At 41.9% G+C, this 144,179-nt stretch overlaps 3 protein-coding genes across 8 annotated transcripts; 1 reads left to right on the top strand and 2 right to left on the bottom strand.

Moving 5' to 3' along the window:
- Positions 1-42,010: 42,010 nt before the first annotated feature.
- Positions 42,011-59,130, top strand: tmem98 (transmembrane protein 98). Its single transcript, XM_060902041.1, has 7 exons — positions 42,011-42,104; positions 51,821-52,011; positions 52,248-52,379; positions 52,504-52,537; positions 52,653-52,768; positions 56,927-56,986; positions 58,287-59,130. The coding sequence occupies exons 2-7, from the start codon at positions 51,881-51,883 to the stop codon at positions 58,474-58,476; spliced, it is 663 nt and encodes a 220-aa protein (XP_060758024.1). The 5' UTR covers positions 42,011-42,104; positions 51,821-51,880; the 3' UTR covers positions 58,477-59,130.
- A 113-nt stretch (positions 59,131-59,243) lies between these two features.
- On the bottom strand, positions 59,244-123,515 carry svilc (supervillin c). Of its 6 annotated transcripts, none has more exons than XM_060902034.1 (30): positions 123,470-123,515; positions 109,204-109,744; positions 98,433-98,579; positions 97,974-98,147; positions 95,195-95,226; positions 92,669-92,730; positions 89,981-90,114; positions 89,619-89,871; positions 81,485-81,909; positions 81,314-81,389; positions 80,984-81,025; positions 79,398-79,466; positions 77,182-77,256; positions 76,892-77,103; positions 74,946-75,103; positions 74,720-74,812; positions 74,406-74,542; positions 73,747-73,894; positions 73,497-73,633; positions 72,707-72,882; positions 71,165-71,303; positions 70,689-70,983; positions 70,156-70,368; positions 69,213-69,420; positions 68,693-68,823; positions 68,080-68,235; positions 65,541-65,669; positions 65,350-65,453; positions 63,717-63,872; positions 59,244-59,824 (listed from the first exon to the last, which is right to left on the bottom strand). In XM_060902034.1, the coding sequence occupies exons 2-30, from the start codon at positions 109,491-109,493 to the stop codon at positions 59,738-59,740; spliced, it is 4,458 nt and encodes a 1,485-aa protein (XP_060758017.1). In that variant the 5' UTR covers positions 109,494-109,744; positions 123,470-123,515; the 3' UTR covers positions 59,244-59,737. The 6 variants fall into 6 exon arrangements, with proteins under 6 accessions (XP_060758017.1, XP_060758018.1, XP_060758019.1 ...); XM_060902035.1 differs by having other exon boundaries at positions 92,669-92,727; XM_060902036.1 differs by lacking the exon at positions 98,433-98,579.
- A 5,035-nt stretch (positions 123,516-128,550) lies between these two features.
- Positions 128,551-142,161, bottom strand: cdk21 (cyclin-dependent kinase 21). The gene is made up of 7 exons (XM_060902040.1): positions 141,932-142,161; positions 131,978-132,110; positions 131,601-131,768; positions 131,419-131,528; positions 131,283-131,333; positions 128,929-129,061; positions 128,551-128,628 (listed from the first exon to the last, which is right to left on the bottom strand). The coding sequence occupies exons 1-7, from the start codon at positions 142,159-142,161 to the stop codon at positions 128,551-128,553; spliced, it is 903 nt and encodes a 300-aa protein (XP_060758023.1).
- Between the last annotated feature and the right edge of the window lie 2,018 nt (positions 142,162-144,179).

Below are 144,179 nucleotides of genomic sequence, written 5' to 3'. Positions count from 1 at the left end.
CTCTATTCTAATCATCCCTTCTTCCATTACACATGTGCTCAATATCCTGAAGAAAGCAGCGTATCTAAATCCCTAACAGTGTGTGTGTGTGTGTGTGTGTGTGTGTATACACTTGACACTTTGACATAAAGACCATTACCTTTATGATTTTCCAGCAAACAGCTAATCTTATTTCATGGTGCCTTTTTTGTCATATTTTGTGTGTGTGTGTGTGTGTGTGTGTGTGTGTGTGTGTGTGTGTGTGTACACACGTACAAGCTTGTGCTTGGTGTGAATCCTTGTTTGTGCAGTAATGGATCGGACAGGCTTGGATGGCGTTGAGAAGCCCAGTGGAGTCTAAACCAAAAGGTCATCTGATACTTTGTGAAAACTGAATGTGACGATGTTCAAAAAGAGGATGCTGAGTGTAACACACTGTGCAGAAGATGTCAGTGCTGGTGTATTCCTGTGAAGATTGTTTACAGGTTTATGCACTTTTGCTACGCTCCATGGAGTCTCAAGATACATTAGGCACTTCTTGAATGCATTTTATGTCAAAATTAATCAGGAAAAGATTGTGTTAATACAATAAGACAGAGTCACAATCGCAAGAATATTAATAATGACGTTATTAGGAGTGAACAAAACTCAATTCTTTATTGAGAAAACTGTTGGTGTATTGATGAGTCTTTATCCTGTGATTCCGCCATTTTCAGGGAGACCAGGCAAAAGCAGATAGACATACAGTACCCATAAAGAAGGAAATAACTAAATAAATAAATTGAACTACACAACATATGGTGCACACTCACACAGAGGTGTCTAATGTAGCTTATGTCAGACTGACATTTCTTTCTCCTTCCTGGCAAGCTTCTCATCTCATCATCTCATTATCTCTAGCCGCTTTATCCTGTTCTACAGGGTCGCAGGCAAGCTGGAGCCTATCCCAGCTGACTACGGGCGAAAGGCGGGGTACACCCTGGACAAGTCGCCAGGTCATCACAGGGCTGACACATAGACACAGACAACCATTCACACTCACATTCACACCTACGGTCAATTTAGAGTCACCAGTTAACCTAACCTGCATGTCTTTGGACTGTGGGGGAAACCGGAGCACCCGGAGGAAACCCACGCGGACAACATGCAAACTCCGCACAGAAAGGCCCTCGCTGGCCACGGGGCTCGAACCCGGACCTTCTTGCTGTGAGGCGACAGCGCTAACCACTACACCACTGTGCCGCCCACCTGTATATGTTCTTTGAGAATAATGTATTCAGCTTCAGCGATCAGCGCTTATATTCTGAATCTTTCCATCTTAAAAAAAAATTTATTGCTTCCATTTCTCCCCTTGAAAGAGGCTCATACCTAAAGTAACAGTCATGTGTCATCTAACTGGAACTGGATCAGCATTTGTCTCAAAAGACTTTTCTAACCTGTACTTATTCTAGCTAAAATTTATGTTCAGCTCAGATTTTTTTTTTTTTGAGGTGTGTGTGTGGGGGAATCTTTTTTTTTTGACAAGGCTCAAAAACAAAATTCAGTATACTGTACTGTATCTAAAGAAGTGTTTTATTCCTCTTATACCGCAGTTTGCTAATGCTAAGAATGAATAATTATTAAAAGAATGACACACTTCAAATTAGTTCCTGCTATCACTAGCATTATAACAGCTGACTCTATGAGACGCCCTCATAAACGTTAGTTTTCTGTAAATCACCATATTTACATGTACAAAATATTCTGGTTTTTGATCTTATTCCAAAAAAACAAAAAAAAACAGCATTACTACTGAGCTGTTTACATGTCTAATGAAAATGAATATTCCAGTCATACTCTCAGCTTTGCAAACTGCTGTCTACAACACAAGAGGCCATGTTACTGCTGTAAAAACCCCACTTAAGATGTATATTTCGATTGCACTGTACATGTCCAAAGAATGTTCTTAAAATCCAAAAAATTAACAGCTATCCCACGAAATCAAATCGTGCACGAGCTGATAGTCGATGAGGCGTGTAGCACCAAGTTAGCTATAAGCCATGTACGACGTGATTGAGTGGAATAACTGTTTTATTCTATCTACATTCACTGGATTTTGAGAAACCGAGCATTTTTATTGTTTGCAAATTTGATAAATAAAAACTTTATACAAAACGTCCGACAAAATCATTTTCGCTCAGAATGTAAACAAACCAGGGGGGCACGGTGGTGTAGTGGTTAGCACTGCCGCCTCACAGCAAGAAGGTTCTGGGTTCAAGCCCAGCGGCCGGCGAGGGCCTTTCTGTGTGGAGTTTGCATGTTCTCCCCGTGTCCATGTGGGTTTCCTCCGGGTGCTCCGGTTTCCCGCACAGTACAAAGACATGCAGGTTAGGTTAACTGGTGGCTCTACATTGACCGTAGGTGTGAATGCAAGTGTGAATGGTTGTTTGTCTCTATGTGTCAGCCCTGTGATGATTTGGCGACTTGTCAAGGGTGTACCCTGCCTCTCGCCCATAGTCAGCTGGGATAGGCTCCAGCTTGCCCGCAACCCTGTACAGGGTAATGGATGGATGTAAACAAACCGGTGAAATGACAGTCACAATATATGAAAAATGCTATAATAATAATTCTTGGGGAAAAAAAAGATACGTTCTTACCGTCAAATACTTTTATTCAATATTTTGTTGCTTTTTTGCATTTTTGGGGTTTTGTTTTCGAGTAGAGTTTTTATTTCATCCTTGGTTGGTTTAGCAACATGCTCCACCATTTTGTTTTTCTCTACTCACAGTATATGAGCCGATAGCCTCATAGTAGAGTAGCCAATCAGAGTGCACAATTGCTCATATCCAGTGAATGTGGATAGAATAATAATCGGTATATCCAACATGTCTTAATCAGAAAATTCCAGGATATCCAAACAGAATATACCATTTACATGACCCATATCAAATTCCAAATGTCATTTTCGGAATAATAGTGGAATATTAGTGCGCATGTAAACATACTGAATGATTAGAATTTTTAAATTTGCTAAATTAAACATTTTTAATCTGCTCATCATTCAGAGAATCCACCATAGTTCCTGTAAATGAGTGGTTACTACAGAAACAATAATAAACTAGAAGGGCACTCAGTAGAGTGCATGTCTCCACCAAGCCACATATTAACATCAAAGACAAAATCACTTGAACCTAGGATAATACTAAAGCTATACACCAAAGTTCATCAAAATCCGTTCACTACTTTTTGAGTTATGTTGAGAACAGATTTATTTAAAAAAAATCCTGGCTCCACATACATATCTAGATTTGCATCAAAGTCTAACCAACTGTTCCTTGGTCCATGGCCCACTTTTCCTCAAAATTTTATCAAAATACGTTCATTACGTTTTGGGTTATGTTGGGAACAGACAAACGAATGGAGGTGAAAACATAACCTCCTACAGCAAAGTTGGTGGAGGTAATGAGAACATCAGAATGAGCATGTTTAACATAATTAAAAAACAGCCGAATTACAGCCAGCATTATTGTCAGAGTTGATATTCTAGAAAATGAACCAGCACCTTCTGACCAATCAGAATCAAGAATACAACAGCACTGTGGTGTAATAGAGTAATATAATGCTTTGTGATGAATGGATTTTCCAGGCTCTCCTTGACCTGCTCATAGTTGTAATCATGAATAACATTATTACATCCATCCATTATCCGTAACTGCTTATCCTGTACAGGGTTGCAGGCAAACTGGAGCCTATCCCAGCTGACCATGGGTGAGAGGTGGGGTACACCCTGGGCAAGTCACCAGATCTAACATTATTACATAATGTACATAATCTACATTATTACATACTTAGCTAACGAGAGTATAGGATTTAAACTTCCATCCATCCATCCATCACCTGTAGCCGCTTATCCTGTACAGGGTTGCAGGCAAACTGGAGTCTATCCCAGCTGACTATGGGTGAGAGGTGGGGTACACCCTGGACAAGTCGCCAGATCATTGCAGGGCTGACACATAGAGACAAACAACCATTCCCACCCACACCTACGGTCAATTTAGAGCCACCAATTCGCCTAACCTGCATATCTTTGGACTGTGGAGGAAACCGGAGCACCCAGAGGAATCTCACACAGACACGGGGAGAACATGCAAACTCCACACAGAAAGGCCCTCGTCGGCCACTGGGCTCGAAACCCAGGACCTTCTTGCTATGAGGAGACAGCGTTAACCACTACACTACCATGCCGCCCATGTTTTAAACTTTGACAAAAGTAATAAAAGGACCAAGTATACATAGAACCATGCAAGACTGGAGAAAAAACAAAACAAACAAACCAAAAAAAAACCACAACTCACTGAGTTAATTAGTTATTGGAAAAAGTGCATCATGTCCCAGTGTCCATCTGCCATCTTTACATCAGGTCCAGTCATGTGACTTAATAAAACATGACAGATGTAGCCAGGTGATCATGTATACTTTCAGCATGAGCTGCTCGACCAGGATCATGTGGTTGTGAAAAGTGAATGAATTTTCTGCAGGCAGTGAGTGCTGTATCTTTGCTTTACGAGCTTTTAATTGAGTGATATAATTCACTCTGGTGTGTAATAAAACAGTTCCTCCTAATAAACCAAGCTAGCAGTCTAATGTGATCTGCAGAGGACCTACTGGTATACATTTAAAATAAATGAATAATCAAAAGCCTCAGGATTTAATTCTTGATTGACCTGTGATAAGCTCGTCTAGAACCATGCAGGACTCCATTAATGAATCCTGTTGGGCATAGAACTCACCAAGCTAGTTAGTTATGGTAAATAAAAGCACTTTGTCCCAGTTGGGTGACTCATTAAGTCAAAGGTGATCGTGTCCTTTCACCACCAGCAGCTAGAAATCATGGTTGTATTTGCTCTCATTTACTGTGGCTTTATGAAGAAGAAACTCCATCAGCTATAAGGTTCATAACTTCTATTCCAAAAAGTACTTTTTACCCCCAAGGGATATAATAAAATTCAAGATAAATATATGAACATAGGTTTCTGGATAGTGTAACACAGTCCAAGTCATGCTTATCAAATGAGATTTGTATGCTTTGGATCATGAGCAGATCCTTTCTTTGGCTTTTCCATCACTTTACCAGAGGTTAATCTTAATCTTAGTTACAGAAGTTTTATGGCTCATCTTTGTATTTCTTTGCAAATTCCAATCTCACATTCGTATTCTTACTGTTGAGTGGGTTGCATCTTGTGGTATGGCCTCGATATTTATGCTTTCGGAGTCTTCTTTAAATGCTGGATTATGATACCTTCACCCCTGTTCCGTGGAGGTTGTTGGAGGTTTCATCAACTGTTCATCATCATCATAGTTTCCTTCATGGCACGAGATCAGCCTTGAGCTGTGTTTGTCTTGGAAACCGCTGTTCCAACAAATGCCTGAAGTCCTATGAAGTCCTACAAGTACCTATTCATCATTGTCCTTCTGGCTTGCTGCCTGTCAATCTCCAGTAGCAGCTCCTCTCTTGCCCAGGTCTTCAATGATGTTCTTTTATCAAAAAGCACCTGCTTTTGCTTCCCTCCCACCCCCATCTCTTCCCTCTGTCCATCCCTCTCAGAGTTACATGTCGATCCTGAGACACCAGGAAGATGCTAACCTCTTCTGCTCCTCAGACTCACCTGATCCATCCTGATGCCCTACTTATGGCTGGAGTCTCATCACGTTGCTCCTGTGGAGGATGGCCCCACATGGACAGTCGAAAGTCGCACTTGGAAGATGGCTCTAGACATGAACAGTAATACATTTATGCCCGAGGACTACAGTTGACTTGCTAACTTTAGGACTCCGGTTGTCATGAACAGTTTTGCACTCAAGTTTCCATCAATGAACAGCTGATAATTTCAGCAAAACAGACTTCATGTTAAAACTATAATGATTTTCCTCATTACACAGTTGTACTTTGTGAGTACCGTATATACAGTAGGACACAGTTATAGAGGCGAGTTATTTATAATCCCGCTATCTGTTATCACCCAGATAAAGACGGGTTCTCTTTTGAGTCTGGTTCCTCTCGAGGTTTCTTCCTTGTGTCGTCCGAGTGAGTTTTTCCTTGCCACGGTCACCACAGGCTTGTTCATTAGGGACAAATTAGGGATAAAATTTACATATGTATAAAAGTCTTTAATTTTCTGTAAAGCTGCTTTGTGGCAACATCTGTTGTTAAAAGTGCTATACAAATAAACTTGACTTGACCTTTGTAGTGCGTCGTTTTCCATATGGCACACATGCCATATATTTAAAATATTGGACATGGCAAAAGTCTTGGATAGAATGCAACTGAGTTATTTCTCGTGGTTTCTCGTTTGATATTTTAAAAGCCCAAGTCGAGCTGTCCTTTGACTTGTGTTGCAGGGTCAACACCTTTTTTTTGTCGTCTGCGAGAAGGGGCATTTTTTTCCAGGTATATCCTCCAGCTACCATCTTTCTTAAACCATACCACTTTGGCCTTATGCAGTTCTGTATCTGACAAATCATCTGACAATTTGTTGTTTTGGGGTTTTTTCACAGCTCTTACAACATTTCTGTCATCAGCTGCTGCCATTTTTCTTGGCTGACCTGTATCGATATTTGGTCATTAGTATATGTGGGGTTTTTTTCTTTTTCCCAGATAAAAAATTATTGTACCCCACCTCTCGCCCATAGTCAGCTGGGATAGACTCCAGCTTGCCTGCGACCCTGTAGAACAGGATAAGTGGCTACAGATAATGGATGGATGGATGGATGGATGGATGGAAAAAACGCTTGTGCAATGGCAAGAACTGATTTTAAATCTTTACCCAGAGTCAAAATTGCTTGCTTTTCTCCCATGGGCAGCTCTCTGGTCTTCATGTTGGTTTATCCTTTCTGACAATAAAGATGCAGTCTTCACAGGTGCAATCCAGGTCTCAGACCAAGAGTAAACATTCAGAGCTATTAATTATTTAATCAGTCAATCAATCAATCAGTCACATCCTCATCTTCTTCCTTGTCCAGCACTGTTGCCAGGTTGGGGTTCATATTGACCCTGTTGATCTACAGGTCATATTAATTGGAGCATAGTTTTAGCCAGATGCCCTTCCTGCCACAACCCTCCCATTTCCAGGCTTGGGAAACAACCATTCACACCTATGGGAAATTTAGAGTAGTCAGTTAACCTAACTGCATGTCTTTGGACTGTGGGGGAAACCCATGCAAACACAGGGAGAACATGCAAACTCCACACCGAAAGGCCCCCGTCGGCCACTGGGCTCAAACCCAGAACCTTCTTGCTGTGAGGTGACAGTGATAACCACCACGCCGCCCAATCAATCAATCAATCAATCATCGGCTTAATGTGTTCCAATATTTTTGACATATGAGTGGGTTCAGGCAGAAAAGACACCATGTTCTAAGTTTTTGTTTTGAAAAACACAGCTAGATATAAATAACAGGAAATGAAAGTGGAAATTCTATCATTTCATATTAATCTTTTGAAATTTTAAACCTATCCATCTGTCACTTCAGAGTTAAAGCTATTTTCTTTTGGTCCATTTTTAAAACTTACATCACATCTAAGCTCTGCCGAAATAATTACGCGATTAGGTCTTAACCTTAATCGTGATAACTAATTTTAAAAAACTAGGAACAAGTGAAAAACAGCAATACAACCAGCGACTGCTTCTGTATTAATAAATGCTGCCTTAAATGACTGGAAGCAATTTTGTCTTATTACTACCTGGTGGAGTTGGGAGATTTATGCAGTTCTGTATCTGACAAATCATCTGACAATTTGTTGTTTTGGGGTTTTTTCACAGCTCTTACAACATTTCTGTCATCAGCTGCTGCCATTTTTCTTGGCTGACCTGTATCGATATTTGGTCATTAATATATGTGTTTTTTTTTCTTTTTCCCAGATAAAAAATGCTTGTACCCCACGTCTCGCCCATAGTCAGCTGGGATAGACTCCAGCTTGCCTGAGACCCTGTAGAACAGGATAAGTGGCTACAGATAATGGATGGATGGATGGAAAAAATGCTTGTGCAATGGCAAGAACTGATTTTAAATCTTTACCCAGAGTCAAAATTGCTTGCTTTTCTCCCATGGGCAGCTCTCTGGTCTTCATGTTGGTTTATCCTTTCTGACAATAAAGATGCAGTCTTCACAGGCGCAATCCAGGTCTCAGACCAAGAGTAAACATTCAGAGCTATTAATTATTTAATCAATCAATCAATCAATCAGTCACATCCTCATCATCTTCCTTGTCCAGCACTGTTGCCAGGTTGGGGTTCATATTGACCCTGTTGATCTACAGGTCATATTAATTGGAGCATAGTTTTAGCCAGATGCCCTTCCTGCCACAATCCTCCCATTTCCAGGCTTGGGAAACAACCATTCACACCTATAGGAAATTTAGAGTAGTCAGTTAACCTAACTGCATGTCTTTGGACTGTGGGGGAAACCCATGCAAACACAGGGAGAACACGCAAACTCCACACCGAAAGGCCCCTGTCGGCCACTGGGCTCAAACCCAGAACCTTCTTGCTGTGAGGTGACAGTGATAACCACCACGCCGCCCACTCAATCAATCATTGTCTCGATGTGTTCCAATATTTTTGACATATGAGTGGGTTCAGGCAAAAAAAGACACCATGTTCTAAGTTTTTGTTTTTAAAAACAGCTAGATATAAATAACAGGAAATGAAAGTGGAAATTCTATCATCGTTTCATATTAATCTTTTGAAATTTTAAACCTATCCATCTGTCACTTCAGAGTTAAAGCTGTTTTCTTTTGGTCCATTTTTAAAACTTGCATCACATCTAAGCTCTGCCGAAATAATTACGCGATTAGGTCTTAACCTTAATCGTGATAACTAATTTTAAAAAACTAGGAACAAGTGAAAAACAGCAATACAACCAGCGACTGCTTCTGTATTAATAAATGCTGCCTTAAATGACTGGAAGCAATTTTGTCTTATTACTACCTGGTGGAGTTGGGAGATTTAATTTCTTAAAGGAACACAACATGCTGATTCTGTTACTCAACAGTAATAATGGAGGGGGTGAATATTTAGAGTGAGAGTCTGAACATCATCTTTTATGCGAAACAAACATTAGGAAAATAAGCGATAATGAGGGAGCAGAATGTACCAAAGCTGAGTACAAAATACAAGCAGCCGTCTGAGTTTTATCAAAGCAAAGACATCCTCCATAACAATAGACTATTTAACCAGAGTGTGTGTGTTTGTGTAAGTAGTAAGAGAGGCAGATGGTAAATTAAGGACAAGATTTATTATAATGTTCTTGGTCCAAAAAAAAAAAAAATGCTGCATTTTAATTTCCCTTAAAACATTCCCTAAAACCCTTTTTCGCATCAGGCCCCACGGCAGTCCGTTTGATTTGATCGTCTCAGACGTGTGAAAATTACACACAGCAGGACACACCAGGACCAGACAGATCGAAATGTTTCACATAGATTTCTAAAAGCTTCTTCTCTTGCTTTCTTTCATTCTTTCCCTCTCCTTTTTCAATCCATCTGCGTCTGCATCTGCCCGACTCTTTTTCTCTCTCTACACTTAACCTCCTGTGTGTCTGTGTTCTTCATTCTTCGGCTCTGGAAGGATCTGAAGCGGTTCGGGTTTTAACAATCAAAGAGATGCCTCAGGTCTCCCGACTCTGCAAGTAAACAAACCACAAAACATGCAGCAAATCAACAAAATGTAACAAGCATGTCAGAACATAAAAGCACGGCTCGAGTGGCGCCAGAGGACTTTATCAGAGCTGTGATAATTTGTCAGGCATGTCGAATGTGCGTGCCCTTTTCAGTCCAGTTTTTATGCACTTGGTTATCGACTCTGTTTGCTGGCCACGTGATACACTGCAATTTTTGTTTTCTTAACTTCAAGACAGACAAACAGGGGAGGCTAGTGAAGGAATGACTGCTTATAACTATTAAAAAAGTAAGTCATAATAATACCGAGGAAGTTCCACAACAATAAATGTTACTATAAATGGATAAAAATGTGTTTGTTAATACATTTCAAAATTGAAAATAATCTACTTAAGGGTAAGAACCAGAGGTGGACAAAGTACCCAATTTAAGTCAAAGTACAGATACTGCTTGGTCAAATGTTACTGCAATACAAGTGAAAGTGGCACAGTCAAGTTTGTACTTAAGTTAAAGTACTTGCTTTTAAAAATACTTAAGTATTAAAAGTACATTCTGTCAACACATTGCTGTATTATTGCCACAACGCTTACAAAACCTAATGCCTCTCAAGCAACCTACTGGATTTACTGACTAGCTTGTAGAACCTGTAGAATAAACACCTTTAAAACACCAATTTCTACATTGTTTATTTAGCAAGATTATGCTAAAACATATTTCTGAAAGGGGGCGGCACGGTGGCGTAGTGGTTAGCACTGTCGCCTCACAGCAAGAAGGTCCGGGTTCGAGCCCCGTGGCCGGCGAGGGCCTTTCTGTGTGGAGTTTGCATGTTCTCCCCGTGTCCGCGTGGGTTTCCTCCGGGTGCTCCAGTTTCCCCCACAGTCCAAAGACATGCAGGTTAGGTTAACTGGTGACTCTAAATTGAGCGTAGGTGTGAATGTGAGTGTGAATGGTTGTCTGTGTCTATGTGTCAGCCCTGTGATGACCTGGCGACTTGTCCAGGGTGTACCCCGCCTTTTGCCCGTAGTCAGCTGGGATAGGCTCCAGCTTGCCTGCGACCCTGTAGAACAGGATAAAGCGGCTAGAGAAAATGAGATGAGATATTTCTGAAAGGACTTCAGATAAGTTAACGTTATTCACGTTAGCATAACTCCATTTTTACATGCTAACTAACAGTGTCCAAGTTAACTAGCTATGTGTTAACGTTAGCCGTGGACAAGGCGATGGCAACTTGGTGGGCAAATCCATAGAAAGTCATTTGACTAACCAGACTGTATAGCTATTGCAACGTTATCGCTAGCTCTAAAAGTACAGACAGCTTCAATGCAAGCTTTCTCTTGGAACAAAACGTTTACAGACCTCAATATGCTTCCGCAGGTCGGATGTTGAGTTTTTGTAGGCCATGATGTGGTTCGGTTTTAGGCAAACAAAGCCAACATTTAAAATGAAACGAATCTTTAATCCTTTCAGAAAACTGAAACATGGGTTCTTGGTATGGCCATGAGTGCGTGCATTCTCCAGAAGAACCACCTCCTTCTATTCTGCCATCAACTGATCGTGTTCAAATAATGCTGCTGAGAAATCACTAAACTTGATTTTGTACAATCTATGGACACGATGTGACGTGATTACTAATGGACTGTCTCAGTATCACCTGTGTAAAAAACAATCATGTTTTAGAAAAGAAAAGAAAAAAACATGTACTTTCAAAGCTGCTTCAGAGTAACAAGTAATGGGGACCTTGATAGAAATGTAGTGGAGTGAAATGTACGATATTTGTTTTTCAGAAGTCATAAGTTTCCAAAAAAATAATCAATATAAGTACAGATATGCAAAAAAAGTATACTTAAGTACAGTACTCAAGTAAATGTACTTCGTTACTGTCCATCTCTGGTAAGAACAGTAACTTTGCATAAGAGCACAAATCACACTACTCCTATATTTTGTTGTTTAATTTCCTACAACAGCATGTCCCCAAGTCTTATATTTCATACTTAGCCAAGTTCCATCAAAAAGACTTCTCTGTACAAAATGACTCTTCAAAATTTCCATTAAAGATCTACTCCAGTCTGCACTTTCACAAAGATGTCCTCACAAATCCTACTGTACACACACAAAACACTGTAGAGGTATTCCCACATGTAGAAGGTGTTTCATTAACGATTTACATGCAGAGTCCTGTAGAGAACCTAAGAAAGGCAGGATTGTAAAAGGGAAAAAAAGTGAGAGAGAGAGAGAGAGAGAGAGAGAGAGAGAAAGAAAGAAGCTTGACAATAGCAGAAAAAGATATTCCAGTCATGTATGGTTGTGATGCATGCATCCGCAAAACCACTGGGGAATAAAAAGAAAAGAGCGAGCAGCTTTTCTCCACAATAATCTTGCAATCATCCATCTGGTGGATGGCATTTCAGACTCCGCCAGGTCTTCACATAACACGCAGACGTACCGCTTTCTTTTTTCTGCACAGCTTCCCAAATTGCCTTCATGTCTCAGTGGGTTCTAATCACACCACCCATTGCTGTATTCAAGTATATCTCACCCTCCCAAAAACCTGGTAAATATATGCCTGTGTTATAGCTATGAAGTGAAGCATACTGTATAGGCATCTTCATTTTGTCCTGAGGGGTGTGCAGACTTTTGCAAGCAACTGTATATCTGTAGGATGGGTAAAATATGAACTATATATGGGAGTTGTACTATTTTAATTGCTTCACCTCAGTTAATTAAGCACATGTATACACCCAGAAAAGAAAGTGAACCCTGAGGAAACCTGGAAATGTTCTGTGTGGTGCTTCCTTATCAGGGAAAGTAATAAGTAGAACCCTTGTAGGAATCTAAAAGGTGATGATGCACAGGACAACTTTTTGGAAAATGTTGCTGGGCAGTTGCGCTTCGACACTTTCCCATTGAGATTGGGCAACGTCATTTCTATCTGAATGATTTTGATCATTTCGGGCAACTTTTAAAGATCATCCAATCAGAGTGCTAGCGGCGAATCACATGACCACCTGACAGCTTCTGAAATTTTCAACAAAGATGGCGGCGTCTCCAGCAGTGAAGGGAAGAAAAAGAGACACAACTTAAGTTGTTCTGTGTAAACCCAAAGTGGTGAATTTACCTCATCAAATGCTTAGAAAACCAACAGATATCTATTTATGTGCTCAGACTGTAATTAAGATATAAATTTTTTTCAGCCAAGTGTAAACTGCTGTTAGCAAACCACCGCTCCATAGTGGTTGAATGGAATTTAGCTAACTAGCTAACAAGCATTGGTTTTGGCTAACATAGTTAGCTGAAAGTTATCACTAGCTATGTAGGAATAACATTAGCTCTCTTGTGCTTTTTATTTTATCTTTTGTTTTTCTTTTTTGTGTTTGTGTAGTTTGAGGTTTGTTTTTAATTTGACTGTTTTGTCCGCCGGTTGTGGTGTAGCTCCAGACCCAGTTTTGGGCGTTGGTTCCCTCCAGGCCTTGGCTCACCATGGGTGATGTCTGCGCTCTTCGCTATGGGCTGCAGTGAACTTGTTGCTCATTTTAACATCATAGTTGTCCAGCACGAGGCGGCACGGTGGTGGAGTGGTTAGCGCTGTCGCCTCACAGCAAGAAGGTCTGGGTTCGAGCCCCGTGGCTGGCGAGGGCCTTTCTGTGCGGAGTTTGTCTGCTGTAGCATTAGAATTTCCCTTCACTGGAACCAAGAGGGACAGCACGGTGGTGGAGTGGCTAGCACTGTCCCCTCACGGCAAGAAAGTTCTGGGTTCGAGCCCAGCGGCCGGCGAGGGTCTTTGTGTGGAGTTTGCATGTTCTCCCCATGTCCGTGTGGGTTTCCTCCGGGTGCTCCGGTTTCCCCCACAGTCCAAAGACATGCAGGTTAGGTTAACTGGTGACTCTAAATTGATCGTAGGTGTGAATGTGAGTGTGAATGGTTGTCTGTGTCTATGTGTCAGCCCTGTGATGACCTGGCGACTTGTCCAGGGTGTACCCCACCTTTCGCCCATAGTCAGCTGGGATAGGCTCCAGCTTGCCTGCGACCCTGTAGAACAGGATAAAGCGGCTAGAGATAATGAGATGAGACGAGTTGTCCAGCGCTCTGCGTGGCGGTGCTTTAGTGCTTGGCACGGTGTTCTGAGCGATGTTGCTCAGTGGTGTCGCAGCGGCTGTGCAGGCAGTTTGGGACATACCGGCACTCTGCGTGGCAGTGCTTCTGTGCTTGCTTTGTGGTTCCATGGCGCAGTGCTCTGGGCGGTGTTGCCCAGCCACATCGTGGCACCTGTGCAGGCGGGGTGGGACTTGTTTTCGTGCACCTTTTGGTGGGACTATGGTTGCTATGCCATTGGAATGACATCCTGACCTTTATTTGGTGGACTCCCCCCTTTCCCCTCCCTTATAATTGTAAAGTGACCTTGGGTATGGAGAAAGGCGCTATATAAATTATTATTATTATTTACTGTGTTAAGTTAAAAGTCATGGGCAGCTCATGGTTTGTTTTTGTTTTTTTGAGAGTTGTAACAGAGATCGTCTAACTTACTGTCTGATCTAATTAACATACAGAGCACGACTACTTGTGGAACCCGAGGGTGAAACAGTACAAACTTTGGGATCTAAAAAAAAGAAAAAGGCTTTCAGGAGCTCCATCAACAGGTCACTGATGAGCAACAAGTTATGAATAGTAAGTCCTATTGTGAAAAATTTGAACATTATGCTTTTTATTTTGAGCGAAATAAAAGACTGAAGCCAAGGCAAAAGCGACAGCTGCAAATGTTTGTGTCCATCTTTGCGCTGTCTGTCTCCTTGGCAATAAATTTGTGCTTATCTGATTGGTTGCTACCAAGTGTCTGTTGCCGTAATTAGTTGCCCTGTGTCTCACTTGGTTGCCCGTTGCTGGCAACATTGCCCAAAAAGTTGCCCCGTGTATCATCACCTTAAGAACCCTTTACTATCCACATAACTTATTCATTCGCTCATCTCCAGTAACCATTTTTTGCCCACTGGTCAGGATCTTGGAGCCTCTAGGAACACTAGCTGGATCACCATTCTATCACATGGACACATACACTAACTACTGTGCCATCCATCCAAAAAATCCATTTAAAAAACACCTTTCTACAAGTGGAGGTGGTCAGGTTGGTCTGATACCAAAAGTAGGGCCAGTGCAAAACAGAGAAAATGCCCATACTTTACAATATCTAAAAATTCCAGTAGTGAAATACTGTGTATACTACAATAACACAGTAATCCAAAACACAAGAAAAATGAAAGAAAAACACATTTTAAAAAGTGTAGTCATGATCCTCTTGTTCTCCAGGACTGCTCTGAAATTATACCAGGTATATTGCAAGAAGGATATTTAATATTACACCTGAGAGGATTTCAAACCTGTTCAGAGGATGCGTGTTTGGCAGCAGTTATGGGAGGAGTGGGCATGAAAGATATTAAAAAATATCTACAGCACCAGAACTATTGAAGCAGTTTCTCCTAGATGTTTTTTTTTTTTGGGGGGGGAAGGACCAGCTGATTTCCTTCTAAAACACAGCCCAACAGTATACTTAAGGGAAATGATGCCTCCATTTTCTTCCCACCTGCCAATTCCCATCCACCAGCCCGCTCGCCAAATTGTCTATTATACAACAGCTACCAACTGAGGAGGATGAAGGTGAACACATGCTTCCTGCAAGACATTTGAAGCCTGCCAACTGCATCCTTTCAAACTCCTATTCAGAGCAGTGTAGGGCACTCAGAAGAAAGTGCTATCTGCCCTCTTCCACATACATGAGCTCACAGATGCCCATGATGGGCTAGTGTCCTTGTGATTGACAGAGATAAGGATTGAAAGGGCACAGCCAATTGGGCTCTCTTGGCTCTTGCCAACATTGGGATTTGAAATTTCACTCAGGAGCCTGATGCAGTTTTAAATGTAGATTTGATTAAGGACTCTTTGTTGCTCTTTACAGTCAATTCTTAATATCTAAAAATGGCTCAGGGTCTATGAAGGATACAAATGAGCAAAATTTCAAAAAGCGTGCCATGCATTTTGGGATATTTACAGTGGTGCTTGAAAGTTTGTGAACCCTTTAGAATTTTCTATATTTCTGCATAAATATGACCTAAAACATCATCAGATTTTTACACAAGATCTAAAAGTAGATAAAGAGAACCCAGTTAAACAAATGAGACAAAAATATTATACTTGGTCATTTATTTATTGAAGAAAATGATCCAATATTACATATCTGTGAGTGGCAAAAGTATGTGAACCTTTGCTTTCAGTATCTGGTGTGACCCCCTTGTGCAGCAATAACTGCAACTAAACGTTTCTGGTAACTGTTGATCAGTCCTGGAAATCAGCTTGGAGGAATTTTAGCCCATTCCTCCGTACAGAACAGCTTCAACTCTGGGATGTTGGTGGGTTTCCTCACATGAACTGCTCGCTTCAGGTCCTTCCACAACGTTTCGATTGGATTAAAGGTCAGGACTTTGACTTGGCCATCCCAAAACATTAACTTTATTATTCTTTAACCATTCTTTGGTAGAAAGAATGACTTGTGTGCTTAGGGTCATTGTCTTGCTGCATGACCCACCTTCTCTTGAGATTCAGTTCATGGACAGATGTCCTGACCTTTTCCTTTAGAATTCGCTGGTATAATTCAGAATTCATTGTTCCATCAATGATGGCAAGCCATCCTGGCCCAGATGCAGCAAATCAGACCCAAACCATGATACTACCACCACCATGTTTCACAGATGGAATAAGGCTCTTATGCTGGAATGCAGTGTTTTCCTTTCTCCAAACATAACGCTTCTCATTTAAACCAAAAAGTTCTGTTTTGGTCTCATCCGTCCACAAAACATTTTTCCAATAGCCTTCTGGCTTGTCCACATGATCTTTAGCAAACTGCAGATGAGCAGAAATGTTCTTTTTGGAGAGCAGTGGCTTTCTCCTTGCAACCCTGCCATGCACACCATTGTTGTTCAGTGTTCTCCTGATGGTGGTCTCATGAACATTAGCCAATGTGAGAGAGGCTTTCAGTTGCTTAGAAGTTACCCTGGGGTCCTTTGTGACCTCGCTGACTATTACACTCCTTGCTCTTGGAGTGATGTTTGTTGGCCGACCACTCCTGGGGAGGGTAACAATGGTCTTGAATTTCCTCCATTTGTACACAATCTGTCTGACTGTGGATTGGTGGAGTCCACACTCTTTACAGATGGTTTTGTAACCTTTTCCACCCTGATGAGCATCAACAACACTTTTTCTGAGGTCCTCAGAAATCTCCTTTGTTCGTGCCATGATACACTTCCACAAACATGTGTTGTGAAGATCAGACTTTGATAGATCCCTGTTCTTTAAATAAAACAGGGTGCCCACTCACACCTGATTGTCATCCCATTGATTGAAAACACCTGACTCTAATTTCACCTTCAAATTAACTGCTAATCCTAGAGGTTCACATACTTTTGCCACTCACAGATATGTAATATTGGATCATTTTCCTCAGTAAATAAATGACCAAGTATAATATTTTTCGTCTCATTTGTTTAACTGGGTTCTCTTTATCTACTTTTAGGACTTGTGTGAAAATCTGATGTTTTAGGTCATATTTATGGAGAAATATAGAAAATTCTAAAGGGTTCACAAACTTTCAAGCACCACTGTATACCAGTCTAACATACAGAGTGGTGTACATAAATTAACTACGTACTGTGCAAAAGTCTTAGGCACATGTAAAGAAATGCTGTAGACAAAAAATGCCATAAAAATAATTCAATTAAATCTCATCTCATCTCGTTATCTCATCTCATCTCGTTATCTCTAGCCGCTTTATCCTGTTCTTACAGGGTCGCAGGCAAGCTGGAACCTATCCCAGCTGACTACGGGCGAAAGGCGGGGTACACCCTGGACAAGTCGCCAGGTCATCACAGGGCTGACACATAGACACAGACAACCATTCACACTCACATTCACACCTACGCTCAATTTAGAGTCACCAGTTAACCTAACCTGCATGTCTTTGGACTGTGGGGAAAACCGGAGCACCCGGAGGAAACCCACGCGGACACGGGGAGAACATGCAAACTCCGCACAAAAAGGCCCTCGCCGGGCATGGGGCTCGAACCCAGACCTTCTTGCTGTGAGGCGACAGAGCTAACCACTAAACCACCGTGCTGCCCATGAAATTAAATGTTTCAACATAAAAAAATAAAATACTATAAACAACAGTAAGCCATAATAAATTAAACCAAGTCAATATTTGGTGTGAGATTATCTTGCTTATAGATAGATAGATAGATAGACAGACAGACAGACAGACAGACAGACAGACAGACTCACTCAAGTACAATGAGTGGAGTTTTATAAGGAAACGAGCTGTAGGTTTTACTGAGCATCTTGCAGAACCAGCCACAGTTCTTCGGGACACTGTGTGTCACACTTCATTTTGCACCAAAACCCAGCAGCCTTCATTATGTTTTCTTTTTTAATCTGAAAGTGGTTTCTTATGTAATATGCTGCACAGATACAAACATTTTTTTCCAAAAAAAGTGCCAAGATTTTTGCACAGTACATTTGTTAACTTCACCCCGTATCCTGATTTACTGAACCTAAAAATCACTTGCACCCAAATTATAATAATGAATGAAAGGCAGGTATTATATTTGTCAAATGTCGTTTCGGCTGGTTACACACAAAAAGTTGTTTACCAAGCAGTAATATAAGAACGTTTATCACAACTAAACCATTTTCACAATTGAATAAATTAACAGCTTTCCCTAAATTCCTGAATGCCTCATCTTTTTTTTTTTTTTTAATCTTAGATATTCATAGGCCCGCGATCCTGCACAGGAAAAGCAGTTACAGATAATGGTTCAATAGATATTCATAGGACGTTTTCACATCGGATGCCAACAGCATTTAAACAGCGCCATGTTGTGTCCTGCTGTTAGCATGCATGTGACAGCATTCAAGTCATTTTCCCTTTATAAATCATCTACAATATGCAGTTTATCTAATCACAATGCTTAGAAGTTATTATATTTAAAACATAGCAAATGTCTAGAACCAGGATATGAAATTAATAGATCGATCAATCAATTATGTTTGACATAAAAATGATAGAATAATATTCAATCTACAGTAGTCCAAATCATACTTCTCTGTTACCTTATAAAAGGTGCTTACGGTAAAATCTACACCTAAATAAGGAAGGAAGGAAGGAAGGAAGGAACAAATAAGGGATAATTCAAGTTCTAACAGCCTACATTAGGTTTTAAGAGTGCAGAGTTATAATTTCATAAAAGGTGAGTACAAATGGTGTCATTTTAGAATTAAAATGGAATATTAAATATCAGGGCGGTACGGTGGTGTAGTGGTTAGCACTGTCACCTCACAGCAAGAAGGTCCTGGGTTTGAGCCCAGTGGCTGAGGAGGGCCTTTCTGTGTGGAGTTTGCATGTTCTCCCCGTCTGTGTGGGTTTCCTCCAGTCCAAAGACATGCAGGTTAAGCTAATTGGTGGCTCTAAAATTGACTGTAGCTGTGAATGGTTGGTTGTCTCTGTGCGTCAGCCCTGTGATGACCTGGTGACTTGTCCAGGGTGTACCCCGCCTCTCGTCCATAGTCAGCTAGGATAGGCTCCAGCTTACCTGCGATCCTGTACAGGATAGGCGGCTAGAGATAATCTCATCTCATCATCTCTAGCTGCTTTATCCTGTTCTACAGGGTCGCAGGCAAGCTGGAGCCTATCCCAGCTGACTACGGGTGAAAGGCGGGGTACACCCTGGACAAGTCGCCAGGTCATCACAGGGCTGACACATAGACACAGACAACCATTCACACTCACATTCACACCTACGGTCAATTTAGAGTCACCAGTTAACCTAACCTGCATGTCTCTGGACTGTGGGGGAAACCGGAGCACCCGGAGGAAACCCACGCGGACACGGGGAGAACATGCAAACTCCACACAAAGGCCCTCGCCGGCCACGGGGCTCGAACCCAGACCTTCTTGCTGTGAGGCGACAGCGCTAACCACTACACCACCGTGCCACCCTACAGATAATGGATGGATGGATGGATATTGAACATTAGGATAGAGAGTTTTATTAGTTGGAAAAAGCTGTGTTTTTTTTTTTTAATTTAGGAGTCTCAAAACAATGAAAAACATAGCCAAAAAATGAACATTTTTCCATTCCACTAGAGGAGAAAAAAAATCAATAGTTCTATTTTATCCTCTCAAAAAGAATTTCATATTTTTTGCATCACCCATTACATCTTACCTGCACCCTTCCTCTGCATGTGTGACCGTGACCATCTCTGTCTCTATTCAAAACGAAACAGAGAAAGAGAGATTCCTTTATTTATACCCAACATAACCTGTGCATCACATACGTGCATTTATGAGCTCGAAAACATGCACACAAACCACAACCACTCTCAAACACATTTTCCCTGTGGATTCATCACACCTGCGTCCTGATGCTGTAATAGAGGCCAAAGTCCCTTCAGGAAAGCCTCCCAGACTTCCTCTCCACATCTCACACTCACTCTCTCTCTCTCACACACACACACACACGTATGCATATACTCTGCCAAAAAAAAAAAATTATGAATATCTAATATTGGTCATTATGGGGGAGAACCCCACCCCACCTGAAATGGTATCAATCTACTGGACGAAAATTTTGCATATCTATCTTCATGCATTTTTTTAATCACTTATTTATTTTTTTAGAAAGAAGCTGTCCAACGAAACGAGGCCATTCCAGGTTTAAAAATGAGAAGGAAATTGAAAGGTTTAATAAAAACTGACCACTTTTTTTAGCATCAAAAAGTCTTTCCAGATCCTTTGGTCCCAAGAGGTTTACACATAAGCAGCAAAATACAATCCAACCACAGCACCGAGGCATTGGGAATTAAGGGTCTTGCGCAAAACCCCAGCAGCAGCTTTCTGGCAGTCAAAGGATTCCATCTCAACTTCAGTCACTAGTACAGAAGATTAACCACGGAGCTTGCACCCAGTTTGCTGAACAGAGGTGACAGACAGTGTCATGGGTCTAATATTTTGGATTTATATCTACAAAAATGCTTGAATGAATAATAAATCACACAGCCAACCAGGGAGCATGAACGTGCAGTTCTTCCTGTCTACCATTTGCATTCAGTGATATATCGGAGACCAAACCTGAATCCCATCTCGGCAGCAAAGTTCACTCCATTTTGTGGTTTATTGCTTTTTTTTTAACACTGTAATAAAAAATGATATTTATATTGACCCGAGTCATCATGGAAAGCAGATAACCTACAGGTTGAGTGAACATGCAGGCAGGTTTAGAATTATTGGCACCCTTCAAGAGTAAAAATGAATATACAGTACTGTGCAAAAGTCAGCTAAGTAAAGAGAAATGACAGTCATCATTACTTTGACATGAAGTGTCTTAATTAATTGAATTAGAAGGTGCGTCTCCAAACTTCTGATTGATATCATATGTGCCAACTTGATAGCTTTTGAAATGCTATTAACACAGTATAATGCCCTCCGGGGGGGGCTACATTTTTCCAACCATCCATGAAATTAACCCAGTTTTGTATAAAGGAAAGGTGGTTGATGTGATGAGATACTGGTGCCACAGTATGCATTTCTAAAGAGTGTTAACATTCAGCAGGTTTCCATTTACCTACTTACTGCGCAGTTTGAAATTGCGAGCTAAAAGGAAAAACAAAAGAGTAATGGAAATGTGAATTTAAAAAAAAAAAAAAAAACCTCAAATCACACATTTATATGCTCACATGAGGCGGTTTTTCCAAAAGATTCAAAGGAATATTTCACAAAATTGCAATGGAAATCCTGGCGGCACGGTGGTGTAGTGGTTAGCGCTGTCGCCTCACTGCAAGAAGGTCCGGGTTTGAGCCCCGTGGCTGGTGAGGGCCTTTCTGTGCAGAGTTTGCATGTTCTCCCCGTGTCCGCGTGGGTTTCCTCCGGGTGCTCTGGTTTCCCCCACAGTCCAAAGACATGCAGGTTAGGTTAACTGGTGACTCTAAATTGACAGTAGGTGTGAATGCGAGTGTGAAAGGTTGTCTGTGTCTCTGTGTCAGCCCTGTGATGACCTGGCGACTTGTCCAGGGTGTACCCCGCCTTTCGCCTGTAGTCAGCTGGGATAGGCTCCAGCTTGCCTGCGACCCTGTAGAACAGGATAAAGCGGCTAGACATAATGAGATGAGGTGAAATGGAAATCCATTTCTTGTAAGCTACATGGATGCAATCACCGTGCCAACACTAATCAGATCTTTGAGATCCGTCACCATGTTAATTGTAATGACTCTCACAAGAGGAGAAATCATAGTTTTAATCATATAACATCATTCACTGGAAACGCAAACCATTCACAATTGGGTTTTGTTAAATTTTTGAGAAAAAGAAAAAAAAAACTTCTATTTTGTGTCAACCTGCACTGGAAACCCATGTATCAGCCAACACCACTGTTATGAGTCACATCAGCTTGGATTTTGTAATTTCCCTGTGTGTTCATTTTATGGTTTATTTTGTAACATTCCATCCCACTGTGTCTCTCACTTGTGTCAAATGCACCTTAATTAAAAGTAAAATATATTTAAAAGATTAAAACGAGGTCTGATATAGTATGTACTTTGCTTCTCAAACAGTTTGAACCCTATGGGACCCTTAAATAGATTTTTTTTTTTAATGTCATTAGTTGTCGTCATATTTCACATGTTTCGTATTCAGCTTTCACTGACTGTATATTTATAGTGGCTGTAATGTGGACTTCAGACTGGATTTAAATCTTTAAAGGAAATGATCCCTAAATTGTCCATTTAAAATGACTGCTGCAGCCTGAAGTTAAAAAGCTTTAAAACCATTCCAAAGCCTTGGTCTGACAGCACCATTAGACCACAGTTGATGGCTCATTTTGGGCAATGATTCACAAATTCGTCTGGTGTGTCCAGTCATAAAATCTCTATGGAACTGACCTACAGCCTGTAAATTTAATTTTTTTTTTTTTTTTTTTTGGGGGGGGGGGGGGGGGGGGGGCCTTAGTAAATCTCACAGTCGGTCAAAATGCATTACTGGCTCAATCCTGACCCCTGGTGGTACAAAGTGTCTGTAAATGGTGGTAAAATTATGGAAGGCCATGTGTGTCAAATGGAGACTGGTAAACCAAGACCAAGTCATGACCGAGACCAAGACTTTGAGGGGATGAGACCAAGTCAAGACCAGTGGGTGATAAGCTGTCTTGTTTTTCTACCAAACATGTCTTTTAGAATTATGTGCAAAAAAGTTATTTTTACAAAGTCACATCTGCATCAAAGGTAGACATGAGTGCAATTATCTCATCTCATTATCTCTAGCCGCTTTATCCTGTTCTACAGGGTCGCAGGCAAGCTGGAGCCTATCCCAGCTGACTACGGGCGAAAGGCAGGGTACACCCTGGACAAGTCACCAGGTCATCACAGGGCTGACACAGAGACACAGACAACCATTCACACTCACATTCACACCTACGGTCAATTTAGGTGGTGTTTACATTAGACCGTATCCGTATCGTTGTCATTGCGGATGCACTGTCCGTGCACATTAAAACGCCGGGAAACGACTCCACAGGTAGAACAGTTCGAATCCGCCAGGGCCCATGTATTCAACCCAGTACGTATCTGATCCGGTGCTGTGTAGACATTGAGGAACGAGGATACGCAGTGCTGAGCTCTAGCTGATGTCGTCATTGGACAACGTCACTGTGACATCCACCTTCCTGATTCGCTGGCGTTGGTCATGCCACGTTGGTCATGCCACGTTGGTCATGTGATGCGACTGCTGAAAAACCTTCTCTTTAGTCCCAATGACACGGCGTCCCTGATTTCCATAAAGAACTTCAAATTTTGATTCTTATGCTCTCTCACTCTCTCTCACACTCTCACTCGCTTGCTCTCTCTTTCTCTCTCTCTCTCTCTCTCACACTCTTGCTCACTCTCTCTCTCACTCACTCAATCTCTCACACACTATGTGCTTGCAAGTGGTGAGTGACTTGCGCATGCCCGATATGCACTGGGATCATGTGACGTGCCGTCTAATTAGTCATGTGATTAGCGTATCCGTGTATTGGCGTTGCTGTGTGCACGGGGAACGGTTTTGTTGCGGGCACAGAAATTGTGTGTATGCGAATCGTTTTAAAAACGTTAATCTGATGATCCGCTGATTCGAAATAATGTAAACAGGGCCTTAGAGTCACCAGTTAACCTAACCTGCATGTCTTTGGACTGTGGGGGAAACCCACGCAGACACGGGGAGAACATGCAAACTCCACACAGAAAGGCCCTCACCGGCCACGGGGCTCGAACCCGGACCTTCTTGCTGTGAGGCAACAGCGCTAACCACTACACCACCGAGCCGCCACGCAATTATATTATAATATCAAGTATGTTATTACATTTGCATTGTCTGTAAAGGAGAATGATATAATCAGATGGTTTACAGATTTTTAACTTGGTAAATATTGTAAGGTTATGAGTTAAAAAGTAAAAGTTGGTGACAGACTCCAGACAAAAAGGTTCTTCAAGGGATCTTCAGTAACTTTTGTATAGTTAAAAGGCTCATAGCTTCTTAAAAGTGTTTTAGTTTGAAAACTTTTTTGATAGCAAAATTCCTTTATTATAGGGTTCTACATCAAAATTTCAGAGGTTCTCCCAAAAGGTTCTAGATTTGACCGTTTCCCCCCGTGTGTAGGATAGAAAATGTGAAGCAAGTCAATTTACTGTAAGTCAATTTCCCCCCATGTGTAGGATAGAAAATATGAAGTAAGTCATGGGGGGGGGGGGGGGGGGTTTCCCACTCAACCCTCAAGAAACTGTGTGGAACTTCTGTTCATTTGTCTGCTAACTTCTCCCAAATTTCTTGTCTTGAAGTGAGGAAAAGTATCCTGGGTGCCTTTTGACCAAATCAGCATTCGAGCTTGAAACCGAGTCCACATAAATGGGATGTAGAAGATGGTCAGCGTCATCAGCTTCAACACTGACTAGGAAAACAAACCATCTTGCTTCAAATGTTAAAATAACTAATCTTATTCTATTCACTGGATATGAGCAGTTGCATGCTCTGATTGGCTACTCTACTACTAAGCTATCAGCTCATATACCACGAGTAGAGAAAAACAAAATGGCAGAGCATTTTGCTGAACCAACCGAGGAGGAAATAAAAAATTGAAAACAAAACTCCAAAAAAAGCAACAAAACATGGAAATATTTGATGGTACGAACTTTTTTTTTTCAAGAATTATTTGCGCATTTTTCACAAATTGCTCCTGTCATTTTGCCAGTTTGTTTACATTCTTCATGTTTAAGCATTAAAATTTGTTGAATTTTTTTAGACTGGTTCAAAAGCTCAAAGTTGTTTGAAAATTACAGAACTGAAATGTCCAAGGAAGAATTAAATAAACGTCTAAAGCTATTCTATACCTTGACATGACAGCAAGACGGGACTTTCTTTAAAAAAAAAAAAGCTAGTCAATTCGTGCAGCCATCGATAGGTTTTTAAGAAGTCCGCCTAAGCAGAAATTATTTTGTTGGACATTTTGTATAGTTTTTATTTATCGAATTTGCAAAAAATGGTAAAATTTCTCCATTTCTCAAAATCCAGTGAATGTGGATAGAACAGCTCTTCCACTCAATCTGGTCATACATGGCTTATAGCCGACGAGGCACGTATAGCACCTCGTCGGCCATCAACTCATGTATGACTCGATTTCATGGAATAACTGTTAAATATCAGTTTGTTATTTGATATTAAAGTGAATACAGTTCCCAAGCTAAGCTGGGCTTAGTGCACTATCCACATGTATATTTACAACTTTAAATCGTGGTCATGGTAGCATTATTTGTGGACTTTTTATTTTAATGTATGCAGCAATCAAATTGTAGTCGTTCTGACAATTCAGGCCTTCCATATGAAATTCAGTCCGACCTACTTTATCACCTGCCAGAGACTGACAACACTTCTGCTGATAAGGAGTTCAGTGTTGCCAGAGTGAGGGTTTTAACTTCTTGGTTGGATTGTACAAAAATGTCCCTCAGTGGATGGGAAATTTTGGTGGGTTTAAAAACGAAACATTTATAAATTCTACCGTTTCGTCAGTTATTAAACCACTGCTGTAATTTTAAGGACATGGTATCCAACAAGGTTTGTATTTACATGCATAAAGCCAATTGGATATTAGCGATGTGCATGGTTATGAATATTACTGGAAGATTTTCCAACTAATGCAGTTTCTGATCCATTTGAAACCCTAAGTTTTGAGTACTTAAATGCAATGGTGCTGGTGTTTTGCTATTTATTTGCTAATAAAATCCACTGCTTTCCACGGACTCATTGTGTAAGGGAAACCAGAGAAGTTGATTTCAGACCCAGGCCTGGTGAAAGGCCCAGGATGGTTTACTACTCCATTGACATTCAAGATAAAAACGTCTGAAATGTGTCTGACAACTATGATGATCAGAAATGTAGGCTGATGCATGCTATGCAACTCAAGTGAATGCTCCCCCACTTTGTAAAACGTTTTGTTCTTGGTAAGTGCTTCCACAGACCACAGAGTTTGTCTAACATGCAGAGGTTGTCTGGCTATTAGTTACATTCATTTCATTCATACAAGTTTGCGAAGATGTTGTATCAGTCAAAAAAGAAGAAACCGAAGAAAGACTAACTTAAGTCAGTGTATTGCAAAGTTCTTAAAACAATATTGAACACTGCGTTTGAATGAGTTAGGGTTAGTGTTACAGCCTTTTACATTTCATGTATTGTGTAGATGTAGGACACACATACACAGCCTTGACATTTTTTGATGCAAGCAGCAATTTATTAATATTACAATATAATGAATATATTAAAATATTGCTGTTTTGATATATACGAGGTATGATCAAAAGGTTCCTGGACTGTTCCTCTTCTGAATGAATGGAGCACAATAAGGTCATGCGTGTGCAGCAGGAGTGAGCAGTAACTCTCAGGAGTCAGTATGTCCCATGACGTCAGGCTGTCAACATTGGGACTTGTGTTACATGCGTTTTTGAGACAATGTGAAGGTGTGCATTTGTGATTTTACTATGGACCAGAGAGCAAACAAATTCTGTCAAATGCAGGGAATCAGTAACGGACACGCTAGAAGTACGGCAATGAAGCAACGAGGTGATTTGAGTGGCATCTGTGCTCAAGACGGACAGAACGTCTTGCCTCTTTTGAAGTGCAAGTGCCATGCGAAAGCTCGTTGTTTCATTGCTGTAGGCTTGCTGAAGCATTTCAAGCATCTCTGTTACCAATCACAAAATGTGCAAATGCACACACGCAACACAGATCATGCGGCCTACTGACTCATGAGAGTTGCTGCTTGCTCCTGCTGCATGCACATGACCTTGCTGTGCTTCTTCCGTTCACAAGAGGAGCAGTCTAAGAACCTTTTCATTACACCTTGTATAATGCTAGGGTAGGTAATTTTGGAGAAACCAGTAAGAGTAAGCTAGATTTTGAAAGTATCCAACCAAAATCCCTCCCTTTCCCTTCAGCCACTCTTTCAAAAACACATGAATGCGCACCGCCTGACTACTGCTGGTGGACAAATGCACAAGAGAGAGAACTGGGGGAGGGGTGTAGGGGAAGTGTAACAGGTCATATCCAACTACCTCATGTCTCATTTCACATGGAAGAAAACACCCAACATTGTCATCATGAACATAAGCAACGAGCATACAACTCACAGCTGTTGACTAGCTCGCTAGCTTTACCAGTGTGTCTGCAATATAACTGCCCAGCCTTGTGAAAGACTCTAGTAGCATGCAGTGAGTACACAGGAAGTGTGCGCACATGTGGGAAGGTACTGTATGTATAGTCTTTGTTTGCAATCACGTGACTTTTTGCCTCCTGGTTCACTTCCAGTTTCCAAGTGACGGGCAACAATCAAAGATAGCATCCAAGCCAAGTACGTAGAGTAGCCAAAAATTGTACTCAAGTAAGAGTATTGTTACTTTAGGATAATATTACTCAAGTAAAAGTAAAAAGTAGTCGTCCAATTAATTACTTGAGTAAGAGTAAAAAATACTAAGTGAAAAAACTACTCAAGTACTGAGTAACTTTGTTTATTGATCAGGATGTCATAACAGGCAGAGATTTCATATATATTTCACACAAACTGTGTGTGTGTAGTTCTGTGTATTAACAATAACAAGAAGCTCAAGGCAGTCTGCACATAAACCATAACACTGTGGGTGTGTATGTTCACTCCGTGAAGTGACTGTTCAGCTTTAACAGCAGCTGGCTCTCAATTTTGACTGTGAAGCTGTGACCTTTTAGCCGTGAACAGGTGAAAACAATAATAAATTAAATATTAATTAATTAAATCTTTACAAAGTAACAAAACAATGGGTAGAGGTTACAAAGAAAAAGAAAAAGGCAGTCTGCACATAAACCATAACACTGTGTGTGTGTGCGCGTGCATGTTCACTCCGTGAAGTGACTGTTCAGCTTTAACAGCAGCTGAACAGTCACTCCGTGAAGTGACTGTTCAGCTTTAACAGCAGCTGAACAGTCACTCCGTGAAGTGACTGTTCAGCTTTAACAGCAGCTGAACAGTCACTCCGTGAAGTGACTGTTCAGCTTTAACAGCAGCTGAACAGTCACTCCGTGAAGTGACTGTTCAGCTTTAACAGCAGCTGAACATCACACGTAATATCTCCTCGTACGAAAAAGACTGGAAATAATCCTGTAAGATGCGATCAACGATGTTAATCCTTTCATCTCCCAAAAAGTTGTTTACTGGCTCCATCTCGCAGAGGAGTTAGCAAATGGAAGTAACAAGCAAAAAGGTTGCTAACTAGCTGCCAGTGCCCAGCTTGGCTGGGTGGTGGTGGGGATTGCTAGCAAGCGGTCAAGCTAACAAGCTAATGCCCTTCCTTTTGTGAACAAACACTTGTAGACAAATAAAACAAATCTCACAGAAGAAAAAAAAAAACACCTAAAGTCTTCACAAATCCCTCTAATCCACAACAAATACAGTAGCTCGAAAAATGGAGATTTCACAAACGATATGTTATGCGTTTTGTTATTTAGTAAGTTTTCACCAGTCTTCCATTCCCAGTTTTTGACCAGAGCCGTGTACAACTGTAACGCTATTGAGGAGCTGACATTAGGCGAGCAACCTTATTTTCATGAGTATTTTTTGGTTTCACATCAATAAAAAGTGATTGTTAGGAAGATTTTTTTTGTAGTTTTATTTCTTGGTTCTCTGGTGTGTGTTATCTTGCCGTCTGAGGCCGCAGTGCGTCAATACATTTCCACAAAACAATGTATTTTACAGTTATTTATGATGTTACAACAGGGCTAACGTCTGCCTACGAAGACAGCCAAAAGCACACAGCCTACTTACCGCAATGTGTTTCCTCAAATTCGACGTCGAGTTTTTATAAGCTGAAACGGCCACTGGTTTGGGGAGACACATGTGACACCGCATAACATAACTATTATTTTTTGTTGTTTGGAGAGTGAACATGGTTTGTATGTGTGGCCAGGGGTGTGCCTCTTCAGCTTGATGAGAAACGCTGGCCGCTGTCTCTGCCATTTTTCTTCTACTTCCGTGCTCTTTTCCACCTGGACTGGTCTTGCCGCGGAAATTGTGTGCGCGGGCGCGCGCGGCGGCTTGGCTCTGTTTGATTGGCGAAACGGAGTTAAATCATAGCTCCTCCCACTATGGCTCTGGCTGCTCCATTTGATCGGTGAGATGCTGTCACATGACAGAGCCTCTGCTGGAAGTCTCGACAAAACAAACAGACCACGCATTGCACGGATCAATAAAAATAAAGTAGCAAGTAATGAGCAGAATATAGCCAAATGTAACGGAGTAAAAGTACCGCTTCTTCTTCACAAATATACTAAAGTAAAAGTAAAAAGTATGCTGCATTAAAACTACTCTTACAAGTACAATTCATCCAAAAAGTTACTCAAGTAAATGTAACGGAGTAAATGTAGCACGTTACTACCCACCTCTGACCCCTACAGCTTAAAAAAGATGGACTTTTCAAGCGATTTCAACAACTTTCCAAACATACAGTTTCCGGACATTAAACGAAAGCTTTCAAAAATCTTGAAGCCAATAACTTTTTCCATGTGTGGCTGGGTTCATGACATTGGAATAAGACTTCTAAGGGACAATAATCGGCTTATTTTTGCAAGGGTAAGTAACGCAAGTCAAAATGTAGTATGTGATTCGAGTTGGAGCTGCTGTAGGCATTTTTGCAAATGATATTTGATTTGATTTCTTTTTTGGATTCACAGATAACTTGCATTTTATTTTGACATTTCAAATGTAGCTCAGACTTATGAATTGCCCTCATTGGACAACCTGAAAAGATACGTAAACAATCGAGTTTCAATCAAGACCGACCTACAAACTAGTTTCATCAATGGTTTGTTTTACAACATCTGAAACATCAGAAAACTCGTTTAACATTTTTAGATACATAAAATTGATGTGCGTACTTTTAACAAAATGATCGCTGCAAACACAAGCATGTGGACTCTCGATTCCTTTCGAACGCAGTGAAAGGTTTGCAAGCCATTTTTCACAGCGCCTTTTTGAAAATTTTCACTCTTTCACCCTTGTGCACAACTTCTTTTCCGAAAATACCGTTCGTCTTTCTCAGTTTGAACATCCAAATACAGAGCAACAATCTGGCATATTTGGAGGCGAAACACAAGAAACTACTGCAAAGCGACTGTAAACAAATATGTTGCCTGACCTTCAGCTGGAACTCTGAATACATAATGAGGCAGACCGCTACCAGAAGTGATGTCTATTGTTGTGTTTCACGTGACGTCACATCTGCCTCATTAGTTATTCAAAACTTTAGCTGGTGGTCTACCAAAGCTCAGTTGACAAAGCGTTTGTACGGAGAAGGTGCATTGCTCGCATGAAAAATGCTTTACGCTTACGTTGTTCGAATCGATCAAACCGTGAAACTGAAAAGTTTCTTCAGGGTTCCCCATGAACTTTAAAGGGGTTTCTGATGATCTTTGTGAATGATTTACCTGAGAGATCAGAGCCAACACAAGTGAGAATCAAGCAAACTGTTGTTTGTTTATTTACACTTCAATTTGGAGCGCTTCATTGTAAAGATGCAAATGAAAAGCTTAAAAAAAAAAACCCACATACTTCCACAGGCAAAAACAATACAGGATTCATTGGGCAGCGACTTGATACTGAGGTCCTTTACCCAGCCACATACAAAAAAAAAAGTTGCAAGCCTCCATACTCAGACAATTATATATTATGGGCTTTTTACAGCCCTGGGACTGCCACCAAGGACAGATTTTTTTTTCTTTTTAATTTAAGAGCATTTGATTTATTCATTTGTCAGGATGTAAAGAAAATTAAAAAGATGCTTTTAAAATAAAATGCTTATCCTAGCTTTAAAGCAGATATGCAGAACCTTTATTTTTAAATAAATTTGAGTGGATAGTATCTCCACCCTTGACTCTTGTATGCTGCATAAATGGGAATAAAATATATATATATATTTTGAGAGTTAAAATCGACTGCAAAGTTGGCATTCGAGCTGCCCCGCTGAGCCAGCCAGCCGAGTGCGTGACGTCACAGCAGTAACCGGTTTTAAGGCCGAGGCCTTTTACAGCTATAGACCAAAGTCATATAAAAAAAAAAAAAAATTATGCTGAAAGTAAGAAATACCGTTACCAACTTGCTCAACTAAGACTGATTTGACTTCACTGATTGTGGATTGACTCTCATTAAAACAGGATGGGTGTTATAACTTATGCAAGATACATGTACATGCATGCATTTTCACTGATAAAACGTAAAAGGCTAATTAAATAATCAAATGAACTGAGAATCACATTCTGAAGCAAATTAAATAATCTTATACCAGTAACTTAAACACACAATACAAGTTACATGTATTAATCTACATGCAGGTAAACAACGTTATTTTTGTTTTATATCCAAATGAGAGTCGGAGCTTACCCATCTGCGTTCTCGCTTCTTGAAGGCCGAGCTTGTGTCCGATTGTTTTTGAAACAATCTGACTTTCAGTTGTTTGTTCAGTTCTCCGTTCATTCACTTCTTCCACGTAAGGACGAAATGGCAGCAATATCCAGTTTAGAAATAAGACGGCTGCTCCACTCATTCACTGGCATTGTTGCATTTATTTATTTTTGTAATATATTATAGGTGGTCTGCCCCCAGACGTGCGGCATGCCAGGCCCACCAGTGTGTGGCCATGCCCTGATGCCCACGAACAGACCCTCAGCTATGGGTAAAATAGTGTATTCCACCATTACTGCTGGGCTCAGGCAATGACTAAAACCTGGGATGGAACATCACGTCACCGATTTTAGCAACAACTGCAGGGAGGTCACTGCCCGAGTGATATGTCCTGTCCCGTTCCATCCTGGGTTTTAGCAACTACCCTCAGCTCATTCCGGGAGGACTGGTGCAACTGAACTCACTTTCCTTAAAAAAATATAAATACTTTCCTTTCCTTGTAGTTTTCTTTTCCTTTAATTGTTGGTACTGCACCCTCTTTCAATACGGGCTTATAGCCAACGCTCCTCAACAGATCAGAGGTCTCGTACGAGTCTTCAGTAAAATGTGCAGAGCAGAGGAGAGACCACTTCGTAGGTACCCAATGTGCCTGTGAACTTCTCACAAAACGCGTCCAAATCTTTGCAGTTTGAACATTCTTGGGCCGCAAAAGTAAGATAAATCCACCTTCTGTAGTGTTGCTGCACCCGCCAGCAACACATCTACGTGGCATGGCGATAAATTAGCTCAAGATGGATTATCGGAGTTGCAGTCAGCTCTGTGTTTTAGTATAGCGGAAATGGCGATGAGACCGATAGACTTCCTGCTGTCATTCACTCAAGTCATTCACTCAGACCACTATCTATATTAAATTACTTTAATCGTAAAAATCACTATTAGATTTATTGTTAACGCTTAAAACTATTCCTGTGCCATTCTTGAGGTCTCAAGGCATTTATAAACCAGAGGTGGACAGTAACGGAGTTCTGTACTTAAGTACACTTTTTGAGTATCTGTACTTTACTTAAGTATTTTTTTAAACTTATTACTTTAACTTCACTACATTTGAAAGGCAAATATCGTACTTTTCACTCCACTACATTTCTATCAAGGTCCTTGTTACTATGAAGCGGCTTTGAAAGTTGATGTTTTTTCTTTTCTCAAATGTGATTGGTTTTTCGCAGATGACACTGAGACACTATCAGTAATCACTAGGGTCACGTCACGTCCATAGACTGTATAAAATCAAGATCAGTGATTTCTCAACAGCGTTATTTAAACACGATCAGTTGATGGCAGAATGGAAGGAGGCAGTTCTTCTGGGGAATGCACGCACTCATGGCCAATGAACCCATGTTTCAGTTTTCTGAAAGGATTAAAGATCCATTTTGTTTTAAAATGTTTGTTTTGTTTGACGAAAATGAACCACATCATGGCTTTCAAAAACTCACCGTCCGACCTGCAGAAGCATATTGAGGTATACAAACTTTTTATTCCAAGAGAAAGCTTACAACGAAGTTGTCTGTGCTTTTGGAGCTAACTGTAATGTTGCAATAGCTATGCAGTCTGGTTAGTCAAATGACTTTCTATGGATTTGCCCACCAAGTTGTCGTAGCCTTGTCCACGGCTAACATTAACACACAGCTAGTTAATTTGGACACTTAGTTAGCATGTAAAAATGGAGTTACGCTAACATGAATAACTTATCTGAAGTCCTTTCAGAAATATATGTTTTAGCATAATCTTGCCAAATAAACAAGGCAGAAATGTTTTTCTCGTAGCGTTAGCTACCCAATATGATTTTGAGTTTGAAAAGAATTTGCTAGCATGTCAGGTGGAGTTTCACTGACAAGCTAGCTTAACATTAAACCACCATGATGGCACAGCATACGTTCATTTTGTGAATTCACATTTCTGTCTTTGGTAATGGCATTAGGTTTTGTAAGCATTGTGGCAATAATACAATGATGTGTTGACAGAAAATGTATTTTTAATACTTAAGTATTTTTAATGGGAGCATTTGCCGTGACGTCACAAAATGGTCACGTGATGTTTTGGTTGGGAAGAGGCCATTTATAAATGGCCAATCGGAGTTATCGGGTCATTAATTAATTATGGTAGTGTTGTGTTGTGTGCTGCACATGCAGATTTGACAAGAATGATCCCAAGAGCTTTTACCGTATTCCAAAAGAACCAGAAGCTCGCTGAAAGCTTTGGATCACAGCAATTAAGCATGACAAGTGTGAACCAACCGACAATGACCGTGTTTGCTTTCGACACTTTATATCTGGTAAGACACATGATTTTTTATTATTTTGCAGTTTAATATCTCATCTCATTATCTCTAGCAGCTGTATCCTGTTCTACAGGGTCGCAGGCAAGCTGGAGCCTATCCCAGCTGACTACGGGCGAAAGGCGGGGTACACCCTGGACAAATTGCCAGGTCATCACAGGGCTGACACAGACAACCATTCACACTCACATTCACACCTACGGTCAATTTAGAGTCACCAGTTAACCTAACCTGCATGTCTTTGGGACTGGGGGGGAAACCGGAGCACCCGGAGGAAACCCACGCGGACAACATGCAAACTCTGCACAGAAAGGCCCTCGTCAGCCACGGGGCTCGAACCCGGACCTTCTTGCTGTGAGGCGACAGCGCTAACCACTACACCACCGTGCCGCCCCCCTCCAGCAAGTACTTTAACTGAAAGTGCATATCACAGGTAAATTCAGGAGCAAGATCAATGTAATTCTCCTATTTTATGTTAAACTTTGATCAAATATCTGTAACATTCTGCATTCTCTATAATTTTTTTTTACCTTGCGCAGTACCAGAAAAATTCAGGGGAGGGGAGGGGAGGGGAGGGGAGGGAGGGCACTCTCCCCAACCAGGCGAATGATGTGTGTGCACGCGCGTGTCTGTGTGGCTGGGAGATTGATATAGCACTGAAAAGTGTAATAATAAAGAGTTTTGGAAACTCAGTTCTGGCCTGGCGTACTTCTGTGCTCCACCTACCCGCTCCAAGTGTTACAGTGGTGCTGAAACCCAGGACCAGAGCACAGAGGAGAACAACCCCATGGAGTCCTCCCCCTTCGCGGACCTGATCCATGCCCTCGCCATGGCCCAACAGAGCCAGCACCAGGCGCTGGTCGCCCTCCGAAAGGAGCAGGAGCAAAAGGTTCGAGGTCCTGGTGCTGGCGCAACAGGAAGATCGTCAGGCATTCCGGCACCTCAAGTCGGCAGGGTCCACCGCCACGGGCCATCCCCACCTCACCCTAACAAAGATGGGCCCGTACGATGACCCCGAGGCCTTCCTCGCGCTCTTCGAGCAAGCAGCAGAGGCCTGGGGCTGGCCAGTGGAACAGCGCGTGGCATGCCTCCTCCCCCTGCTAACGGGCGAGGCGCAGCTGGCCGCGCTACAGCTCCCTGCCGACAGCCGGCTGGTCTACGCAGACCTGCGCCGGGCCGTCCTCCAGCGTGTGGGGTGCACCCCAGAACAACAACGCCAGCGCTTCCGCGCTCTACGCCTAGAGGAGGTCGGCCGGCTGTTCGCGTTTGGCCAGCAACTCCGGGACGCCTGCCGGCGGTGGCTGAGGGCTGACAACAGCAACGCTGAGGGAATCATCGATCTGGTGGTACTGGAGCAGTTCATCGCTCGACTTCCCGAAGGGACCGCGGAGTGGGTCCAGTGCCATCGCCCGGCGTCGCTGGATCAAGCCATCGAGTTGGCGGAGGACCATTTGGCGTCTGTTCCAATGGCAGGACAGCGGATCTCCTCCTCTCTCCCTCTCCCCTTCTGTTCCTCATCCTCGCCCCGTTCCCCCACTGCGGGGGCCGGCTCCACCCCAGCCGGCCCGCTGCACCCGCGGTGCCCTCCCGTTTCCCACTTCTGTGTCTGTCTCTCCCCACCCCCCCAGGTGAGTGAGCCCCAGAGCGCCGGTGCAGAGAGAGCGCCCAAGCCGGTTTGCTGGCGCTGCAGGGAGCCGGAGCACCTCCAGCATCAGTGCTCGGCGATGGAGGTGGGCGTGGTGGTCCGGATCCCCGATGTGCCGGGGACCGCCCTCAATTGGGCCAGAGCGTATCGCATACTGGTGAGTATCCAAGGGGATATGTATCAGGCTTTGGTGGATTCCGGCTGTAATCAGACCTCAATCCACCAAAGCCTGGTGCAAGACGAGGCATTAGGGAGAGCACAGTTGGTGAAGGTGTTGTATGTGCACGGGGATGTTCACAACTACCCTTTAGTGTCGGTCCACATTCTATTTCGAGGGGAGAAATTTAGTGTAAAGGCGGTGGTTAATCCTCACCTTTCCCACTCGATAATTTTGTGGACTGATTGGCTGGGATTTTGGGAATTAATGACTCATTTAGTGAAGAGTGGGTCCTGCCATAGTTCAGCAGGGGGAGGTCCCGGTGTGGCTTTGGTGGGAGCAGCTGTCACAGAGCTGTCTACGTCATCACCGCGTCAGAGTGAGGAGCAGCAGGCTCCTCCTCCCTCTCTTGGGGAGTCCCTCTCGGATTTCCTGTTAGAGCAGTCGCGAGACAAGACTCTGCGGCATGCGTTTGACCAAGTGAGAGTAATCGATGGTCAAATGCTCCAGCCAAACGCCACCCTATCCTTCCCCTATTTCTCCATTATGAAGGATAGATTATACCGAGTGACACAGGACACTCAGACTAAGGAGCAGATCACACAACTTTTGATCCCAAAGAGCCACCAGGAATTGGTATTCCAGGTGGCTCACTTTAATCCCATGGCCGGACACTTGGGGCAGGATAAGACACTAGCCCGAATAATGGCCCGGTTCTATTGGCCAGGGATTCGCGACGATGTCCGTAAGTAGTGTACGGCGTGCCGTGAATGCCAGTTAGTGAATCCAGCGGCCATTCCAAAAGTGCCTTTGAGCCCTCTGCCATTAATCGAGACCCTGTTCGAAAGAATTGGGATGGATCTCGTCGGGCCGTTAGATCGGTCAACACGAGGTTATCGCTTTTAGTTCTGGTGGACTATGCAACGTGATCCCTGGGAGCAGTGCCTCTTCGCAATATCTCAGCACGTAGTATTGCGGAAGCACTCTTCCACGTCATCTCCTGAGTCGGAATCCCCAAAGAGATTTGGACTGATCAAGGCACTTCGTTTATATGTCACGCACACTGCGCGAACTGTATGGGTTACTGGGAATTAAGCTGATCCACACCAGCGTTTATCACTCACAAACGGACGGTTTAGTCGAACGGTTCAATCGCACCCTCAAGAACATAATTTTAAAAAGTTTGTATGCGAGGACACACGCAATTGGGATAAATGGCTCGAACCCCTGTTATTCGTAGTGCGAGAGGTCCCACAAGCCTCCACGGGGTTCTCCCCGTTTGGATTATTATATGGGCATAAGCCGCATGGCATCCTAGATGCACAGCGGGAAAACTGGGAGGAGGGACCTTCATCGAGCAAAAATGAAATTCAATATGTTATCAATCTGCGTGCAAAACTCCACCCACCCACCCACACACACACAACCCAAGAGAATTTGTGGCAGGCCCAAGAATGGCAAATCCGCCTGTACGACAGGAGTACGCGCCTTAGGGAGTTTGCACCGGGAGATAAAAGTACTCGTACTGTTGCCTACGTCGAGCTCCAATTTGGTCGCCAAGTGGCAAGGACCCTTTGAGGTCACACAGCGAGTCGGGGACGTCGACTATGAGGTGAGGCGAATGGACAGGGGTGGGGCGCTACAGACTTACCACCTCAATCTGCTCAAACTTTGGAATGAGGAGGTCCCCGTGGCATTGGTGTTGTTGGTTCAAAAGGGAACATTGACATCGCTTACCTCTCCGGTCCCCTGTGGAGACCACCTCTCCCTGACCCAACTCACGGAGATTGCCCAGTTGCAGACCAAATTTTTGGACGTGTTCTCGCCCCTGCCCGGCCGCACCCGCCTCATAGAACACCACATTGAGACGGGGGTGGTAGTGTGCAGCCGCCCTTACAGGCTGCCCAAACACAAGAAAAAGGTGGTTCGGGAAGAACTCTAGGCCATGCTCGACATGGGCATCGTCGAGGAGTCCCACAGTGACTGGAGCAGCCCGGTGGTCTTGGTTCCCAAGGCCGACGGGTCGGTCCAGTTCTGTGTGGACTATAGAAAAGTCAACACGGTGTCTAAATTCGATGCGTACCCAATGCCTCGTATTGACGAGTTGCTGGATCGACTAGGCATGGCTTGCTTTTATTCGACACTGGATTTGACAAAGGGTTATTGGCAGATCCCCTTGACTCCACTATCCAGAGAAAAAAAAAAAACAGCCTTTTCCACACCGTTTGGCTTACACCAATTTGTCACACTTCCTTTTGGGCCGTTTGGGGCACCTGCTACGTTCCAGCGGCTTATGGACAGGGTCCTCCACCCCCATGCCACCTATGCGGCCGCATACTTAGACGACATTATAATCTATAGTAATAACTGGCCACAGCATCTGCAACACCTGAGGGCCATCCTTGGGTTGCTGAGGTGAGCAGGTCTCACAGCCAACCTGAAGAAGTGTGCGATTGGAAGTACAGTATCTGGGCTTCCACTTGGGCAATGGGCAGGTGCGTCCCCAAATTAATAAGACAGCAGCGATTGCAGCCTGCCCGAGGCCCAAGACCAAAAAGGGGTGAGACAGTTCCTGGGGCTGGCTGGCTACTATCGTAGGTTTATACCTAATTATTCAGACGTCACCAGCCTGCTGACTGATCTGACTAAAAAGGGGGCACCAGATCCGGTCCAGTGGATGGAGCAATGCCAGCGGGCTTTCTCTGAGGTGAAGGCTGCACTGTGTGGGGGGGGCCACTGTTACACTCCCCTGACTTTTCACTCCCCTTTATGTTGCAGACGGACGCGTCGGACAGAGGGCTGGGGGCCGTTCTGTCCCAGGAGGTGGAGGATCACCCAATGCTGTACATCAGCAGAAAGTTGTCGGTGCGTGAGGGACGCTACAGCACGATAGAGAAAGAGTGCCTAGCCATCAAGTGGGCGGTCCTCGCCCTCCGCTACTACCTACTGGGACGCCCTTTCACCCTCTTTTCGGACCACGCGCCCCTCCAGTGGCTCCACCACATGAAGGATGCCAACGCACGGATCACCCGTTGGTATCTGGCACTCCAGCCCTTTAACTTCAAGGTGGTCCACAGGCCGGGGGCGCAGATGGTCGTGGTGGACTTCCTCTCCCATTTGAGGGGGGGAGTCGGCTGCAGGCCGGATGGCTGCCTGGCCCGAGTTGAGCGGTGGGGGTATGTGGCAGCGGGGGCATGGTCAAGCGTTGGTCTGTGACCAGAGGGCGGAGTCAGGGAAAGTAAGTGGCAGAATCACTGCACCTGATGTCAGTTAACCTGTTTTTGTGTCTTCCCCAGTGATCGCGCCCTATATAAGGAGAGAGAGCGCAGAGGAAGGGAGCTCTCTCCCCAACCAGATGACTGATATGTGTGCGTGCATGCGCGCGCGCACACATGTCTGTTGCCCCTTTTCCACCAAAGCAGTTCCAGGGCTGGTTTGGGGCCAGTGCTTAGTTTGGAACCAGGTTTTCTGTTTCCACTGACAAAGAACTGGCTCTAGGGCCAGAAAAACGGGTTCCAGGCTAGTACCAACTCTCTGCTGGGCCAGAGGAAAGAACCACTTATGTCAGCGGGGGGGGGGCGGAGTTGTTAAGACCAACAACAACAAGACCGTGAAAGATCGCCATTTTTAAGCGACGAGAAGCCGCAGCTGTACAAACAGTCATCCATTATTATTATTGTTGTTGCTGCTGCTTCTTCCGTGTTGTTTTTGCTTCGATATTCGCGCCAAGGTTTATGCAAACGTAGCAACGTAACTGACGTATACGGCGACGTAATGACATGGCTTCCCTTAGCACCATGAGCGATGGAAAAGCAAACTGGTTCTCAGCTGGCTCGCAAGTTGAACGAGTTGTGAACCAGCACCAGCACTGGCCCCGAACCAGCCCTGGAACTGATTTGGTGGAAAAGAGCCATGTGTGGCTGGGAGATTGTGATAGCACTGAAAAGTGTAAAAATAAAGAGTTTTGGAAACTCAGTTCTGGCCTGCTGTACTTCTGTGCTCCACCCATCCGCTCAAAGTGTTACAGTCCGCCTCTGAAAAAAAACTTTGCATTTGAATTTTCCGGCAAACATTGATTTTCGTGACGTCATGTGCGGGACGCCTCCCTCTGAATCCTACGTCAGCGCTGGTTTGCTTATGAGAAAACGACCTGGTGGTTTTCTGCAAATTTCTTCGTTATCGCGTAATTATTAAAATGGTTAACAGATGTATTGTAGGAGGGTGTAGCAACACCAATCTTGATGGGATTAGTACTCCTCATTTTCCAAAAGACCAGACAATGAGAGAGAAATGGGAGCATTTGGTCTACACAGGCTGTGCACTGAAACTGCACAATCTACTGGCGCTTCCGCAGGCAACGTCACAAATCTGGCTCCAGACTCCTTTGGGATTTTTCTAGACGCGTTTTTATTTTTCTCTGCTGTAAAGATGGCCTTGTGCAAAATTACCCTTCTGGATGAGTGTGTAAAGGGTCCAGAATATGCACTTTAAGTAAAAATTTGACTGGACAACTTTCACTTGTGGGTGGCACGGTGGTGTAGTGGTTAGCGCTGTCGCCTCACAGCAAGAAGGTCTGGGTTCAAGCCCCGTGGCCGACGAGGGCCTTTCTGCGCAGAGTTTGCCTATTCTCTGTGTCCGCGTGGGTTTCCTCCGGTTTCCCCCCCCCACAGTCCAAAGACATGCAGGTTAGGTTAACTGGTGACTCTAAATTGACCATAGGTGTGAATGAGAGTGTGAATGGTAGTCTGTGTCTATTGCCCCTTTTCCACCAAAGCAGTTCCAGGGCTGGTTCGGGGCCAGTGCTTAGTTTGGAACCGAGTTTTCTGTTTCCACTGACAAAGAACCGGCTCTGGGGCCAGAGGGAGAGAAAAAAAAAAAAAAAAAACCACAGTTCCAGGCTAGCACCAACTCTCTGCTGGGCCAGAGGAAAGAACCGCTTACGTCAGCGGGGGGGCGGAGTTGTTAAGACCAACAACAATAACAAGACCGCAAAAGATCGACATTTTTAAGCGACGAGAAGCAGCAGCTGTACAAACGCGAAGTAATTTATTATTGTTGTTGTTGCCGCTGCTGCTTCTTTCGTGTTGTTTTTGCTTTGATATTCATGCCAAGGTTTATGCAAACGTAGCGCCGTAACTTCTGTATACAGCGACGTAACTGACGTGTACAGCGACATAATGACGTATGCAGCGACGTAATGACGTGGCTCCGCTTAGTCCCGCGAGCTATGGAAAAGCAAACTGGTTCTCAGCTGGCTCGCAAGTTGAACGAGTTGTGAACCAGCACCGGCTCCGAACCAGCCCTGGAATTGATTTGGTGGAAAAGGGGTATATGTGTCAGCCCTGTGATGACCTGGCAACTTGTCCAGGGTGTACCCCGCCTCTCGCACATAGTCAGCTGGGATAGGCTCCAGCTTGCCTGCGACCCTGTAGAACAGGATAAAGCGGCTAGAGTTAATGAGATGAGAATGAACTTTCACTTGTATCGGAGTAACATTTGACCACCTGGGTCTGTACTTGGACTGAAGTAATGAAGTTGGGTATTTTGTCCACCTCTGTTATAAACAAAAAGTGAGGCCATATGGTTGTGTGTATAATGCTTTAAATACCCCTTTTCCACCAAATCAGTGCCAGGGCTGGTTCGGGGCCAGTGCTGGTGCTGGTTCACAACTCGTTCAACTTGCGAGCCAGCTGAGAACCAGTTTGCTTTTCCATAGCTCGGGGTGCTAAGGGAAGCCACGTCATTACGGCGCTGTATACGTCAGTTACGTCGCTGTGTTTGCATAAACCTTGGCGCGAACATCGAAGCAACAACACGGAGAAGCAGCAACAGCAGCAGCAACTACAATATTGGATGACTTCGCATTTGTACAGCTGCTGCTTCTCATCGCTTAAAAATGGCGATCTTTCGTGGTCTTGCTATTGTTGTTGGTCTTAACAACTCTGCCCCCCGTTAACGCAAGCGGTTCTTTCCTCTGGCCCAGCAAAGAGTTGGTGCTAGCCTGGAACCGGTTTTCCTGGCCTGAGAGTCAGTTCTTTGTCAGTGGAAACGGAAAACCCGGTTCCAAACTAAGCACTGGCCCCAAACCAGCCCTGGAACTGCTTTGGTGGAAAAGGGGCATATGTGAACTATTGCTAGGAAACCAAAATCAGTGCAATCTGGCAACCCGACTTCTCCATGGCGCGCGCGCTCATTCTGGAGCTTTCCGCGCCGTCTCCAGCTCCGCGCGCGCACCGAGCAGCTGCTTTGTTTTTTTGTGAGGAAAAGAGAGAGAGAAAAAAAAACGCGTCAAAAATGGAGGAACACAGGTAAAGCTTTCATTATTACAGTATTAAAGTACTATAATTCCTTCTGAAAGTTGTGGTTTAATGTGAAATGATTGCAGTCTAAAAACTGAGAAAACGATAACAATGAGTCTGAATATGGAGCTGAAGGGAAAAGTTATTTTGAGCTTCATAATTTTATTTCTTAACTAAAAAAAAACCCTCATTTTTTACATTAAAACACAGCTTTTAATTCATACTAAACAGATGATATAAAATGATCTACAACTAGCAGGAAATTTCTCTCAGATTGGGTCAGACTGGGCCTGCAGGTAATGGCGTTTATCCCAGACTAAGGCTGTGTCCTAAATCACATCCTGACTGACTAAAGGGTTTGTCACAAAGTGCACTACGTTTTGCATAACAATGTAATTAACAGCATTAACTGCACATGGGTTATACTGACCCAGCACTGCATTCCTGAAAAAAAAATTCACCAAAAAAAAAAAAAGAGAACAGTATTTTTTTTTTTTTTAAACAGTGCACTTATTCTGAATTATGGCCCAAATCAGCTTATAAATCTGATTCAGGTAAGTTTTTAATAAATTATCATTTGTTCCAAATAATACAGTTTATTTTTTTCACGGTCCAAATCCTGCGCTCTGATTGGCTGGTGAGCGGGTCCCTATCCTACAGGACCGACCCCAGTTACAGACCTCTGGCGACTCGCTCGTTCGCAACAACAAACATGGTAGCATTTTGTCATCAACATTTATCTTTTTTTTTTTTAAATCAAGTTTATTTATAAAGCCTAGGTCACAACCGGCCGTACGTGCTCCTACGGCCGGTCTACGTGCAAAAAACGCAAGAAATGCATGGAGGGCGCACATGTGACGTGCTGATTTTCGAGCCGTAGACTGGCCGCAGAGGTTCTTTGTCATGTCAGACAAACTCTACAGGTGCTTATGTTTTTTTCAGGTTGCAAGACAAACTTACAGCCAACGTGCATCTTTCTCCATGAACAAAAAAAAAACCGCAGCGATTTGGGAAACGCCAAAAATCGCACAGCCAAAAAACCGTACGTCCGGTTGTGACCTAGGCTTATGATTATCAAAAAGCTTATACATTTTTGCCAGCGTTTCTCAGGAGAATAGCATTAATTTTACAGCATGGATAGCGATAACAGTGTTCACAGCAAAAGGGAGTTTTACTACCCTGAGGAAGAAGAAATAAAAGAAAACATTTCAGGAGAAAGCTAAAAACCTGTAACTTGCTAACGCCAAGCAAAAACATGGCTGAATCCTGAATGACTCCTATTTGTATAAATAGGGGACTACATAGGCGGCAAAATGTATTTTTTTCCCTGCCATGGAAGTGCACTTGTATACCGAGGAGGAAGTCATATGCATTACAGCCGTGAATGAGGATTCAAAATGGCGGTTCGGCTCAGTTTTCCCTTTCGGGCGCTCTCGTTTTCTGTTAGAATTTGGTAAAGAAAAAAAAAATTATTTACCAGCTTAAGGTCGGTCCGTGTGGTGAAATACCGCGACCTCGGCCTTGAATACTGACCTCGGCCCAGAGGGCCTCGCTCAGTACTTTCAAGACCTCGGTCATAGTATTTCACAATACATACCTCCCAGCTGGTAAATAACGTATGTAATTCAAGGTTGCACAAGACATGGTTTTAAGAAGCCTCCACACTCAGAGTGGTGTAAGGGTCAGAGGTCAAATTGTAACGATGTTTTGTGACGTTTTATTATTCAGGACAAAGGACTTTTCAAAGATGTCATTTTTATTTGTTGGTCTCTTCAATAGACCGAAAGAAAAAGAGGCTGCAGAGAGAATGAATACTTCTGTAAGATTGCACCAGCATGATACCCAGGACTGGTACTGGGTTGATACCAGCAGCGCAAAAAAAAAAAAAAAATGTTGGTTTAAATATTAGAAATTGACCTGAGCTTATAACAAATTTGAAAAATTTGTCATTTCAGAATTTATTTGTTAGATAGATAGATAGATAGATAGATAGATAGATAGATAGATAGATAGATAGATAGATAGATAGATAGATAGAATTTACTTTATTGATCCCAAGCTGGGAAATTGTTACAGCAGCAAGTTATCAGATATGCAAAAAGAAGGGGAAAGGTGTTAAAAAAAAAAAGTTGGTTTAAATATTAGTGGTGTGTGGCGTTATCGGTATACCAATATCACGGTTCAGCTTGAAAAAGATGCATATCGCGGTACGATTTTGACATATTGGTTCAGTCGGGAATCTTTGCAAGTTCCCGTAAATAGTTCGTCTAACCATGGAAATGTTGAAAATATTTGATCAACTGCTTTCGTTTTTTTATTTTAATGTATAAATCTTGAATAATATAATTCACTAGCGTACTTATTGTTTTTGAGACAATAAATAAATTGAAGGTTCCAGAATCCCTTGCTCGAATGCGAAAAATAGTTGCTTGGTCAAGCTTTCAAAATGACAGCCTCCGTCGGCGCCGATGACTACAAGTTTAACATTGTGAAAAATCCAAAGGGAAAGGCTGCTGTTTGGCAGCACTTTGGCTTAATTATTTGGAAGGGGGAAAGCAGGAGCGAAGAAAATGTTGCTGGGTGCAAAATTTGTAAAGCCATAGTTAAGTGTAGTGGGGGAACAACTGATCTAATGACACATTTGAGACGCCATCATCCGAGTGTTTCGGCTGCTTCGTCGTGCAGCGCTGTCAATAGCAAAACCCCCATGCAATTACAACAGACCGTGCAACAGACGAGCACTCTACATATTTCACATTCTGTGCCAAAACAACAAACTATAAATAATGCATTTTCTAGTACCAAGAAATACCAGAGTACATCTGAAAAAGTGCAGCGAATCACTTCTAAAATAGCAAGATTCATCGTGAAAGACACGAGGCCATACAGCATGGTGGAATCCAAGGAGTTCAGGGAAATGCTGGCTGAATGTGAGCCTCAGTATCAAGTGCCATCTAGAAAAACTCTCTCAGAGGTCGTCGTTCCCAAAATGTATTCCCAAGTTTATGAAGTTAAAAGCAGCTTACAACATGCTGAATTGGTAAGGAATTTGTTTTACTGCAAGCACAATCTGTTAATCACAGTAACACATGTATGCATAAATTACTTATTTTAATCTGATTGATCCATTTTCTTGAATTAATTTGACCGTCAATAGGTAACTGGAATAAAACTTAAAACAAGTTGGTGTTTTAAACAGCACAACATTGCATTTCATTATGTGGTAGAATATATAAATCATAATAAAATCAGTAACTCAAGTATGCTGAAGCCAAGTGTGAAATTGACTTTACCGAGGGTAGGACATTATTGACGTTAGACCATCTTATATCTGGCTGGAAGTGACTGCCTTTTACTCGTGTTTTTCCATTCTTTACAAAAAGCTGCCAGATGTGTTGAGGTTTTTTCTCTCCATGCTCGAACATTACAGTGTTTGTCTAACATTATTTTTTTATGATTCAAATTTGTGTAGATTGACTACGTTGTAATTTCTTTTACACACAGGCTATTTAGCAAACTACTAGTACTTGTAACTAGTTAAATAGTTCATAAATCACATTTGTTTAATAATGATCACATTTGTTTCCTTACATAATTGTTTTGCTTAAAGAAAGGAATGCTATTCTTACACTAAAATATCATGATCTGTATCACGATACGCTGATCATGTATCACAATGTATCGCGATACAAAAATTTTCGTGATACCCATCCCTATTAAATATTAGAAATTAACCTGAGCTTATAACAAATTTGAAAAATTAGTCGTTCCAGAATTTATTTGTAGACACTTAGACGGATAGGATTTACTTTATTGATCCCAAGCTGGGAAAATAATTGTTACAGCAGCAAGTTTAGATATGCAGAAAGAAGGGGAAAGGTTATATTAAATTTATAAAAAAAAAAAATAAAAAAAATAAAAAAGTACAGCAAAAAGGAATTATATATTTTCTTAAAAAACCCAACTATACAATATACAGATAAAGTAATAAAATATATATTCTGTATATGTGCTTTGTACATGTGAATGTGCATTAATAGTGCTAAAAACAAGATTTGTAATAAATAAAGATAAAAACCGTGCAAAAGTGGCAGTATTGAGTGGAAGATCAATAAATAAATAAAAACTAACGGAGTAAAAGTGAATAACGACAGTAAACAAATAAACCCTGATATATGTAAAGAGACTTGATTTTTATTATACTTAACATTATACTTTTTCTTTATACTATATATTTTATACTACAAGTACTTCCATCCATCCATTATCTGTAGCCACTTATCCTGTGCAGGGTCGCAGGCAAGCTAGAGCCTATCCCAGCTGACTATGGGCGAGAGGCAGGGTACACCCTGGACAAGTCTCACCGTTCTCACACTCATTCACACCTACGGTCAATTTAGAGTCACCAGTTAACCTAACCTGCATGTCTTTGGACTGTGGGGGAAACCAGAGCACCCGGAGGAAACCCACGCGGACACGGGGAGAACATGCAAGCTCCACACAGAAAGGCCCTCGCCGGCCACGGGCTCGAACCCAGGACCTTCTTGATGTGAGGAGATAGCGCTAACCACTACACCACCGTGCCGCCCCGACAAGTACTTGATTATGAATTTTTTAAAGCTTCATTTTTTTTTTTAAAGAAAAATATATCTGATGGTTATTGATATCAGCTCATACTCAAACTTTTGCCATGTGTATCAGGGGAAAAAAAAGTGGTATTTTGCCATCTTGAGCAAAACGAAATAATGAACTTTCAGACGTTCCACAAACATTAAATCTACATAGAAGCTGATTTTAAAAAAAATAATAATAATGCTGCGCTTTAATAAATAACTACATCAATAAAAAATTGTTAAAAAGTTGTGATACAACACCTTGGCACTAGCCGTTATAGAGAAAATCTAATCAACTCTGTGATGCTAACAGTAAGGGCCTCTGCATGCTCTTGCAACAAGGCTTTCGCAGATAGCTTTTCGCAGATAGCTTTTCGCAGACAGTTGTAATTTATCGTTGAGCGGGGAGTAATAGGCGTGCGCGATGTTATTCACTGCCACAACGCAAGGGGGCGCGAAGTCGCTAGGAGTAGTTGGTGAGTGTGGTTAGTGGAGTGTTTATCCTCCGGTTACTTATAATGACTAGAACTGGAGTCGTATAGATGTACGTACTTCCTCACTTCCTCGATCAACCGCTCTTCGTGCTGCTTCATCTTCGCTCATGTTTTTAAAAATGGCGGTCATGAAAACAAACCAAACCGGGAAAGTAGGGAAGCGGAAGTGCGTGTACAGCGGATGTAGAGTGGACCAATCAGAGCCCTCGTCTGCGACGCTGTCTGCGAGGCTGTCTGCAGTGGTCACAATTTTTGGGAGGTGCGCGCAGAGCGTCTGCGAAGGGGGGGCTTCACAGACGCCATCTGCGAGGACTGGGTTGTCAGCATAAATTGGCCTCAACTCTGCATAGTGCTGAGCTGCATCAGGCCGCACCACAATCACTGATTATTTTCCCCAGTCACCACAGAGACAATGACTACTCTGGAACAAAAGGCAAATTGAATTTCATATTCTAAATTTGTAGCTGCACAAGAATTTTTTTTTTTTTAAACAAAAGTGGTTTTAATAACTTGGGGGGAGAAGTCATTCTAAATAAATACATTATATAACCAACATGTCCCCCATGTCCCCTTTACATTGTACCGTAACTAAAAATAGAAAGAAAAAGATAAGACGTGATCTCTTTCTTTATTTTTTCATATCACTTCTAAAAATCACAGCTTTGGGAAATTGCACCTTTTAAACTACACTGAATAGGCCATTTGCAGGAATTGGTCACATGTCAATTTTCCCCATAGCAACAAGCCCGTGGTGGGCAAGCTAACTTGACATTCCTTGACAACCATAAGAGTTTGACTGGCTATGTGAAGCAGTCCATTTCTATAATAGCTGTTACCTTTTCTACTGTCTTTTTTGACCCGAATTTTCATGTGTACTTGGAAAAAGTTTGGGGTTTTAACTTCTGTCGTAAGTTAGAGAGAATCATTGGCCGTAAGAGTTTTTTTTTTAAATCTGCTTCTTATCTGCTACAGATGTATCTATATTTATGTGCAAGAATCTTCATACATTAAGCGAATGATAAAAGGAGAAATAAGTTATAAACATACCTGAGAAATCCACCATTTCGCATGTGAATTTTTTTTTTAGGCGGTGACCAACTTGAGTCAAAAAAAGCCACTTTTACGGCCAATGATTTGCTTTAACTTACGACAGAAGTTAAAACCACAAACTTTTTCCAAGTACACATGAAAATTCGGGTTAAAAAAAAAAAAAAAACAGTAGAAAAGGTAAAAACAGCTATTATAGAAATGGATTGCTTCGCATCACCAGTCAAACTCTTATGGTTGTCAAGGAATGTCAAGTTAGCTTGCCCACCACAGGCTTGTTGCTATGGGGAAAATTGACACATGACCAATTTCTGCAAATGGCCCATTTATGATATGAGATTAAATCAACAACAACAAAATGTATATATATGGCAACCCTGGACACGAAGAAATTGCCAGTTGAATAAATCCAATTTAAAAGTGCGCATCACGGGTAAATTCAGGAGCAAGATCAATGTAATTCTATTTTATATTAAACTTCAGTCAAATATCTGTCACATTTTGCATTTTGTGCAATTTTTTTTACCTTGCACAATACCAGAAAAATTCAGTTGAAAAATCAAGCTATTTGAGGAGAATTGGTCCGCCTCTGAAAAAACTTGCCATTTGGATTTCCCGGGAAACATTGATTTTCGTGACATCACGTGCGGGATGCCTCCCTCTGAATCCTACATCAGTGCTGGTTTATGAGAAAACGACCTGGTGGTTTTCTGCAGATTTCTTCAACGTCATCACGTAATTATTAAAATGGTTAACAGATGTATCGTAGGAGGGTGTAGCAACACCAATCTTGATGGGATTAGTACTCATTGTTTCCCAAAAGACAGGACAATGAGAGAAATGGGAGCGCTTCGTGCGAGGCACCCGGAAAAATTGGCGACATGCTACAGACTACAGCATTATTTGCGGTGCTCACTTCACAAGGCCCAACAACTTTGAGAACTATTTGCAGTGGGAAATGGGCTTCGTGAGGCAACTTGATCTGAAAAAAGACGCAGTTCCAGCTGTCAGAATGCCCGAAGCAACACCGTCTCCATCTGTGTCGGTGTCACCAAAGGAGCCAGCCGTGTTCGTCTCCCCTGACAGAAGGCAAAATGCTGCATCCACTGAGGCCCTCGAAGCCGAGGACCAAGCAGAGCTGAGAAAAAGACCAAGGAAATCGGCAATTCACAAGCTGACTGTTGCCAGGGTAAGAAATAATTCTGACATTATATTCTTCATCCAAAGGTGAAGTAACATTGCGCTCAGGTGACAGTTCCATATTTCATTGAAAAATCTATACAGGCTGTGCACTGCAACTGTGCAAGCTCTCTCAGCCTGCTGACGCTTCTGCAGGTAACGTCACGAATCTGGCTCCAGGCTCCCTTGGGATTTTTCCAGACACGTTTTATTTCTGCTGTAGACAGATGGCCTTGTGCAAAATTACCCTTCTGGATGAGTGTGTAAAGGGACATTTTGATATATGAAAAACAAACGAAATTGGTCCAGGATATGCACTTTAAGAATTACAGCATTCAGAAACAGAGAATAATCAGCGTTAAGAGTCATTTCTGATAGATCACAGAGGCATGATGGCTAACAAAGGACTGGAATAAATCTTACTTTTGGAGTTAAAAAAAAAAAAAAATTATATAGTCAACACACTGAGTGATTAATATAATTTTATTTCAGTTCCACAGCACATATAAAATATAAATGGTGCCACTGTGAAACTTTGTTTCACATCATTTGTTATAAATAATTAAAGAAATATTAGATGTGTCCAGAATGGTGTAAAATTCTGTTTATGCTTCCAAAATGAGAAAACTGAGAAAGTGAGCAACATCATTAATTTACTACTATAAATTTGTTAAGTCCTTATATTTGAAAATTGTCATCAAACCTCAAGACAGAGAATTTGAGGAGAAATTTTGTACATAAAATTCAGGTTTGTACTTCTAAAGTTTTAAATAACGAACATGAAATCATGCGAGACTGGAACATAAATTATGAACGCAAGTATTTTGCTAGTTCACATCATTCTCTGATCTTATAAAACAGTAAAGTGCAGAAATGCCCCCCACCCTTAGAGACTAAATGTTAAACATGCTCAGAAGATTAGGCTTTAGGAACAGTAATAAAAGTTTATTTTTAAAAATAGAGTGCAATAAAATCACAGAACACACTGTACAGTACTGAGTGTTCAAGTCTGTACGCACAAGAGGTAATGCAGGAGAAGTTAATGATCAACTTATTCATGGGTAAAGAAGGTTCAATAGGTGTGGTCCTGGTAAATACATGCTCATCTGCTCCCCCCCCCCACACACACACTCAGATATTAGAGAGCAGGGGTGGATTCACATTATGGAATATTTCAATGACCAAAAAGACTTAATTATTAAAGATGTTACTGGTATGTAAATTCATGAATTATTGGATTTATACGGTACACGTGTAAGGCAAATTCAGACTACCTCTTGAGATATAATCACACACAATATATATATGGAAAGTGCACTCAAATCAATCCCACTGTTACGCAAAGGGATTTTTCATTAAAGGTTCGAGTGCCATTTTTGAACATTTGAACTTTTGTGCACTTAAAGGCCGACTCTGACATTTCACTTTGTGTCCTGGTACTTCTTAAAGGAGTCGGCTATTTGCAGGAATTGATCACGTGTCAATTTTCCCCATAGCAACAAGCCCATGGTGGGCAAGTTAACTTGACATTCCTAGACAACCATAAGAGCTTGACTGGTGATGCAAAGCAATCCATTTCTATAATAAACCGTATAATATATATATTATCTGTATAATAAACCGTATAAATTTTTATTTTTTCAACTGGTTTTTTTTTTTTTTTTTTACCCGAATGTGTGTGTACACTTGGAAAAAGTTTGTGGTTTTAACTTCTGTCGTAAGTTAAAGCGAATCATTGGCCGTAAAAGTTCTTTGGACTCAAGTTGGTCGCCGCCGAAAGTGCAAGATTTTCTGGTCAAAAAACCTGGACAGGGTGCAAAGTACAGTAAGTGAATGATAAAAGGTAGAAAAGGAGAAATGAGTTATAAACATACCTGAGAAATCTGCCATTTTGCACGTGAATTTCTTTCAGCGGCGACCGACTTGAGTCCAAAAACTCTTATGGCCAATGATTCACTTTAATTTATGACAGAAGTTAAAACCACAAACTTTTTCTCAGTACACACGAAAATTCAGGTAAAAAAAAAACAAAAAAAAACAAGACAGTAGCAAAGGTAAAAATGGCCATTATAGAAATGGATTGCTTTGCATCACCAGTCAAGCTCTTATGGTTGCCAAGGAATGTCGAGTTAGCTTGCCCACCACGGGCTTGTTGCTATGGGGAAAATTGACACGTGACCAATTCCTGCAAATGGCCTATTGGGTTCCGATGTGGTAAAACCATATTAGCCAACCTTTATAACGCAGGCAGGGGAAACTAAACAAATGCAAAATATTGTACAAGGTCCAGAGCCACATGCATTTAATATTTTGACAACTCATACACAACCTAAATCAACGATTTAACGCAACCCATATCTTACAGTTTGAAATTTGGCCCCTGTTCCCTCAGATGAACACCAGACATCTGGTTAAAGCCTCTGATTGCATCCCCTGCATCTGAAACATCACTATGGAGACTGTGGTTATTGTGGCCATTGGCGTGTTGGCCACCATTTTCCTGGCATCTTTTGTGGCACTGGTGGTTGTGTGTCGTCATCGTTATTGCCATCGGCCCAACCTTCTGCATCACTTCGAGTCCAAGTAAATACAAAAACTTTGACCAGGTTCTCTTACAGAACATTATTTTAACTTTTATTCCTGAGAAACCATATTCCTGAGTGTCTCATCACAGAACTATTCAAGTTTGTCTGTTCACTATTTAATTCAATATTCTTATTATTCTAAATTTACCGTGCTACAATTCTTGCAGTCCTCAAGTTTAAGTACCCAATCTACAAAGCTGTTGGGTCACTTTCACTTCTCATTTCCCCACTCAGACCCACAGTGGATCTGATTGGCGCGATGGAGACTCAGAGCGAGCCATCCGAGTTGGAGCTGGACGACGTGGTCATCACCAACCCACACATCGAAGCCATCCTGGAGAACGAGGAGTGGATCGAAGATGCCTCGTACGGCCTCTTCACCATGTCCTTCTCTGCAATCATAATGATAATTATACACAAGAACAGCATATCACACTTATCAACCGTCTTCTCATCAACCCATTGATTGTCTGTCTTTCTCTATCCGCAGTGGTCTAGTGTCTCATTGCATTTCCATCCTGAAGGTAATTTATCCACTTCGCAAAAGTCTGATTACTCTGCAGTAAATCTCACAGCTATCAGACTTTAAAATGGCTCTTTGTTGATTGGTTCTTCTAAATATTGATTGCATTCATACAGATCTGCCATACTCTGACAGAGAAACTTGTTGCCATGACGATGGGTTCTGGAGCAAAGGTAAAAGCCCCTGCCAGCCTTAGTGACATCATCACGGTGGCTAAACGCATCAGCCCCAGGTAAATAAGGAAATGGAAACCAGACACCTCCAAAATCATGCTCATGTGTTATAATTTTCCCCAAGTTGTATTCAAATCAGCCAAAACAGGTTCTTGAGTTCTGCACTGGAGCCAGCAAGTAATGGAAGTTTTTTTTTACCCAAAAGTCTAACTCCTTATTAACCTTGCTTGTGAAGTTTTACAAAAAGACAGGAGGTCTGATATTTTCCCATAAAGATGAAGCAAGTGAGGTTAATAAGGAGGAGTTTATTATAGCTTTTTTTTTTATTTCCAAGATCAAAACAGATGGTCATTTTAATGAGGCATGATACTGCCTTCAGTCACGTCATATTTGTAACATAGTTGAGTCTCACATGCAGAATCAATGGCTAGCGGTTTCAAAACTGAATTCCTGTTAGCAGTTTCTGAACACTCATCACTGCTCATTTCTTGACCAACTCAGTGACTCGTTTGTCTTTCAGCCATTTTCGATTCCGTTTTGATTTCCAGTTAATCTTTTTTGCAACATTGAAAGCTGGCATCTTGGAAAGAAATCCCATAAATCGCCCACAGGCATTATGGGAAAAATACTGCCTGCCAAGGAACCAATCAGAATGTGCAATTTTACCAAAAGTAGCTCGTGCCATATTATAATTTCCAGTAATACATGCAGATATCATATGATGAACTAGATATAACAAAGCTCATATTTAAATGAACACTTCGGTGATGTAGTGGGAGATCTAAATTCTGCCTTCACTCTTTTTGATGGAGTCTGTAGGGAGGAATAATGTGGCCGACTAAAATGGCTGTTCCAGTGACTTCCTACAGTGGTATGCACAAGTTTGGGCACCCCTGGTCAAAATTGCTGTTACTGTGAACAGTTAAGCAAGCTGAAGATGAAATGATCTCCAAAAGGCATAAAGATGACTCATTCCCTTTATATTTCAAGCAAAAACAATGCATTTATTTTCATCTTTTCATCATTTTCAAAATAACAAAAAAGGAAAAGGGCCCGAAGCAAAAGTTTGGGCACCCTGCATGGTTAGTACCTAGTAACACCCCCTTTGGCAAGTATCACAGCTTGTAAACACTTTTTGTAGCCAGCTAATAATCCTTCAGTTCTTAGCTGGGGGATTTTCACACATTTGTCCTTGCAAAAGGCTTCCAGTTCTACAAGTTTCTTGGGCTGTCTTGCATGCACTGCTCTTTTGAGATCTATCCACAGATTTTCAATGATGTTTAGGTCAGGGGACTGTGAGGGCCTGGGCAAAACCTTCAGCTTGTGCCTCTTGAGGTATTCCATTGGAGATTTTGAGGTGTGTTTTGGATCATCGTCTTATTGTAGGACCCATCCCCTTTTTAACTTCAACTTTTTTACAGATGGTGTGATGTTTGCTTCCAGAATTTGCTGGTATTTATTCAAATCCATGCTTCCCTCGACCAATGAAATGTGCCCTGTGCCACTGGCTGCAACACAACCCCAAAGCATGATCGATCCACACCCATGCTTCAGAGTTGGAGAGGTGTTCTTTTCCTGGAATTTGGCACCCTTTTTTCTCCAAAACATACCTTTGCACATTATGGCCAAAAAGTTCCATTTTGATTTCATCAGTCCACAGGACTTGTTTCCAAAATGCATCAGGCTTATTATTTAGATGTTTATTTGCAAACTTCAGACACTGAATTTTATGGCTAGGACGCAGGAATGGTTTTCTTCTGATGACTCTCCCATGAAGGTCATATTTATTCAGGTGTCGCTGCATAGTAGAACAGTGCAACACCACTCCAGGGTCTAGTCAATCTTTCTGAAGGTTTTTTGCAGTCAAACAGGGGTTTTTATTTGCCTTTCTAGCAATCCAACGAGCAGCTCTTTCAGAAAGTTTTCTTCATCTTCCAGACCTCACCTTGATCGCCACTCAGTACGTTTACATGCACATCCAAATCGAGCTGCTGTTGGTAATCGAGCAAAGGGTCCCAGCAGGGGTGCCAGAGAAATCCAATCCTACATGCACACAAGGAAATCGAGCTATTGTGTGAGGTACATTGTGCACCCGAGCCACAGGTGGCGCTACACACCCCATCGTGTTGGTACACTTCCGGTTGTCGTCATGAAGAGCTATTCAAGAGTGTAAACAAAAGTTATCAGTTCCGTGTTCACAAGAAGAGTGTTTGTAGTTTGTATGTACGAACAGAAGTGTTCCTAATAAAATGGCCACTAAGTTGAAGTTGATCTGTAATGGTGAACATATTAACTGTTAGCCTGCTAACATGCTAATAACTTACCAACTAATTGGAAATGGGTGCATACATGCCCAGACACAAGTGTTCCTAATAAAGTGGCGGCTAAGGTGAAGTGTCATGCCGACCGAGGCTGTTGTGTTTCCCGCTTGTAGTCTCGTCACTCGTCACTTCCGGAAGGGGGAGTGCTGAAGTAAGTAGCTCGACCACGTAGCTCGATAGGGTTTACATGCACTAAGTAGCTCGGCAAAAATCGCATAATCTAGGTCGTGTAGCTCGATTACAAGAAATCCAGTTCGGTTCAATTTCAGCCGAGCTAAGGTGTTTCCATGGCATTTAGAACTTCGATTTCAGTCTAGCAGCGGCAGAAATTCGATTTTCTCTGTGCATGTAAACGCACTCACCGTTTCTGTTCACTGCCATTTAACATTACAGTCTGAGGAAACGGCTACCTGAAAACACTTTACTACGTTCTTGTAGCCTTCTCCTGCTTTGTGAGCATCAATTATTTTATTATTCAGAATGCGAGGGAGTTGCTTAGAGGAGCCCATGGCTGCTGATTTTAGGGACAAGTTTCAGGAGTCAGAGAATTTATACAGCTTTGAAATCTGCATCACCTGACCTTTCCTAATGAGGAATTTGAACAAGCCACAGCTCAATAAGCTAATTAAGGTCTGGAACCTTGGTAAAAGTTACCTGAGAACTTAAATGTATTGGGGTGCCCAAACTTTCACATGGTGTTCCTTTTCTCCCCCATCCCCACACTCTCTCCAGTTGTACAAAACAAAAATACACAAATCTTGCAGAAAACGCTGAAAATGTCTCGTCTTTACCTTTATGCCTTTTGGTGATCAGTTCATCTTCTGCTCACTTAACTATTCACAGTAACAGACATTTTCAGTAAGGGTGCCCAAACTTTTGCATGCCACTGTAGCTTGCTAAAACTAGGTCCAAAAACCAAACTGTGCGAAATTGCATACAGTTTAAAAGTAGATACAGCGAGTGAGCATATACTTTCGGAACCTAATTTGTGTGATCAACGGAGTACTCTTTGGTACTGGCGTCGATTACCAAAGTGCAAGAAAATGATTCTCAATGTCCGTGAACGTAGGTGCTTTTTAACAGTCAGTAAGTTTTATGCCATCATGACATTGTCTTTAAAAAAAAAAAAAAGTGAGGAAATAAAAAAAATATATATATATATATTAAAAGCTATGGTTTGTTTTATGAATGCTCCACAACACTAAATGCAACTTTAAACATGGTTTAAACCGTGTATCTACCACTATTAACAACCAAGATGTTTATTACTCTCTCCACATTCACTGGATATGAGCAATCATGCACTCTGATACTAGGATATCAGCTCATATACCAGGAGTAGAGGAAAAACAAAATGGAGTGTGTTGCTGAACCAACTGAGGACGAAATAAAAACCTTGACTTGAAAACAAAACCCCCAGAAAATGCAAAAAATATATGTATATGGAATAAAGTATTTGATGGAAAAATAAGATATTCTGACAAGAATTATAGCATTTCACAAACTGCTACTGTCATTTCACCAGTTTGTTTGCATTCCAAGTAGAAATGATTGTCAGGGAAGTTTATTTATCGAATTTTCAAAAGATAAAAGTGCTATTTCTTAAAATCCAGTGAGTATGGATATAATAAAACGGTTATTCCACTCAATCTTGTTGTACATGGCTTATAGCCAACTCGGCTTTGTTGGCCATCGGCTCATGTACGACTCGATTTCACGGCATAACTTCATTCTACAGTATGTTAATCTGGTTATGGCAGCCTTACAGGTTGTTGAGTCCATAGATGGTCGTTCCCTTGTTGTAAAGTGAACTATCCAGCTAGGAGCTATTTATTTATTAAAAAAAAAAAAATCACCACCACTGGAAATTATTATACGTCATCTCTGATTTCACAGGGTAGATGATGTGGTTCGGTCGATGTATCCACCACTGGACCCAATCCTCCTCGATGCTAGGTAACCGAATTTCTTATTTAGTTTCTAATTCATCTTACAGGTTTGACTCCCACTCAGGAAGTGATCAAACGAGATTAGTCAGTCAATTGACTTAGGAATATGGAAAAATTTAGATTTGCGTAAATGTTTTGAATTCTCCAGTATTAAATCAAACACTCCTCGGAAGCCCTGAAAAATATAGAAAAATTTAATGTTTTTACATGCATTCTGCCTTCCTGGTTTTACACATTACATCCTTTCGGGGTTGGCAGGCTTGAAAATGGGGGTGGGAAGTGGAAATCTTTAAGGTATCCATGAGGAAGCAGCAGAAACTTGGACACAAGTGAAGTAGCGCACTAGGATGTGTTCCTGTATATCAGACCTGGGCATTTTACGGCCCGCGGGCCGCACCCGGCCCTTTGGTTCATTCTGACCGGCCCGCGTAAGGTTAATTAGAAATTACAAAATAAACGTATTTTCTAATTTTACCTCATGCACGGACTGAATAGGGATTCGTACAACCGGTTTCTTCTTTTTTTTCCTTTTCTGAATGTGCATTGCTTTTATTTTGAAGTTGTGTTCAACAAAAACACAATGTGCGTGACATGAAAATGACATGAAATCCCACGAAACCTAATCCCGCGATAACTACTTCTGTAATTTGTCCAGACCAACCACAAACTTGTACGTCATCCTTCAAACAGTCCAGCCAATCACAGTATGACGTCACCAGCAGGCGCCCGAGCCGATCTATAGATCTGATACCTACATCGAATCGACGTTGTTGCGAGCAAGTCACAAGAAGACTTGAGCCCCCAAAATGTCTGCCAAAAAAAAAAAAAGGTAGATGCCAAATGCAGGGCTTTCAACAAAACATGGACTGCTAAGTATTTATTTACTGAAGTCAGAGATAAAGCCGTGCGTTTAGTTTGCGGAGAGCAGATCCGAAAAACACCAAATGAGGTGATTAAACTACAAATGTGGGCATCATTATTATAATATGATGTATCTTGCTTGATATTTGGAGTAGAAAGACAATATTGTGATGCCTTTATTGTGTTTTGACATTTTGTTAACCATTGTTTTGGGAAATTTGATTGAATAAATGACATTTTTTGTAAGGCAACCTCGTTTTTTTACATACTCTTACCAGTCTTAGCAGCTTGTAAAAACAAATGTTATTTATTGCTTTATATAAAGAAATACAGTTATTATGCAGAATTTAGTTCAGCCTTTTGGTCCAGCCCTCCACTAAATTTTCTGTTTCTCATGTGGCTCCATGGAAAAAATAATTGCCCACCCCTGCTGTATATCCTTTCAGGGCTACCGCATTGCTGCTGTCCGTTAGTCACTTAGTCCTGGTGACGCGGAACGCCTGTCACATGTCTGGCAGCCTGGACTGGATCGACCAATCACTGCACGCAGCTGAGGATCACATGGTAGTGCTCAGGGAGGCAGCCTTGGCATCAGAACCCGAGAGACGACTACCAGAAAGAGAGCAGTCCATCTGAGTCTCTCTCACACACACACACACACACGTGTAGGGGACTGCGATAGAGAAAATGTCACACAGTCCACATGTATACTTCGCAATAGACTTTTTTTGCACAAACACCTGATCTTTTATCACCACTTTTTTTTTTTTAAATGTTACATTGCTTACAGCAGTGGTTACAATCACTTTCTACTTTTTCCACTATTAATGCAAATGAATTGAAACAAAATCAGGGGCACTTGTACTACTGCCTCCAAATCAGCTGAATGGTGAACATAACAGATTTAATATGCACACTATTCACAAGTGTTTCGTCACGTAGTCATATCGTATAAAATGTGGAGTTAGTTAAGAAATGACACACTAGAGCTTATATATTGTTAGAGAAAGATATCAAACACTTCGAGTCATAAACGCTCTCTCTCTCACCATTTTTATGGCCTGTAATCCTAAGTCACATGATGTTTAAAGCCTTTCTAATTCCCAAACCTCACCACACTGTTCATGTTTAAGCTGGTTGTGTTGGCATTTGTGAAGTGCGAGAGCAAAGTCTTAACCAGTGCCAGCCTAATATTGAGCACGTGCTATTGTAGCATTATAATTAAGTTATAAAAGCACACCAGATGTGGTGAAGTTTGGGTTAAAAAAAAATGATTAAGTATTCCTTTATATATCTCCAATATATCTCTTTTTTTCCCCAAACATACTGTTATTTCTTCCACTTTGACAGTTAAATTAAAGCTTCATAGAGAAAAATCATTTCATTGCAGTTTATTTGTGTTCTTCTAGCTGATAAGAGATACCAGATGCAATTCCAGGGTCAGTGAAACAACTTGTGATTGATTTCTTTTTTCTTCATTTTTAAATTCATATTTCCACCCCCCAGGTTTGGAACAAAAGGTTTAGTGATGGAGATGAGAAAGATGGAAACCGTGGAGAAAGGGAAAGACAAACAGAACAGCTTTGGCTGGTAAGAGAGATGAACCTGAAACCCGTTGAGTGAGTGTGTAGACAGGCAGGCAGCTTCCTCAGCCACCTGGACTTTTGGCTTAAATCGGTGAAGAATTTCTGTAAGGTACTAAAGTGACTACACTCAAGAGAAAAAAAACAAAAACACACACGCGCACATACAGTCATTAGGTTTTAAACTGTACATGGGAAAGGGGGTGACATTACAAGAAAATAGAATAATTTCAAAAACAGTTTTTTTTTTTTTTTTTTAACAGAAACGTAAACTGCTTCAGTAGTTCAGGGTCAGTAGTGTTTCAAATGCAGCTTCAGTACAGGCCTTTGCTCTTTTTCAGGTTTAACTGCTGCAGCTCTGGCAAGGAGTTATAGTCTTTCCTCTTCATTCCTAAAACCACCTGCAAACAAAGACGTATTGCTTTATGCTTGAGCTCACATTTCTAAACCCTCATACTGCATTCACATCACATGGGAGTAACACCTAGCCATGAATATCAGCTTCCACCCCCCCCCCAAAAAAAGGCAGCTCATGTCAATCTCCAAGGGTTTTCTGGGACCTTTCTGAGCAAAGTGAGATAACTGGAGGCATGAGCATGTCATGCAGTCTTGGAAGAGGAATTTTAGTTTGTATAACCGAAAGCAAATGAGAAATTTAGGTTAGATAGAACTTTATTGATCCCTTTGGGCGGGTTCCCTCAGGGAAATTAAAATTCCAGTAGCATCATTACAGGATAAACAGAGAATCTTCCTCTTTTTATATATTTGTATATGTAAATACTTAACTTATCTAGAAGTTTTTCCTCCATTTCTTTTCTCTGTTTATCTGTAATGATGCTGCTGGAATCTTAATTTCCCTGAGGGAACCCTTTCCCAAAGGGATCAGTAAAGTTTTATCTAATCTAATGTATTTAAAAAAGTCCAGCAGGAGAGGTATTGCACATTGTCCAGTATTGCTTTACCAGGCTAGGCTACTGCTCTTCCCGTCCTCTGTCCTCCTGTTACCCCTCCTCCCCCCCAGAGAGGAGCTGTACGGTCTGATGGCGTGAGGGACAAAGGAGTTTTTAAGTCTGTTTGTCCTGCACTTGGGAAGGAGCATTCTGTCACTGAACAGGCTCCTCTGGTTGCTGATGACAGTGTGCAGAGGGTGACTGGCATCATCCATGATGTTCAGTAGTTTGTCCATAGACCTCTTCTCTGCCACCGTCACCAGAGTCTCCAGCTTCATGCCGACCACAGAGCCGGCCCGCCTGATCAGTTTGTCCAGCCTGGATGTGTCCTTCTTGGGTGTGCTGCCCCCCCCCAGCACACCACGGTGTAAAACAGGACACTGGTGACCACAGACTGATAGAACATCCACAGGAGTTTCCTGCAGATGTTAAAGGCCTGCTCTGTCCCTTCCTGTACAGGTGTGGTTGGTGTTGCAAGTCCAGTCCAGCTCGCTGTCCAGCCACAGCCCGAGGTACTTGCAAGAATCCACAGCCTCCACCTCGACTCCCTCGATCAGAACTGGTCGTGACCTTGGTCTGGACCTCCCAAAGTCAATGACCAGTTCCTTGGTCTTCGAGGTGCATTTGTAAGAGCACCAATAATACTGATGCTAAATAATACATTTAAAAAAATAAATCGACCATTTTGACGAGAAAGGTTAACGTATGACCATTCTCAAGTCCTCAGTTTTCCCAAGAAGTGCCAAAATGCAGAACCCATGGGACTTCTTGAGGTTTAGTGGCCTAAACACAGACCATGTGGTCTTTAACAGTCATCCAAAGCTGCTTGGGTAATTTTTTAACCATCTTAATGGGGTCAACTGTGCAGGAAAATGGGGGCTGCGATAGTGAGGTGAGAAAGAGAATGCAGGCAGGGTGGAGCAGGATTTCAGGAGTCATTTGTGAATGGAAAGTCCCAGCAAAAGTGAAAGGTAAGCTGTATAAGACAGTAGTGAGACCAACTGTGATGTATGGATTGGAGACCGTACCCTTAACGAAGAGACAGGAGGCAAAGTTGGAGGTGGCAGAGTTGAGGATGTTAAGGTTTGCGATGGGAGTGACAAGGTTGGACAGGATAAGGAACACACATCAGAGGGACAGCACATGTGGAGAGCTTGGGAATTAAAGCTCATAGGCAACTGTTTTAAATTTTATGCACATATGAAAAACTTTATATGTTAAAAAAAACCCTCTAATTTTCTTCTGGTCCCAAGAAGTATTGTTAAGTAATAATTAAAACAAGTTAGCGCGGATTGTGGCGAATTTCTGTTCGGCTACTTTCGTGACCACTCCGCGCATGACGCCACTTAAGACAAACAAACCGCTTGAGTCGAGTCCACTTCCGTTTACTTACATTGCCATTCGGCTTGATTGCAGATGTGCGTTCGGGAATTTCCCAAAAAAAAAAAAAAAAAAACATGCCTTACTGTTGTGCAGTGAACTGTAACAGGACCAGTTCAGGAAGAAGTTTTTACCTTTTTCCAAGAAAGGAGAAGAGGCAGAGTGGATTGGCTTTTTCCGAAAAAGGATTAGAGACAGAGCAAGTGGGTTGGCTTTTTCCGAAAGAGGAGACGAGGTGGAGAGAGTGTGGATTGTGCACGTGAAGCCAGAGGGTTGGCTTTTTCCAAAAACGGAGAAGAGGTGGAGCAAGTGGATTGTGCGCGTGAAACAAAATCAAGCAGTCAGTCAAAGAAGAAACGGAGAAGACTGGAGGTAAACATTTTTACTTTTGCTTACAATTGACGAGTCAAGAATCCTGACGGATCCTGTACAATCATTGTAGAAATGAGACAAAGGGATATTTCCTCGCTTAGAGTCGGCTATAAATAGTATAATGCCACGGATGGCCGGCTAATGTGGCCTACCGGCGCGCTGTCAAGTAACCGTTCCCTATATCCACTAGAGAGGGCGGTTTAATTATTCTTCAAACGGGCTCTTATTTAGTATTATGACAAAAGTAAGAATTTATCATAATTACCAAGATAAATCGTTTGAGCGCGAGTCTTGTTGAGGTCCGGGGTCACCGCGATCAGAGTCGGCCGAGTCGCTGTCCGATTCTGAGGCCTCACGGTCAAACCAGTGAGCCACATTCACCGATTGCTTCACAACAGCCATAGGTTTATACATGTATGGTTTCACCTCTCGATCTTCAATTTGAAGAGTTTCTACTTCAAAATCGCTATCGCTTTCAGACATTTTACACAGCCTCTCACGACCAAAGTCCGTACACGTCTGCTCGGTTCGCAAGTAAAACACAGAACTGCTCCCAGTCTGTTTGGCTTGAATGACGTCACGACGACGGGCCCCTGGCGGTGAAAGTACGCATAAGTGAGATGTAAACAAGCCTTTGGAAATTGGGCAAAACAGTACATTTTAACCATTTTATTCAATTTTAGTGTGCAAATTAGACACCAAGACTGAATTTGCTTTTTGGGTCGTTCTTCTAGACAATAAAGTTGATCTTCTACGTTTCACCTCCGACTGTTGCCTATGACCTTTAAGCTAAGAAAGGAGACTGAGATGGTATGAACGCATCCTGAGAAGAGATGCAGAGCATGTTGGAAGGAGAATGTTGAGGACGGAGCTGCCAGGCACACAAAAATGAGGAGGTACATGGATGTGGTGAGAGAGGACATGAAAGTGGCAGGTGTGGTAGAGAAGGATGCGGAAGACAGGGAGCAATGGAGACGAAAGATCCGCTGTGGTGACCCCTAATCGGGAAAAAGATGACTCTCTTTTCTCCGTAATTCTTGGGTAATTCCCATCCACCAGGCAGTCACCCCATTATACAACAGCTACCGACTAGGGAAGGTGAACAAAGCGCTTCTTCTGGGACATGAAGCCTATCAACTTCTTGAACTTTGCAGAAGACTCCAAGGAAATTGCCGTGTGCCCTCGTCCACACGCATGAGCTCACAATCCCCTCACTACTCTCACCAAGATTGGCAGGGGACAGGAATATGCCTCCTCCCCACACAGCATGGACAATGTTGCCCTCTTGGACTCCTGGCCACAGATGGCTGTGGCATTGATGGGATTCTAACTCGGTCTGCAGACGACAGACCGAATGCTTTTCTTCAGGAGCCCCACCCTCAAACCTTTCTACATTAAACAATACATTTCTTGAGATGGTAGTTACAAAAATGCAACTATGCATCTGCACACTTTCCCTCATTCATTAAGAATCTCAGATTTTATGTATACGCAAATAGCAAGTGCTCCAACCCGACACGTATCCAGGATGCCCCACATTTTAAAATTCAAGACATTTCATTCAAATGCCTGTGAAGGTTTGGTCACCGACCTGGAAGTCATGGTCAGACAGATAAGTCTCCAGGTGCAGAGGGTTCACCCCGACTGGTAAAGGTCTCTTTAGTAGATCCTGTGCAGAGAACTGTCTCCCGTTGAGGACCGCCAACATGTCCTGCACTAACATTAGCTTCTTCTGCACTGATGGTGCCTGCAGGAGCACAGAGAAAAACAGGTCACAGATTCAACTCACCAGTATCACCTAAGGCACATTTACACCACTGGTCAGAAAAGTGGTGATTAATTTCCTATAAACAGCAACTTGTGCACCACATACAGTAACTGGATTGAAAAAAAAAAAAAAAAACCTCCAATTGTTGATTAATGTCAGCACTAAGAGTCAGAGGTAGGGGGCGTCGTGGCTCAGGTGCCCAAGACGCCATACCATAAATCCGGGGACCCGGGTTCGATTCCGACCCGAGGTCATTTCCCGATCCCTCCCCGTCTCTCTCTCTCTCCCGCTCACTTCCTGTCCTGTCTCTACACTGTCCTATCCAATAAAAAGGTGAAAAAAGCCAAAAAAACCTCTCTCTTTAAAAAAAAAAAAAGTCAGAGGTAAAGCTGGAACTTTATTTTCAGATATAGGAAAGTCTTCAGGATGGAAGGCTTTGTGGTTTCTCTATAAAACAGGACGCCAAGTTATTTTACTTTTGTTCAGCTTCCTTAATTAAAAACACAAATCAACAGTGGCATTAGTGCGCTTATCTAATGTTAACTAATTCTTGGGCATTAGAGATTTTTAATTTCCTGTGGTACATTAAATTACAATCTCCCCATGCATGCTTCAGCTCTAGAGCTTAATTGGATTTGTATTTATTTAAAAGATTAAAAAAAAAAAAAAATCAATCTAAGGCCCTGTCCACACGGCAACGGATTCAGGTGAATCTGATAAAATTTATCGTTTCGGCCTGGCGTCCACACGGCACCGGCGTTTTGGGTGCCCCAAAACGATATTTTTTGAGAACGGGTTCCAGAGTGGAAAAATCTGGCAACGGCGCCGTTGCGAAGTCGTCAGGATGAGTAGAATGGATTTGTTTACGATGACGTCACAACCACATGACTAGAACAAGCAGCACTCTCGCGCGCATCATTCGTAAGAACAGAAGGGGTTTATGCGCATGCGTCCTACTTCTATTGTTCTGGTGTCTCCGATGGGACTGTCTTGCAGCGCACGTAGAGGTGTGGCATGTGCATTGCATCATTTTCAGCAAGCGTTGCGTTGCCATATGTACCTGATATTTTACTGATCCGTTGCCCATGTGGACCCGATATTTTTTTTACCTGCTAAAAAAAAATAATAATAATAATCTCGTTGCAGTTGTCGTGTGGATGTAGCCTAAGTAACCGAGTGTACATATTCAAGGAAAATCTGAAGCTTATTTCATCTTTACAGATTAAAAGAAAAGTTGAGTTAATCATAAAATCTAAAGTCAATGCTAAAAACAAAAACTCAATTATAATTAATTAAAAGGATCATTCTGCCCAAACAATATAGTACAGAAGAAGAAACTGAAAACTGTTAAGGGGAATAAGTTCACTTCTCATGTTAAATGCACAATCATCTTGATCTTCGTTTTAGATATTATCATGCTTCCCTGCTGCGATTATGACGACGACACCCTACTGACCTGTGTTACTCTTCTCTCCCAGAACGGGAAAACATTAGTGAAGGTGAGAGGCTCGGCTCCTTCCTCGAGAAAATAAGCAAAAGGAGGCCGTCTGGGGTTTCTCTCTGCATCACACACACACACACGCATTAACCAAATTCATCTGGCAAGCAAACATGAAATCCCTTTCTCCTCTTATCCCGTTCTCTGACCTTTGCAGTACTGAAGCACTGTCTCCATGGCACATTTCCTCTCCGTGTCCCAGTGGGGGCGCTGTGGGTTCTGAGCCGAGCTGCTCTGCCATAGATAAACTTCCAACAAGTTATCCAGCAGGAATAAAGCTGCAAAGACAAGCACAAAATCACTGTACTTCCCAAATACCAGCTCTCTCTGCCCGTTTTAATATGTCTCTCTTGCTTTTATTCTTTGTCTCCAGGTCCAGCTCTCTCTTTTCCTCACGGTCTCTGTGCGTCTTAGTCAGTCAGTCATTCTCTTTCTCCTGGAGCTTCTGTGTCTATCACACAGTATCTGTCCGTCTCTGCGTCTGTCTGTTCCTCTCTTTCACCGTCTCTTTGCCTGTCTTTCTTGCAATTTTTGTCTTCCCCCCCTTTCTCTGTCTTTCCAAGTCCATCCCTGTGTCCGAAATCGTTCCCTACTCACTATATTGAGGTTTTTCACCTGACGTCACAGGGTCACGTGATGCCCCGGTGTCCGCCATTTTGAAGGTCAAGCTAGCTAATGTCAGCAACATAGTAGCTGGTATGTTACTGTAGCAATGTTTACGTTCAGTCATTTGGATGACTGTTAAAACCCTTCAGTCTCAAGTTTCTCCTTTACTGTATTTACTAGTTTACTGTAATTATGATCCGGCAGCTATTTACACCGGATCCAGTGTAAATAGCTGCCGGAGCGCGCTCCGGCTTGCTCCCCCTCAAATTAAGCAGCGTGCTCCGGCCTGCTCCCGGAGCGCTCCGGCCTGCTCCCGGAGCGCGCCGGCCTGCTCCCGGAGCGCGCCGGCCTGCTCCCGGAGCGCGCCGGCCTGCTCCCGGAGCGCGCCGGCCTGCTCCCGGAGCGCGCCGGCCTGCTCCCGGAGCGCGCCGGCCTGCTCCCGGAGCGCGCCGGCCTGCTCCCGGAGCGCGCCGGCCTGCTCCCGGAGCGCGCCGGCCTGCTCCCGGAGCGCTCCGGCCGAGGTTCTGGAGCGCGCTCCGGCTTGCTCCCCCTCAAATTAAGCAGCGCGCTCCGGCCTGCTCCCGGAGCGCTCCGGCCGAGGTTCTGGAGCGCGCTCCGGCTTGCTCCCCCTCAAATTAAGCAGCGCGCTCCGGCTTGCTCCCGGAGTGCTCCGGCCGAGGTTCTGGAGCACGCTCCGGCAGCTATTTACACTGGATCCGGTGTAAATAGCTGCCGGATCATAATTACAGTAAACTAGTAAATACAGTAAAGGAAAAACTTGAGACTGAAAAGGTTTTAACAGTCATCCAAATGACTGAATGTAAACATTGCTACAGTAACATACTAGCTATGAGGTTGTTGACTTTAGCTAGTGCTAACAGCTAGCTGCTAGTGCACTGCTACAACACAGACACCGACCCTAATAATACAGTTCTTGGTCATTGCCTGGGAACAGCAAATTTATAACGGGCCATGTCTCAACAGACTAAGAAGTTATTTCAATGACATTTAATAACATTGTTTATCCTGAGGACCGAAAGTAAATGAAAATGTGAACAAACCTTAGCTGTAATAAGATGGCGACCACCGGCTCCAGGGACGACCCACTGATGTAGGCATGTTACCCAGCCTGACACAAAATATTTGTAGGCATCCAAACTCTTATACGCTTTCAGATCAATACCTGTGTATGGCGATGGGTTTTTAACGACATAGGTATACAGATCATGTGGGCCGAAGTCAGGTAAAGACGAGGGCTTCGTGTACTTCTGTACGTCAGTGAACAATCCTGGTGGAAGCAGGTAAACGTCGTTCTCCAAGCCTGCTAACCTCAATTTTTGCAAATACCTCTCCCTCTGCTCGCCTTGTAAATGCCCTACGTCGCTGGATAGTGAAGGTGTTTTCTGCATCTCGCTCCTTTTTATGTTTTTCGTTTGTCGCCTTCCTCGCATTCAAACTGATTCGAGCCGTGACGTCCAAAATGGCAGCCTCACATGACTTGGTCACGTGGGTGAAAAACCTCAATAGTGAGAACGCCATTTTGTAGTGCTGTCCGAAACGATAGTGAGGATTATTACACCCTATATAGTGCACTCAAAGTATGCCATAATGCATCACGAAAAGTAGTGTACAACCGATGGTCACTAACCAAAGCAATATATCCCGTCATGCTTTGGGGTCGCACTGAAAGAAATCAAATTAAAAGTCTCAAATTTGATTTAATAAAAGGCAGCGGCAAAGAAGAAAGGTTTTGGCCTTGATTTAAAAAAAAAAAACCCACCACACTGAAACGTGCTCAATATATGTATTTATCACAAACACATGCATGTATTTATTATTTTGAAACCCCACCAGCTGACTGATCTGGCACGTTTTAATTGTGCGACGGTAATGACGTTAATACCAGCGCAACGGACTAGTGTCCGAAAGCGTTTTTCATTTTACCAATGAGCTCGCTATATAGTCCTCTATATAGTAATTCCCTATATAAGGAGTAGTGAACGATTTCAGACACAGGGCAGGTCTCTCTCTCGCTCGATGCTTTTCTCTCCATCATTATGTGTATTTGCACCTCACGCTCACCTGGCTGTGGCACGGAGTATAAGCAGTCCTGAAAAAAAGGAAGTGCTGTGATGACCCCAGTTGCCCGGGATGCACATAACAGCTCCTCCCCTTTGAATGTTCCCGATTGGGCACTCAGGTGAAAGAGGCGGGGAGTGAAGTTGTACTTGCCAGGATCTATAAAGAACACAAGCACATTTAAAATTTTTTGTAATGAAACTCATCTCATTATCTCTAGCCGCTTTATCCTTCTACAGAGTCGCAGGCAAGCTGGAGCCTATCCCAGCTGACTACGGGTGAAAGGCGGGGTACACCCTGGACAAGTCGCCAGGTCATCACAGGGCTGACAGAGACACAGACAACCATTCACACTCACATTCACACCTACGGTCAATTTAGAGTCACCAGTTAACCTAACCTGCATGTCTTTGGACTGTGGGGGAAACCGGAGCACCCGGAGGAAACCCACGCGGACACGGGGAGAACATGCAAACTCCGCACAGAAAGGCCCTCGCCGGCCACGGGGCTCGAACCCGGACCTTCTTGCTGTGAGGCGACAACGCTAACCACTACACCACCGTGCCGCCCTGTAATGAAACTATTTAACACATCATAGGAGATTTCAGAGCGCTACCTTGCAGCATGCAGTCGTAAGCCTTCCTATCCTGTGGTCCAATAGCATTCCAGAATTCTGCAGGCTCCGCCCCTTCTTCTACTTCCTGAATGTTCAGATTGCTGTTGCTCAATCCCATCTCAGGAGGACACCTAATACACATCCAACACAATGTCCAGTAAAGATATTTTCACAGCTTGGGTAGTTAGTGCACCATTTAGCTCGTTTGCTTTTGACTGTTTGATTCCTTAAACTACAACCAGGATTTTGTTCAGCACAAAAAAAAAAAAAAAAAAAAAAAAAAAAACCCACACCACGATCCGTTTTTGGGTATGCCAAGGAATTAGAAAGTGACTATTTCCAAAACCAAATGCCATGTCTACAGTGTGTGTGTTAAAACGCATGATATAAACGTGACACTGTTTCTACAGGATCATAATGTTGTCCGACGTAATGGACACCAAATCATGGGACTACTTTTTGAAATTTATAAAATCATGGAGTATTTTTTTTTTTTGGGAGTTCCTTGAACAATTCTTACGTGTGCAAGAGCTGCTGGACTGTGTGTTTGGCAACTTGACGTGCACCAGCGTGGGCCTTGCAGCCGTGCCACAGGTAAAGCATTGCCTGCTGGATGTTTATCAGAAGCACAGAACCACGAGAGCGCAGGCTGGAGGTACAGCACTCCACCTCCAAAAGACTGGCCTCTAACGGCACAGCACCGCTCGCACAAAAGAGCCGCCAGTCACCTGAAGGGGGAACAAAAAACAAAACACAGAGCCATTCATTCAATGCTGTCGAATTCTTGATTCTGATGGGTTGGAAGGTGTTGTTTAATTTTAATAACAGCAGCTCCGACAATAGTGTTTGCAGTAATTCAAATATGTTCATTTTAAATGGTTATGGTTTCTATAATACCAACTTAGAGACTTGTATAGCAACCGCACCACGTGAACAAGAGTAACTCCGCACCATATTGGCCTCATCCCACCATTGACCATTTTCCTAAAACAGCATACCCTGCAAGTTTTTTTTTTATTATTATTCTTTCTTATGTAGTTGATAGCTGAATAGCACATATCTGATACGCAAGGAGAAAAAAAAAAAAAAGGCCAGCCTATTACTACACCACATTCGAGGGTGCTGCCGGTGAACAAAAGAAATGCTTCTGTGCATGCACAGCAGAAAATGCTCATGGAATATTCGTATCAGCGCCAACGTGCGACATCATGTCTTGACAACCATGCAATATCGTAAACCATACCTCAATGCTCATTCTCCAATGGGTAGAGTGATGTAATACATGTAGGATAAGCAATATGCTAACAATATTGCATGCCATCAAACCAAATGAACGAAACCCGCTAGAAGGGAATAGAACACGTTTTTATTCCACCCCAAAGTGTCCTGTATGTAGAATATTGACCTATAGCATAACACAGCACATGGGTTTTAAGTGTGTGACGCTGTGAACCAATCCTGACCTGTGTGTTTACTGTGTCCTCTGTGAACGACCAGCCCTCCTTGGAAAAGCTGCAGAAAACACGGTGGCTCCTCCCCTTCCTTTACATTAACCCGAGGCTCACTGGTAAAGGATAACGGTAGGGACAGGTCTGGTCCACTGATCTTTGAGTGCCGTCCTTGCCAGATGAAAAGGGCAGAGCTTTCCTGGTCCAAACTTTCATTCTCAGGGATGCCTTTTGAAATTTACACACAATTTTGTTTTTGTTAAGGCAAACACTGCAATGGTTGGGATATATGGGGGGGGGGGGGGGGGGGGGCAAAACTGTATGCAATAAACATTTTCAAGGGGGTCACAATATTTAGTTTAGCTGATCTTGAAGACGGGATATCAAGACATTATGAGCAATACAAAAATTGTAAAACGTTTTGAACGGAACAGGTACAAAAAGAGTTAAAGTTCGTTGATATTGCATAAATATCGTGAGCATTGTTATAATTTTGCATGATAACGATCCCATATTGTCCCATCAGCCACCATCTCGCGCACACTCACCTGTAGGACTGAGACGGTACGTCCAGCGTATAGCGTACGTGTTGTCCTCATGTAACTGCCCCATGCTTTCTGCAGCCACTCTGCAATCTTCTCCCATGCCAGTGTGCCAACTTTCTACAGAAACTGTGTTGAGCTCCGCCTGCTGGCCATCGTCAAGGGTGACCAGGTCCCAGCCTCTCTGCATGTTCACACCATGTAGAATGATAGGCTCCGCCCCTGACACACACTTTCCAGCAAACAGGGCTTTGGCATCACATGACCAGGTATCAGCTGGACGGTCAACAAGAAAAGAAGTCTGGAGAGGAAGAATTAGAGAAGGTTACAGTCTCAATCACTGAGTGATGGAAAGTGCAATTGTGCGGGCGCAAAAAGAAAAAAAGTGACCTACATGCAAATTTACCTGTTAAAAATAATTAATGAGTAATTACTTGATTAGAGGGATCCCATTACTCAGTGGATGTTGCTGGTCTGCTCACCTGCTTGACTTCCTGGCCATTAAGAGTCGCATCCTCCATCTTTTTACACCAATCCACAAACTTCATCCTGAAGAGAACGGTCTCGTTCTGCTCGAACACACGGCCAAACAGAGCCCAGCCTGGCCGACCCACACCCTTCCTAATGCCACACGTGCACAAAAACGTGTGTAGTTTATTGGCTATAATCTCCCTATTGTATGTTATTCTATCCATATTTCACTGGATATGAGCAATCGTGCACACCGATTGGCTACTCTACTACTAGGATACGTCAGCTCATATACCACGAGCAGAGAAAAACAAAACAGCAGAGCATTTTGCTGGACCAACTGAGGACAAAATAAAAACCTACTTGAAAACCTCAAAATTGTCAAGTATTTAAAAGAAACAAAAAATAGTTAAAAATATAGGTTCTGTTTATCCCCCCCAAAATCTCCTGTTCCACACTCCAGCCCAGTCGGTGTCAGTAATGCACTTAAGTTTTTGCCCCCCCCCCCCAAAAAAACCCCCAAAGATGACACCCTTCAAAAAAGCAACAAAATATGGAATAAATGTATTTAATAGCAAGAATGCTATTTTTCAAGAATTATAGCACTTTTCACAAATTGCGACTGTCATTTCACCGGTTTCTTTACATTCTAAGCAAAAATTATTAAAAACCTTTTCTACAAAATGTGACAATCAAATTTGCACACGCGCACAAAAAAAAAAATCCTCTCAAAATCCAGTGAAGGTGGGGAAGGTCCGCATGGTGAAATACTGTGACCGAGGTCTTGAAAATACTGAGTGAGGCCCTCTGGGCCGAGGTCGGTATTCAAGGCCGAGGTCACGGTATTTCACCATACGGACTGACCTTAAGCTGGTAAATAATATTTATTTTTTTCTTTACCAAATTCTAACAGAAAACGAGAGCGCCCGAAAGGGAAAACCGAGCCGAGCCGCCATTTTGAATCCTCATTCACGGCTATAATGCAAATTGCTTCCTCCTCAGTATACAAGTGCACTTCCATGGCGGGGGACTACATTTTGCCACCTATGTAGTCCCCATTTAAACACAATCGAGTCATTCAGGATTCAGCCATGTTTTTGCTCGGCGCTGGCAACAGTTACAGGTTTTTAGCTTTCTCCTGAAATGTTTTTTTTATTTCTTCTTCCTCAGGGTAGTAAAACTCGCTTTCGCTGTGAAGACTGTCGTTATCGCCATCCATGCTGTAAAATTAATGCTATTCTCCTGAGAAATGCTGGCAAAAATGTAAGATTTTTGCTAATCTTATAAATAAATCTTATTTAAAAAAAACGCTACATTTGTTGCGAGCGAGCGAGTCGCCAGAGGTCCATAACCAGGGTCCGTATCATAGGATATGGACTCGCTCGCCAGCCAACCAGAGTGCAGGATTTGATGGAAACCAGACCACGAAAAAAAATAGCTATTGCACTCACTCAACCTTGTCGTACATAGCTTATAACCATCAGCTCATGTGTGACAATTTCATGGAATAGCTTAAATATTCCTAGCTGTCCGAGTGTTTATTAAAAACACACCTCTGAATCTGGGGGTTGCTCCCGAAGGGATCGAGGGGGTTCATCCTGCAGTTGCTGTAGTCATAATCTCCGCTCCATACCTGCTGAGCCAAATACAGTGCCAGCTTCCTGTTACTGGGAGAAGCGTCTTTCCCGTGCCACAGGTAGAGCTCACTGCCAAAGTCAAACAGCAGGCTCTGAGAAGCAAAAAACAGCAGGAATAGTTAGGGAAGATCACTAAACTATGACCCACGGAGGGAAGGATGGAGAGGGAAGAAAAAAAAAATCCACCTTATTGTACAAATGTAAATATGCTGAGGAATGGAAATTTATGTAACTGAATGTGTGCGCGCGTGCACGTGACTTGTCCAGTGAGGATGATGCAATACTGTGACACTGACTGACCTGCAAAACTCAATTACATGGGAAATTTGTAGGATTGGGAACTGCAAGTGAAATTCACATGCAACATTTCTCCCTCTTAATACTTGGCTGCACCACTACTTGCCTTAATGCCATCAATCCTGACGCGTCTTGAAAGATTTCCTGTCCACTCTTCCACTAACTGGGTGAACAAATCAGCTAAAATTTGTGGCGCCTAGTTTCCCATTTCTCCTGCGATTATGGAATTGAGGTCTGATTACTTTGCAGGCCACTCACACACACACACTTTACTTCATACACAATGTGGGAGTGTCAAGGTCTGTGTTATGCTCTACTTAGATATTAAAGACAGAAGATAACCTCAAAATACTGACAAATAACTGCAATTTAATCTATATTACATGTGTGCGCACACAAGAGCAATCACCTGGGAGGAGTCCAGCAGAGAGCGGCGTGGCATTGAAGCCCAGCCCTGCTCATGCGGGAGGAGTCTGTCTCCCTGTAGCCTGTACACGCAGTTGGATTCGGTAATTGCCGTTTCATATTGCTGATCATCAGAACAGCCTGTACACACACACACACGGATCCAAATCAAAAACAACATGTAATAACGAGAACATTTGAAGAGAAAGATGCTGAAAAGCTCATCAAAAGGGTGTTTTGCGAGAGTCTCTAACCACTGTAAGACGTTTTTCCTCCCAAAAGTTTCCAAAAGTCTGCGGCTTGGGGGTCGTCCGTGTTTAATCCTTCATCCAGGTGAATGAACACCGGTGCATGGCAACCCAGATCCCGCTGGGACACGACCACTGAGGCCAGGGCAGAGGCCTTAGACAAAACCACCAATCAGTAATACAGAATTAATTAATAATAAGAATAATAATGCATAACCAGTCAACATGAACAAAAATCTTGGTAGGTGATGCAAGACATTTTATAAAATAAATAAAAAAGGAAGCATAATATGAAGAAGCAGGAGTAAGAAGCTGAAGTACAGAAATGAACAAGACAAAGAAGAATGATCCAGAAGAAGCATCTGAAGAGCAAATCAGAAAAAAAAAGGAACAAAAAAAAGCAGCCAAATTAGAGCAATAATACAACCTAATTGATGCGCTCTGATGTTAGAGATTTGACTCGAGTTGCTGGTTTACTGACATTACTGATGCAGTTCTTTTAATTTTAATTAATAAAATGGATATTAAATACAGTAATGTTAACAACGACTAATCTAACATTCTGTATTTGCACTGATGGGAAGATTCATCTGTAGGGTTTAGCAGACAGCAAGTATGGCAAAAAAACTGCATACAAGTGTGTGTGATGTATATCGTACACACACCTTCTCTCTTTCACAGGTATTGGACAGCTGCCCCGTCCAGAGGAAGCACAGCGATGGGGTGACCAGCAGGAAACAGTCCCCGCTGTTGAGCGAGCGAGCCACCGGCTCCACCAGACGTACCTGCACTTGTCTGCATCCTGACACAGGATTAAAAACTACATCACCCACAATCCTCAAATCTCTTGGCAGGCTGATTAGCACTTAAAAGTTTATATTTTGTTTCAGAGCAAAGTAAAGAGTCAAAGAAAAATCTGGAAAGACAATACAAGTTGATCTGCTTCTCTTTCAGTACTCCAAGGTGGATAAGGTGTTACCTTTTACAAGGATCAGCATCAGGCTGCTGTAGGGTACAGTGTTTGGGGCAGTCTTGGCGGATGAAGTGTTAGTACAGCCGTGGTTCTTTTCAACTGAGGAAGGAAAAAAAAAAAAAGTGGAAACGATTAATCTAATTAGGAAATTTTGGGCAGAAGACTAAACTTTTTAGGACATCTGTGTTGGTGTGAAGTTGGACAGTGGCGACAAAGTGTGGACGCGACTCACCATTATTGGTTTCCATGGCCACAGGGTCATTTTGGGCCTGCATGAAGTCCTGCATGACGTCGTTTCGGGCTGCAAGAGCACGTAACGGATTCCTCGAACCCCGAGTACGGCGGGATGGCCGAACCAAGCGACGATGCTCCGTTACTGCAGAACTCAATCTGTACGCATGTACACACACACACACTTTCTAATCCACATCATTATTTTATCGCTTTGATGTCTTTTTGTGATGCATTTTTATAGTGTCATAGAGCATATGCTTATTATTCCATCGTGTTTATTTTGCATTTATGGAAGGGAGTCTCCAGTTTCAGTGCTTTGCATCAATCCGAGGTAAAACTGTAACTGAGGAATGTGCTTTAGAGTTTCTCGGTAACGAGGTAAGCTGCATACCGAAACAGAACTGCTGAGGGAAGGAATGTTTACAGCTGCAGTCATGTAAGTGAAAACAGAAACTAATAACTTGAACTATAAATGGATACAAACCATGATGCTTCATACTTTAATAAAAAGTGTAATTGTTGGAAAATTGCTGTAGTACAAGAGGAATTATTAAAAAAAAAAAAAGTACTGGATGTGCTGTTACAGGAAAATAAATCAACTTGCTTGACTCAACTCCACACTACGCAGTGGTGGATAATTTTCCAATACCAGTACGTTTTATTCCGGATATATTCCTTTACACCTACACTAAATATTAGCGAGTAATACTTAACATTTTCAAACTTCTATTTGCTAAAATGCACAAACCAAATTGATACACAGCCATGGGCGTAAAAATGCGTATGGACGCGTCCATACCAATATTCAGCTGAGTTTAAAACGTCCATACCATTTTTGAATGGAGAAGCTGCGATGCGGGAAACGCTGAATAAAAACACCAAACGTGGTATCGCTTCCAGCTGATTTTCAGTTGTGAACAGACCTCTCAAAGACGGCTGACTATTGGTGGGGACAGGTAAAAAAGCTTTATGAAGCTTTGATTGGCCCACCTCCCGTTGCCTTGACGTTGCTATGGTTTTTTGTTGTCACTGGCTGTAAGCAGTAGCAAGCGGTAAAATCAGCATCCAGCTCGCTGCTACAGCAAAACAGCACACAGGCAGTGATGTCGGGCAATAAAAGAAAACGTAAGGAGGACATAAGACATTATTTTACCCAGTCAACGGTAAGCTATTCAAAACAAAATAGCCGCCTCTCTCTCTCACACACACACACACACACACAAATAAATGCTTGTAGGTAATGCTAAATGTTTACTTACATTTACTTTTTTCTTGCTCATTGTTTGCATGTATATGCATATGTATATGCATGTGTATATGCGTATGTATGTAACCTCTGCAATAAAATGTGAAAATGTAAAAAATGTGAAACAATTGTCACTTAACCCTTTCAACTGAATGAATAAACATTTTTGCAAAATGCACTACAACTACCCAAACTCTTCACACTTCTACCACCCATACCTACATTACTTCCAGATTCTGAAATTGCAGTAACTCAAAAGGAAGCACATGATGTTTCATATGTGTGAAAATAGTAAAAGTTGTGTGAAAATGAAGCAGCAGCACATAATTTTGATTGATTGTGTTGTTGTATTTTGGGTAGGTCATCCACTACAGCGAAATTCACAGCAACTTCAATGGCTACTTTCTGTGTGTGATAATGTATTGCCCGTATACATGCAGATGTTAGCCTAAGTGTACCTGGTGCTAAAAATCAAAATAACACAAAGGAATGGACAACCAAATCATTTGTACAGCGTAGGCCACATTTTGTGCGACAACCATGGCGCACTGGGGCGCTTGGCCAAATTATGTCCCCACCAATATCAACACCGTTTTTACGCCCTTGTACACAGCTACACGGAAACGGCTAATACACGTAACGGCCGTTGCCTAAAGCCCGGCACTCATCCTCACTCTCTCAAAACACACAAGTCTTACATGGAAGTGTTCAACTGGCAGACAGCGCTCAGGTCCTGCTCTGTGTCTCCTGGTCCGCTCTGACACTCAGGGAATGAGGGGGCGTCAGAGGTCGTGACCTCTTTGGCTCTCTCCATGGCAACGGGCTGCTGGGGTTCCTGTGGTTCGTCAAAACTCTTTGATTGCATCTCAGTCTCCTTCTGCACTGGAGCCTCAAATTCCACAGAGTTCTCCTACAAACACGGTCAGACACTTGATTCATCTTGCATACATTTCTGTGCGTATACATACACTGTGTGACAGATCTATACCTCATCTCTACAGCATGCCTGTGGTTGTGTCTGGGTGGGTGAGCAAACCTCCTGAGCTTCGTACGACAGACTTCTCTACACACAGAGAGAGAGAGAATTTTCTCTTACACAAAATAAACATCAAGACATGTTCGATATCTGATATTTCCTTCTTTAAATGTGCTCTGGAACTACAAGGCTAATTTTGTTATCCAGTAAAAGCAGCTTATACTGCAGCGCTGCGGAATTCTCAAATCCGATTGGTCGGATGTTGATTCATGTTCTGTAACAGCGGCTCTGACTGCAAAGCAAATCCAGGTTTATATCAATGCACCGTTTCGAACACCTCATTTCTGGAGTAACAACCTACACAGGGACTTGTACCACAATTTTATTTTATATTTAAGAGTGTAATCGATCTACACTATTAAAAGGAAGGCTGGCTGGCTGTTCACCTATCTGCGGCCGATTTGCATACTCCATACTTTGCACATGGATTGGTGACATCCCAGAGGGGCCCCAAGACAACATTTTTGATTTTCCAAAACATGGGATTAGTGCTAATCCAACACACTATTCATTTCCCATAGGCTACATACTTGCTAACACCCCGCGTGCAGCCTCGGCAGGGAATCCCCTCCCTGACTTGCCCAAGAGTTTCAATTGTACAGGACCTTGCAATCAATCAACGCTCTTCGCCAGACTTCTGCAAAGGCCGAGTCTACATCACTGAGGAGACACGGGGAGCGATTTAGCCCCTGTGAAGAGCACCATTCAGAAGAAATCAGGTTCACGGGCAATAACTACTAGTTTCTCCCCCCTGTGAGGAGACATTTATTTAGTATTAATGGAAGGAGTCTCCAGTATCAGCTTTGTATCATAAGGTTACATTTTCTGACACAGGAAGGGGAGGAGCTGGTGGGTCTGGATGCATTTAGCTACTATATGTGAGAAGACATTAATTAGTTGTGATCGTTCAACAAAATTTTATCCAACAAATAACGTATATCATAATCTTTATTAAACAAAACAATTGCTGGTGTTGTGGTATAAAAGGAATAAAACATGCTACAGAAAGCTATGGGGTGGTAACAGGAACTGTGCTTTGCATGGCAAGTTTTTAATCCTATCCGCTTGTTAAGCCATAACGTAAATGGCCACATTTCCAGCGCCAAGCCTCATCTTGATGCGTCCTTTGTTTGAATAGAGCAGAGTCAAAAAAAAAAAAAACTAGGCAGTTGCCATGAATGAAAACATTTACCTGCTTTTAGCACTTCTAAAATGTAAGATCTCCAAAAAGCAAGTTTAAAAAAAAACGAAGAACAAAAAAAGTGTGCGACTAGAAAGCGATTAGTCACAAGCGCAAGCCTGGCATCATGCTGCGAGTCGAGCGAACCTGCTTTCTCAACTCGAATAACAATTATGATGTGAGCCAGAGAAAACCGTAGAGTTCAAGACATGTCACTAACGTGCACTGAAAAAGCCGCTAGATGTGTCTCTAGGCCTTTAAAAAAAAAAAAAAAAGTCACTAAAAAGTGGTCTAATTTTTTTTTTTTTTTAAAGAAAATTTGTCAAAAGTCTCTACATTGGCAACACTGAAGGGGTGTTCAGGCCCAGAAATAGCTACTGATGTCAGACTTAACCAGCGAATTAACTTTGCGACTTTGGGCCACACCACCTACCAGAGTTTAATATTTGTGTTTAGGGACACCAAGCTACATGTCACTATGGCTGATTTTCGATGTCAAACCATTCTTGTGTCCATTTCTGTCTTGAACAGCACCAGAAACTTCACGACTATCTAACACACTGCACATCGACATGGTTTGAACCAAGTGTGTAATGAGTCAAGCTTGAAGTTTGTATAAACTGGGAGGAGGAAATTATACGCTTCAGCCTTGGAGCTCCAGTTCCACGCTAAATTCAGGAAATTTCAGACCACGGTCTCATCTGACTGATTATATTTATGGCAAGGAGGAAGTTGCACAATGCTCCATTTCCAGTCAGGGGTCATCACAGAAGGAGCACGCAACTGATACACCAATGCACATGCTTGTAGCACCTCGTGCGAAGAGCATTTCTATTTTTGCAAGACATGCTCCACACAAAAAACACACAACACAACACACCAATGCATCAGCCCAATCAAAAACCACTTGATCATGCAGAGAACTTCATGCTAAAAAAGCTTAGATACAGCCGTATCCACATACACCTTCACGGGCGCACACACTCACCTCATTGAAAAACACCTTGTACTGAGAGGGAGTGCTAGGAAGAGAGTAAACAGAGGAATAGACAGGCTCCTAAAAACAGGAGATGAGATGAAGAGATGATAGAAAAGTAGAAGGAAGGAAGGTAGAGGAAAAGTAATCCATAAATACCAGGAAGTAAAATGAATCCATTTTTGAAACGTGCTTGTTCGGTTTACCATCCTTGCTTAGCTCATGTTATATTTCTTTTTGGTAACGGTTAAAGCTGGCCAAGTTTACTATTATAATGGTGATGAAAATATTATGTAATTAAAACCAACACTAGCGAGATAGCCAAGATTAGCCTATTAGACTGCATTTCGTCTTCCAGTAGCCAAGTCTGAGCGCTAGTTAGCTAACACTAGACCATTATATTGTGTCCGCAACAAGCCAAGTTTCATAGGTAGCTACGTGTAGCTAACATTTAGATAATTAACCCTCCTACTGTTTGCTGTAAGATCAACAAGGGGGTCTCAAACAGCAAACATTTCAGATGAAAAAGAAATGTTATAAGCACACATTATGTAGATTAATATGAAGAATGAATTGATTAAATATAAAATACTCGTATGAGCAAATTTTAGTTTGTGAACACCTGCTCAGACGCATCGCTTTTCTTACGGTATATCTACCATTTTCTACTCCTTTTGCATACAGTAATTAAAAAAAAAAAACTATGAAACACCACATATGGAAATATACATTAAGACAAGTGTTAAGACTTTAAAAATCCTTCAACTCCGTACTCCTAATGAAACTTTTCTTACACTTGGCATCTTCAAGGAGTTTAATGAGTTCCTCATTGCTTTAAAATGAACATTAGAAGCAAACTGAATCCTAATGGTGATGATACACGGGGCAACTTTTTGGGCAATGTTGCCGAGCAATGTTGCTGGGCAATTGCGTTTTGATTCTTTTCTATTGAGATTGGGCAACATTGTTTCTTTCTGAATGGTTTTGATAATCTCTGGCAACTTTTTGAGATAAGCCAATCAGAACGCGAGTATCGAGTCATGTGACCTCCGGTGAGGTTCGGATCAGAAATTTCAAACAAATATGGCGGCCGCTCAGTGTCAGTGGAGTGAAGAGATGGAGAGACTCCTCATCTGTTTTTACGCCGGTAAGTTATTTTAATATTCTATATGGAGGAATTTACATCACCAAAGCTCTAAAAAACAACAGACAGCTTGATTAAATGGTCACAGCAAAAATTAAGACATCGATTTTTTTTTTTAGCTAACTGTAAACTGCCATTGCTAACTGTTGTTGCCCATTGTTGCCCTGAAAAGTTGCCCTGTGTCTCACCTAGTTGCCCGTTGCCAGCAACATTGCTCGGCAACATTGCCCAAAAAGTTGCCCCGTGTATCACCACCATTAGGCTCTTTAGAACAATTAAAAACACATAATGTGCCCCAACTTTCGTTTGGTTGTGTATACAAAATAATACTATCTAATGGAGACCGTCTCTCTCCAAGAGGAGGCAAGCGGTCATTAACCAGTTTTAAAAACCTTTAAAAAAAAATAAACCCACACACAACTGGATGTTGAAAATTTATACCCATTACCCTTACCCAACACTGAGCTGGAGGCTCGCGTACAATGTTGCTCTCATCCTATAGGAGGCAGCACAGGACAGGAATGAGACAAGATGAAGCAGGGGGGAAAAAAGAAACAGAAAACACTAAACAAGTCTAAACAGAGTTTCTCCCCCCCCACACACGTCTGTCAACAGGACACAGCTGAAGACTTTACATAACGTGGCATCACTCAAAACCCAAGTTCATCTGAGTAATCAGAAACCAACCAGACTTGTTATTAGCAGTTGTCTGGATTCAATCGTCAACCAAATTTAATAAATGGTCCTTCGACTGAAATAAGAGCGAAATCATGCATGCACACACCTGGCAGGGTGACGTGCTGCACATCATCCCGTTCCTCTGCTCATTTTCTTCTGCACCTCCCTGAACGTCAGACAACCTGCAAATAGAGCAAGATTTTTCCTTCATTGTCTTGTATGTGGTAATGGCCCTCTGTTAGACCCGAAATTAAATGCATATTGAAAGAAATCATACCCGTCTCTCGTGCTCAACGTTGACTGGCATTCCTCAGCGATGGAGGCAGGCCTGGGAGATCTCTGAGAGGACGCGGTAGCATCCTTCTTCACTCTTTGCCTCCAGGGGGCAGTAGAACGTGGAGCTGGGGAATATTCTCCTGCTGTAACAAGCGCAATCTTTTCGCGCCACTGTCCATTCTGCACCAGCGTTTGTCCAGCAGGGATGCTGTTGGACTTGGCCCCTCCATTAAGGTCACCGTCTTCAGTGCTGGTCTTCTTCAGGATGCCCTTAACCTGCACAGCAGCCTTTGGTTTGCGATCGTCAGTTGGGCTGGACTGCGAGCTGGAGAGATGCACGTCGCTGGGTTTGAGGTTAAGCGAGCCAGCCTGTTGCCGATCAGAGGGCAGATGCAGAGAAGGTAGCAGGACAGGGCCTTTCTGCACCTAAAGAGAGAAACGGTCAGATGTATTCAAATCTTCACTACCAGAATGAAAATCCTGGTGATTCAGGAGCCATCTTGAACAGTCTGATCATACTAATGTCAATGCCTTAAGAAATCCATATTGTTTGGGTACGAGGGGTTGAGATTTCAAAACCAGAACATCAAGGACGTAGGAGGTCATCTGGCCTGCCATCAAGACACCCATGATGACCAAAACAGCAAACAGAACTGAAATGTGACCATGTGAGAGAGGCCCAACCTCCACGACAAACTGTTTACAACCGGGGTGGGGGACTAAATTTTGTTCCCCAAGGGAAGACAGACCCAAAATATCAATCAGAGCTGAATTCGCATGATAAATGAGAGAGGAGATACAATTCTAATCAGAAGAAAAATGTGTCAAGCTGATCCAATTACTCATTTGTTAGCAAAATACAATGACCAAGTTTTGTACAGAAGGTCTAGTTCATTCAAATAAAACAAATCAGAACTGAAATCCATTGAGAACTGAGGGAAGAGGCACAAATTTACTGAAAAACAAAACTGTAAACAAGTTGTTTATAAGTAAAATCAAAAAACAACCAAGTTTGGCTTCCCGAGGGAAGATCTACCCAAAACATCAGAAATGAAAATCACGCGAGAGATGATTCTAATGAGAAGTCCCAAAATCCATGAAGTCGACCTCATTAGCAGCTCGTTAACAAAAATCTGACAACACAATGACCAAGTTTTGTACAGAAGGTCTAGTTCTTTCAGACAAAACAATCAGAGCTGAAATCCACTGAGAATTGAGGGAGGAGAGAGGATTTAACTGAAAGTTGTAAGCAAATTGCTGACAGCTGAGAATCAAACGACCAAGTTTTGTTCCTCGAGGGAAGATCTACCAAAACAAGTCATAGCAGGATTCGGATGAGAAATGAGATACAATTCTAGTGAGAGACCTGGAAAATTCATTAATGTGACCCAATTACTAACTCGTTAGCAAAACATTTGCCAAAACAATGACCAAGCTGTGTGTGGAGTTCTTTCAAATAAACCAATCAGAACAGAAATCCATGGAGAACTGATGGAGGAGGAGATACGATTTAACTGAATTGTGGACGACGGATGCCACGCCAAAGCAACAGCTCGTCGGCCTTATGGTCAGATGAGCTGCTAATAAAACCTCTGCTGATCTTCAGTCATTCATTTGTTCATCTTCAGTATCTTGTTCAGCATCTTGATGGATCCAGAGCCCATCCTCAAAACCCTGACTGAAGCAGGAATACAACCTGTTCATCAGACCTGCACCATGTACACACCCAGGGGGGCAATTCAGAGCAGCCAATGCACGTTTTGTCAGGTGGGAGAAAAACTAGAGAACCAAGAGCAAGCCATCAGAGATATGAAAGTGCCAAACTGCACAGACAGTAACCAGAGCTCAGGATCAAACTGTGGACCCTGGGGATGTGAGACAGCAATGCTATCTGCTGCACCACCATGCCAAACTCTGCTGGGTGCCTTGTTGATGAAAGATGTCAGAGGCTAACTGCCAGACTGACTCAAGCTGACAGGAAGGCTACAGTAACTCAAATAACCACTCTAAACAGAAAAGGCATATCAGAATGCACAACACATCTGCAGAAGACCACAGCGGGTTCCAGTTCTGACAGCCAAGAAGAGAAATCCGAGGATATGCTGAACAAAACTACACAGCTGAAGATTAGAAAAACGTCACCTGGTCTGATGAATCTCAATTTCTGCTGCACCATGCAGATTTATTAGGGTCAGAATTTGATATGAACACCATGAATCCATCCTGATGTGTGTCAATTCAGATTGGTGGTAGTGGTCTTCTACTGGCTACTTCCAGGATAAGCACCATGCCATCTCAAACTGGTTCCATGACCATAACTGAATTCAGACAGTGGACTCCAGTGGCCTCACCAGTCACCAGACCAGAGCCCCATAGAGCACCTTTGGCATGTGTTTGAACAAGAGATTCAGAGCATAAACGTGCAGCTGACAAATTTGCAGTAATTATGTCATGCAATCATGTCAACATGGACGAAAATCTCAAAGGAACATTTCCAACACCATTTTGGAATCTGTGCCATGAAGAACTGGCCCCAAATCTGAAGAGCAAAATCACATGAGCAGCCACCCAAATGATGCTACACCTCAGGGATTTCAGTTTGTTCACTCCCCCCATATTTATTTTCATCTTTTTTGCACTTTTCAAAATTTGTCATTCTAGATATTTTGTTTATTTATTTACTTAGTCTTAGTATTTACAAAAAAAAATACCTGAAATAAAACTAAGACGGGGAAGCCGCAACAGCCGAAGCCAATTACTGCGGGCCCCTCAAAAAATGTTTACAAATATCAAATAAATGTTTCAAGTTTTTAAAAGCAGCAGGTAATTTTCTTTGCTACGTCACGTGCCATATTACATCTTAAGCATATCGATTTCCATGTGCGTGGATCTTCAGGATGGTAATTCAACTGCAATGCTTGGATATTAGCCTAGTAAACTAGACCCACCCGCCTAGCGGCCAAAAATAATTTTTGCCTACGAGTGGGTCTAGCCTCGCACCACATAAACAAAAACACCCCAGGCATCAAATCGTGCCTGCCAATCACAACGCAAGGTTTTTGTTTGGATTCTTTGGGCGGGCTTTTGCAGGAGTGACGACAAAGCTGCGCGACGCTGGAGAAAGCGCAGCAGGAAAGATGGCTACGGCTATTGAACAGCGCTCGTTTGACTCCACTTTGGAATCAGTTTTAGAAGAATTAGACGGAGTTTTCGTTGAAACATGAGCAGGAAGAGGCTCTCCGCTCATTCCTTTTCAAGAAGGACGTTTTCGCCGTTTTGCCGACCGGCTATGGCAAAAGCCTGATCTACCAGCTGGCTCCGCTCATAGCCAAAAGGATGGGGCTAGTTTGTGCAGTACGAAGAATTAAACAACAACAGCTTTGAAACATTACTTTTTGATTGTTTCTTATTTTCCCGTTATTTTAAATTTAAGGGAAATTATTTCACCAAACACCACTAAATAAAAACTCTCAAAAACAGTTTAAGCAAACACTTGAAAAACACTTGAAAAAAATAAGAGTGTATGTTAAGTATGTGGTAGAGACTCCAAACTTGTGGTCATTATCTCCAAACTTGTTAATATCTAGAACCTGTTTATTAATTAATACGCATTTTGAAAAATTATTTCAAGGTCTCCCCCACTGCGCGCTCTGACTACGTCACAGTCACTGTTGCGCTGATTGGTCAGAGCGTTGGCCTATACGCACAGACAGTTTGAAAGACAGCGGTTTGTTCCTCCCACCCCCGTCAGAAATGTCTACGGATCGAGGCCGGACTAAATATTCACATTTAGTCTGGCTTGCCAGGCTACTTGGATATAGCATTGCAGGAGTGAAGATTTATTCCATATCCTTGTAGATCTTAAGGTATGATCGTTGGTATGTTGAAGTCCGGCAAAATCATTGTTTGAAGGTAACTCCAGGCGAGTTTGTACTTCTTGTTGATCTTGCCTGTTTGACACTTGGTAGAACTTCAGGATCAATATTTGTCAGACCAGTAATTAGTTTGTAGAAGAACACCATGTCAAGATACTCATGCCAATAACACAATGGAAGTAGATTTGTCATTACTAGTAGTTCTTGGTAACTAACATTACAAATGTTCAGCATACCTAAAATGTATTTTGTAGCCCGTCTTTGCACTCTTTCAATCTTCCTTATGAGTTCAACTGATTGTGGAGCCCATACCCGAGTAGCATACCCCAAGTGGGGGCGCACGATGGCAAGATAGTACGTTTTGTGCGCTGCGACTTAAGGCATTTCGTTGATCGTTTAACGTATCCTAACAACTGATTTGCTTTAGCACCCTGTGTGAACACTTGTTTTTTCCATGTTAAATCAGTAGTAATCCAAACCCCAAGATCACATTCTTCGTTGGTTCGCTGAATAAAGGTCTTATTCATTGAGTAGGGATAGAAGATCTTGTTCTTTTTCCTACTTATTGTCTGTACTTTACATTTGGTTTTGTTGAACGCCAGTCTAGACGTTGATGACCAATCATTCAGATTTTCTAGATCTTTCTGCAGGAGGTCAGAATCTAATCGGGTTTGAAATTGGTTTTATCAGCTTAGTGTCATCCGCAAATGTTGCTACTCTGGACGACGTTAATGTCTCTGGTAGGTCGTTAATGTAAAGTAGAAATAAAAGAGGACCAAGTATTGAACCTTGCGGTACACCTGATGTGACTGGTAAAGGATTAGAAGTAGCTCCAAGAACAGTGACTTCTTGTTTTCGATTCGAGAGGCAAGACTGGAACCATCTAAGGATGTCATCACTGAAGCCGTATTGAAGAAGTTTGACAATTAATTGGCAATGGGAGACCTTATCAAAGGCTTTAGACATATCTAGATATGTCAATTTGTTTCCCTTTATCAAGTAGGCTTCCAACATGGTTAAGAACCTCGATGAGTTGAGTTGTACATGAGCGACCAGGAACGAATCCATGTTGAACGTTGCTGATTTCATACGCTTGATTTTTTTAAAGCTTCAAATACACAACGTTCCAGGACTTCGGAAACCAGAGATAAAAGTGGAGATTGGACGATAATTCTCCATTTGATCTTTTTCACCCTTTTTATGAACGGGAACAACATTAGCTACCTTCCAGTCGTCTAGGACAATACCAAGCCTGAGCGATTTCTTGAATAAAGCACACAATGAAGGCACAATCTGACTGGATGTTTCCTTTAGAAGTCGAGCAGGTATGCCGTCAGGACCTAAAGCCTTAGATGGATCAAGTTTCTTCAATGACATCAATACCGTATCAGAGATGGCGAGATTGTCTATGGAAGGAAGCTCATTATTATTAATAATAATAATAATAATAATAATAATTTGTTGGACTTCCGTAATACTTACACTGTTATCTGTATTGAAGACAGAAGTAAAGTAACGGTTGAAGAGGCTAGCAATATTAGCTGGATTGTTTGCTTTGAGTCTGGTGTCGTTATCCGAGGCCATAGACATCATCTGTGGAAAACTGCTGGACTTGACTTTGAGCAGTGACCAGAAGCATTTAGGATTGTTCTTTATATCTTCGTCAAGAGAACTAAAGAATTGTTCTCTACTCTCCTTGAGAAGCTGCTTTACTAAGGATCGCTGTTTTTTAAATTTCTTTTTTAGATGTTCTGTAGGTGAGCAGATGAGTTGTCTACGGATGCGATCTTTCTTCTTAAATGGCGTGAAGACTCTCACCAGTTATCCAAGGAGGACTATTTCTGCCACTAATAGTTTTTGATGGAACGAACTGCTTAACCGCGTGATGAAAGGCTGTCTTCCAGCTAATCCAGTCGTTGTTGATGTTTCCTTCAGTAGATATCGTATTCTGAAGATTTTCTTCGGTTAAGTAAGCACGGAGGCCATCAAAATCAGCATTGCGATAGTCATAAATAAGCCTTTTCTGTTTTGGTACTCGACGGATTGACGCCAGCAAGTCAAAAGAGAAGAATCGAGTGGTCTGTAAAGATACCTCCTTCTTCGGGGGATAGTATTTCTCACATTACGCGTTTCTCTGGTGCGCTTGTAATCACTAAATCAAGCGTGTTGTCTCCTTGTCTTGCCAGAATTTAATTGACTCAAGAAATAATCGTTAAGTAATTCAAGAAATGCGATCTCATCAGTGCCAGTAGTATTTTCTTGAGTTTCCCCAAGAGATGTTTGGTAAATTAAAGTCACCTGCAATAGTTATCATATAGATTAAAAACTTCACCCAAAAACACGATTAAATTCGCCAACCCATGCGATGTCAGCACTCGGTGGTCTACAACAAGAACAAACCAGAGTTTTTGAGTTGGAAGAGCTTGTGACTTCAACCAAGATGACCTCAAGATTAGTACTGACACTGATGTTATGAATAGATTTAAACATGGCAGATTTAAGTGCCACAAGAACACCACCTCTAGAGTCTCTATCCTTTCTGAATATCGGATAATCTGAGTCAGGAAGAATTTCCTTGTTAAGCCAGGTTTCACTGACAGACAATGTCACATTCTTCTGAGTAGATCAAGTCTTGGAAGCGATCCATATTTGCTATTGGTATTGTCCCTGGATCCAATTTATGAATGCTTTTAAGGCTTCTTACATTTAAAACACATACATTTGTACGCTGGACAGCTACTACTAGCATACTGAGGCCCTGGATTGGTGCCGATATTGCCTCCAAGTAGAATTAAGAGCATTACATGCATGTACTTCACTAAAACCTGGAGTCTCAATCCATAACGGCGTTGTGGTATATCCAAAGATCTTAGCTTAAAAGTTTCTCGTGTAGCACCAGAGGAGACGATCGTTTTCCTTAAGAATGGCAAGGCTCGTTTCATCAATAAATGAACACAGTCCTTTGCTATTATAAACCAGAAGCATCCAAAACGTAACTGTCAGATAAAGTAGTGTTCTAAATACCATCTCCTCTGATGGCACTTCTCTCTTCAGATCCCGTGTTTTCCCCTTCAGGGCTTCAATCTCCTTCAGGCCCCTGTGGATCTCCATTTCACCAAATTTGCCGCTTTTATGATAATGATGTGATGTTACCCTGCATGGTGTGAAGCTGAAGCTCTGAATCCGGACTGAACTCCACACACCAGCAAGGACAAACCGAGCAGGCGCGTGCGCAAACATCAACACACAAGGCGATGATAAACTAATGCGAGTTTAAAAAAAAGTGTGCTACAAGCCTAATGCTAAACTGTATTTAGCATTAGGTTTGTTGCACATGTTCTTCACAAGACCTCCTGAAACAGATATGTTCCAGAAATTCATTACTAACTGCTTATTAACGGAGCACAAGGGTTTTACAGGAAAGTCAGACCAAGGTCTGATATTTTCCCATAAAGACCGAGGGTAATAAGGAATATAATATGGCTTTTTTTTTTAAATTATTGGAAATTGGAGACGAGGACTCGGATTTTCCTCTATTTTTTTGTAACGTGCCATAATTTGGCATAAGATATTTATATCTACATTAATTTTTGTACCAATTTCATGCAAGTGTCTCACACCTGCACGCCTTGGCGTGTGCATCAGATAGACTCTCGCACGCGCACCATGAACTCTTCGCACCTACACAGGATTAAGGTGCAATCAGTGCACTGAAAACGCACTTACTTTGCGAAGTATTGAGTTGCGTTGCTGACATTACCGAGCCTTATTTCCTTGTTTGGTTTCCTGATTTCCCTCACCCTAGCTCAACCTATTGCCCGTTTAACGATTTTGCCCGCCATTCTAGATTGTTTACGTGTCTTTACTTGTATTAATAAAACACACCTTCTGCACTTACATCCGTCTTCCAACCATCTGACAATACTTCACACTCCCTGACAAAGAGAAGCACATTCACCTGTTCATACGTCATGTTCAGGAACAAACTGTTAATGGCGCTAAAACAGCCACCGTCAAATAGTGCAGTTGAAGTCTTGGACTCGACTTAATTTTTTTTAATGACTTGAACACTGGGGACTCGAGGTTTAGTGACTTGACTACAACACTGGCTCATGCCATATAATGAAACTTTATAATAATAGTTGCGGAAATACTGTGAATAGACCAACTTCATTAGAGAGTAATACAAAATCCTGTTGTAATAAACTTTGTGAAAGTGCTTCATACTCATTTTGCTAAAATCACCACACACACGCTTACCAGGTTGACTTCATCTGCAGTGATTGGCTGTGTGCGGTAACGCGCTCCCTTCTGCCTGCGCCTCTCAGCGGCATCGACAAAACCATTGTTCCCTCCTGGCCCTCTAGGACCTCCTGGAGCTTTAGGCATGAGTGGCTGAGAGAGTTTATTAAAGAGTGCCAGTTTCTCACTCAGAGAGAGCTTGGAGCTGGCGTCGTCCTGCTCCGCCCCCGCCTGTTCCATCTGGACATCACCTGTCACAGCAATGCGAGAGCTGCTTCAGAGGAGAGACAGGGAAGGTTTGGTTAAAATGTTGAGAATTTTTTTTTTTTATAAAAACAAGATCGTTCAGTTGGTCTCGAGATGAAAGCTGTTTCACTCGCCTGTCTGTGGCTCTCATTTCCTCAGAGCAGATTGGCTGAGTGAGAGCTCTGTGAACCCGAGACTCCTTGAAGCTGCCGCTGGAACGAGGCCTCAGGAAAGAGGAAGCCTCAGGAGCTGCCATCTTCTCCATCTCCTGCGAGCACAAGAGAAACGGGAGCCGATGAATGGCCAGATTTAGGGAATAGTGAAGTACAGAATCAGATGATTATTCAAAAGCACCTTAATGTATGCGACTTCAAACTATAAACAAAAGTATTGTCTCTTTTAATGCAAAAATCCAAAGACAACTAGAGTTCTACTTCCTTTTGTTCCAGACCAGCAGGATGGTTCTCTTTGGAACTAGTGGAGTTTGCTCGTTTCCTTGCCAAGCACTAATTGCAAAGTTGTCACCTTACATCCGTAACTTGGTTTATGCAGCTTGTAAAAGGTCTTCTTTCTCATCTTGAAAACTAAAGACAAGGAATCTTTTAAACTCCCCCCCCCAAAAAAAAAAACCACACACATCTTCCCTTCCACTGGAACGCAAATGCTTCACCTTTGGCCCAATTTACATAAAATCTATATTTCTGATATTTGAATTCTTGAAATTTGCATTTAGGGTTCTCATTTCCCATCCTATAATTCTGAATGTTATGATTTCAAAAGGCAAAATTTTTACCTGTAGCAAATTCAAAACAAAAGCAAAAAAATACATTGGCAAAATACACTACGGGGGGAATAAATAAATAAAAATTAATTTTACGTGATATCCCGATCTCATTCATATATTTTTATTTAACAGTTATATTATGAAATCGAGTCGTACATGAGCTGACAACCGACGACACATGTAGCGCCAAGGTGGCTATAAACCATGTAAGACAAGGTTGAGTGGAATAACTTTTGCTCCATCCACATTCACTGGATTTTGAGAAACGGAGCATTATTTTTTTTTTTTTTGCAAAGTCGGTAAATAAAATCTTCATACAAAACAACTTCCACTTAGAATCTAAACAAACCGGCGAAATAACAGTAGCAATTTGTGAAAAATGCTATAATTCTTGGGGGGGGGGGGACAGGACCCCAACCATCAAATACTTTTATTCCATATTTTTTTTTTGCCTTTTTATTTTTTGGGGGTTTTGTTTGAGTTTACTTCGTCCTCGACTGGTTCAGCAATGCGCTCCGCCGTTGTTTTTTTCCCCCACTCACAGTATACGAGCTGATATCCTAGTAGCAGAGTAGCCGATCAGAGCTCATGGATTGCTCATATCCAGTGAATGTGGATAGAATAAACAAGTTGTGTCAGCGTCCAAACAGACATGGAACATGGTAAGAAAGATCACCAACACAAATCAGACCAACAGGACGTACCCCCATAGCTGGGACCTCACCCAATTTGATTAATTTTAGCATGTTTTACTGCACTTCCTTGTGTTTCTCTCCAAAAGACAGAGCAGAAGTGGGTCAGCAGGTGGATGAATAAAATAGCAGTGGGGCGAACGCTCCAGTAAGGGATGGATCCCAGAGAGGTGCTCAGTAACCTGATACTCCAAGTTTTCCATTACTAGCCACAAGCCAAAGAACTACCCCGAGCAGGGGGTTAAGCTAATTATAGCTGTGTATTATTTGTACTGTAATTAATTAATGCTTTATCCAGGCTGACTTTACAAGACAAAAAAGTGTTCGTTAGTATAGCACATTCATGTACACTTAGAGGGGGAAAACGCTACAAGAAAACTGACTGCCATAAAAAAAGTACCATAGCAGAGCCGAATTCTCAATTTTACATGAATGGATTAAACTGTTGGGATTTATTTAGGCGTTTATAGAGGGAGTCTGGGGCCAGTGTGGGGAAAATCTTCACGACAGAGGACTTTGCACTTTCATGATGAGCTGCGTTTATGAACTTTGAGAGATTCTTGAGAAAATTACTGTCCTGTAATACAACTCGTAACAGGAAGTAACTTTTGTCGACCATTTCATCATTCTGTGGTAAAACGTAAACTGCATCAGATTGCAATTCTTCATTCTGAAGAACGTCTAGTCCACTTCAGACAATAATCGAGCCAAAATCTTGATGTCTTGGGGTGCAGGGACGCCAAATATGTTGCGTAAAAATACATCAACTGACATCCACAGGGGTGATAGCGTTCCGGCGCTGTGCCGGATTTCCGGCGTACCGTGGCTGGGGGAAAAAAAAAAAAATCTAGTTCGCCCATTGTCCTGTGTCATTCTGAGATGCGCAGATAGACAGTAAAGGGAATTTGGAATTCCCTTTACTGTCTATCTGCGCATCTCAGAATGACACAGGACAATGGGCGAACTAGATTTTTTTTTTCCCCCCCAGCCACGGTACGCCGGAAATCCGGCGCGGCGCTGGAACACTATCACCCCTGCATCCAAGTCGTCCACTGTTGGAGCTGAAGTCACATTTGTTCATGAGAAGTTGTGCGAGGTCCAGGTTTTGAGATCTGATCAGGATTGGGGAGCATGATTTGGAAGTGTGCGTTATTTCTAGGCAAAATCATGTCATGTCCGATGACCAAAGGCTCATCCTATAAATGTTACTTTTGTCAAATCTGTATTAACTCATTAAATATTTTTATTTTTTCTAAACAGATACAGCACGGATGTTTTGCCAACATTCTGTTAACCAAACCTAAAATGTGTGAAGCAAAAAGAAGCCTCAAAAAACACACACATACTTTAAACAGAGACATCTTTGCAGCAACACTCATCATGGCTCGCTCATCCATCTTCACATCTGCTGAAAGAAAAGGACAAAACAAAAACGTGGTTAGAGAAAATGATTTTTTTCCTTGCAGAAACACCCTTCCACCACATCATACATCAGTTCTTCTCTCATGCTCTCACACACTTTATCATATCAAAGCTCTATGATTAATGCAAACTTGTGATGTCATAGTCTGACTAACCTTTGAATAATTTGGCATTGAACCTTTCCTTGGGGGGGGTGGGGGGGGAACCAAAAACACCCACCGACATACTTTGATTGCGATAGCTATAATCCTCACCCCTACACAGACACTGAACACTCATGTGTCGCAACGTAGTGTTGTAAAAGTCCATTACTTAACCACAAATAAAATAACTTGAAATGACGTAGACTTGTGTCACGCAGTTCACAGCACATTTTTCTAGATCTCAAACAGTCTACGGTCCGTTTTATTCATTTCCTGCCAAACGTAATTCGATCTATACATGTTTCAGTTGCATCAAAGTACCAAAACATCAAAAATGCTATAAACTATTTGTTTTAGTTTGGACAGCGTTATGTCTCAGCTAGTAATGCAAGATTAAAAACCTCGAGAGAAACCTGAACTCAACATGCAAGCTGTAATTCAGCCAATTGTGACTTTTGTTCTCTTGGCAAGGGGGGGAAAAAAAAAATTTAGAAAAAACTAGTACGTCAAACTCATGGCCAGCCACCACAAAAAGTGGGTATACGAACACATGGGTAAAACAGACACCCTGGTGCACTTTTAATGAGGCGAAAATATTAACGCAGATGATGCTACATCACATATCCTATAGAACCAAGTAAGGGATAAACACTTCTTGGCATGCTGTTTTAGGATAAACATCAGACAGATTGGAGTTATGTGACCCGGGTTACTGTTACCATCCAGAAGTCAATCATTTTCCCCATAATGTGACGTCCTGAAGTGTTTCACTCCTCTTATTACCACAGCAATTCGCCAACTCTACTGCTTTGTTTATTAAAGACCACCACCATACTTTGTTTAAAACTACATTTAATATTGCGAAACAAACAACGTCCGAACAGTTTCGTTCTTATGGACTTCCAATGACTAAAAACAGTCGTTCCCCTCACCAGACTCATTCTTGAAGTTAAATTTAAGTTACAGCTTTAGTTTTGATTGTTATAAAAGCACTAACACTGGAGACTCCTTCCAAAAATTCCATTATTAAACATGTAACAAAATGTGTTCGTTGTTGCTATAGGAATGAAAAGGTGTTACAAGCGCAGAGCTACTGCTCTTTTTTTTTTTTTTGGGGGGGGGGGGGGGGGGACGACACCTTCTGACCAATCAGATTCAAGAATTCTGTGGCATAAATAACTACAGCAGATAGGTGAAGACATGTGTTATTTACCAGCTGGGAGGTCCATATCGTGAAATACCTTGACCGAGGTCTTGGAAGTACTGACCAGGTCAGTATTCAAGGCCGAGGTCACAGTATTTCACCATACAGACCGACCTTAAGCTGGTAAATATATTTTTTTTTTATCTTTACCAAATTCTAACAGAAAACGAGAGCGCTCGAAAGGGAAAACCGAGCCGAGCCGCCATTTTGAATCCTCATTCACGGCTGTAACGCAAATTGCTTCCTCCTCGGTATACAAGTGCACTTCCATGGCAGGAAAAAAAATACTACATTTTGCCGCCTATGTAGTCCCCATTTATACAAAATTGAGTCATTCAGGATTCAGCCATGTTTTTGCTTGGCGTTAGCAACAGTTCGAGGTTTTTAGCTTTCTCCCGAAATGTTTTCTTTTATTTCTTCTTCCTCAGGGTAGTAAAACTCGCTTTCGCTGTGAAGACTGTCGTTATCGCTATCCATACTGTAAAATTAATGCTATTCTCCTGAGAAATGCGAAAATGTTAAAAATTGCTACGACGTTGTGAACGAGCGAGTCGCCAGAGGTCCGTATCGTAGGATATGAACCCGCTCACCAGCCAACCAGAGCGCAGGATTTGATGGAAACCGGACCGCAAAAAAAAAAAAAAAAATTAAAAATAGAATTAGTTATACTAATAAATGCAAAACAATTAAAAAAAACTTGCAAAAAAATCTAAATCTAGTCATGACCTTATGTAAGCTGGGGTTAATACGAGTCAATTCTTTTTTTTTTTTTTTTAAACTTAGTTTCCATACCATGCATTTTACACTTTATGTGCTGTGGTTCTACGTTCTCACAGTTTCCTTATCAAATTTTCATCAACTTTTTTTCAGTGCCAATTCCACAATATTGAACATGGTCAAAATTTAATATCTTGACAAAATCACCATCAACAGTGAAGAAAGCAACCGTTTCAAAGTGTCCTGTTTATACAGATGCCCATCATACACTGCTCTTTGGTTAACCCAGACACAGCTTTAAAAAGTTTCATGGGCAAACCATTAGTCACAAACACCACCACCCCCACCTGCCCACACACACACACACACTCCTGATTACCACCAACCTGAGTTTTCTTCATCTGTGTTGTCCATGTTTCTAAAGAGTGGAGAAAAATAAAAAGAGCAAGCGTTAACACACTTAACCGGACACACAAACTCCTCAGCCACATAAAATAAGGAAGGTGATCGTGCACACGTCATCCAGACAAAAGACACGATGATTTCACACTGATTTTATGACCTTGCCGCTTCCTTTTAAGGGATCAGACATACACATTTCTCACACACACACACACACACACGTCAGTACAGGTTAAAGCAATGACATAAGCTTTACACTTAGTGATGAGCTCTCACTCAAACGGGCGGGAGTGAGAGGGCCTTGTACGATAGTCGCTTCACAACACTTGTTAAAGAGGAAGTGTGCAATGTGGGGTTTTAAACCTCAAAGAAAAGCTGATATTCTTCCAAATTTGTGCATATAGCTAGCAAGTTAAATGTGCAACAGCATTAAGAAAGCTAAACTGACGCGTTTAGGAAAGCTGTTCAAGTCAGAATGAGTAAATATGCCAACACACACACACCCAAACAAACAAACACTTATTTGGGTTGAGCACAGGTACCGTATTCTATACTTACAGCAACAAGGCAAAATGAGGTCATGTGTATGAGCCTAAATACAAGTTGTAAGTTTGTTTATTAGTGGCTTAGGTGTGCTACTCTAGCAAAAATAAGCATTATGAAGCAGTTATTACATTTTAATAAGGATAAAGATGTATTTATGGATCCCCCCCCCCCAGGAATTAGGATCCGCACTGTAGCACTAGAATTTGGACCAATCAATAATATCTAAAGCGCCTAGACGGGAACACAATCCATAAGCCAATAAATAAATACATAAATTTTAAAGCAATAAACTTTTGTTCATTTGATTTCAATCATGTTGCACTATCTATATTTATAATTTAAGATTGCTGAATTATGTTTAGATAATTCTATTATTGGCATCTCTGGGATTATTATCCCACCCAAATCCATCATCCAATTCATTTTTACAGACTGCACAGAATCAGGTTTGGAAAGATTACGCAGTCTTTCACGTACCTGTAAACATAACCTGACATGCTGCTAAAGATTCGGTCATATCCTTCGGGAAAAGAGGATCATTATAGACACTCCAGCACTTTTTTTCCCCCCCAAACTTATTCCTTCTGAATAACACTTTACTGTTTCTCAAAAAAAAATAAATAAATAAAAAAAGTGTACAACATCTATTATATCTGCACAACAAACAATCTTGATCGGATAAGATTCCGCACCAGCGTTCGTTCAGTAATCTTGCCCGAGGACGCGTGGTAATAAGCAATTCTTTTTTTTTTTGAATTACAGAGATGGGAGTGTCTTGTCACACCAGATGTTCTTTCAGCAGTGCTGCAAACGCCTCAGTTTTAATACCAACTGACTGCCCTGACCTTTACCATTAAAGCTTGCTAGAGGGTTTGTGGCTGAACAGGTTTGCGCAGTAGTAGGTCACGTGACCATAACAATAACATATGTAGGTTTTTACTTGTGCTTGGCATTTTGAAAATTTTTTTTGGTTCTGCATTTTAAACTTTAACAAAAGCAGCAGGACTGTCTTCCGGAAAACTCCAGAAAACTCTTTTCCCACAGGATATAATGGCTCATCATCCATACAGGACACTTTTTTGATGGAATAAAAACCATGTGCTCCATTTCCTTCTAGTGACTTCCATTCATTTGGTTTGCTAGCATATCGCTTATCCTACGTGTATTGCATCACTAACCAATAGAGAATGAGCATTGAATACGGTTTACAATGTTGCATGGTTGTCAAGACATGACGTCATGCCGGAGACATAAAACTTCCACACTAGCAAGTGGCTGACAATTTGTAAACAAACATGGCCGCTGGGTTTGCTTCGTTAAATGCGGAAGATTTTGAGAGACACATTGAACGCCCAAAAGGAATGTATAACAATGGCTTTCTTTCGTGGTATATCGGATATATTCCATTCAGCTAGCAGGATACTGAACGAGTCAAATACTCGTTCAATATCCTACTAGCTGAAAGAAATATATCCGATATACTACGAAGGAAGGAAGGGGGGGGAAGCAGCAAGCCAGCCAATATTATTTAAATATTTATCAAAACGTCAATTCGGACAAGGTTTATTTTACTGGTCCTTCTATAAAGAAGTGGTTCTCAGAGAACTGGTGTTCTAGGACACCCAGGGATCAGTCAAGTATAGCCAGGGGTCATTTATTATTGAGTCCTTGGAGTTATTGTGTTTGCATGACTGACTGGAACGGAATAGGTTTCATCCAAACCTCACCAACTATAAATAACATCAGCTCGGGCTGATCTAATGCGTCCTGTTGGTGGACATTTCAGAAATAGAAAGCTTTAACGGATAGTCAATTTAAATAAAGTGTTACTATTACAAGACATTTTTATAGATTATAGCACCTTTATCCCCTCACTGTAACAAGTAACTGAATTCAAACTAAAACCTAATTTAACTATTGAAATTTCCTTCTTTTCCTGAACACATACCTCCGTAATGTTAGATTTAGAAGGACTACTTGGAAAAACTGATTTGGGTTTTGTTTTTACTTTGCACCAATTCGATTAGATCTGTATATATTAATGACGTGCCAAGATGAGACTCGACATGAGCAGTTTTTGTTGATCGAATTGTCCAGTTATTCTTCATATCCTTTTGGCTGCCATTAAAAAAAATGAATAAAAAATAGCAACACGTGCCTTTTTGACCACCACAAGCACAGTGAAGCAGGAAACCATTGTAACCTGCAGCGACATACCCGCAGCTCTCCTGCATCTCAGATGCTGTGATCGGCTGTGTTCGGAAACGCTCGCTGGTTTTCCGGCTCTCGGCAGCCCCTGCTGGTATGTAGCGCCGAGTACGACGACGACCGCCATCAGGTCCTGCTTTCACTGATGGGTCTGGGACTGTGTCAGAGCCGCCACTTTCAGCACTGCAGGAAGAATGATAAAACATTCAGTCAGAGAGAAAGTGAGTCAGTACAACAAGTGTAAAACTCCATCAGCACAGTGCAAGTAGTATTAACACTGATGTTAATACATTTTACAGGTTAAAGCTTGTTAAAGCTCATTCAGCCACGTGACTTATCAGTCCTGAAGTGCATCATCTCCAGCACCAGTCCTGCAGGATTAGACACTGTTACTCACACACCATTATTGTGCCTATTAATTTGTTCAAGGATTGCAAAGCACACACACACACACACACACACCCCTACACTTTATGAGAGGCAGCTGAGCTTGAGCTTTGCTGCAGCAGGGCCTTTTTCAGTTCACCCACTGATACGCGAGTGTGAAGCTGTGGCATGTCGGGGCCAGGACGAATTTCCGTAGCCAGCATGTTGGATGAACCCAACACATTCTGCCTGGAGAAGGGCAACGAAGAGAAGGGGAAAGAGATGTTGGAAAGGAGGCACTGCAGTTAAAACACCGAGTTTACTGTGTAAAAGATGGATAGAGAAAGAACGTGTTGAATACACTGCCGAAGTAGCGAATGAAGAGGAGTGATTGAGTTCAGTGGAAAGATGATAAATGACAGACAACGCAGAAGGGTGGTTCTCCACTATAGTTGCAAATTGGTGTCACCTCACTTAAGTATTCTGAGACCAGGCCTTTAAATAAAATCAGGGTGTCTGTGTTCATATGCCTTCCTATTGATTATAAAAATTAATTGATATTAAATTTTATCCACTCAAATATAATAGTGTTGGTAGTAGAGGTCTGCGCAGGTCGGATTTTTCAGTCCCGCTCCCGCCCACGCCCGCACTGTGCAGCCCCACTCCCGCCCGCAAAGAATTATGATTTTCAGTCCCGCTCCCACCCGCAAATCCCACATGATGCAGACGTTCGCGTTATTTCTCAGGAAAGTTCTTGTCTTGACACAGCGTGATGGTGCCCCGCCCCCTACTTTGAGTGGATTTGAGCATAAATATCTACAGCTCACGTTCGTTATTATTTACCTTGTTTCTGAATTCAACATGTAGTGTCTCTAGTAATAATAATTAGTATTCAAGCCATTAAAATATTTAATAGCGAATCGCACATTTTTGTCACATGAGAAACCACTGTAATTCTCTGATCAGCATAAAAAAAGTGAATGGGCTTGTTTTGTACCAATGTTTTTTTTTTTTTATTGCAAAGCAGAGCTAGCAAGAGAACCATGAGTGAACAACTCTAATCAGAGAGACAGGTTACACAGTGACTGTAGGCTTGACTCAATGCTATCCCAGAAATCCTTCCTGTAATATGCAAATTTGGCCGCCTCTGATTGGACAGCCAAATTTGCATATTACAGGAAGAATTTCTGGGATAGCATTGAGTCAAGCCTACAGTCACTGTGTAACCTGTCTCTCTGATTAGAGTTGTAGACTAACTCAAGCAGTAAATCACTTCACTCATGGTTCTCTTGCTAGCTGGGTGTGAACTAGGGCTGCAACTAACGATTATTTTGATAATCGATTAATCTATCGATTATTTTTTCGATTAATCGATTATTAATCGGATAAAAAGGAAAAAAAGCAAAATTTGATTTCCAGCATTTTATTTAATTAACCAAACTGTCTTTGTTCAAAAGTTGTTTCCAACTCATGAAAAAATTAAATGTATGCTACATTGAGTACAAAAAAAAATAAAAATTTTGTAGCAGCTGAATTAATGTAAAGAAAATAAAATCACATAAAACATAAAATCTTTTTTTATATAGTGCAACCACCATTTCTTTATATTGTTTTGTCAAACAAAATCCTATTGAAGTCTTGAATTTTAAGATGGTGAACAGTTTAAATAACTGTAATGAAAAACAAATGAACATTGGGTAATGCTGTCATGTGCTGACAATAATCGGGAAGCTGCGCACATTTGTGCAGCCTGAGCGGGAGGACTGCGCAAATGTGCACAGCTTCCCGATTTAAACTGTTTTTTCCTCATCCTTATACTTCCTGTTTCATGGACTGTAACGGATTTGCTTATTTAGTAATTTTAATACAGAATTTACTTTGAAATTATAATCAGACACTCCAACGTGCTTCCTCTTCAGGTGCTCATTCAGCGATGTTGTGCTTCCGTGCCACGCGAGATCAGCTCTGCACATTTTGCACCTAACGCTGTTCTTTGAAGGCGTTAATGTAAAGTGCTCCCATACTTTTGATGACTTGGGTCGGACATTTTTCTCTCTACTAACGTTAGCCTCCTCCGCCATTTTTCAAACGCTTCTTCCAGGTGAGCTACACAAAGCACGGCATTGGTTCGCTTCTCCTGCTTCTTCTTTTACGGCGGTCGGTATCCAGCTTAATGGTGCTTTACTGCCCCCACATTAGGGAGTAGCAACTGCACTTATGTGTATGATAATGTAGACCCAACTAATCGACTATTAAATTAGTTGCCAACTATTTTAATAATCGATTTTAATCGATTAGTTGTTGCAGCCCTAGTGTGAACAGCGAGTCATTAGAGTGATCAAAGGATTTCCCATTAGGATGATCAATGGCAAATTTAAGATGACATTCCTCACTCAATCTGGCAATCTGACTCTCTCTGCAAATTTAGGCATCTTAAAATGTTTTTATTAATGCCAAATAAAATATCCAGCACAAATTATATATGATAGACAAATGAATAATTTATAAATTTTATTTCAAACACGTTTTTAGTTAGCGGGACTGCAGCTCATCACCGCTCCCGCCCGCGCCGCATATGTGCACTTCCGGTCCCGCCCGTGCCCGTAACGAGCTTTCAAAATTTGTCCCGTGCCGCACTGCTTTGCGGCGGGACCCGCGAGAGTGCAGGGCTCTAGTTGGTAGAATTTTTCATTGGAAGTACCCAAGGGGGTCCAAAATGCGTGTCTCATACATCCCAGAAGGAAAATAAACCCTTGCTGAAAAACATTTCTTGGTGGTATTTTGTGTCACCCATTTAAATATGATCAATATTGTCCATGCAGCATGAAAAGCACATTTTGAAAATATTTCCAATACTAGTCAGAAATTTTCCCGCCAAGAAATTGATTTTTGGTGTCCCGAGTAATTAAGTCAGTACACTAACAGTACTAACTACTAAAGACACCTGGGGAAAATGGACAGAACTATTCTAATGATATGACTGCAGTGCATTGTGGGAATCCCACAAGTTCAAGGGAGGGAAACATTGAATTTCATATTGTGGTAGTTTTCCAGCATTGTTCAGGTTTGTATGGCAATTTTTAACAGAATTTATAATAGCAGTCAATACACTAACACTTCTAGAATGATGTAGGCCCAGCTTTGTCATGAAAACATGTTTGTGCCATGAATATGAGTTAGAAGACCTTTCAACTAGACTACAATGCACAGGCATCATATACCGTACACATCTGCACCCTGGCGACCAGATGAACTATTTGTCCATACACTAACACCGGGGTCTGTTTGTGTACTGACTATTGTGTTAGTGTATTGACCAATTTGATAGGATGACAGTTTGATGTCTCTCGATCCCTTTTGTCAACTTACTAGTATATAGGCCTATACCTAGTACATGGATCCTACCAGGATATCTTTAAATGTTTTCTGATTAGGCCTAGTCAATTTCTGAGAGTGTCTGGGTACTGACTTAAAAATTTGAATTTGCCCCTCCCCCCATACTCATCTTTTACAAACTTAAATTTTACTTCCAGCTTCCCCTACTTACTACCTGGTTGAATGATTGATCTTTACTGTTCTGCTCAAATAATCAACTTCGTTGTCTTATTTTTGAACGTCAGTACACAAAACGCTGCACCCTTTTAATACATATATTTATTGTTCTATTGTGATATACATTTTCAAATAGAATTATTTATAATAAGGCTCAGATTTGTAATTGGGGTCAATTACATTTTGAATTTGGTCAGAGATTATGGATTTATTACGCATTTTAGAGACCTGTTTGTGTACTGACAGAGACAAGGACAACCTTGACCTTGAAATGACCTTGAATTTTGCCATATCGAGCAATAAGAAGATACTTTGATAAAACTCAAATTGGCTACCAGAATTCTGCCTTATGAACTTATCAGTTTGCTCATGGTCCATATCCCAATTTGCAACTATAGTGGAGAACCACCCAGAAATCAAATCAATGATGCGTGACAGAGGTGGATGTGGACACGGATCACACTGAACAGAGACAGACGACATGTGGAAGACAAAAAGACAGCATGACCTGATGGACAGTGAACCAAACAAGGAAAGCTTATAGCTACCAGTTTCGCATTATGAGTCATCATGCACCCATTTCATGATATTCACAAATGTAAAACCCCCACCTTCAAACTCTAAGCCACGCCTCGTTTGTTTTAAATCATCTTAGCTTCTATAAAAGTGGATACAAATACTTCAGTATGGAAGAAACCACAGGAAAAGAAAACCTAACATATTACTCACTAATGCTTAACTGGTAGCCATCATAAACATTATTGTTGTGTAATGTTTCTATTGATTGAGTACTCTCTCAACTTTAAATTATTAACCATGCTCAAAACACCCAACCCATAATCACCACATAATCATTCATAAGTGTCCAGAGTGGCTTAAAAATAAGGTGAACATAAATCACTTAACACTAACGATCATAAATCATTCACTCAGTTGTTAACGGTCATGCCAAATGTACCCAAATGGTACTTAGTTACTTCAATGCTAATGCATCAATAAATGGTTGAAGAAACCATGATAAACATCTTGTAGGTGGAAGTTAGTACTTTATAGTACTTTTCAAAAGCACCTGCAGAAACGTGTGACATGTGCGTGTTACAGATGTGATGTTATCAAACATCGCATGGCAGGGTCATTAAATGTTGACTAAGAAAAGTTGAGTCATAAGAAATCAATCTACAGGGTCCAAGCATCCTTCCCGACTAGCAGCCCTGGTAGCCGGTTCTTGCCAAGTTACACATCCGGGTAAAGAGAATGCAGATAAAGACTGTTCAAGTTTTGTGAAGGCAGTTCAATCCTAACCCTGTTTAGTGCCTGATGAATTCCAATTGGCTACTGAAGGCCACATTTTTAAGTAACCAATTCATCCAGTCACACATTAGCATCAATCCGACAGAACACCAAATTAGTGTTTCTGAAAAACAGCGATTTAAAAATGAACCCTGCCAAGATGGCTGAACAAAACACTTCATTTCTCCTCCTACAAAATTACTCATCTTAGCCTTGAAGAGATTAAAGGGGAACTGAAGTCCTTTTTAAACTTGCTTTATTTCTTAATTAAACATGTTCAATTACGTTTTCGGGGCGGTATGGTGATGTAGTGGTTAGCGCCGTCACCTCACAGCAAGAAGGTCCGGGTTCGAGCCCCGGGGCCGGCGAGGGCCTTTCTGTGCGGAGTTTGCATGTTCTCCCCGTGTCCGCGTGGGTTTCCTCCGGGTGCTCCGGTTTCCCCCACAGTCCAAAAGACATGCAGGTTAGGTTAACTGGTGACTCTAAATTGACCGTAGGTGTGAATGCGAGTGTGAATGGTTGTCTGCGTCTATGTGTCAGCCCTGTGATGACCTGGCGACTTGTCCAGGGTGTACCCCGCCTTTCGCCCGTAGTCAGCTGAGATAGGTTCCAGCTTGCCTGTGACCCTGTAGAACAGGATAAAGCAGCTAGAGATAATGAGATGAGAACGAGAATTACGTTTTCAGTTTTATTAACCTTATAGACACCGCTTATCCGCGCGATCTTCACAAGACTTGTGCATACATGTCAACCCCTTTGGCGTCCACCTGTAGTATCAGAGGAAGAAATCCATAAAGTCAACATAAAATCCTTATAGCTTTCAAATAGCACTGAACTTTTATTTTGATGTACATTTGTACAATACACATTTACTGCTATCCTACTGTTCATAGGGTAGGCTGCTCCTAGCCTGGGCCCGCCCATCCTAAGTGTGACGCAACACGAGGGCCTGTTACGAGCTTAGTCTGGCAAGGCAAGCCATCTACAGCTCTTCCAAGCTCCCGAAAAATCGGGAGCCAATCAACTTTGAGCATCTCCAACAGCCCTGGGTAGAGGCGTGTTCAAGGCACTGACGTAGTAGAACTGTGACCGGAAGCTGTAGATTGTTTACAGAATCTATGCCGGAAGCGCTTCATTCACTAGAAACATTACGAACATGGAGCAAGTTCTCATTGAAAACGGAGCAAAGAGCAGCCCTGGAGGTATTTATTGAAAGGAAGGACGTTTTCACCTTGCTCCCGACCGGCTTCGGTAAGAGTTTAATCTACCAGTTAGCCCCGTCGCGTCACATACGTCAGAGGAAAGAGTGATGTGATTGGTTTAAGCTTCGTCACAGCCTTTTCTGGCTTTGACCAGTAGCAAACTGAGGCATTTCAGGGAGGCGGGTCAACCACGCACTTTGGGAAATGGCTGGGCTTAATATCTTTGCCAGACCAAATGCTCGCAGAGCTTTGAAGTCGTGTTAGCCAGACTAGGCTGCTCCCACTCCAAAGGAAAATACTTTTTACAGACTCAGGGAAAACACTCAAACTCCACTGTCTGTGCACTATCAAAGTGTAGGCTGCTCCCATTTCAATGGGATACTTTTCACAGATACCCCTTTTCCACCAAATCAGTTCCAGGGCTGGTTCGGGGCCAGTGCTGGTCCACAACTCGTTCAACTTGCGAGCCAGCTGAGAACCAGTTTGCTTTTCCATAGCTCGCGGTGCTAAGGGAAGTCACGTCATTACGTCAGTGCATACGTCAGTTACGTCACTGTATACGTCAGTTACGTCGCTACGTTTGCATAAACCTTGGCACAAATATCAAAGCAAAAATATGGAAGAAGCAGCAGCAGCAACAATAATGATAATAATGGATGATTTCACGTTTGTACAGCTGCTGCTTCTCGTCGCTTAAAAATGGCGATCTTTCGCGGTTGTCTTATTGTTGTTGGTCTTAACAACTCCGCCCCCCCACTGACGTAAGCGGTTCTTTCCTCTGGCCCAGAAGAGTTGGTGCTAGCCTGGAACCGGTTTTTCTGGCCCCAGAGCCAGTTCTTTGTCAGTGGAAACAGAAAACCCGGTTCCAAACTAAGCACTGGCCCCGAACCAGCCCTGGAACTGCTTTGGTGGAAAAGGGGCAAGAGACCATTTTTGTCCACAGTCAACTTTTCATATAGCCAGAGAAAGCACTCAAACTTCACCATTTTTGTCCACAGTCAGTCATATTTACATATGATCTTGATTATAAATCACTGGCAGCCTTCTTTGCCAGCTGTAACTGCCTTTCTGTGGGGGCGATGTCACAACAGAAGTCTGTGTTCAGTTTGCATTGCAGTAGTGCAGTAAGGGTGTCTGTGCCCAGGTTTTTTCTACAGTCAGTGTGGATTTTCCTGACCTCTGCTCTTATTACACTTGTTGGTTGATCATCGGTCTTAGGCTTTGCAAACATCGTCATTTGCGGCTGATTCGGTTTCTGGTGCAAATTTCGCTGATGTAGTTTGGACCTCATGTGTTCCCTCACGTCGTAAACTCCAGACGCCGCAACTTTTATATCTCGCGCACAAACTGCAGTGCACGTACTCCATTTTTCGCCTGAACAATGACACCATTAAATGTCCCCTTCCATTCAGGAAGATACCGCCCACCATATCTCATTTTCTTTCTCGGTGTTCCCATTCTTTCACTCAGCAGACGCTATTCAAAATCTCTCCGGTGTAAACAAAGTCGCTCGTTCGAACAATGACCGTTTGGCGCGTTTAAATGCAGATCGTGCGCATGACCGGAAAGAACGAAGTCTCACAGTCGCGATACTGCACGAGGCTTGAGGAATAAACATCCGATTTCACATAGTCTGGGTTATCTGCCCCTGCATACACGATGTTTTGTCTATAAATCGAGCTTTTGTATGTTTTTGCGACGATCAGCTGACGATGTTCAAGTAAGATACACAAAATAAATTTAGGTCAGAAGATACTGAAAATCCATAAGACTTTGTTTATATGCCCGTACGCCCTTGAAATGAGCTAAAATCCGTATAACTTCCGGACAATACGTATAGGTTGACATGTATGCTTGTGCGGGACTTCAAACGTGAAGGGTCAGTGCCGCCATTTTGAAAATTGTTTACACAGCAGCCAGATCATTCCAATTTAAGCCTAGGTCACAACCGGATGTACGATTTTTTGGCATTTCCCAAATCGCTGCGGTTTTTTTTGTTCGTGGAGAAAGACGCACGTTGGCCGCAAGTTTGTCGTGCAACCTGAAAAAAAAAACGTAAGCACCCGTAGAGTTTGTTTGACATGACAAAGAACCTTTGCGGCCAGTCTACAGCTCGAAAATCAGCACGTCACGCGCACGCCCTCCGTGCGTTTCTTGCGTTTTTTGCACGTAGACCGGCCGTAGGAGCACGTACGGCCGGTTGTGACCGAGGCTTTAGATTAATTTCGAGATTTGCCAGCTTCATCAGTGTATGGAATAATCTCCATCGACTTCGAACCAACGTGGAGTAGAGAGGAGTTAGAAAGACAACAGGATAAAGACTAGTCTGTCACGCTGGTATTTACATCATTACTGTCGCACAATTAAAACGTGCCAGATCAGGCAGCTGGTGGGTTTTCAAAATAATAAATACATGCATGTATTTGTGATAAATACATATTATACTGAGCACATTTCCCACATAATCCTCACTAAGGTTTCAGACAGCACTACAAAATGGCGTCCCCACTATATAGTGCCCTATATAGTGAGTAGGGAGAGATTTCCGACACAGGGAAAACTTCCGGGTTGATTACGTCAGCATTTGAAAGAGGTCGCACGCATCTTTTGACAACATTGGCAGATGTCACTTTAATTTCTGCTGTAGGTTTTACTTCCGTCCTACGATGTCTCACACAGGTCTCAACGAATCTCGTTTACGGCCATCGCTTTGACATACGGACTGATATAATTACAGAGCATATTTCAAACACTCAACTTGCTATAGCAGTGACAAAATAGCTATCAACTAGATAGAACTCGACGCCAATGGCATCGATGGGGATGCCTCCGCCCGGTAGACGACATGCCTTATTAAGTTGTGATTTGGGGATGGACATTTGACCTCACAGTAATCTTGACCTGGTGAAATTACTTGTATTAGCCTTGGAGATAGTGTTCACAAGGTTTTCGGACAGACATTTGACCTCACAGTGACCTTGGCCTTAGCCCTTTTGATCTCAAAATCTAATCAGTTCATGTTTGTCCCAAAGCGCACAAATAGTGAAAGTTTGGTGAAATTCCTTTCATTAGCCTTTGAGATATCGCGTTCACAAGGTTTTGGGATGGACGCACGCACGGACAACCCGAAAACGTAATGCCTCCCTGCACCTTACGGTGGCGGAGGCATAAAAATGCATTCCTATATTTAATAGGATGAGAAATAGAGTTTTGATAATAAAAATTTGCCTTCAGTTCCCCTTCAAGCTGGGATAGGCTCCAGCTTGCCTGCGACCCTGTAGAACAGGATAAAGCAGCTAGAGATGAGATGACACCAGCCACTTTCATAGAAAAGACCTGTACACCCACTCATTCATTCAGGCAGTTATCCAATCATACAATCACATGGCAACAGCACAACGTAGCTCGCTGAAGGTCAGGAGCTTCATATCAATTATCAGAATGGGGGGAAATTGTGAGCATCAACAGTGCATTTCCACCCACGGAACTGTCGCTCACTCAGTGTTCTTCGCACCATAGAGAGTGTTGATCTGGGGTTTTCACACGCAGCAATTTCTGAAATATTCAAAACCAGTCCACCAGGCACCAGCACGCCATCAAAGTTACACAGATCATACCTCCTCTATAAATGTGGATGACTGCAAGTTTTATATATAAAAAACAAACTGCAAGCAGCAATCAGGGGACAAAGAAGCCCAGCAATGCATAGTTGCCATGGAAACTCATGTGGTCAAGAACATGGTTGTATGCATTCCCAGCAAATTTCATGGTCAATTGACCAAAAACTGGCTGAGACACGAGCTCATATCCTGTTTGGTGAATTCACTGCCAAATTCAATAGGCTGTCACAGAAATATGGTTTTGAAAATAATAATCCAGTTTTGTCTGTGCCAAATTTAGTGGAAATTGAAAAAAAATAAATAAATTGTGGCCTGTGAAGTTTTATATACATCTTATATACATACTGACTTGACAAGCTGCCACATCTCAGCCTTGGAACCTTCCACCAAGTCACCAGACAAGAATTTAAGGCAAACACATCAGCGATTATGAGCCAAAACACATTTCTACTTATTGCAGCATCCACAGTGGTTTAAAAAAATTAATTAAACATTGCACTTCTTGAAAATGGGATCCCAAGTCCATGCACCAGGTTTGATTTTGATACATGACCTTATTTTCTATTTGATGGCTTTGCCATGGATTTTGATTGGCTGTAATGAGTGAATGCTTTTGCAAATCGAAGAGTCAACAAATAACTTGTGTGGACTGGTCAAAAGATCATCTGTGCCAAATTTTGTGAAGATTGTAAAACAGTTGTGGAATGTGAAAGCTGAAATTTTTTTCATAAAAAATCCAACATGGTGGAAAAACCTAATCTGGCAGAAATTGATGTTGTGGTCTGCAGTGAAGTCAGCTTGATCCAAAGAATACAGTGGTACATTATTCAAGTGTTCTGTGCATAAATGCAGATTCAAATGACGATTGGTGGCCCGAGAGGACTCGAGGCAAAGACATGAAACTTGGTGAAAAGAATCAGGGCAAATCACTCTGACAAATTTCACCATATGGTTCTCGGGGCCACCGTAGACTCACTAGCCAGAAGATGAGGACTAAGGGAAAAAAAAAAAAAAAAGGTAAAAACACAAAATGGACCCCAGTGTAGCATGAAACATGCTGACCCTCATACTTGATCAATCGATGCCTTTACAAATGTGCACAATTTCTTTAAAAAGTGATTTCTCCTGTGCTCACATGGTACAGCTGAAGTTAAGATAAAAATCCTTCACAACGTGGAAAAAAAAAAAAAAGGGCGTAAAAAAAGTCACCTGTTCAGGTTGGTCTTCTCTGGTTTAGCATCCTTGTTGTATCCATTTGAGATTTTAAGCTCTTCCTCAACTGGAGCTTTGCCACATGCCATCACATCTGTGTTAACTCCACGTGATTGGCTCCTGTCAGAGTGGGTGGAGTCACGGTGTGCACCATGGCCTTCTCTCTTTGACCATTTAGATGGAAGCTCCTCCTCCCTGTTTCCATAGCGCTCTGCCAGCTCTCGCCTCCTTTCGGCTTTGTAGCGAGCAATCCTCTCAGCTCGGGACTCTGCCGCTGAACTTTCCATCGCCCTGTTTTGTCACTTCCTGTCTAGCGAGAGTAAGTGGGTTCTGCTTGTAAGCTCAAGCTGAAGACGCATTTATTAAAAGGCCTTCTACTGATCCCAGGGTCTAGTTAAGCTCCAGACTTCAAAGCAGGGAAGAAATGGGAGGAGTTAGGAGATCAGAAAACCTTGACCAATCAGACGCTAGGAGAGGAGCGGGCTCTGCTAATCAGGCAGCCGTCTACCATTGTGGTCGCTCCTTTGAGGATGCAGCACTGTGGAGAAATCAGAGAAATTAGTGGTTATTGCCATCATTTCATTCCCTGAGTTAATGGAAATAAAAATAAAAATCAAACCACCTTTGGCCAACAATCAACAGGAGCTACATTCGTGCTCTCTCACACACAGCAAGAAAAGCTGTGCTGACTGTATGCCTATCAGCGAGCCTTAACACACAACTCTATGCTTAAAGATAACCATGTCCACCTGTTAAACACGTCAGCTATAAAAATTAGCTCCCACATCGATCTATTCTCAAACCAGCATGCCATCTTAAGTGAACTCTACATCCCGGGCTCTGTAAGATGACCTGGTTTGATTTGCTGCTCTAGCATCTGGGATTCTCCCCTTGCACTGTAACTCAAAACCTCTGACACACGGGAGCAACTCCGCAACCTTTCACAGCACACCATACGCTCTATAAACCCAACGTGCTTCAACAACACGTCACTAAATAATACAGTTTGGGTTGGTTTTATTCTTGTGTCTTGCGTGGATGCTTTTCTGTTCAACGAAGTACTATTTTTATACAAAACTGCAGTGAGGCACAGGACCAATAACTGTCACTGTGGTGGTGTCAACATTTGATCCTTCTTAAAGAAAATGCAATTGTAACTAACGTAGGATTCATGTTTAAAAAAAACAAAAAAAAAAAGTAAAATCAAGTTCCAAAACCACAGTGTTATTATGGATTCATCAGTTGTATCAAAAAGATTTCTCTGGACAATAACTTGATCTGTATTTTTTGACAACCAGTCAAAAATCAGTCAGTCAATCTCACCATCACTCAACATAAAACCACTTTTAAAATAAATAAATAAATAAATAAATAAATAAACACCCCACACACAAGATCAACTGTGTACTACTGCTCACTTATATATCCCCCTCGCTTAGATCAGAATGCAAGCAATCGAAGGAATAGGACGCTTATTATGAATGTTGACTTCAACAAATAATGAACCCTGAAACAAGTAAAGAGCCGTGTTCTCCCCAGGGATTTCAAACAACATCCTGGTAAACTGTCATTTTGAAATACGTCACATCCATAACGGAATTTCGTCACATCCATAACGCTGACTTTTCCTTCCGAAACTCTGCATGAAATACAAAATATTTTAAACAAAGATTTTTTTAATATTCACCTTGGACCCCTCTATCAAATGGATATCTCCATTTTGACATTAGGTTTACAATTTCACAGAGTTTGATAAAAATGTACAGTCACCCAAGAAAAGTGATACTTTTTCTGTCACATCCATAACACATCTTTTATTGGCATTTTCTGGCATGCCCTAGATGTACTATGGGAATTGTTCTTGTTCTATCACTTCTCCAGTATGGTACAGCCTTAAAATATGCAACACCTGTTTAAATACTGGGAGACAATAAAACATGCACTGGGTCATTTGTTGCCATTTTGAGTTCAAGTGTCACGTCCATAACGCTGGAATTGCTCAATAGCATTTTGCTTCTTGAAATAGCGTCAAAATCCACCCTATACGTTTCGTAAATACATTCAGTCGGTAAACAGGAAGTTGTTGTGCGACAGACCTGAAAACGGTAAACGCGATATAGAACCCCAAGCTAAAGCTTGGTACCAAATATCAAGCAGTTGTGATTTGTAGTTGCTGAGAAAAGCATTATGAAAATTTTGTAAATCCATGCTAGATGTTCCGTAAATGCATTCAGTCGGTGAACAGGAAGTCGATGTGCGACAGACCTGAAAACAGTAAACACGGTATAGAACCCCAAGCTGAAGCTTGGTACCAAGTGGCTATGATTTGTGGTTGCTGAGAAAAAAGGGGTTTTGGACGGACGTAAACCAGTATACCCCCACCACGAGCAGGGGTATAATAAAAACCACACCACAGCTAGACTAAACTTAGTTTCCACAAAGAGTTCTCTGGACAATAAGCCAAATTATCAGAATCTTTAATATGACTTCATATATGGGATGCACAAAGGGTTGCTTGTACATACAGACAGCATACCAGTCAAAAGTTTGGACACACCCATTTCAATGGTTTTTCATTAATTAAAAGGTCACTTCATGTCTTAAAGTAATATTTCTCTTTACTTAGTTGAACAGTTCTAGACATAATATGGATTACTACAGTTGTGGAATACAACCATTTACTGTATTTTAGTTATTTACTCTTTGGTCTCAAAACACGGCAAGAAATTGCATTAATTTTTGACGAGGCACGCCTGTTAACTGGAAAGCATTCCAGGTCACTACCTCATGAAACTGCTTAAGATAATGATAGTGTGCAAAGCGTCAAGGTAAACAGTGGCTACTTTCAAGAATCTAAAACACAAAACTGTTTAACACTTTTTTACCATATAATCCCATACATGTTCCACATGTTATTTGACAGTTTTGAGGTCTTCAGTATTGTTCTACAATGTAGAAGATAGTCAAAATACAGAAAAACCTATGAATAAGAAGGGGTGTCCAAACTTTTAGTATTTACAGTACCAGTCAAAAGGTTTCACTCGGATCGCCAAACCTAAAAGAAAGCGTTCGAGGCTATGATAATGACAAAAGGCAAAAGTTGAACACGTTATTTGAAAATATTTAATACATTCTCCCCCCATTAATAATTTTTCTTCATTTCATTCATGAAGGCCAACTTGTGAAATTTAAAATACCAAAATGTGTTTATTATCCAAATTGGGGTTGGGTGCAATCACAAAAATATATCAGCACCTGACATTTCTAAAATACGTGGATATGCATCATGATAGTTTTGTTTCAACAAAAAAATGACAGCAAAACTGTATTTGTAGTTACAAAGCTATTCAATACTTTCTCCACTATGTGGTGTCTTGAGCCAATTCATACAATTATGGTAATAAATCTTGACTAGTTTATTTCATACATTTAAAATATTGCACAATTTATAATGATTGTATTAAAATAGGTTGTAATTATTTAATTTAAATAGTGTTTTTATTAATGTTTGGATATATTCTGAAATATATTCCTGCTATGCATGTGATGTCACTTCCTGTCACTTGTTTGGGATGAAAGATTGGATGCCCATGCGAGTTCAAGCGTTGGTCAAGTTGTAATATCCTTTAAGTTTACTGTCAAGAACTACAAGTTGTAAAATCCTCTTAGATTCGCTAAGGAACTGCAAGCTGTACAATCTTCAGTCCACAAGCAGGCAAAAGTTATTACGTTTTGTTTGGTTATTATTTTAATAATGTCCAAGATTGTGTGTTTGAACATATGATTGTTGTATGCTTTATCTTGTCTAGTTCTACGGTGTTATGCTTGTCGGGGCAATAAAACAATCAGTGATTAAGAACCTGGGCCTTGGATGTGACTAATGGCAGCATAAAATATTGTTGCATTTTACAGTTTAAAAAAAAGTTTGACAAAACTTTAATAGTAGTAGATTTTCTACATAAATAAAATCAACACTGAAAACAAGGGGGGGGGGGATTCCATTTAAAGGAAAAAAAGTGTACAAAACCTGATTTTTAAAGATTTGAAGCTTTACTATAAATATTTTTGGCAAGATTTGAAACAGTTCATATCTAACATCTAAATCAGCTGCTTTCAACTGGATGAAGTTATTTTAAAAAAAAATTATTTTACTTTTTAATATGTTGCAAGGCCACAGAAAAGCACAACATATATTATTATAAATATTGATATATCACATCCAGCATTAGCCCTGTGATGACCTGGCGACTTGTCCAGGGTGTACCCCGCCTTTCGCCCGTAGTCAGCTGGGATAGGCTCCAGCTTGCCTGCGACCCTGTAGAACAGGATAAAGTGACTAGAGATAATGAGATGAGACATCCAGCATTATTTTAAGTGATGGTCTTCAATATTCCTTTCCATTGATAGAAATATTCCATGACAAAAATACTGTCAAATCAACACTAGGCTGCAACTTGCAAAACTGAAGATCTAATAATGGAATTCTTCAAATGCCACAGCTGTGCAGAAAAGCACGATACAAGCGTGTGAATCCACATGTCCGAAAAGCACCTGGGCAGCACAGAGGCAGGGGTCAAGGGAAGAGGAAATCTCAAAGGATATTTTAGGGTCCGTTAGTCTAAAAACGTCAAACTGATTTAATGGTCTGATGTTGCCTAAAACAGAACTGGAATAGACGGATATATTCAGTTCACAGGCTCTACACACACACACTTCCCCATGGCTACCTGGTCTCCAAGCCACAGCCAAGATACAAACAAAGCCAAGCTCCAGGAACCGTGAATAAATAATGACATCATGACCTTATCAGGCAGGCAGTACCTCAGGCCGAACAAGATCGAGATCTCTCAGGAGACGGAGTCAAAACTCCATAATATCTACAATTCAACACACAAAAAATAAAATAAAACTTTGTGAAATGCACACTGTAAGGATTGTGTGTGTGCACGCATGCATACGAGGCTTCAGCTGCTCCCAAACACCTAAACTGTTAACATCAGCATTCCAGCCTTTCTAAACTCCGAGTCAAAATACAATACGCTCCACCTGACAATAAAGCACAGAGCCGGGAGCACTTCGTACAGCTTACAGCCAGGAGCAGTGGGCTTTCCTAAAGCCTAAAACTTTTGGCACCCTGAAAGCAAAACCTGGTCCATCACTTGATCAACCCCTTTGAGGTTTAAGTTGCAGTAAAGTTACCGGTCAAGTTATTACACCACAGTGCTTTTGGTTTCCACAAATCTGATTGGTCAGAAGGTGTTCATTAAATTCCCTATAATTGCAGTTCATACAATAGTATCAGTTGTGATTCAAATCAGTTTTATATATTAGCGTGCGAATAAATGGACTAAAAACATGTTATTTAGCAAAGAAAAAAAAAATCCATCATTGATACAGTGAAGCTTATTTAATATTTATGGAAGGAGTTTTCAGGGTCAGCATTTTGTAAGTTATTCAATTATTAGTAAATCATTCCCAAACTAAGACATGCTGTTCTAGGAAATCGATCAACAATGAGGTGGTGTGATGTGGCCCCACAGACAGCAGACTTACTACTACCATGACCTGGAACTTGACCAATTTCCTATAAATATGCATCCATCCAGGGGCGGCACGGTGGTGTAGTGGTTAGCGCTGTCGCCTCACAGCAAGAAGGTCCTGGGTTCAAGCCCCGGGGCCGGCAAGGGCCTTTCTGTGTGGAGTTTGCATGTTCTCCCCGTGGGTTTCCTCCGGGTGCTCCGGTTTCCCCCACAGTCCAAAGACATGCAGGTTAGGTTAACTGGTGACTCTAAATTGACCGTAGGTGTGAATGTGAATGGTTGTCTGTGTATGTGTCAGCCCTGTGATGACCTGGCGACTTGTCCAGGGTGTACCCCGCCTTTCGCCCGTAGTCAGCTGAGATAGGCTCCAGCTTGCCTGCGACCCTGTAGAACAGGATAAAGCGGCTAGAGATAATGAGATGAGATGCATCCATCCAGTGTTCGGGCCAAAGGAGTGGGGGGGGAGAGAGAGAGAGAGAGATGGAGGATGTTATTTTGAATGCCTCAAGATATACTCTCAGGGGAAAATAGGTCCTCACTGATTCTTTCAGGGTTTGTTGGGTAATTAATGATTCTTCGTCTTGAAAAACAGTTCTACCTACTGTAGACTCCGTTACAGAGTTCCATAGAGAACCTTTAAATGGTTCATGAGAGAGTAAAAGTAAGCAAAGGGAGAGTACGTTATTGGTTTATGGTTCAATTCAGGTCACTAATCCAGGAACTAGATCAAGCATAGATGTGGGCCTGCTCGCACACGCCTAATTTCCACTGAGTACAGTGCTCTATAGTTAACCAGCAGCAAGTACAGTACATGGCCATGTTGCTAACCACACATCATCGCGGTTTTAAGAGCTTTACATAAACAACAGCATGTTCACTTCCCTCTTGTCTAGTGCCAGACACTACAATGCACAACACCGTCAGCGCCACGATTCTTGGCACCCTCTGGTAAAGATTTAAAGCCAATCCCTAAATGATTATCAGGATTATGCCTTTGAATGATGTGCCAACACACTTGTTCTGAGCATCTGCTGGCAATATGCAGGAGTCATGCCCAAGATAGACAATAACCAAGTCCTTCTAGTAAAGTCTGTCTACTCTGTGGCCTTCACAGCAATGTACGACTTAAATAAGGAGAACGTTATACCAGAAAAGGACTGACAGGATGACGTTTCAAATATTTGAAACGGCTATAAAAATCTGAAACTGAAAATGAATGAACTTTAGTTTACATAACATGGAAAAACATCTCCGATTGCGCCAGCTACTGCATGTACAATAGTAACTGCATATGCGAATTTCTCCAGAACTAACAAAGCAAAGTGCACACAGTGTAAGAATCTAATAAGCCAGGAGCCTTTTTTTTTTTTAAGTCAAGTTTTAACCAGCAAGGTGATTGGCTCTTTTTACTGAAGTGGTGCGTCCTTTGTTTTGATCCTTTGCTTATTTTGTAAAAGGTCCATATGGAGGCCAAGGTTGGCTCTAAAAATGTCTTCGTCTAGGATTCGAACAACTTCCTTCAAGATGCAAAAACTACATTACAGACAGGCTTCTGCCTTTCACTAGAGAAGCAAGAGCTTGGCATTTCAGTCATTTCCCCCCCCACACACACAAAAAAAAAGGCAGGTGATTGGTAGCCTGGCAGCAAAACTGGAACAATCCAGTGACTACATACTGCTCCAAAAAACCCTCACCAAGTTTTGGTAAACATGTTCACCCATTAGAAGACTTCAACGTACTATAAGCGCACATACACAGAAGTGCCGATAGCTAATGAGATGATGAACGCAAGCAGAAAAGTGCACAATAAGTATCAAAAGTCCATGGGCAGTGGGAGAAGTTTAAATTGCTTTTTTGGACACAAAGCATGATTCTGAAAAAGGTACCAAATCATCGCACCCCACCCCCAAACTCCCTCCCAGCACTTCCATTTAACTAGAACTTAAGCCTAGGTCACAACTGGACGTACGATTTTTTTGGCCGTGCGATTTTTGGCGTTTCCCAAACCGCTGCGTTTTTTTTTTTCATGGAGAAAGACGCACGTTGGCCGTAAGTTTGTCTTGCAACCTAAAAAAAAACGTAAGTGCCCATAGAGTTTGTTTGACATGACAAAGAACCTCTGCGGCCGGTCTCCGGCCAGTCTACAGCTCGAAAATCAGCACGTCACACGCGCGCCCTACGTGCGTTTCTTGCGTTTTTTGCACGTAGACCGGCCGTAGGAGCACGTACGGCCGGTTGTGACCGAGGCATTAAACATGTCCCTGAAATATAACCGCTTACACGTACATTTAACAGAGCTGTATCCAAATAAATATCCATGTAAATCTCCCTAGCACACTCTGGATTCCAAAAAAAAAAAAAAGGGGGAAAGGAGAAAAGAAAAAAAAAAATCCTGCTCTTTCTTGGTGTTCAAATGTTTTCCTAAAAATCCATCATACTGGAGACATTCCAACATACCTACAGGAGGTGCTTGAAAAAAAAAAGAAAAAGTTTTAAACCCTTTAGCATCTTCTATATTTCTGCATGAGTATGACCTACAGCTTCAGATTTTCACATAAGCCCTAAAAGTAGACCTGATTAAAAAAAATAAGAAAAATTATACTTTGTCATTTATTTATTGAAGAAACTCATCCAATATTACAGATCAGTGAATGGGGGGAAAAAAAAAAAAAGTTTCTGAACCTCGAGGATTAGCAGTTAGTTTGAAGGAGAAACTACAGCCAGATGTTTTCAATCAAGTATAAGTGGGCCCTCTGTTGTATTTAAAGAACAGGGATCCATCAACGTCTGAGCTTTGCATCACATTTGTGGAAATGCATCATTGCATTTTTTTGCTTTCAAAAAAAAAAAAAAAGCCCGCCGCCAATCCACATTCAGACAGATGGTAGAAATTCAGCATGACTCGCCACTCCTGGGGAGGGTTACAACCAACAAAGCTCACACCAAGGGCAAGGTGAATAATAGTCCACAACGTCACAAAGGAACCCTGGGTAACTTCTAAGCAACTAAGGGTCTTTTTCATATTGGCTAATAATGAGCATGAGCCCTCCATTGGGAGAACACTGAACAACAAAATGGTATGCATGGCAGGGTTTATGGTTTGCTAAAGGTTACATGCACAAACCAGAACGCTATTGGAAAAATTGTGGACAGATGAAACCAAAATAGAAAATTGTGGTTTAAATGAGAAGCGTTATGTTTGGAGAAAGGAAAGACAGACACTGCAGTCCAGCATAAGAACCTCATCCCATCTGTGAAACATGGTGGTGGTAGTATCATGGTTCGAGCCTATTTTGCTGCATTTGGGCCAGGACAGCTTGTCATAATTGATGGAACAATGAATTCTGAATTATTCCAGAGAGCTCAAGGAAAACATCAGGAGATTCAGTTCACGGATGGATGTCAAGAGAGGGTGAGTTGTGCAACAAAACCATGACCTTGCACCCAGGTCATTCTATCAAATAATGGCTTGGAATGTCCAAGTCAAAGTTCTGACCTTGATACAATAAAAACGTGTGAGCAGTTCACTTGAGGAAACCTGACAACATCCCAGAGTTGAAACTTACCAGTCACCAGAAACATTTAAATCAATCACAGTTATTGTTGCACAAAGGGGCCACACCAGATACCGAAAGCAAAGGTACTTGTACAAACTTTTGCTGTTGACAGATACATAATATTGGACATTTTCCTTAATAAACAAATGACCAAGTATAAACATGTGCGTCCATCTACCTTTAGGACTTGTGTGAAAATCTGATAAGTGTTTTAGGTCATATTTACGCAGAAATATAGAAAACTCTAAAGGGTTCGCAAACAGTCATGGACCTCTGTAGGTATGTTAGGTACAGGTTAGAGCAAATCTCTATAGCAGGAAACAGATCCAAAAGAGACAGCCTGGGACAAGAGGCAATCCATGAGACATGAGGACTCAACCACAGATTCATCCATTCTTATCCATTGCAGGTGAGCTAGTCAATCACAGCTGACGTTGGGCAAGATCTGGGGTACGGTACACCCTGGACAGGTCACCAATCTATCACAGGGCTATAAACAGAGAGACAGACAGCCAATCACGATCACACCTGTCAGAAATAGGGATATAGGAGGAGTCAGTCAATTTCTGTCCCCCAACGTACAATCTACACTAATGTACCCCCCCCCCAGGATCATTTTTGGACCACGAGGTAATTGTGTGTGCCTTTTTAGAGCCAAAATGGTACATACATGTTCCCAAGCAGTATATAAAGTGTACAAATAAGCAGAGGTGGACAGTAACAAAGTACATTTACTTGAGGACTGTACTTAAATACACTGAGTAACTGTACTTTGAGGATTTTTTTTGGAAACTTAGTACTTCACTACATTTGAAAAGCAAATATCGTACTTTTTACTCCACTACATTTCTATCAAGGTCCTTGTTACTATGAAGCAGCTTTGAAAGGGGATGTCCCCCCAGGTGACACAGACAGTCTATCAGTAATCACTAGGGTCACGTCACGTCCATAGACTGTATAAAACCAAGTTCAATGATTTCTTAGCAGCTTTATTGGAACACAATCAGTTGATGGCAGAACGAAAGGTGGTGGTTCTTCTGGAGAATGCGCACACACCCATGAACCCATGTTTCAGTTTTCTGAAAGGATTAAAGATTCATTTCATTTAAAATGTTTGTTTGCTGAAGATGAACCACATCACGGCCTACAAAAACTCGCCGTCCAACCTGCGGGAGCACATTTAGGTCTGTAAACGTTTTATTCCAAGAGAAAACCTGTAGTGAAGTTGTCTGTGCATTTAGAGCTAGCAATAATGTTGCAATAGCTATGCAGTCTGGTTAGTCAAATGACTTTCTATGGATTTGCCCGCCAAGTTGCTATAGCCTTGTCCACGGCTAATGCTAACTCATAGCTAGTTAAATACTGTTAGTTTGCATGTAAACACGGAGTTATGCTAACATGAATAACCTTAACTTATCTGAAGCCCTTTCAGAAATATACGGTATGTTTTAGCATAATCTTGCCAAATAAAACAATGTAGAAATCTCTCTTTTCTAGTAGCATTAGCTACCCAATATGATTTTGAAAAGAAAGTTTGCTAGAATGTCAGATGGCGATACTAGCTAGCTTAACGTTAAACCACCATGATGGCACAGCAGGTGTTCATTTCGTGAATTCACATTTCTGTATTTGGTAACAGCATTAGGTTTTGTAAGCTGTAGGAGCTATTTGTTAGTTTTGTAAAGTTTAGCTTTTGTTTATAGGTTTTTTTTTGCTGAAAATTTAAGTTTATTAATTATGAGTAATTTTGTTTGTTTGATTAACTTAAAAAGTGTTTGCTTTATTTAGATTTTGATAATTTGTTAATTTGTATGGTTTATTTTTTGGTAATTGGTTAACACTGGACATTTGAGGGTATTTAAGAAGAAATCTTTGTCACATGCACACTTCAAGCACAGTGAAATTCATCCTCTGCATTTAACCCATCATCTGAAGCAGTGAACACACACACACACACACACAGCAGTGGGCAGCCACACCAGAGCACCCAGGGAGCAGTCAGGGGCTCGGTACCTTACTCAAGGGCACCTCAGCCCAAGGCCGCCCCACGTCAACCTAACTGCATGCCTTTGGATCATGGGGGAAACCAGAGCACCCGGAGGAAACCCACACAGACACGGGGAGAACATGCAAACTCCACACAGAAAGGCCCTCGCCGGCTGCTGGGTTCAAACCCGAAACCTTCTTACTGTGAGGCAACCGTGCTAACCACTACACCACCGTGCCGCCCTGCTTGCACCTGGGTGGGCCTATGGTTTTTTACCAGTGCAAGAGAGGTAGCACCAGCCATGGTTTTCTGTGTTCTTTTGTTTGTTTTCTCATCTCATTATCTCTAGCCGCTTTTATCCTGTTCTACAGGGTCGCAGACAAGCTGGAGCCTATCCCAGCTGACTATGGGTGAGAGGCAGGGTACACCCTGGACAAGTCACCAGGTCATCACAGGGCTGACACGCAGACAACCATTCACACCTATGGTCAATTTAGTCACCAGTTAACCTAACCTGCATGTCTTTGGACTGTAGGGGAAACCGGAGCACCCAGAGGAAACCCACGTGGACACGGGGAGAACATGCAAACTCTGCACAGAAAGGCCCTTGCCGGCCACGGGGCTCGAACCCGGACCTTCTTGCTGTGAGGCGACAGCGCCAACCACTACACCACCTTTGTTTTATTATTTTGAAATAAATCACAACAAAACGCAATACTATGGAATGGACATTTAACTTCTTTTGCCTGCATTAAACCACATCCCCATGGTACATCAGTGGCCTTTTGATTAGGTTTTGTTTATTTTGTTTTTCTGGACAAATGGCCACTACATAAGCATTGTAGCAATTACACAATGATGCATTGACAGAAAACGTACTTTTAAAAGCAAGTACTTCAGTACTTTGACTTAAGAACTTTCACTTGTATCAGAGTAACATTTGGCCAGTAGGATTTGTACTCTGACTTAAGTAATGAAGTTGGCTACTTTGTCCACCTCTGCATCTAAGGTACTGACAAGCCATTGCAACCCTAAAGATACAACAATGTACGGTACTTTTTTTCCCCCTCCTGAGAGTGTATGGGCAATTTAGAGAAGGGTTGTTTTACAATCAGGGTACAAAGTTTGCCTCACAGGGGTCCAAAATTCAAATTGATTCAAACTGGTTCTTGTACCAGTTTTTAAGTGAAGGACAAGTTAAAGAACAGATTTCAGGTAATTTTTTGACATACGTGTATGGTAGTTTTGTGTAATCTGCTATAAGATGGGAGAAACAAATGAAGTGATTCTCAGAGAGGACATTTTTTTTGACAATTCAGAATCCACTACTTCCATCGTGCTTTTAAATATAAGGATGTAAGCTTTGTGTTAGTTGTCTCTAATATTTATGTCCCAATATCTTGACCACATTTTAGGATGAAAATAATCATTTTAGATATCTCATCTCATTATCTCTAGCCGCTTTATCCTGTTCTACAGGGTCACAGGCAAGCTGGAGCCTATCCCAGCTGACTACGGGCGAAAGGCGGGGTACACCCTGGACAAGTCGCCAGGTCATCACAGGGCTGACACATAGACACAGACAACCATTCACACTCACATTCACACCTATGGTCAATTTAGAGTCACCAGTTAACCTAACCTGCATGTCTTTGGACTGTGGGGGAAACCGGAGCGCCCGGAGGAAACCCACGTGGACACGGGGAGAACATGCAAACTCCACACAGAAAGGCCCTCGCCGGCCACGAGGCTCGAACCCGGACCTTCTTGCTGTGAGGCGACAGCGCTAACCACTACACCACCGTGCCGCCCCCCATTTTAGATATATATGTTATTTTATATTGAAAAATTAGCTGTCTCGGAGAGGACTTTTTTTTTTTTTTACACAATTACATACTAATTTGATCAAAATTGTCTGAAAACTTACTGGCATTCAACATTAAAACTCAACTATGTTTTCAATGATATGGAGCCAAGTATGTGTTTTATGGTATAAAGAATGATTTAAGTGCATCCCTTTTGGAGCTACCTGTGGTAAAAAAAAAAAAAAGCACTTTTTCCTAAATGACACGAGTAATTTTGGGCGGCACGGTGGTGTAGTGGTTAGCGCTGTCGCCTCACAGCAAGAAGGTCCGGGTTCGAGCCCCGTGGCCGGCGAGGGCCTTTCTGTGCAGAGTTTGCATGTTCTCCCCGTGTCCGCGTGGGTTTCCTCCGGGTGCTCCGGTTTCCCCCACAGTCCAAAGACATGCAGGTTAGGTTAACTGGTGACTCTAAATTGACCGTAGCTGTGAATGTGAATGGTTGTCTGTGTCTATGTGTCAGCCCTGTGATGACCTGGCGCCCGTAGTCAGCTGGGATAGGCTCCAGCTTGCCTGCGACCCTGTAGAACAGGATAAAGCGGCTAGAGATAATGAGATGAGACGAGTAATTTTGCTAAATATGACATATATTGCCATACATTCACCAAAAATAACATTATCACCAATTTTTTTTTTTTTTGCATGGTAAATAGAGCTATCACAGGGCTACAATAAACAACCAAGTTTATTTAGTCAAGCCTTTTAATATTGAAGATAAGTTTTAAATGTGATTTTTAGCTTGCGTACCCTGAACCCAGAAGCTAGTTGACTGTAGAAGGAAACAAAACACAAACAAACAAGAACAGGACAGTGTGCACCACTTTGCCACCAACCACAAACTCTCATGATGCTCTGTAGCAGGAAACCAACAAACCACCCTGAGAATGACTTATACTTACAATATAGCCATGACAAACTCACCAGGAACCCACAGAAACCATTTAACAAGACTATATACGTGTCCACAGGATAGCTGAAATTCCACGGGTGCGCGCTTTGGCAACAGGTGCGCGCACTGCAGGGGGAAAAAAACCCCACGCGCACTGGTTTATATTGCAGCTCCTATTACCCATGCAGTATAAATTATTATTATTATTATTATTACTACTACTACTACTACAAGTATTTTATGGTCTAATAAATTAAAAAAAAACACCACATATCATGAAAAGTGATGTGCGTCTGGCTTAAAAACAAACAATTTCAAAACGTTTTCTCAGTTTGAGTAATTAGATAATTTAATAATGAAAAAGTGTCATATACATACACACAATTTACTTATATATACATATTTTTTTTAATCAGTGGAGGAGTACTTACATGCACTTCATACAGACCAGCTCAGCTGTGCCAGACCAACCATGCGGCTTTTGCGCATGCGCACGACACCTCGGTTAGAGGCGGAGAAAAGGCCTTTTAAGCTGAGTGTTAAATATACACGAGTGTGTGTGTGTGATGATAAAAATACCTCTTTGTGGCTGTCGGCTTGCAGCTTTCTATCCAAAGAGGTCAAGGTTGTGGGGAAATAAATGCAACAGACCCTATCAAAAAGCATTTTACAATCTTGTTTCATCATTTTTATTTACTCAACAGGTCCAATGAGGGCACGGTGGTGTAGTGGTTAGCGCTGTCGCCTCACAGCAAGAAGGTCCTGGGTTCGAGCCCCGGGGCTGGCGCGGGCCTTTCTGTGCGGAGTTTGCATGTTCTCCCCGTGTCCGCGTGGGTTTCCTCCGGGTGCTCCGGTTTCCCCCACACTCCAAAGACATGCAGGTTAGGTTAACTGGTGACTCTAAATTGACCGTAGGTGTGAATGTGAGTGTGAATGGTTGTCTGTGTCTATGTGTCAGCCCTGTGATGACCTGGCGACTTGTCCAGGGTGTACCCCGCCTTTCGCCCGTAGTCAGCTAGGATAGGCTCCAGCTTGCCTGCGACCCTGTAGAAGGATAAAGCGGCTAGAGATAATGAGATGAGAGATGAGGTCCAATGAGAATGATGGGTGTTTTAAACACCTCACACCACAGCTTGGTTTCCAGAACCCCTGATAATAGGCATAAATAAGACTTATTTTACGTTATGTGGTGACATTTCTTTATGAACCTCACAGCAAGAAGGTCCTGGGTTCGAGCCCAGCGGCCAGCGAGGGTCTTTCTGTGTGGAGTTTGCATGTTCTCCCCGTGTCTGCGTGGGTTTCCTCCAGGTTTCTCCGACAGTTCAAAGACATGCGGTTAGGTTAATATGGGACGGTCTTGGATTGAGGTGGCCTTGAGCAAGGCACCTAACTCCCAGCTGCTCCCCAGGTGCTGTTAGCATGGCTGCCCACTGCTTCAGATGGGTTAAATGCAGAGAGGAATTTCACAAGTGTGTGATGAATAAAGTTGTGCTTTCTTTCTTTCTTTAAAGACCATTATAATGTTGTATCATGTGATAGCTATCACTAATTCCCACAGCCAAACCTGTTTTGGAGCTCTTTTTTTTTTTTTTTTGCCAGGTGAATTTCTTCTACCTACATAATTTGCGTTAAGTATATCCTTGAGATTTTATCTTTAAAAAAAAAAGCCTTTCTGTAAACACTAAGTCAAACATTTCCCAGATAATTCCTTAGCATGTTTATTTTGTCACAACTCACTAACCAGCTCACTGAAGCTTACCTGAGGCAACAAAAGGGCCCCTTAACCTGTCACGTTGTCAGTGTTTATATACAAAGTCCTGGTCTGTTTCCATTTAATATACTTTCGAAACACTTATGTTTATCTGAAGTCAAGTCTAATGTCATTGGTACTGTTGTTTCCATATCAACCAGTTAGATAGCATCATATTCCCTGTCCAGTGTTCAGGCATGCGGTTTGATTATTGCTCAGGCTGTAGACAAATCAGACTATCCATCCATTATCTGTAGCTGCTAATCCTGTTCTACAGGGTCGCAGGCAAGCTGGAGCCTATCCCAGCTGACTATGGGCGAGAGGCGGGGTACACCCTGGACAAGCCGCCAGGTTATCGCAGGGCTGACACAGAGACAACCAACCATTCACGCTCACATTCACACCAATGGTCAATTTAGAGCCACCAATTAGCCTAACCTGCATGTCTTAGGACTGTGGTGGAAACCAGAGCACCCGGAGAAAACCCACACAGACACGGGGAGAACATGTAAACTCCACACAGAAAGGCCCTCGCCGGCCACTGGGCTCGAACCCAGGACCTTCTTTCTCTGAGGCAACAGTGCTAACCATTACACCACCGTGCCACCCAACAAATCAGACTACTTTATTTTTATCATCAACCCAGACTTTCATCCAGTGTTGTCAATTTAAATGGGCAGCATGGTGGTGTAGTGGGTAGCACTGTCGCTTCACAGCAAGAAGGTCCTGGGGTCGAGCCCAGCAAAGGCCTTTCTGTGTGGAGTTTGCATGTTCTCCCCGTGTCTGTGTGGGTTTCCTCCACAGTCCAAAGACATGCAGGTTAGGTTAACTGGTGACTCTAAATTGACTATACAGTGGTGCTTGAAACTTTGTGAACCCTTTAGAATTTTCTATATTTCTGCATAAATATGACCTAAAACATCAGATTTTCACACAAGTCCTAAATTAGATAAAGAGAACCCAGTTAAACAAATGAGACAAAAATATTATACTTGGTAATTTATTTATTGAGGAAAATGATCCAATATTCCATATGTGAGTAATATAGAAAACTCTAAAGGGTTCACAAACTTTCAAGCACCACTGTAGGTGTGAATATGAGTGTGAATGGTTGTTTGGCTCTGTATTAGCCCTGCGATGACCTGGTGACTTGTCCAGGGTGTGCCTCACCTCTCGCTCATAGTCAGCAAGGATAGGCTCCAGCTTGCCTGTGACCCTGGAGATCAGGATAAGTGGCTACAGCGGATGGACAGTTCTTGATGTGTAACCCTATATTGTATGCAAATGCACAGGTCATGGGTGTAACCTACATACCGTAGGAACACCTGAGGCCCCAATGACACGCTGTTGGTTATTTGAGACGCGTCCTTTGATGCAGAAAGCTTGGGTGTTTCTTCATGTTAAGGAAACAGCTGCATTTCAAGGATACCACATTATCAAATCCTGCTGAAGAACTGCTCGGATCCTTCAAACGACCGAGCCTTTTCAAAAACACACGTATCCTCAGCATTCTTAAAAGTACCTACAATCCTGTTTGTGTATCTGTACAAGGCAGGACCCTTTCAATGATGCATAGCTGCCTGGCATCTGCAGGAAACCAACTTGGAAAGTCCCATCTTTATATACATTTAAAAAAAATAAATCCTTGAGTTTGAGAAAATATTACTCATTTCATTCCCCATGCCTGAGATTCCCAATCATGGTCCTCGAGTAGCCCCAGTTATGCACATTTTAGTGGTTTCCTCTGCTCCCAACAAACCTGACTCAACTACTGTCAGCTTTTCCCGAGTTACAATGGGGACATTAAAGCAAGGAAAACACAAAGGGTACTCTAGGATCAGGTTTGGGAACCTGTGCCCTAGGCAGTGCACATCATACACATGTACACACTAGCCCTGAGACAAAGCTGACACTTTTGACAAAAATATTTTGATCAAGTAGATGTGTACCAACAGGGAAGCACGGTGGTGCAGTGGTTAGCACGGTCACCTCACAGCAAGATGGTTCCGGGTTCAAATCTCACAAGCAACAGGGGCCTTTGTGTGGAGTTTGCATGTTCTCCTTGGGTGCTCTGGTTTCCTCCCCACAGTTCAAAGACATGCAGATTAGGTACAACCCCTGGGTATTTTACAAGACCATGTATACTTGGTCCTGATCCCAAGCCTGGAGAGATTGGGGAGGGTTGCATCAGGAAGGGTATCCGGTGTAAACACCTATGCCAAATCAAATATACAGAACAGATCTGCTGTGGCAACCCCTAACAGGAGCAGCCAGAAGAAAACAACATGTGTACCAACATCCTGGGCTTTAGGTGTCTTATGACAACAGGGTTTATATAGAGACCCACTTGGAATTAAACTCCCTTATACAGCTCATCTCATCTGTCTTTTCATTGAAAGACAACATAAAACCATGAGTAGAGAAACACAGTACTCCGAAATTCTTTATATGTTTTAATTACTTTAGGAAAAAAAAGGCAACAAAAGACTCTTTAGACATTTAAGGGAAAAAAAATAAATGTAGACAACCCATCAAACCATCAACAGGGATTGCTTTTCAGAAGCAACTAACAGTTCAACTTCAAATCCAGCAAGAATTAAACAAAAAACAGAGGAAATGCATGGGGAAAAAAAAACCTGAACTGTTGAAAAAACAGCCAGTCAATTTCATCCTTAGAAAGTTACTCTAGGCCAGTTAGTAAGAGATACGAGACTTGGAGATGTTGACAGTTCAGTGGAAAAACACTTCAGCTGCGCAAACACGATCTGAGCTTTTGACAAACCTTTACGATTGCCTAATATTTGTATACGTCTCTGGGTTTGTGCTTGTAGCCTTATAATATATTTTACACAATAAGGACTGAAAAGGAAAAGCAAGCAAGATTCAAAAATGCCATAACAGAAGCATGATTAGTACATGCCTGCTTCAAGTGAAGTGTCAAATTTAATTTATTGTCTGTATTTGACAGTGTGGAAATCCTGTAACACCAGATTTCAGAATGTGTAAAGAAAGACGGCTAAGAGGTGTCAAACGTGTGATACACAACAGGCAGTTAATACTTCACACTTTTTTTTTAAATGCAATTGCATTACCTGTAGCCAGAAGTAATCAAATAATGCACTGTGCAAAAGTAAAACATTTTGCTGAAAAAAAAAAAAGAAAATTTCCACCAAGCCCTTTTAAAGTTATAAAGTCCATGTTCCTGTTTTTCGACGTGCAGTTTAAAAATCCCTGATTGGAGCAGTAACAGTAATCAAATGTATACGTAAATACACTCAACCTTTTATCTTCCCACATCCCAAGACCCAACAGTCTGTGGGTTATACACCTGTACTTTAAACACCACCGTTTTAACTTCTTATACACCAGAGTTCAGCCAGATTCCCATTTGGTCAGATGTTAGAGAAATTCTATAAAAAAAAAAAAAAAAAAAAAGTGCTATAAACAAGTGATAACTGGAACCAACTCTTCATAACATGAAATGTAGCTATAAGCAGATTTATTTAAAAAAAAAATCCAATTAACAAACTGCTGCAGTAGAAAAGGAATAAAACACTTTGGGACATGCCATTTTATAAAAAGAATCAACTTCAGGGTGGTGACAATAACTCCATCCTGTCATTGATTACTTTCCTATAAAACCACACCGCCAAGTGTGTTATTCCATCCTTGATTTCCAGGGTATGTGGGTGGGAGGAGCCCAAGTCAAATCCACTTTCTTCACATCACATCCCTTAGTTTCTATTCCACCGTGTTTTGGGGTTAAGGACCAGCCAAGAAAGGGTGAGCTAAGGCTCTAGAAGCAGAGATGCGCTGGGCTGGACTGAAGGTCAGACATTGCTGCATGGAGAAGAGAAGGAAGAAATCTCAAATTTTATTAGCTCGGACACAAACGAAGGTCGACACGCTAACATTTCCAACATCTCTCTTTCCATGTTCAGTGTAGTGGCAGATCTAGAATGAGACATCAGTGCATCTCAGGTCACTCTACACACTAATTCCAGCTCAAGATCAAACCAGAGATCCTGGAACTACAAGATGGCTACACAACCCATTGAGACACCATGCCACCCCATTATATTCATTCATTGTGGATGCAATAGAATGGATAAGGATTAGACACGGCTATGAGGAACTCACACTGAGCAAGTCGTTCTCCTCTGCAGTCAGGCTCGGTAGCAGCTGTGTAGCGGCGTCTCGTCTAGCCCAGGCTGGATTATAGCGGATAGGGCTTTCTTTAGGCCAGTCCTCTTTACCAGGTAACCCTATCACCCTTTAAAGATGCATGGTTGGACACGAAGACAAGATTCAAAATTTAAAGCACCACTTTTTTTTTTATGTGATTGATTTTAGCCTCATTTCAATGACTCAAAGTTCCCACACCTTAAAGGAACAGTCCACCGTACTTCCATAATGAAATATGCTCTTATCTGAATTGAGACGAGCTGCTCCGTACCTCTCCGAGCTTTGCGCGACCTCCCAGTCAGTCAGACGCGCTGTCACTCCTGTTAGCAATGTAGCTAGGCTCAGCATGGCCAATGGTATTTTTTGGGGCTGTAGTTAGATGCGACCAAACTCTTCTGCGTTTTTCCTGTTTACATAGGTTTATATGACCAGTGATATGAAACAAGTTCAGTTACACAAATTGAAACGTAGCGATTTTCTATGCTATGGAAAGTCCGCACTATAATGACCGGCATACTAACACCTTCTGCACGCTTCGACAGCGCATTGATACGGAGCTCAGATATCAATGTGCTGCCGAAGCGCGCAGAAGGTGTTAGTATGCCTGTCATTATAGTGCGGACTTTCCATAGCATAGAAAATCGCTACGTTTCAATTTGTGTAACTGAACTTGTTTCATGTCACTGGTCATATAAACCTATGTAAACAGGAAAAACACGGAAGAGTTTGGTCGCATCTAACTACAGCCCCAAAAAATACCATTGGCCATGCTGAGCCTAGCTACATTGCTAACAGGAGTGACAGCGCGTCTGACTGCGTCTGACTGACTGGGAGGTCGCGCAAAGCTCGGACAGGTACGGAGCAGCTCGTCTCAATTCAGATAAGAGCATATTTCATTATGGAAGTACAGTGGACTGTTCCTTTAAAGTGCACATCACGGGTAAATTCAGGAGCAAGATCAATGTAATTCTATTTTAGATTAAATTTGTCAAATATGTGTCACATTTTGCATTTTGTGCAAATTTTTTTTTACCTTGCGCAATACCAGAAAAATTCAGTTGAAATCAAGCCATTTGAGACGACTTGGTCCACCTCTGAAAAAAAAACTTGGCATTTGGATTTCCCGGGAAATATTGATTCTCGTGACGTCGCGTGCAGGACGCCTCCCTCTGAATCCTACGCCAGCGCTGGTTTGTTTATGAGAAAACGACCTTGTGGTTTTCTGCAAATTTCTTCAACGTTATCATGTAATTATTACAATGGTTAACAGATGTATCGTAGGAGGGTGTAGCAACACCAATCTTGATGGGATTAGTACTCCTCGTTTCCCACATTGCACTCAGGTGACAATTCCATATTTCAATGCTGCTAAACTTGGTCTACACAGGCTGTGCACTGAAACCGTGCAAGCTCTCTCAGCCTGCTGGCGCTTCCGCAGGTGGCGTCACGAATCTGGCTCCAGACTCCCTTGGGATTTTTCCAGACGCGTTTTGTTATTTTTCTGCTGTAGACAGATGGTCTTGTGCAAAATTACCCTTCTGGATGAGTGTGTAAAGGGACATACCTTTCATATTAAAAAAAAAAAAAATTTGGTCCAGGATATGCACTTTAAACATCAAATTCAAGGCCCAATTCTATCAAATTCAAGAACCCCCACACAGCATAGTTTGAAACACTGATCGAGGTTAATTACTGTTAAAATACCAAGTTTGTATAATGAGAACTAGCAGACTTAATAAAAGCTCAATTAAAGAGGCTTGAACGTGTCAAGATTTCAATTGTACCGTTACAGTTGGCCACCATGTGGTCTCTTATCTTATTTAACACAGCAAAACTACGTGCAAGTTGAGCGATTGAGGAAGATCCTTACGAGTTGAAGAGCTCATTTATTTCATTAGCACCAGCTTCACAACACTTCATGAACGTGACCAAATAAATAGACAAACACAACCTGTCTCAAGAAACTGCGATGGTCACCATACTGTGCATGATTGGAGTCAAACGTTGCAGGTTAAACGGGAGTAAGGAAGCTAACGTTAAGCGACGCTTGCAGAGGTGACTCCATATTTTGGTGCTTCAAGGTTTGCCAAAGTTAATCCCAAGCCCACATGGTTGTCTCAGGTAATGATGAATTGTACTTGATGCAGTGATGTCTGAGGGTCTTCGATTTCCATTTTTGCACAAAATGTATAAATTCAAGGACGTATCCATTTTCAAAAACTTTCAAGGCCTTGATTCCCCCCCAAATTCACAAGCTTTCAAGGATTAAGGACCCATGGGAACCATGAATGGATTAAAAGTGTACTCACTCAAAGATCTTCTGAAGCTGCTGGACCTCTGTGTATCCCTGGAATAACGGTCTGTGCAACAACAACAACAAAAAAAAGGCATCAATGCACAAACAACAAGGGCACCGTGTCGCTGTCAGTGTGTCAGCGCACCCACTTTAGCAGGAAGAGCTCTGCAAAGATGCAGCCAGTGCTCCAGATATCCACAGAGGACATGTAACCTGAATGGAGCAACACCTCAGGAGCCCTGTACCACAGAGTCACTACCTACGCATGTAAACAAACAGCGTTTTACTAACGTACATTGCAACCCTGTTGAAGGATACAGAATGTACGTACGCAGGGTGTCAGTGCAATAGAGTTAGTGTAGATCCTGGCCAAGCCGAAGTCCGCGATCTTCACCTCCCCACGGCTGCTCAGCAACACATTACAGGGCTTCAGGTCACGGTGTATGACCGTGTTGGTGTGGAGGAAGTCGAGGCCTTTCAGCAGCTGCCGCATCATGTCCTAACGTACAAAAGGACAGGAGAAAGAACAGGCTACATGAGGGTTAATACAAGAGTGTGCAGTCTGTTCAGTTTGCACACCCTTAGGATAAAACCCCACCCCTTTTTGCTTTATAATGGCCTCCAACCCATTTTGTTTTCTCAAGGCACGCGCACACAAATTTACTGACAAATAAAGATTAAACGCATCAGTGAAGGAGGTTCTCTCACCTTTATTTTGTCTTTCCCCAGACCGTCCTCGGGCACCGTGCTGAGAAAAGAGGACAGATCCTGATCAATGTACTCGAACACCAGCGTCAGGTCCAAACCTGGTTTCCTCAGACCAGCCGACACATCCAACAACCTTCAGAAAGATAAATATCTAATCAGGGTTTTTTTTTTTAAATCAGCTACAGGTATACAACTGCTATTTCGATTACACAGGTCACATTTTCAACAGGAATTACATCATCCTGAAGATCAGGGAAAGAAGAAGATTCAGTTTCAGTTATACCGTATTGAAATATTGATTGGTGATTCATTTGGAAAGTACAATCCTGGGACACAAACATCCAGCTTGAAGATGCATTCAATTTTGCATATGTGGTCATAACTGAAGCTTGGAACCTTATTAGCGGACAATTTAATGTGCCGGAGACCCAAAACAGTGGGCAACAAATTTCTGACGCTGCCAGAATTTATGATTAAAATCAGAGACCACTGCTGTGCCAAGCTGCGCCAAGGATACCTTAGTGGCAGTGGTGAAAAACAAAACCTGCTTATGGACAGAAAGATATCCTTACTGCCTCAAGCTCACAATGAAAGAAGTGTTTATACAAATCCAAACCAAATCACGTGGATTGATGTGAGCAGAACATAGTACATTTATTTAATCACAAGTCTATCAGTAGGGGATCTTCATTGCTTCATGTAACATGAGGACAGATTACACAACGTCATTGTCATGCTGGGATTGGACTACACAAATTCAGCCTGAACAAGCTTCCAGCTCAAATATGAACGTTGGGAACAATGAACAGGCCTTGTAGTGTGACACAACGAAGTCCAGAACAGCAATATGGCATCTGGGACACCCCAAAAAAACCCAGTGAGAAGTCTGGAATGTCAGAATTTGAACTTTCTCGCCTAGTCTCAAGGACGTGAGCAATGATTGGGCAGGATCAAACTTGTAATGTTGCCAGTCTCCCAACCACCACTGTCACACACTGACTGGCAGCCTGAGTGCATTATGTAACAAAAAATAAATTACCATTGCTAGTTTTAGTCAGCTTAGAAACCGGCTCTTCCATTATTGCTGTTTCTTCTACGTTTTCTTGATGTGTTCTAGAAACGGCACTAAAACTTAACTTCGACGCCATAAAATGCAACTTTGATGGAAAAAAATATTTAAAAAATTGCTTACCTCTCTTCACGTCGAAAAAAGGAGGAAAGTTTCACTTGTTTTGACATGGCAAATTATTAACACAAGAGGAAATACTCGTAATTTGCAACTAAAAAGACTGCAGCGACACTGGCAGCTTGACCGTAGCCTGGGCCCGCCCATCCTAAGTGTGACGCAACACGAGGGCCTGTTGCGAGCTTGGTCTGGCGAGGCAAAACTCAATATGGCTCTCTCATGGCACAGAACGGTCGGCTGGGGTAGCCACTTTGAAAAACCGTTTTAGCGGGGAAATTTTGAGAACAGAATGCAATCCTGTGGGTCATTTTATTTGTCATGCCATTAAGTGCAACGACAAAATAATATTAATTGCCAACATACATGGGTATAACAACAGAACAGAAAATGTAAACCTACTAGTATCTATAGAAAACATACTAGTAAGCTGGCTTAACTCTTTCCCTAATGCCATATTGTTGTTAGGGGGAGACTTTAATATGGTGTTGAATAGCGAGCTGGATAAATGGCCTTCTGGGCACCGTAACAGATCTAACACATTTCTCCAATGTTTTATGGATAAATTTAATTTAGTAGATATTTGGAGAGAAAAACACCCATCTGATGAGATATACACGTGGAGTAACAAAACAGGTTCTTGTAAGTCTAGAATAGATTTCTGGTTAATTTCTAAGAACTTAAATAAGGAAGTGGTAGAGGTTGAAGTATGCCCTACCCCTCTTACAGACCATAAAGCAATACACATTAAATTAAATCTCTGCCCTTCTAAACTAACCACACACTCTATATACTGGAAGCTTAATAACTCCTTACTGAAAGATGATGAAGTCAAAAAAGAGGCTGATAGACTTATTTCTCTCTACTGGTTCAAAGCAAATGAAGAAAACTGTTTTGGTAGGAACTGGGAACTTTTAAAATTGGAATTGGGTCAATTTTTCAGAAAAACTGGCAGTATTAAAGCAAAGTTGAAAAGGGAAGAGGAAGTGAAGTTGGTGTCTAGAATCTCATCACTCTCTTATTAGTTACCTAACACTTTGTCACATGATGAAAAACTGGAATTAGCTAATTTACAGGTCAAGTTAGATGATCTATACACTCTCAAAGCAAAGGGTGCGTTTATCAGGTCTAGAGCAAAATGGCTCGAAGAAGGTGAACAGAACTCTCATTACTTCTTTAATCTAGAAAAACATCACTCCAACAATAATGACATTAATCAGTTAAACATAAACGGGATGGTCACAGAGGACCTGAAGAAGATTTCTCACTTTTGTTGCAACTTTTATAATGACTTATATACATCCAGATTCTCACAGTCTTCCTCTGACAATTTCATGAACACTCTGACAGTGAAAACTATTGATAAGTGTGATATGGAGACATGTGACAAGCTAATTTCAGTGGAAGAAATAAAAAACGCAGTGGATGGTCTTAAAAAGAACAAAGCTCCAGGTATTGATGGCCTAACAGCAGAATTTTACAAGTTATTTAATGAAAAACTTGCCCCCTTTCTTGTTAAAGTTTTTTTCTGAAAGCATGATGAATGAGCAACTTCCACCTACACTGACTCAGGGTCTTACTACTTTAATCCCCAAACCCCACAAGGACAAGTTATTTATAGATAACTGGCGTCCGATATGTTTGCTTAATAATGACTATAAAATATTTGCGCTCTTATTAGCAAGAAGACTAAAATCAGTCCTCAATTCTGTGATTGCAGAAACACAGTCTGGCTTTATGCTTAAAAGACACATCACTAATAACATCAGGCTTGTCCTGGATCTTCTAGACTACTCAGAACTGATTGAGAGTAATGGTTTTATTTTATTTCTAGATTTCTATAAAGCGTTTGATACCATAGAGCATGCATTTATTCTACAGTCGCTTAAGAAATTCGGATTTGGGGCTTACTTCTATACAGCCATCAAAACTCTGTATAAGGACGGTAGCAGTTGTATTAACCCATTGACGCCTGAAACGCCTGCAAAAAAAGTCTGCAAATGCCTAAGCCAGTTTTTAGAAAAGGTCCCCATCTGCCTGAGGGTTTTCTGAAATAAAAATAATTAATTGAAAATGCCTATGAAAAATTCAATATCTCAGCCTCTGAAGCACATAAAGACATGAAATAAGTTGCATTTAAAAGATAAAATTCTCTGCTTTTATTGGATCATGCTCATTCAGCATTAACACTAACACATTTTTATAAAAAAAAAACAAATCTGGCATGCGTCTTGAAAATAATGACAAATCAACAATGCTGCGTTATGCAGCAACCAGCATTTGGGGCAATGTTGCGTTATGCAACAACCGGCGCTAGGGGCAATGTTCCGCAACGCAGCATCCAGCATCAATGGGTTAAACTAAAAGGTGGTACATCCCCGAGGTTTAGTCTGTCTAGAGGGATCAGGCAGGGTTGTCCTGCCTCCCCCTACCTCTTCCTCCTGGTAGCTCAGCTTTTAACGGACCATATAAAAGCTAGGGGGCGGCACGGTGGTGTAGTGGTTAGCGCTGTCGCCTCACAGCAAGAAGGTCCTGGGTTCGAGCCCCGGGGCTGGCGAGGGCCTTTCTGTGTGGAGTTTGCATGTTCTCCCCGTGTCCGTGTGGGTTTCCTCCGGGTGCTCCGGTTTCCCCCACAGTCCAAAGACATGCAGGTTAGGTTAACTGGTGACTCTAAATTGAGCGTAGGTGTGAATGTGAGTGTGAATGGGTGTCTATGTGTCAGCCCTGATGACCTGGCGACTTGTCCAGGGTGTACCCCGCCTTTCGCCCGTAGTCAGCTGGGATAGGCTCCAGCTTGCCTGCAACCCTGTAGAAGGATAAAGCGGCTAGAGATAATGAGATGAGATGAGATAAAAGCTAGTACAGTAGACGGTATCTCTATAGTGGGCAAAGAAATAACCATAACCCAACTGGCAGATGACACCACTCTTTTTTTAAAAGATGAGAAACAAATACCAGTTGCAATAGAAGCCGTCACAGAATTCTCCAAGGCCTCAGGCTTGTGTCTGAATATAAACAAGTGTGAACTTATGGCTATCAAGGAGTGTGCCGTCTCCTCACTCTACAACATCCCAGTAAAAAACGAAATTGTATATCTAGGTATTATAATCAGTAAAGATGAAAACAGAAGAGTAACTTCAAACTTTAACCCTATTATTGATAAAACACGTAGAAAACTTAATCAATGGCTCTTGAGAGACTTATCACTAAAGGCAGAATTCTAATCACCAAAGCGGAGGGCATTTCTAGACTGACATATGCAGCGCTCGCTTTGCACCTGGATGACAAACTGCTCAGAGAAATTGATAGGCTTCTCATCAACTTCATATGGAAAAATAGAATACATCATTTAAAGAAAACAACTCTTATGAACACATACGAAAAGGGAGGAATGAACTTTATAGACTTCACAACTTTAAATAACACCTTCAAGTTGAACTGGGTAAGATATCTGTTTTGCAATATTATTCCGCTCCATGTTCTCAAAATTGGGTGGCTTAAATTTCTTTCTCACGTGTAACTTTGACGTACATAAAATTCCTATAAAAATGTCGTCTTTCCACCGACAGGCCTTCCTCACTTGGTGTCTCATTTACAAACATAACTTCTCTCCTCATAAATATTACATATGGAACAATAAGGATATTTTGTACAGACGTAAATCTATGTTTTTGGAACAATGGTTTATCAACAATATTTTTCTGGTTGACCAATTATTTAACAGGGATGGCTTGCTCTTTTCCTATGAAGAATTTTTGGCAGAATACAAAATCCCAGTAACACCTGGGGATTATGCAAAGGTCTTTGGTGCGATCTCATCTCCCATATGTATGTTATACAGGGGTCAAGCAAGAATACACCACACACACTCACTCCAACATTCTCACCAACTTCTACCCCCATAGGAGAAAGCTTGCTCTCAATATCATTCAGTAATAAGCTTGTGAGAACACTGCTCCAAAAAGAGACATCTGGTACACCACACTCAGTAGTTTACTGGAATCAACTTGTGAAGGATATAAAATGGAGGAAGGTCTGGCTTCTGCCAAACCGTTTTCTTATCTCCAATAAAGTAAAAGAAGTCACTTAAGTTATTACATAGAATATATCCAGCTAAATCCTACATTAAATCCAAATTCAAACTTGACATTGAAGAGAATTGTACGTTTTGTCAGTCATACCCTGAGTCTGTTATTCACTTGTTTTGGTATTGCCCTTTTGTGTATGATTTTTGGTACAATCTTTGTGGTTTTATTTCAAAGGTAACAGGGGAGAAATTTGTACTATACTGGAAGGATGTTCTTTTTGGTCTCCCAGATTGTGAAACACGCAGTAGCACACACACATCATTAACCTTATCATTTTAATGGCTAAATATCACATACACAGAGGTAAATTCCCGGGCAGCAAGCCATCATTCTGTGCCTTTCAGAATGAAATGAGCCAATATGTGTATTCTATACTGTGCTCCCCCAATTTGAAGCTAATAGTCAATAATCAATGCTTGCGCTGAACTCTGTATATATTTTTAACTTGCCTGTAAATCTGTAACCCCCTGATAGCAATAGCAATTACAATTTTATTAATGTGCTTATTTGTAATTACTAGTAATGACATTGTTCTTTTTTGTTACTGTGTAATGTACTGCCAATTGATTTTTCTTTAATAAAAAAAAAAAAAAAAGTCTGGCAAGGCAAGCTATCTACAGCTCTTCCAAGCTCCCGAAAAATCGGAAGCCAATCAACTTTGAGCATCTCCAACGGCCCTGGGTAGAAGCGTGTTCAAGGCAGTGACGTAGTAGAACTGCGACCGGAAGCCATAGATTGTTTACAGAATCTATGCCGGAAGCGCTTCATTCACTAGAAACATTACGAACATGGAGCAAGTTCTCATTGAAAACGGAGCAAAGAGCAGCCCTGGAGGTATTTATTGAAAGGAAGGACGTTTTCGCCTTGCTCCCGATCGGCTTCGGTAAGAGTTTAATCTACCAGTTAGCCCCGTCGCGTCACATACGTCAGATGAAAGAGTGATGTGATTGGTTTAAGCTTCGTCACAGCCTTTTCTGGCTTCGACCAGTAGCAAACTGAGGCATTTCAGGGAGGCGGGTCAACCACGCACTTTGGGAAACGGTTGGGCTGAATATCTTTGCCAGGCCAAATGCTCGCAGAGCTTTGAAGTCGCGTTAGCCAGACTAGCTTGACCGTGCTTTCTAGTGCGATCGTGTCACGCTTGCGCAGAACTGGGTTTTCGCACCCAAATCACAGGAAGTCCATACAAGGTTCTAGAAACCCTAATGAGGCTGAGGTGACAATCTAGTTTAGAAAAAAGAAAAATACAGTGGGCTCTTTTCTAATATTCTTATGCGGCTATTGAAAAAAAATGTACAGTATGGTCCAACGGGGGGGGGGGGGGGGGGGGGGGGGGTCCTCGTCACGGGCACCCCAGCTATGCCCCTGACAGATAAAACAAGAAAGGAAATTGCTCTTCATTCACTCAACTCCCCTCACATTTTTCCTGCCAGTCCCTGGAATAAAACCAGCGACCCTTTGGGGCCAAGGCTACTTCTTTAAAGGGCACATCTTGGGTATATTTAGGAGCAAGATCAATATAACTGCCTTATTTTATATTAAACTTCGGTCAAATATCGGTCACATTTTGTGCAATTTTTTTTTTTACCTTGCGCAATACCAAAAAAAAAAAAAAATCAGTTGAAATCAAGCCATTTGAGGCAAATTAGTCTGCTTCTGAAAAAACTTGGCATTTGGATTTCCCAGCAAACATTGATTTGTGACGTCACGTGCGGAACGCCTCCCTCTGAATCCTACGTCAGTGCTGGTTTGTTTATGAGAAAACGACCTGGTGGTTTTCTGCAAATTTCTTCAACATTATCATAAAATTATTAAAATGGTTAACAGATGTATCGTAGGAGGGTGTAGCAACACCAATCTTGATGGGATTAGTACTCATCGTTTTCCAAAAGACCGCACAATGAGAGAGAAATGGGAGCGCTTCATGCGAGGCACTCGGAAAAACTGGCAACATGCTACAGACCACAGCATCATATACAGCAGACCTGAGCATTTTACGGCCCGCGGGCTGCATCCAGCCCTTTGGTTCATTCTGATCGGCCCGCGTAAGGTTAATTAGAAATTACAAAATAAACATATTTTCTAATTTTACCCCACGCATGGACTGAATGTGCATTGCTTTTATTTTGAAGTTGTGTTCAACAAAAATGCAATGCGCGTGACATGAACATGACATGAAATCTCACGAAACCTAATCCCGCGATAACTACTTCCGTAATTTGTCCAGACCAACCACAAACTTGTACGTCATCCTTCAAACGGTCCAGCCAATCACATAGTGTGACGTCACCAGCAGGCGCCGGAGCCCAAGCCGATCTGTAGATCTGATGCCTACACCGAATCGACTGATGATCATCTGTCAGCTGTGCTTCGCATCTCCACCTCAGACATTCAACCTGACTTTGATGCACTCGTTAAAGACCAACAGAGACTAGATTTCTCTCACTGAACAAATAAAAAACACCAAATGAGGTGATTAGACTACAAATGTGGGCATCATTATTATAATATGATGTATCTTGCTTGATATTTGGAGTAGAAAGACAATATTGTGATGTCTTTATTGTGTTTTGGGGTGAATGTGACTGAAAAAAAAAGGTACAAACGTTCACATTTTGTTAACCATTGTTTTGGGAAATTTGAATAAATGATTTTTTTTGTAAAGCAACCTCGTTTTTTCCATACTCTTACCAGTCTTAGCAGCTTGTAAAAACAATTATTTACTGCTTTATATAAAGAAATAGAATTAATATTATGCAGAATTTAGTTCAATCTTTTGGTCCATCCCTCCACAAAATTCTGTTTCTCATGTGGCCCCATGGAAAAAATAATTGCCCACCCCAATATACAGGGTTCACTTCATAAAGCCCAACAACTTTGAGAACTATTTGCAGTGGGAAATGAGCTTCAATAAGCAACTTGATCTGAAAAAAGACGCAGTTCCATCTGTCAGAATGCCCAAAGCAACACCGTCTCCATCTGTGTCAGCGTCACCAAAGGAGCCAGCCGTGTTCGTCTCCCCTGACAGAAGGCGAAGTGCCGCATCCACTGAGGCCCTCGAAGCCGAGGACCAAGCAGAGCCAAGAAAAAGACCAAGAAAATCGGCAATTCACAAGTTGACTGTTGCCAGGGTAAGAAATAAGAGAGACTATACTCTAAATTAGGTGTTCCTGTGTTTGTGTGGTACACGGATAATGTTATTTATTAACACACACAAAAGTAAACACGAAAGCGCTGGGCGATAATACACTTACTTCACATGTATCAAGGGATATGCGTGTCAGGGCTTATATACAACCCTGCTTAGCCAATTCCATGTGTGAAATCTTTCTCCTACAATAGCCAGTACTCCTCTAAATGAAGAAATACACAAGAGTAATTTTGAATTACTATTGAATTGTCATCAAATCCAAACAGATGAAGCCCCAATTCTGACATCTCATTATATTCTTCACCCAAAGGTGAAGTAACATTGCGCTCAGGTGGCAATTCTATATTTCAATGCAAAATCGCGAGCTGCTAAACTTGGTCTACACAGACTGTGCACTGAATCCATGCAGGGTCTCTCTGCCTGCTGGCGGAGCCGCACTTGACGTCACAAATCTGGATCAATCTGGCTCCAGACTCCCTTGGGATTTTTCCAGACGCTTTTTGTTATTTTATTTTTTCTGCTGCAGACAGATGGCCTTCTGCAAAGTTACCCTTCTAGATGAGTGTGTAAAGAGACATACTTTCATATTTAAAAAAAAAAAACCACTAAATTGGTCCAGGATAGGGGCGGCACGGTGGTGTAGTGGTTAGCGCTGTCGCCTCACAGCAAGAAGGTCCTGGGTTCGAGCCCCGGGGCCGGCGAGGGCCCTTCTGTGCGGAGTTTGCATGTTCTCCCCGTGTCCGCGTGGGTTTCCTCCGGGTGCTCCGGTTTCCCCCACAGTCCAAAGACATGCAGGTTAGGTTAACTGGTGACTCTAAATTGACCGTAGGTGTGAATGTGAGTGTGAATGGTTGTCTGTGTCTATGTGTCAGCCCTGTGATGACCTGGCGACTTGTCCAGGGTGTACCCCGCCTTTCGCCCGTAGTCAGCTGGGATAGGCTCCAGCTTGCCTGCGACCCTGTAGAAGGATAAAGCGGCTAGAGATAATGAGATGAGATGAGTTTAGTGACATTATTTCCTAGTGTGACAAGAAATAGTCTGAAAATAAAAATGGCTTAGGAACAAAGAAACTTTGTAAAAGTGAGGCTGTTGCTGAGATGTGGGATTTACAAAGACAAATTGGCGTCCAGCCAAACCACAACGACTATTGTGCAGTATTAATCCCAATCTGGCAACCATGCGCATTACAGACAATCTTGCGCGCCCTCTGGTGGTCATTCGTTGTAAGTGAAATTTTTTTCCATCTAAAGCAGGGGTGTCCAAACTGATCCATAAAGGGCCGTGTGGCTGCAGGTTTTCATTCCAGCCATGCAGCAGCACACCTGACTTGGCTCATTCAATCAACTGAACTGTCTTCACACAGTCAAATACTTGCAGTCAGTTGATTGAATAAGCCAAATGAGGTGTGCTGCTGCATGGCTGGAATGAAAACCTGCAGCCACACGGCCCTTTATGGATCAGTTTGGACACCCCTGCTCTAAAGAAAAAAAACTTTTTTTAAGTGTAAATAAATAAAATAAATCTTTACTTACTTCACGACATTTGGGTGGTTGAAATAACCTATTTTCCGCAACAGCGCCACCTCGCGGATCATGAACTGCGGGATGCCTGCCTCCGGATCTCCACTGATGTTGAGCCTCTTCACCGCTACGAGGCGCTGTTTCTCCCCGACCTCCCTCGCTTTATACACTTTCCCGTAGGCTCCCTCGCCAATTTCCGCTAATATTTCGTAATTTGAATTCTCCCAACTGATATTATCCATATTTCTGAAAAAACAATTAAAAAGACACTACAAGAAAGACAGAAAACTGAGTCTGCAGCAGAAGGTGTTGAAAACGGACTCATAAACTTATCATAACCGCCATGCTAATCCTTTTATAGGATGGCTAATGGTCACGTGATCCAGGGGCGGTTGTTAGGGCTACAGCTTGATTAGCACACTTCCGGACTGCTCTACTATGTAGTGAGCGTCCATTATGTATGCTGTTTGTTTTTCGGCAAATACTGTGTAGTACAGTAGTAGTCCTAGTATGTAATTTGCATTTATGTGAATCAGCCTGGACAGTTCATGTTTTATTCTAAAAATTTAGTGAAATGAATGAATAGTTAGCTAGCTGGCTAACAAGCACACTTCTGTACTACTGTACTATGTAGTGAGCGTCCATTATACATGCTTGTTTTGCTACAAATACTGTGTAGTACAGGAGTAGTCGTAGTATGTAATTTGTGTTTCTGTGGATCAGCCTAGACAGTTCATAGCCTGGGAAATCCCATGCTGCTTTGCACAATCGTTCCGATCTGAAAAGACAGCATGGAAACTATGGTCGAAAGGCTCGCCTGAGTTAGGGAGCCAATCAGAGAGTGGGGAGGGGTGGAAAGACGGTGACGCGTACTACTCGACAAACGGAAGCTTGTAGTTTATTTGGGACTGTTTACGGATCACATTTAACATGGCGGCGAGCGATACGAACCAAACTTTCGATCAAGCTTTGTCTTGCACAAGCGGCAGTAATCGCTCGGTGCCATTGTTTTCCTATTTTTGTTTTGCCTTCTCTTTCTCCTTCCTTCTCTTCTTCGTCGCTCTAACTACGTCACCGGGTACAACTGCCATGATTGGCCATGGGCTACGTATACGCCAATGATAGACATTCTCATCGTCCAATAAACGGCCGTTGAGAATCGTAAACCACACCTCCCCTATTTCACTTGTGATATGGTCTGGTGTTAACCAGACTAGACAGTTCATGTTTTATTCTAAAAATTTAGTGAAATGAATGAATAGTTAGCTAGCTGGCTAACAAGCACACTTCTGTACTACCGTACTATGTAGTGAGCGTCCATTATATATGCTTGTTTTGCTACAAATACTGTGTAGTACAGGAGTAGTCGTAGTATGTAATTTGTGTTTCTGTGGATCAGCCTGGCTAGTTAGTCATGTTATATTCTAAAAATTTAGTTGAATGAATGGTTATTTTGCTAGCTAACAAGCACACTTCCGTACTACCGTACTATGTAGTGAGCGTCCATTATGTATGCTGTTTGTTTTTCGGCAAATACTGTGTAGTACAGTAGTAGTCGTAGTATGTAATTTGCATTTATGTGGATCAGCCTGGACAGTTCATGTTTTATTCTAAAAATTTAGTGAAATGAATGAATAGTTAGCTAGCTGGCTAACAAGTACACTTCTGTACTACCGTACTATGTAGTGAGCGTCCATTATATATGCTTGTTTTGCTACAAATACTGTGTAGTACAGGAGTAGTCATAGTATGTAATTTGTGTTTCTGTGGAGCAGCCTGGCTAGTCAGTCATGTTTTATTCTAAAAATTTAGTTGAATGAATGGTTATTTTGCTAGCTAACAAGCACACTACCGTACTATGTAGTGAGCGTCCATTATTTATGCTTGTTTTGCTACAAATACTGTGTAGTACAGTAGTAGTCGTAGTATGTAATTTGCATTTATATGGATCAGCCTGGACAGTTCATGTTTTATTCTAAAAATTTAGTGAAATGAATGAATAGTTAGCTAGCTGGCTAACAAGCACACTTCCGTACTATGTAGTGAGCGTCCATTATGTATGCTTGTTGTTTTTCTACAAATACTGTGTAGTACAGGAGTAGTCCTAGTATGTAATTTGTGTTTCTGTGGATCAGCCTAGTTCATGTTTTATTCTAAAAAATTTAGTGAAATGAATGAATAGTTAGCTAGCTGGCTGGCTACAAGCACACTTCCGTACTACTGTACTATGTAGTGAGTGTCCATTATGTATGCTTGTTTT

The sequence above is a fragment of the Neoarius graeffei genome, chromosome 20, assembly GCF_027579695.1.
Source record: "Neoarius graeffei isolate fNeoGra1 chromosome 20, fNeoGra1.pri, whole genome shotgun sequence".
NCBI classification, from domain to species: domain Eukaryota; kingdom Metazoa; phylum Chordata; class Actinopteri; order Siluriformes; family Ariidae; genus Neoarius; species Neoarius graeffei.
The sequence above is the reverse complement of the archived record's forward strand: the minus strand, read 5'-3'. Positions and strand labels throughout refer to the sequence as shown.

Excerpts from the sequence above, each read along its gene's own strand:
- cdk21 (XM_060902040.1), bottom strand. The coding sequence starts at position 142,161 with ATGGATAATATCAGTTGGGAGAATTCAAATTACGAAATATTAGCGGAA. Across the intron at positions 131,769-131,977 it reads TGGGGAAAGACAAAATAAAG|GACATGATGCGGCAGCTGCT; the intron begins GTGAGAGAACCT and ends TTTGTACGTTAG. Across the intron at positions 131,334-131,418 it reads GCAGAGCTCTTCCTGCTAAA|ACCGTTATTCCAGGGATACA; the intron begins GTGGGTGCGCTG and ends GTTGTTGCACAG.
- tmem98 (XM_060902041.1), top strand. The coding sequence starts at position 51,881 with ATGGAGACTGTGGTTATTGTGGCCATTGGCGTGTTGGCCACCATTTTC. Across the intron at positions 52,538-52,652 it reads ATTGCATTTCCATCCTGAAG|ATCTGCCATACTCTGACAGA; the intron begins GTAATTTATCCA and ends GCATTCATACAG. Across the intron at positions 52,769-56,926 it reads GCTAAACGCATCAGCCCCAG|GGTAGATGATGTGGTTCGGT; the intron begins GTAAATAAGGAA and ends CTGATTTCACAG.
- svilc (XM_060902034.1), bottom strand. The coding sequence starts at position 109,493 with ATGGAAAGTTCAGCGGCAGAGTCCCGAGCTGAGAGGATTGCTCGCTAC. Across the intron at positions 77,104-77,181 it reads AGGCATGCTGTAGAGATGAG|GAGAACTCTGTGGAATTTGA; the intron begins GTATAGATCTGT and ends CCGTGTTTGTAG. Across the intron at positions 65,670-68,079 it reads ATACTCCGTGCCACAGCCAG|CTTTATTCCTGCTGGATAAC; the intron begins GTGAGCGTGAGG and ends TTGTCTTTGCAG.